Source organism: Strix aluco, chromosome 3, assembly GCF_031877795.1.
Source record: "Strix aluco isolate bStrAlu1 chromosome 3, bStrAlu1.hap1, whole genome shotgun sequence".
Taxonomy (NCBI): Eukaryota; Metazoa; Chordata; class Aves; order Strigiformes; family Strigidae; genus Strix; species Strix aluco.
The window spans coordinates 112,067,391-112,183,639 of record NC_133933.1 but is presented as its reverse complement, the minus strand read 5'-3'; the positions used below and the strand labels follow the sequence as shown (position 1 = coordinate 112,183,639).

The following is a 116,249-nucleotide window of genomic DNA, read 5'->3' as shown; positions in this document are numbered from 1 at the left end:
ACTCTTCCAAGATGAAAAAGGATGCACAATATGGTGGAGCTGGAGGATGCAGGCACACCCAGGGGAAGTTGCTCAGAAGCTGTTTTGGGTTTTCTGAGATTCATGGATTAGCACCTACACTTATTCCTTGTTTTTGCATTAGGCTCTGGGCCTGCCCTGTCTGGAAGTTTTGCTCCTTTTGCTACATGGTTTAGGCTGTCAATGAGAGAAGCTTTAATGTTAAATTAGCTTCAGATATGTCCCGCCTTTATGATCTGAAAATAAGAAATTCTTAACACTGAAAAGTCAAACAATGCTTCACTGAAAAAAACAACATTCTGTCTCCTACTGCACACCAAAAGTTAGGGCTGCACTTCCCACTGAGCATGTCTGAGGAGCAACCAACTGTATTGTTGGCATTAGTGATGAGGTTTCTTTCTCCGACTCTGAAACAGTGTGTGTTGCATGATCTGCATTTGTGGGCACCCATAATTTTACTCAAGCACCCAATTTTCATTTGACACTTAAAGGAAGAGTGAGTATCCCCCTGAATAACAGAGCCCTGGGCCAGAGTATCTTCTTTGTCAGATCTTGTAGCCCCACATGAGGATGTGCCTTGCTCCTGACTCCTCCGGTGATGCTTGTCCTGCTATGCCTCACTGATAGCCAGCAGCTGCAGCAGAGGGGTCACTGGGGTGACCACAGCACTAACTGCTTCAAATTACACTTTAGAGAACACTCTTAGTATATGGTTATTTGCCATGAAAATGTGACATTAATTTATATGCAGCAATTACTTACAATGGGAACACTGCAAGTAGCCGCATGCTTTTTCCATTTTTGAGGTGGACATGAGCTGGCTGTGGTTATTTTTAAATGGTTTTGTTACCTGAATTAATGTAAGTAAACGTGTTATATTCAATAGGATCTGAGTAGTGTGCTGTTAGTAAATAATACAGTTTACAAAGAACCAGCTATTCAGTGACCCTCTTAACATACAGAATTGCTTATACTCCATTCTTCACTGACCATGGCTTTTATAAAGAGAGAGCAGAAGTACACAAGTCATTACTGGATTTACACATTAAGGAGATGTAGCAAGATGAAAACAAGTTTTGAGATTTTCACATATTTAAATCTTTCTCTGTATGGACCATGTTGTCCTTGCCTGAGACATCATTCCTAAAGAGATTTATTATCCACATGCATGAAGCTTTAGATTTAATTTTTTCTTGTAACATTAGCATAAAAGACTAGTGTGTACATACAGGCACATAATCTTAACTTGTGAAGTGTGCTGCCTCACAAAATCCCTGGCCATGGCCCAGAGCCCTCAGGCTCTGCCTGGATGGATGCCCAAGATGTGTGAGCCACATTCAGATCAATATTAACACCTCCACCAAGAGACATGTGTAAGCCTAGGTCTCCACTCTGATATGAGTAATAGCTAACCTTTATTGCTAAAATAGACATCTCAGCTCTTTTGAATAGACATGACACCATACCTATTCACGTCTCATGTCTATGTACCCAGACACATTTTTAGAGTTAGTCTCCTCTGATTAAAAATGCTTGATACCCCAAAACTTCATGTTTCCAAAGAAAAGATGGATCAGGAGAGCCTTTCTGTGGTATGCCTCTTGGACCAAGGAAGAACTTTATCTTTTAGCTCACATTTCACTAAGACTTTCAGTAAACTGCAAACAGTTCACAGTAAAATCTAGTTTTGCTGCTCCACGCAGGAGCATGCCAACAGTAATAGCAGCAAATCTAACTAATTGAAGCCTGTTCAGGACAAACTTATTTCTGTCAGGTGTAAATTTTTCATATTCTCACCTCCTTAGTTATATGTTACTTTCTTAAGAAAAAAAAAATCTTTTGAAGTTCACTTTCAGTTATTCTACTTTCTCATTTGCATCATCTATGGTTATCAAAATACACGTGAGGACAATTTCTGAAAATTACATAAACTGAATTTCCATCCCAGGAGGCAGGTCTGGAATACACTGGAAGAGTAATTCATTCCAGGAGAAAGAAAGGAGTGATCTTTTTAAGCAATTGCATTTACTGTAGGACAACTGATGCAAATATTTAAAATTAGGAGCAAAATTGTAGTATGTCTAAAAACAGATATTGCATGATCAGCTGAACTGCTAGGTTTTTGTAGTCATAACTTGTATGACTGCCTATGATTATAAGCAGTTTGGAACTGACTGGGATAAAAAGAGAATCTTTTTCAGGGTAGGTGGGTAAATAAGCAAGAAGCGATAGCAATATTCATGGCAAAGGTTGTGCCTCTAATCAGACATGCTGATTCAGGTGAGGCTGCTAGCATTGCACATGATGTGACCTTATCTATAGATAGGAATCATGCAAACCATCCCATGGTGCATCTTGCCTACACATGCTCAGAGGCTGTCTGAACAGAGGTGCTCAGCACTCTGGAAAATTATTGTTCTTACATGCTTCAATTTGAAAATCCTGGCTAAACCTTGATCTTTCAAGCTGCAATTTGAATTGATCCACTATTTCCTAAGAAATCTGATCCACATAGTTAAATGCCGTTTGCAAACAAATCCATAGATAAAAAGTAAAATCTATATGCTACCTGTTATTATTAATACTCACCTATTAAATGATCTGTTTTAAATGTTGCAAGTTCACTCCCTTGAAATCTCACTGAAGTCAACAGCAACTATGACTTTGATAAGCAGGACTTCAAAATGTGTGTGTGACAAGGTCCTGAGCTGGCTTTGAAGAGGATCTGCCTAGGTGTTCTTCTCACTGTAAGCTCTCCAAAGAAGACCAAAAAGATTTTAAACACACAAAAAGACGGGTTTTGAACAAAAGTAGGAGTTTTATTTTTTAAACAGGGAAGGCTCAAAGCAGCTAGAAGAGAAATAAAAAAAGATTGTACAGATGGTCCCTTGTGCTTCTTGCAAACATGTCCTTACTTCCAAGCTAACCAATGACTTTCTGAGTCACTGACTCAGCCCTTGCTTAGGCCCCTTGATCCCAGAAGGCTCTCTGAGCCCTGCTGAGATGTGACACCCAGCTCCCTGCTACGACTCTCTTAACCACTAACTGCTCCAGACCCCAGCATTCACATAAAGGAACAACCCTTCTGCTTTTGTGCCACTGGGTTTCACCTTCCTCAATATTTTTTTTAATTACACAAATTTGTAACAATCACATAAAATGAACACAGTGACTCAAAAATAGAAAATGGAATTGGGAATCGCTCAAGAACCTTCTAACGTTCTGTTTTACAAATCTAACACCTAAATCTTTGTGCCTTGGAGAAAAAGGGCAGGGAAAACATTAAGAAGGATGAAAACAGAAGTCTGAAATGAAGAATTAATGACTGTGTCCTTTTAATTCTGGTGCCTCTGCAAAAGTTACAAACTAAAATACTAGAAGTATGTTGTTCAGATGATCTTACATATCATACTGAGATTTGGTTCTTTTTATTTTAAGGGCTAGTATTTTGTACTAAAATGCCAGTCAACTGTCAGTTTGTTAATAGATAACTGTTAAAGAGGACAAGTTATTTTCTTGTCTGCTTCTCCACAAAATTCTGGATTAGATTTAGCTAATTGAATTGCAATGCAATTATATTTCAACATAATTGAAAAAATACTGTGCTAATTATAATATGCCATTTCGCTACTGGTTCAATATATATTTGTCAGGTAAGAGACATTTGGTGCATATTTGCAATAAAAAGAGTTTCATTTTTCAGTGGGGACCAAAGACATAAGTTAAAGTTTCAGATTGAAATATGATATATCTTTACTACAAAACATTTCAAATGAATGGAACATTTTAATTGCACTGGATTTTTTAAATATTTTGTTTTTTGATAAAACAAAAAAGTAAGTTTAAAAAAACCCTTCCTCCCTCATCCTTATTATTGACAGCTTTTTCTAGCTGTTGTCATTCTGCTAGAGGAAAAAGGCAGTGAGTAGCATGAGAACTGACAATAAAATAAAAACAAAGAAAACCAGAAAAATCAACAGAAAAAAAGTGTAAAATTTGCTAATTTTCTAAAATTCTTCCAACTAACTAAAGTTTCGAATGATATGATAAGGACAAATAATAGAACCTTAACACATATAACCCAGCCATATTTTAAAGATACCATTCACTTCCAGTCAGAAATGGATGGGAGTAAGTTTGCTTTTCACAGGCTATGCAAAAAGTAACAAAGAAGACCAAACCAACCAAAAGTTCATTTTGTGGATGAGTGTAGGACAGAATGATTAGTGGAGGAGAGTGGAGGATGCATAACAAGGATCATTGAGAATATAATTACTGTCTGTGCAACTGAAGAGAATTGTACATTACATTGATTTTCATGCTAAAGGTACCAGCATTGCTACAGGGTTTTTCTCCATTTGTTTCTTAAGCAGGCTCTGTTATTCTTATCTAAACCTTGCATCTGGAGAGGCTGTTTTCCTCTCTGACAGGTCATTCTAAAATTCAAGGGCCAATAAGAAGAGAGCATATATGGCAGACATGAAATTTTGGTCATGACACAATAACCTGAGTTACAAATGAATACCCCTGATTTCATTGCTACTGTAACTTAGGGTTGGCCACCTGGAACAAAGAACACATGTTTTGTTCTCTTTTTAGCACTTATTTGTCTGTATTCCCCTTTGCAGGAATGTTTTACTGTCTAATATGACTTAATCCTAACCAGAGATCTGGTAACAAACAACAACAGAAAGAACATCAAAGGTGACTAAAGGAGGAAGATCAAACAGGAATTAGTCAATCCAGGGAGCAATCAGAGGACGTCAAAACTACCCTGAGGGAGAGAACAGTACTGAGCTAGCCCACCCTAGTTGAACAGTCCTATTGACTTTGATCAGCCCAGGAAAACATGGATGAGTTGAGGGATGTCTGTTTATAGCCCAAATCTCAGACAACTTTAGCTGAACACAGCCTCTTGCCTTAGTGTACTTTGGTATTTGACCTGAAAGTTTGAGGAACTGTATATTTCTAGTTTATTACTTTTAAACACAAAAATCTATGTGGAAAAAAAAGAAATTCTCTTCTGAACGTCCTGTTTAAGTATCACATTACATCTGTTTTTTTCAAAGACCTTTGTTTAATTATTACTCTAATCAAACTACGGTAAATTGACTGTGCTTCAGAAGAACTGTTGCATTTCACTGGAAGCTAAGGCCATGATGACTAGAGCAGACCATTCCTGTCCCAGATCATGTCAAAGTTGCTCATGACTCACCTTTTAGGCTGGTGAGGCACCTTGCCCAAGCTAGTCATGTAGGCTCACACTATCCTTAAGAGCATGATGGGCATTTCCAAAGGGCAAGTCAGCTGATGACAAAACCATAGAGACGTTGGCTGAGGGGGCATCTGAAGGCCTCGTGGCCAGACTCCTTCTCAGACAAAGACTATTGCCAGCACTATCTCATATCAGCCATGGCTTTGTCTAACTGAATCTTGAGAATCTCTCAGAAAGAGGATTCCCAGCATTCCTGTGTAACCCATGCCAGTGCCACACTACCATCCTGGTAAAATATACTTTTATGCAATATCCAACCTAAACTTTTCAAGTCACTATTTACAGCCATTGCACCTTGCTATATATATCATCTGCCACTGCAAAGAATTGCTTTGCTTTATCAATTTTTGTAGTTTCTCTTCAAGGTGTCATAGGTTGCTGTTGGACCATAACCTTTTCCCCACTTCACCAGATGAAACAAGCCCAGATCCCTCAGCCTATGCTCATAGGTCATGTACTCAAGGCCCTTGGGCATCTTAGTGGTCCTCCTTCCAGTTTCTCATCATCCTCTTTGATCTGGAGAGCCCAGAATGGGATGTGTCCTTCCAGGTGGGACCTCACATGCACCAGCTGAGAAGGAAAGCATCTTCACTTGATTTGCTGACTATGCTTTGCCTGATGATGCTCATTCTTATAAAATTAAGAACAGAAAACATATACATTGCTCTGGAGAGTTCAGCAGGGCTTGTTCAACACTGCCTCCAGGGCCCTTCCTAGGATTTGGGATTCCCATGGCCAGGAGTGGCAGGGGCTCCTGGGACAGCAGGGCAGGGCCTGGCAGCCAGGGCCTGTTCCACCCCACAGCCAGGAGGAGCAGGAGAGCTGGGGGGCACTGGGGCAGCCCCAGCCCTGGGCATTAGACACCTCCCTGGGGAATGGGATGAGCCAAGGCTGGGCCAGGATTCTGAACCATGGGTTCGGGTTGGGATCAGGCCCACTGGGGGAACTGGGGTCAGACACAGCCCTGGGATGGCTGGGCAGGGCCCTGGGGATGGGTCTGAGCTGAGGCCAGGCTGGAAATGGCAGCTTAAAAGTAGGGCTCTTGCCCTCACAGTGGGGCCTGGCTTTCCCCACAGCAGCTCCCTCTCTTCAGGGACCAGCTCTGCTCTTCCCAGGCTGGCCCTGTACCCCGGTGGCGAGGCCTAGGCTCAAGGTGCCCAGGATCCTCACAGTTCCCATCGGGGAAATGGGCACAGTCCTACTGCATTTGTCTGCCTTCAGAGAAGCCACTGTTTTTTATTTATGTCTGTAAAACATGTCTGGGTGGCTCTGATCCTGTCTGAGGCCTCCAGGCACAGCTGTAGTACAAATAATAGCCTGGAATCTCTTCTGGGTGAGGTATTTCCTCAGTGTAGGCAAGGGATTAAATTACTCACACCCAATTTCCCATTATGCTGATATTAAGGAAAAGTACTATATGGGAAACCAGGAGCTAATTGGTTCAAGTACATTTTCCTTTTTGTAAAGTCTCTTCAGGGAAGTTTTGTTATTTTCCTTTATCGTTACAGGCCAAGTCTTCCACTAGATATGTCAGCCAGCTTTTGAGTAAGGGCCTGTGTTTTCCTATGTTTTAAGCAGCTTGCCAAAGCAGAGCTTAATATTATTTTTCATTTTTATTTAATGTTTTTTCTTAGCATATTGTTTTCAAAGCTGGAAGGATAAAAAGCAGGTTATCCTATTGCACTATCTACTTTTCAAGCCTTACTTCACTAGCCAATGCAGGTTGACAAGTGTTTAACTCCCACTGTGTTACCTGTGATAGTTTTGTGGCATCAAAAAAAAAAAAAAAAAGCAATTAGATCTAATAGATCCATATTGCACAGTTAGTAAAAAACAAAGATTATGGGCATTTTCTTAAATATCAGATAATGGGTTAGCAAAGTCTGTTTCCTATAGATACACCTAACAAACTCTCTCCTTGAAAGGGAGGATGCATTAAAACACACTGTCCAAAAGAACAGAAATATCTGGCAAATGTAAGTTATACCATCTGATTCAAGACATGGTAAGCATCTTTCCTTGGACACATACACTAGCACCAGGTAGCTTGGTTGAAGTGAATACTCAAAGATAATTTGGAAGAGAACCTATTCTTTTTTTGCCAGTTTATATAGAACCTGTCCCAGTAATATTGTAAAGAAACTAACAACGCATGTTCAGGTGATCTGCAAGATACAAGGCAAATAAAGTTACCCTAGCACATTCCAGTGCTAGGTACACTCTTGTTTGAACTTGGAAGAAACCTTTTTCATAATGTAACCAGCGAAGGAGTAATTTTCCTCAGAAATTCATATTATATTCAGGAGAATATAATGTTTTTTATTTATGTCTGCTTTTAAAGATATCAACAATATCACTTTCCCAACTGAGTGGAAAAAGGATATGTGAGTCTGGCTTCTGTGGAGACAACATCCTCAGTCTTCTGTGCTAGGCCAGCAGATATCATAAATGCTTGAATGCCCATGGTCAGAGAATAAATTATATTGCCTCTGACTGATCTGACTATGAAGAAGCATGAGGTATTTCAAGAAGTATGTATCTGAGTACAGCATAAGCTTTCCTGGACAGTCGAGAAAAGCTTATGAACAAGCATTTACGAGGTTAAATAATTTATTTAGCTGGTATCCTCAGTTTAGCACATTAGCTGACATGCCATCTAGCTACCCCATGACATTCAATTTGCATATATAATAGAAATAAAAGGCAAGATTATATGCTTTCAAAACCAGTCTAAGTTTTGCTTCTGCCTTTAAAAAATTAAAGATGTGTTTAAGTTTTGGAGTCCTGCACTGGTATATTATAATAAAAACACTTCAAATATGAGTTTCTATGTTGCTTTTTCATCAGTTATTTTGATAATCTGTTCCTCTTAACTGTTACCGCTATTGTCAACCAAAATGGTCCTAAATAATAAACTAGGTCATCGTTCTGTATCTGCCAAAGTCAATGCAAAGCATTTCCATTGTCAGGTGTCTGAAGACATGAATGCCTCATTTTATATCCAGAGATAGAACGTTAACATGGAGATATAAACTAAACTGAAGAGGATTTGAGCTTATATTTCTTATATCTGAATTTTTAGCAAAACAAAAGATAAAGGTATTAACTATTTGATCTTTTAAAAAGTTTTTTTTATTGCTTCAACAAAGCAAATGCTATAAAACTAAATTACTGGTATGGAATAAAACCAGCAAGTGGCAGTATTTGACAAAAATCTGAGAGGTAAGTAGGAAACTTAAAAGCAAATGAAGATTTACGCTATAAGTAACTATAAGGTAAGCACTTCTCCTAGCATTCAGAAAGAAAGATATCTCATTTCCAGCATAAATATCTTAATTTTTTGTTAGGCCAACTCCTCAACTAGAGAAATTGGAGAAGACAGATTTCCCATGGATATTTATATGCAGGGTCAACAAAAATGACCCTACACATTTTATAAAAATTTTTCTATAAAAACTGGCTAAGAATAGAAAGATATATTGAAACCATTTGAAAATCTTACTTATCAGAAACCTTCCTTACCACCAATTTAGAATAGCAATGCAATAAATATTAAAATCATAGAATCATAGAGTCATAGAATCATTTAGATTGGAAAAGACCTTTACGATCATAGAGTCCAACCATAAACCTAGCACCTCATACTCTACTGGATTCCACGGGGCATGAAAAAAGTCTAACTTAAATGACTTACAAGGCATTAATAATATATTAACCAAGAGCCTGGAGGTTACATGTAATTTAAAGTAAAGGGCAAGAATGCTATACAGCATGTTAAAGCTAAATTGCCCAATTAGAGTGAAAATACCTATGCACTTTTAATCCCACTCAGAATTGCACATGTACAGCATAGATACTTCTAATACACAGTGCAGTAGTCTAGCAAGTCCCCAAATGCTAAATACTTTTCAGAACAATTTTAATTTCCTATAGAAAACATAATCAATTTTGACTATGTACATTATTTTTTTAAAGAATCATCATAAAGCACCAAAATGAAACAAAATAAACTGTCATCATATTTTCCTAAATGCTACAAATATCCCAATTTAGTGGTATCTCTATATTATTGTTTAATTATCTGACCTCAGATGTTCTGCTGCTTTTAGTATGGGTGCTGCAGGATGGTAGATTTACAACCACCAAGATGTTCTAACATGAGTGGCATTTTCAGGGCAAAAACTTATTTGTGCCACACTTGCATTTTGTAGGTCAAAAGTGCCCGAGCTTTTCCTGGACCAGGAAACAAATTTAATTTTCACATTAAGACATGCATATATTCCAACACTGACTACAAATGCAGGGAAGGTGATACACATAGCAGATGTTTACTGAATCAACATTGAGTTGATGAACATTTTAACCTGTTTCTTCTCTAAACAATCTTTTACTTCAGACTGGTGTCCTCCACTGTAAAACAGCTGATGGGTAGGTATATGAGTTTCTGAGCAACTTAAGTGTGTTGAAACAGCAGACTAAGACCAGATCTGCAACAGTATTTAGAAACGTACCCGATTGAGAAGTGTATCTAAATGGTAAGAGTCTTATAGGAGTCTCTGACTACAGTAGAAACTCAGTAATCATACTACTGATGGCATGTCAGCAAGCCTTCCCTATCTCCAGACACAGACTAAGCCTGCAGGCTCCCGGTTAGCCAGCCTCCAGCTCACTGGGAGGTTGAAGGATGTTTTGAAGGATTCAGGACTCCTTAGAACAAGAAAAACACTTCTATACTTCCATTATCTAACTCCTTTTTAAGATATAAGCAGTCATGTCTCACTTTAGAGAAGAGAGACATACTGACTCAGGAAAAACATAGTCAAATAGCACTTCTGCAGAAAGAAAGTTACAGAGAATGACTCATCTCAGCATATTTTGATTCTGGGCCCATCAGTGAATTCCAGCACTTGTAGCACACTCCCAGGCTCTGATTTCCTACATGAGGTGTTTGACTTGGTGTTTTTTAAAAGAAAAAAAAAAAAAAAAAAAAAAAAAAGACATTCCCTGACTCATGTGCTAAAACCAAGTCTACACAGGGAGATTCAGAGTAAGAATTACTATGGTTAAGTTTTAGGCAATTATGGCCTCTACATTGCTCCTTTAAGAAAAAGGCATGCAGGCAACCCTGCCAAAGTGCCATGGCTTATTTCTGGGGTGGAACTGGGGGTGCTGGCACCCATCATTTGTAAGAGAATATGTTGTTGCTACACTTAATAGGTTAGTTATGATCACTGTTACTGACATCATAGAAATAACATTCCAGTGTTTTCACCTGGGACAGTCAAAGTATGGAGAGGGTTGGAGAAAAAGTATATATTAGTTGATCACAGAATCATCTAGGTTGGAAAGGACCTTGAAGATCATCTAGTCCAACCGTTAACCTAGCACTGACTGTTCTCAACTACTCCATATCCCTAAGCACTATGTCGACCCTGAATAGCTACTTTGGATCTGACATAAGAAGGACAACATATTCAGGGCAATGTCAGAAATCTCAAAGGTAATTAAGTTTTGTGTTATCACACAAGATTTGTTTTCAGAAAGTGTTGAGATCATGGGAGCTAAGGCTGCAACCATTCTTCTTGTAAGTACAGTTAGATTCTGGTGGTCCTCTTAACTTGCCAGTGTACACACCTACACAAAACCAGCTGAATGTAACTCAGGGCAAATGCGACAGATTTTCCTGGTCCAGCTGTGAAAGTTGCAGCACTAAGAGGGGGTACTCCAAGAGTTGTGGATGTGAGTCTTTCAGACCAGGGCAGAAACGAGACTTAAGTTTGTTGAACTTGCTTCTTCCCAAAAGGGTTTACCCTTCCTTTTTTCCCCTCTTCTCTTTGCTTTCTGTTCTTTCCTTTTCCTTTGCCCTTCCTTTTCCCTTCTCCACTCCTCTCACTTCCCTGCCTTTCCCCTTCCTTCGCTCCTCTCCCGAGGTGCACGCTGCCGTCCGTCTCAGGGGGTACCTTCGCCCCCTCCCTTCCCGGGGACGGAGACGAGGGCCGGGGAGCCGCTGCGAGCGGGGGGCGGCGGCCGGGCCCCTCTCCCCGGGGCGCGGTGCGTGCGCAGGGCGGCGCGGAGCCCCCGCGGCGGGGCGGCCGCCCAGCCCGCCGCCGGCCGGGGCGGGCCCACCGCCGTCCCCTCCTCCAGCCTGCGCGGGGGGACGGGATCGCCCCGCCGCCGACCAGAGCGGCAGCCACGGCCGGGGAGCGGAGCGGGCGCGACGCGGACCTGCCGGAGCCCCTCTCCTCCTCCTCCTCCTCCTGCCCCGCAGCATGGCCCGGCGCGGAGCGGCGGCCGCCCCCGGCCTCTGCCTCCTGCTCCTGCTGCTGCTCCGCAGCGGGGGGCTCGCCCCCCCCGCCGCCGCGCAGCCCCCGCCGCCGCCACCGCCGCCGCAGCAGCAGCGCGGGAGCGTGTGGTGCCCCAGCCGCTGCCTCTGCTTCCGCACCACGGTGCGCTGCATGCATCTGATGCTGGAGAGCGTCCCCGCCGTGTCCCCCCAGACCACCATCCTGTGAGTAGCCAGGCGGGGGCTGGCGCGGCGGGGCGAGCGGCGGCCCGGCGGGCAGGGAGAGGGGCGGGGGGAGGGCCGAGGAGGAGGAGATACCTGGGGTGGGAGGCACTTCGGGGGGCGGTGGAGCCTCAGCCCTTTGTCTGCGGCCGGGGGAGGGGGGCTGGACCCGCGGCGGGGGCTCTGCGCGGCCGCCCCCCCGCAGCTGCTGGCGGGGATCCTCGGTGAGCGGCGACGGGGGGGCCCGGGGCTGCCCGCGGCTGCCCGCGGCTCGGCGGGGCTGAGCTAGGCTCGCCACCCCTCGGCCCCGCTGCCCGCTCGGCCCCGCGGCCGGTGCCGGGGGGTGGCGGTGCCTCGAGGGCCGTGCCCGGCTTTGGGGGGCGGGTGGGGCCTGGCCGGTGCCCCGGGGTCTGCGGGGCGGTCAGAGGTGGATGTGCTGGCTAACCTGCGGGCACTATGTCTCCAGCTTAATCGTCCCTAGAAGGATTTTGCTGCTTCCTTAGTATCCTTCTGGAAAGCATACTCGGTTGGCAGCAGGAGCAGCAGGGATAACAGATGTAGCACTCTGCTCAGCTCTGAGGCACGGTGGGGATGCATGAGCAAACCGGGACCCAAACCGGGACCCAAAACCTGCGCTCACCGAACCCGGTTCCAGTTCCTGCAAAGGACCGAGGACGTGCGAATTTACAGGTCTCTGTGCTATTTTTTAATTCAGGCACTCATGTCAGTTGAAGTGCCCGGCCATTCATCTCTAAGGTCCAGTCACTATTTGGAGTAGGATTGTGTTGGTAATAAAATTCAGTATTGACAAGGATTAAAATTTATTGCATTCACATTGATTTTACTGAAACAGTTACTGCTCTAGCCATAATTGCCTGTAATAAGTGCAAAGATCTAAACGAACATCACACGCTATTTTGTTTCAAGGCTTACTGTGAGCAGAGGATTTGTTCCACTGACCTGCTTATACGTTACTTGGGCTCAGAAGGCTCTTGGCACTAGCCCTGTCCTTACACACACGCAGCCATGGAAGCTGAGCAGAGCTTGGCCCTGGGAATTTTCTGCGGGGCCTCCTGTAATAAATTGACTTGTGACTTTGTCAGGTATTTTCAAAAGGGATCTATAAAGCCTTGGTGTGTTTCAGCTTCCAAGTATTATTTAATGTGAAGAGTACAGTCATTTAACATTAACTGAGTCCCTCTTTGGCAAGAAGCGCAGCCCTTTGGCAGAATGGGATTAGTCCTGCAGTACTTGTAAACCTTTTAGGGAACAATACAGGAAGTGGGTGGTTAATGTTTCTTACATTTTAAACAAAGTACATTTACAGAACACCTTTTGCCTTGACATTACAGGAAACTGTGTAAAGCTAGTTTTGTGAATCGTCTTAAATGTAAAAAAAAAAAAAGAAAATCTTTAGAGTATGGTCAAGTCTTAATGGTTTGGTTTCACGTTAAAGGTAGAAGGGCCTGCAACGGCAGAAAGAATCAGATTAAACCTAGCCTGGGTGGAGCTCCCCTTATGGTGGGTATTTATAATCTTGCAGTGAGTCAGAGGAGAATGTGTGAACAATGCAAGCATTATACTCGTCTAACCCCACTAATATATCAAATTGTCTAGTATCCCAAATCTGAATTATCATTCCGGTATAACAGAAGCTACAATGCAGCAGAAGTAATTCAAAAGAAGTTAAAAACATTTTTTCAGCTTGACCGAGAACAGTAATTCTCAAAATACGCCTGCAGATGACCAGCATTCTTCAAAACATAACAGTGGCCTTACTTGTCATCTGGTAATGTGTATCCTCGTTCTTCACCAACCAGCTAGGGGACTGTTATAAATAAAAAAAGTAATACTATGTGTGCATCTGTAAATGCACAGTTACTCCTGCTACAGTTCTGCTGAATGGCTGTGAATGGGGAGGAGATGGGCCAGAAGATAGTCAGGCAATATGAATCTCCGGGACAAAGAACAATGGTACAGTTTATTAGTAATCAGTAGCTTGAAGGTACCAATTATACGTAAATATCTTACCTGTTGTATATGAATTGCCTACCTTTAGCTGTAGGATGTACTTTCAGAATAATTATTACATGTCTGAGGTACTCCTTGAATTACCAGAGGGCTTACCACTGATTTTTTTACTTTACTGCTATGTAGAACTGCAGTTCTTTTTCAGCATGAAAATACAGAGTTATTTAATCTCTGGTTTGACTCTCACAGTTTGTCCTTCATGTGGAGCCTGTATATTACATGTATTTTCTTTAGTACTGGTGTTGATAACTAGATAATTGAAATAATGAATTAATTTCAATTGAACTTCTTCCCCTTTAAAACATGGATTTATGAAATCCTGCAGAGTATGTTGCTGATGGGTTAAGCCCATTTTTACTAGCATTGGTAAATTCCGCATTCTTGTCTGTTTTATTTCTTCCTTAGGACACAGATTGACCGTGCAAAGTAATTTTGTAAAAAAACATCACTATAAATTCTTTCTTATTTATAAGTATGTAGTTACATTAGTTTTCTGCTGAGCACTGGTTCTGAAAACTGTCCCATTTTGGAAGCTGAGTTGACTTTGCTCTACTTCACATATAATTTGTTACATGGATTAGAACAGCATGGGTCCCAGACCAACAGTGCAGCCAAATGTTTTTCCCCACATATCAAAAATGTCTACTCCTAATCTCAGGCTCTCTTTTGAAAACTGTTCATAACATTGCTAGTTGCTGACCTTGCCAGTGCTACTTCTGGCTGTACATTTTCTCACTCTCTCCTGCTTCCCCCACTTTTTGGCACTTCCCCCTTCCCTGCTGCAGGCTGGGATCCACAGCTTAGATTTCTTCTGCAGGGTGGATTCTGCCAGCTTTGAAAGTGCTCATGGAGCCTTGCGTGAGCACGTGGTTTTACCCAGTGAGATTATTGCCCAGGGTCTTTGTGGGACTAGGGCACGCATCCCGGTCAGCAGGTCCTGTGCTGACTTCCCTTAAGAATGGAGACCCACCTCCAAAGCAGTTTGCAAACCCCTTCATGCCTTAAGTACAGTCCTGGAAGTTTCCTTTCATCTCTGACTAAATATAGAGTGCTCATGTATTCACGGAAATTGCTGAAACATATTTATATTAGACCATTTATATGGCTGAGGAATGTAAAATTCTGCATACAGTACTATTGCTCTCCTCTCTTCCCTGAGTTGTATCCTCTCTTACATTTATTTAGGGGATTTCTGTGTTTTAAAACCATTTCAGTTCATGGTGTTTGTAATTCTGACACGGATCCATTGAGTATCGATGCAATATGTTGCTATTTGTATTTTGCCTAAACATGATCAAAATCCAAACTTGTCCACAGAACTAGTTACACATACTCAGACCAATACTAAAATTTGTTCAAAGTTTTTCTTGGCAGCACTTGGATGCTCTCTGATTTTTTGCTAGCTGTACAAGCATAATTGCACTCACTGCTGTTGGGTCTCACAGTCTGAATAAGAATAGAAACAAACTTTCTGTTGTAAGCAGAAAAGGTAAAAATTAAGAATGCACTAATTAAGAATGCACTAAGAATGACATACAAATTATTGAGGAAAATAATTATTTTTAAATAAGTCTCTTGTACTAATATTTGCTATGGGTAGTTATTACTTTGGCTTTCCTGCATATCTGTTATGAATAAAACACCTTTTCAATACATGAGTATAAGTTTAAGTGATCAGACCTTAATGGGACTTTTTAAATTGGCATCATTTCTGTTGAGTAACTTTTGAAGGTAGTCATTGAAATTAAATTGAAGGCAACAGTCTCAGTGTTGCTTGTTATGGCTTTTGTTTATATGATTCCAACATATTCTACAAATTGGGTAGTTTACAGTGCATACCTATTTATTATTTATTTTATTTTCTAATTTGTAGTGTAAATGTCAAGGATCCATCCAAAGGGAAAGGGGAAAGCGTTACTTATCTATGGTGACTTTCTAGACAGCTGTATAAGTACTTACAATTTTTTCATAGTTCCATACAAATTGTTGTGGAATCTGATGTACACTCCCAATGCCAGTAAAAAGCATGACATGCTTTTCAAGAGCATCTATCTTAATACAATTTTAAAAAAAAAAAAAAACCTGAATTACACAAATCACACATCTGTTTGGAGTATACATGAATTACCAAAGAGATAGGGGCAATGGAAACATAATGACATTTTGCATTTCAGTGTTGATTTGTGATAAAATTATGCCTCTTAACAGAGGCATTTAGGGAGAAGAAATGGGTGATATGTATGGTTCTGTCAGTGCAGGAGTCTCTGGGCTACCATAGCAGAAGGATGCATGCTATTTGCAGATCTGTTTGCAAACGATGCATTATCAGTCAGCAAACCACCAGCCGATTTTCATCCGAAAAAAACAGGATCCTTGCTTTCGATCAGATCTTTGAAACCCTTTTAGAAAACTTCCAGTAGATTAAGCAACTAAGACAGCAAATTAATACACCTCGACACAGTGAAGGACAAAGGATTGTAGTCTCAAATCTGGACTGTGAGTATGCTCGATCACTGCTGAGCATCAATTTACATATAGGAGATAGTTGAGAGATATGACACTGATACAAGATTTTAGTTAAGACAGAGATTTGTATATACTTAGTGTTCAAAAAAGAAGAACAGATACTGAAGGTTTACTTGAAATGTTTGAGAATAACTGAATACAGACACAGATCTTGACAGACTCATGGCTGGGCAGCAGACCGCATTAGATATTTCCCTGAATTACACAAAGCAGGGGGAAAGAATAAGATTATTTTAATAAAAATTATCTTAGGTCTTCCTTCATGGAAATTTTATGACCAAGTGCAGAATTCAATCTGAAATTAAACCACCTACATTTAGGCCTCTATGCACTGGAGTCTACCACCATGTTTGTGTCTGAGCTTCCCTTCTAGTGAGTAGCAACTTGCTCCCAACCTGCTTGCTCCCAACAGATGTCTCAAATAGCCTAGGACATCTAAACCAACAGCAGGCACCACTGTTCAGACAACTGAATTAAGCTGCTACTGTTTGGGAAGTTTATTCATTCTCCTGCCTTCTCCAGCAGAGTGTGTCGACTAGTCTTCTGTTGACAATGAAAGGACTTTAAACGTCTGTATGTAGATGGTGATATTTATTTGTCTAAACAAAAGCCTAAAATATTTTTCAGAAGATAATGTTTTCGTAGTATTTTCAAAGGAAAGAACCTACTTGGAAAAATCGGGCTAAGGAGTCACACACAATACAGAAAGTAACTTTAAAGCATGTTAATTGTTGCTAAAAGGAGAGTATTTCTCCTACATTAAGCCCTATTCTCTGAGTACCAACAAATCAAATGGATACTGAAATGATACCAAACCTCCCCAGCAAAGCAACGGTGGAGGGTGTGTAGGATGTGAACATTGCTAAAGCCATGATGGAGTGAGCCAGGACCAAGGCATGAATGTGTAAGGACACATTTGTAGAGCTTGCAGAATATGCTTGGTTGTTAGCAGGGGGCAGAAGGGTACAATATTGACAGAGTGTTTGGCATTTAGCGGGAGACATTAGGCTCCTGAGGAATGCAGCAGAAGGCCCAAATGAGTCTTCGTTTCAAAGAATGTATCTGCAAGTCACTAGATCCTCTAGTGGGAAAGTATTTTTGTCATCTCAGCAGCAAGTTAACCCTCATCAAATTCTTTGTTGAAGAATGGGAAAATATGTGGAGCGAAATCATACCCATCCTTTCCTGCAAGTATTGTATCTTACATTTATCAGAGGAATACATTATCTTATGTTACATTTAATAAATATAATTTCTGGTTTTCATCTTTTTTACTAAGATGTATTTTTGATCAGTAAATACTTAACATTTGAGTGTTAAAATGCTAAATATGTATTTATTTACAGAAAGATGTCTGTAATGCGTAAAACCAAAGATCCATTTGACCTAATATTTATTCTTTGAGGGTGACTGAAAGGGCAGTTTATAAACAAGTAGACAGCATTGAGCAGTAAATAGTGGTTGATCTCCATAATAATTTGATTCTGAGGGATTTTGTGGTCTAAGGATTATTTCTATATTATATGTAAATCTTGATGGATTTCTCCTCCAAATATTGTTTAACCTCCTTTTTTTCAACTAATTTAGCTGTAACTTACACTGATAACTTTTGGTGACAAGGAGTACCACACAAACTACATGGTGTAAATTGCTCTCTTCTTTTGTTTGAAGTCTGCAAGTTGCTAGCTTCACTCCGTGGCCCCCATTTCTTCTGTTGGAAGAGACAGTGAATACTTGATCCTTCTCTGTCATCTCAATGCCAGCCATGATTTTATGACCTTTGATCCTAAGCTTCTCCATTCATTTCTTTTTAAAGCTGAGGATTCTTCTCATTGAAAGGTTGATGTCCTTAACTTCTCATCATCTGAACTACTCCTTCTCCACTCTGCTGTGTTTTGACATGAGGGAATTATAACTTTCCCTAGTATTTACATGGACAGATGTGGTATGTGGGCTAACGGGGGATTTATACAGCAGCGTTAGGATCATTTGTGTTTTTATTTTCTGTTCCTATCCTAATAATTCCCAACATCATATTTTCTTCTCTAGAACTGTTGTTTTAATGGAATTATCAAGGGTAGCTTAAGATCTTGTCCATAAATAGTAATGATCAGTTCTAGGCCTACCATTTTATTTGTAAAATTTGCTTTTCTCCATATACATCACTTCGTATTACTATCATAGAATCATAGAATGGTTTGGGTTGGAAGGGACCTTAAATATCATCTAGTTCCAACTCCCGACATGGGCAGGGACACCTTCCACTAGACCAGGTTGCTCAATGTCCCATCCAGTCTGGCCTTGAACACTTCCAGGGATGGGCAATCCACAACTTCTCTGGGCAACCTGTTCCAGTGCCTCACCACCCTCACAGTAATGAATTTCTTCCTTATAGCTAATCTAAATCTATCCTCTTTCAGTTTAAAACCGTTACTCCTCATCCTATCACTACACCCCCTGATAAAGGGTCCCTCCCCATCTTTCCTGTAGCCCTCTTTAGATACTGGAAGGCCACTATAAGGTCTCCCCTGAGCCTTCTCTTCTCCAGGCTGAACATCCCCAACTCTCTCAGCCTGTCCTCATATGGGAGGTACTCTAGGCCTCTGATCAACCTTGTGGCCCTCCTCTGGACCTGCTCCAACAGGTCCATGTCCTTCTTATGTTGGGGGCCCCAGAACTGAACACAGTGGGGTTTCACAAGCACAGAGCAGATGGGGAGAATCACTTCCCTTGCATTAGGTCTGTATTTTAATAGCCATTCATGGACTGTTGACAGGTCTTTCTGCTGTTCTTCCTAGTCAGATTTTATTAAAATAGATGAATATCATAAGCAAAACTTTGTTCTCTCTGTTGTTCATCTCTCTTCAATTTATGAATAAATTGAACAACACAGAACCCATTACAGCTCTCTGTGAAACTACTGGTGACCTTCACCCACTATGAAAATTTGCCATTTACTACCAACATTTCTTTATATGGTCATCAGGGCTGTGTAGGATATTTGCTCTCTAGCTGTTTCAAAAGATTGTCTTCTAATTCTCAAAACTTTGGGAGTTTGGACTGTGGTCAGCACAAGATTTTTTCATTTGTTCTACTGAAAGGTTTTAGAAAGCCGTGAAGATTATATAAATCAGTGGATTGCTTGGTATTGTTGTCTAGGTCCTCAGTTGAAAATCACAGTTTTAAACATTTTTTTGTCTTCCTGGTTATACTAACAGATAACTTCAGTGCCTCTACTGTTAGTCAGTTTTCCCAAGCAACAGCAAAATTAGAAGTGACAAGTAATATCAATTTTCATCATTACTTTGGGGAATTTAGGGGCATAAGGGACATCAATTAAGGAATTTCTGAGTAGAAGAGAGAAACATGGGATTACTGTCTGGACAGAGTAAGAAATAGATGCTTGGACATGAGTAAATAAACTCTTTCTCTCCTAATTCCCATAGAAGGCTGGTGGAAAACTAACAGGGAGACGCCTATCCCTTGCATCATCAGGAGGTTCTGGATCTGAGACGCAAGGAGAAGGGTGACTGTCTCATCTAACATTGTGGTAAACACATGCCTAAGAGAAAAATAAGACTAATAAATATTTCAACCTCCTCCATTTTTCTGAGTAGCTCTTACTGACTTCTCTCCCAGGTGAGGTCAGTGCTGATTAAGAGATGAGATGGAGATGTCATTAACCAGCAGAAAACTTGGTCATTTAGATATTAAATAAATGTTAGGCTGCCCACGTGTAGTTATGGATTGGCTTGTAAGTAACCTAAATTAAAAGACTGAAAGTCCAGCAGAAAAGAAAAATAGAAAGTATAGCCAGTAAAGAACAGAGCTCAGGGTAAAGATAGAAGGAAGCTGTGGGAAGAAAACAAGATAATAAAATGGAAGAAATTTCTATTGCTATTATGACATGAAAAAATAGCAGACAACTATTCAGAAAATAACAAAAGAACAGAAATAGTGCATGATGTGTAAAAATTGCATAATGTTTTATTTTTTTAATTAAAAAAGTCCTTTTACAGGAACATTTTGCTATGTATAATGGGTAAAATGAAAATGCTAGATGAATGTTTTCAGGCCCAAATTCTATTTTGAACAATTGAAAAACAAAGTGTAAATTTTCACCCATTTTGATTTATCTCTCAAAATGGTGTTTTTTCAATTATTTCCTTTTGGATTCATATTTCTGAGACTTTCAAAGCTTATTGTATTTTTACAGTATTTTTCCCCACTTCATATATTATTTTGTGATCAAATATTTTGTACACTCTAGATCTCCATCTCGCAAATGTGAACTTATACTTAGCTTTGTATACATGAGTAATTCCCAGGCTTCTGATTCTTCCTGGGCTTGGACATTTGCTGAGTCCCTTTCCAGCAAGGCAGAGTGTTTATAGCCTTATAGGCTAAGACTTCACTTACAGAAAAGCTCCATTTATAAAGGTGACATTTAAACTCTATATCACACAAGCTAAATATTTATAGTTGCTTGTTCTTCTGGAAAAGTTTATGGATAAAAAAAAGTTAATATTTTAAATACTTGTGTGCATGTCTGTGTTTATATACACACACATGCTATACATATTGTGTGTATGTGTGTGTATGTATACAGTAAAATGGAAACAGAGCCAAATTCTCTATATCATTTGTTCCATTTGGATTTGATGAAAAAAAACAAAACCAAAACAAAAATAGCTTTACAGGCTTTATTATTGCAAACATGGGCAGAGTTTCAAGACAATCCAAAGAGATGGTGCAATGAGAGCTGGCTGAGCTGCAATGGAATGACTCAAATGTTTCCTTTTCCTTCCTTTGCTTATCAGGCTGCCAAATTTCACTTCTTTTTTGGTAGGGAATTATTATTGTTGCTATGAGAGTTGAGCAATTCTTTTAAAAAGAAAACTGAATGAATGTTTAATTTATTGCAAATAACAAAGATTCTCAAACTTCTTGAGAAAGACACATGAAGGAGAGACCAGTGTAGGCTCTCAGCTTCCTGTCTTTTTGTTTAATCTGTATTTACACAGGTTAGCGAAAATTAGGACATTGAAGAGTTTGTGCACCAACCGGCATGGTGTCTTGAACCTTGTGAAAGCTTGTAGAATCAAAACTGTGAAATTTGGTACAATGTAGTGTTCTCTCTTGTTTCTTTCTGTATCTTTTCTGTGTTTTACCAAGCAAAATGATGAGCATATGTATTTAACTCTAAAATTAGTTTTAATGACTGTGACATTGCTCCCTTTTCTGTTGTGCTCTGTTGTTGTCCGAACTTTCAGATCTTTTATTCTCTTTCCAATTGCCACTCCCCAGACTTTTCAGAAACATTGTCTTTCAGCATTCTTTCCCCTTAAATCACTTATTACAACAGTCTGCTCATTGCCTGGCTGGTCTGTAAAAGGAAAAGAATATTACTTCATACACAGCATTACCTTAACTAATGACTGTTTTTGGTAAGCAGGATGATGACTGCTAAGTGTCAAGTTACTTGCATTGTATTGGCTAGACTGATGGATTTAATAGTCTTTTGTTAGCCATATGTCTGCTGGTTTCCTTCGTAGGAGGAAGAATCTAGAAAAAGTGAGTCCATGCTTGCTTTGACTTATCTCCAGGCAGTGTGAAGCATAGTTGGGGCAGCATGAAATTCAATGCAGACTTCTCAAGAGGAGTTGAATTCTGAGGCATATAGCCTCTGTCCAAGGTCCACTGCACTCTACAGAAAGCGGAAGTTTTGTTTTTACATGGGTTTGATTGTCCACTTCGATATAAAATCTCACTGATATCTCATGGTTGCTTCTATTTAACGACTGATTATCATGGTAATCAGATAAATTTAATGCTAATCAGATGAAATCTGCCCTCAATATTCAAATCTTTAAAGTGTGTCTGCATCAAAATCTTACCAGGTTTTAATGGTCGATGAGGAAAGCTTTTTTTAATTTTTCAAAAATATTTTGGAAAATATGTGGGGCAGCGAGTGCTCTGGTGCACAGATAACTCTAGTGAGCCATTCAAATCTCAAAATAAATACAAATATATGCCACTTTACATGCTAAGATAATGTAAAAAGCCGGAACCGCGGTTTGATGGAGTGACATATATGTATAAAAAATACACAGTGATTGATTTGCTGCTGGGAAGCTGCCTATCAAAGCAGGATGCCTTTTAAGGGCTATTTTGTCTCTCTTTGGGATAATAACTAACTTGGATTCAAGAAAAAAAGTTTTGGCTTGATGGCATTTTGATGAACTGAGAAATTTGAGAGGTTGGGTGTATTTTAAGTTATTTTTTAAAGACATAAACTGAATCATAAAATTCAGATCTTTGACTTAGATAACCCTCTCAGTTTCCAGTAAAAAAGGCCCAGGTGTTTGGTTTAAAGTGCCAGAGAAAGGACAGACTTCCATCAGGCAGGAAGAGCAGCAGAGCTGCAACAGGGCTGCAAAAGCCAATGAGAGCAATTTGATTATGTGAGTAGGTGGTTTGCTCTGGCCAGATTCAAGTCATTAACTTTCTGATTTAATTTTATAGGTCTGGGCAAAGCTTTAGTAAGTGTAATAGTACCTATGTAGGGGGTAGAGTCAGCTAAAGTAAATCAATTAAAATGTTCGCTAGTTAGCCTTTTATGTATAAATAGAGCATGTTTTATGTGTAGATTGAAGACATAGCTGTCAGGAGTGTAAATAATTGCTACCAAGCAATTATTAAAGATCTGTAAAGACCTTTCTTAGTATAGAAACACCTCCTATACTTTATTTAAAGCAATTTTTAAAACCTAGGCTATTCTTTTTCCTGAGTGCTAAATAAAATATTAGAAGTAAAATGTCCATTCAGCTCAGCCTTATCTTTAGCCTTATAGTTTAGATATGGGAATGATTTGTCCCTCCTGAGACAAGAGCAAGTGTATAATCTCTGAGAAGAGATTTCAGCCATGACACTACTCTAGTAGCCCAACATCTGATGTCTTTGGACATCAGGAAGGAAACTTTGCCAGTAGAAATTTATGCGCTTAAGAGGTTTAAATGCTGGGTTTGTGGCTTGCACTCCTCCGCTTCTTACATTCTGCTTAAGGTGTCTTAAGTATTTGTGGAAATCCCAGCCATAAATTGGCCTCTGGATCAGAGGGTATATTTGTACTTCTGACCAGTCTTACAGCAATGATAGTTTAGTTGTGGGTCCAAGAGGATTCTTTTTCAGGTGAACTTAAAATTTGGTGAATAATATTTATGGGAAAGAATTTTTTCACTGGCTTTTAAGCCATATATATGACAGTGTTCTTAGTCAAGTGGAATACTCACAGTTTATACATTTCCAAGACATGTAAATATGTATTTTTGGGTAGTAGAAACATTCTAAGAATCTGTTATTCAAAGCTGAAAAGTACTTGGTAGATATATCTGCTGTTGAAATTAAGATTTTTTTTTTTTAAACTTCTGACTACAGATAGTACTCCAACTTCTTTTTTTGAAATGACTATTTATACTGAATATTACAAGAAAATAGTAAGTAATGTATATAGGTAGCTGGTTTATTTAGTATATTAATGCTAATATGTACCTACTTGTTTCAATTTTCTGTTTTAATTTAAGAAATAGAGATTGTACCCCTTTGCCGTTAAGAAAAACCCAACTCAGGAACACCCTGTGAGTGGTACTTGGGTTTCTTATGGCTCCTGGGTGCCAACAGTAGTGGCTTGTTCCTGCCCTGGATCTTCTCAGTCAGTTCTCAGAGTTAGCTGAGTTAAACAAGGGAAAAACATTTGGTTTCACTTGAATCATGTCCCTGATTTTGTGGCCTGTGATGTCTGTGGCCACTCGTGTTAGCAATGGTGAAAACGTGGTCTGGCAGAAGGGGAGGAACTGCTTCCTGAGGGAACCTGTTAACCAGCCCCTGGGGCCTCACTCAAATAGGTCTGCCCTCAGGGAAAACCTTAAAAATCAGCCGAGTTTGTGATACAACTTAAAGGGCCGGGTTCTGCGCACACAGAGGACTGTAAATGCCTTCGCTGAGACCTCCTTGCAGAAACCCTTTCCACTTTCCCTCCTTGCCAGGGAAGCACGAGCCACCTGCCCCCCTCTCTGTGCTTCCCCAGGCATGCTGCTCCTGCCTGGCAGCAAAAGCAAATGTCTGCCTTTGGAAACGTTTAGAATTTGAATTAATTTTTAATTAATCTCACATGTATTGAGTTGTCATGCTAAGTATTTATTTTAAAGCATCTGATTTTCCTAAAAGGCAGGTTTATATTTAATTTAAAGTTTTAGAGATATTTCTAATATTATTTTTCATTCTACTTTGGCAAGACTAATCAAGTATTTTAACTTTTCCCCATTTTTTGCATACACATGTGGTTGAAAGCATTTTCCTTTCTGTTTGAACACTAGGAAAGACCCCTTGAGAGTCCATGTTAGTGGTAATGTGCTACTGGGGAGCCTGTGAAATTGCTCTCCACATGGCCCAAAAGGTATTTATATGGCCTGAGTGACAGCTAGATGGTAACTGATAAGGGGTGATGGAAACAAGGACGTAAGTTGAAATGTGTTCAAAATGGAAAAATCAGGTTGAATAATTACTTTTAAAATGTCATTAAACTGTGAAGACTTAAGTAGTACAGAATTGTCTTTGCTTATACTCAGAAATTAACTTTTTGGCCTTAGGAGCAACACAAAAGTGTCTAAAAGTGTTTCAGTGCTTTTTTCTGGTATTTTTAGTACTTTGTTAATGTGATGAAGTAGTTACAGAGATGGTAAAAAGTGCTTTCTAATTAATTGTTGACTTAATACTGCCAATATTAGAACTGTTTGGAAGAGGGTGCATGACTTAAAGCAAAGTAGATGTGATGTCCTGAGGCCACTGGAATTTTAAACAACTAACAAACACACAAGACTAGTAACACTTATCTGGAAATTTCAGACACATCCATAATTCACAGCAATCCAGTTTTCCAAGTTGTTTTATCTCTCTTTATGCAGATTTACTTTAAATAGAGAAAGAAGAAAATAAATGTGCAGGGAAAGAAGTTGTCGGCATTTTATTCAGTTCGGTCCTAGTTTCAGCATGTGAGGTAAAATGTGATGGTTATTGATTGAGTCTACGTGTTGTTGGATTATTTTCCCTAATGAGTAGGAATCAGGAGTGGGAAATGAGTAGTAGCTCTAAATTGGCTTTAGTTGTTTATTGTTTATAGTTTTGATATTGATGTTAGGATGGACATAGCAAGAAGAAAAAGGAATAATCTCTGCTCCCAGAGATTCCCTTCACTGAAAGTCACTCAGTTGGGTACTTTAAGGTTGAAACGTCTTCTTCTAGTGGCAGCTTCCACTGCTCTTTGTAGGCAGAAAGCAGCTTCTCTTCTCCTAGGAGACAGGAACACATAGATGCCTGTCCTAAGGCTGTCTGCACTGCTACGGAATGAGGAGATAAAGATCGGAGGAGCCCTAATGCAGCCCTGTCACTCCAGTTCTGGTTCTGAGTTTGCTTTGCCAGAAGCAGGAGGAGCTGGAGGCAGAGCAAGAAAATAGCTAACTTACCTGCTCTGGCAGCCTGCTGTTAAACTCAGGAAGCAGAAAATACAAATCCATGAGCTACAGCCTCTAGAGTGAGATGACCTGGGATTTTCTGTAAAGTGGAAGGAAGAGTTGTCACTTTGAAACCAGGAAGCCGGTCTGCAGCCAAGTGATGGACTACCTGAATTTTTGTTTTCAGTCTTTATGCAAGTCAATAGCACTTTCCATATTAATAGTAAAATGTCCTTAGCATTCTATAAGAACAAGTATCTAGATAAATTCTACCACCACCTTTGAGTCTGTCTGAATCTAATATGGCAATCTCTGTATTGGAAATAGCTGGAAAGTACATAATGGTTGGAAGTACGTTCCGATAATATCCGCCTAGTAGAGAGGGAAAAGTGACGCATAGATTTACGATGAATAAATGCTTTTGAGTCAAATTTAGATGTTATTTTTAGATGCAGCAATTCCTTCAATTTTCCACATCCTTTGGCTTGTTGTTGATCTTGTACTGTGAGACTTCTTTTTGAACTGAAGGAGACAAAATGGGCATTCTTTAGTAAGGTCATTGGCATTGCTAGATGTTATTTACTGGTATAATAAATATAATGCAAGCTTACATGCACTGTATCAATGAGGCTTCCTGCCTCAAGGAAAAAAAAGCCCCCAGAACTGCACTGATGGAGAAATCACACTTCCGTACTAGTATACTGGTTTACTGGCCCAGTCTGTTATTTCTTTTCCAGCACTCACATCCCTGTTTTCAGCTGTAGGATCTTCTGCAGCTAAGAGTTCATTGCCCTCAGCTCTGTGCTGATACTCACCCAGTGCGGGCTGTACGCAGCTGGGTACTCCTGTGGGGGAGACGGGCTGAAGTGTCAGAGCTGGAAGGAGGCTTAGGAAGGGATGTGATCTCTGTCAGTCTGGTAAAATGCAGGTTAATCTTCTGTATCAGTGCGTATTTTCTTTTATGAATATACACACTCATTTGCTTGCACTGCACCTTCATCCATTTTCCTGACAGTAAAGAAAGGAAGAACTAATCTGCCATAGAACAAAATCAGAAAAATTACAAAGAATTATGAGTATATTTTCCTTCCCACCCATGTTTGAAGTTTTAGGATTTATGTATTTATTTATTTTTAAATCTTTAAGAGCTGCTGCAAAAGAAAATCATGTATGAGCTTCAGTGCATAGCTCCTCTGGATCTGTTTTAAGAAAAATGGTCAGTACTACTCACAGCCATTTACTTCTAGTGATAAGAAACTGAAGATAAACACGCTCAAGCTGGAAGCAGGGTGGGACTATTCCATTTTTAACAGTGAATATAGTTAACTACTAGAATGACTAGCAAGTCATTTAGTTTTGCTTGATTCGTGGTCTTTCTGAATCACAGTTTTATATATCTCTCAAAGGGATGGTTCAGCTCTGACAGCAATAATTAGCTTGACAGGAACTTCTCTACTGTTGTGTGACTTGTCCTGTGTGGGAGGTCAGGGGATGATAATGTTTCTTTCTGGCATTCAGTTCTTTCCTCTGAGAATATCAATATTTCCTGGATATAGAGTTTAGACTTAAGCATCCCTGTGAGACAGAGAAGTACAGAAACATTATTTATTTTGCAAAATGGTAGATGGGGGGGGAAAGACTAATTTATGGGTATAGCATAAAAGCAGTATTTCTCTGGAGTTTTCACATTAGTAATTCACATGACTATTAACTACAAAACCAAATAAAACTGTTACTGCATTTGTTTCAGTGGTTCATGGTATGCCATAAACCAGTCAGCTCCCCATTTTGGTGTCTTCTTTAGTCTACTGTAGAGGAGAAACTCTTTTTTTTTGATTGAAAAGTACAGTTGAAACCATATTATTGAGAAGAAAACCAAGAAGAGGTTGCACCTCCAACTGTTGCTAATCCTCTAAAAATATTTTGATGTATCAGTGGGTCTTTACAATACAGAATGTGCCAACCATTAGTTCACTCTTTGCTTTGTCCAAGACCTTAACCATCATGTATTTGTGTTAGCACAGCACTCATGCACAGCTATCATGACCTATTTTATTGGGCATGGCACAAATGCAGGACAAAAAAGCAGCCCTTTCCCAAGGATATTTCTGTCAAAAACAATCAGTAATAAATCATATGACTGTACTGTCAACAACCTTTTCATTGTTTGGGTTTAGAAATATATCCCCGAGAGGATTAAAGACAGATTTTACATTCTCTTGTTATTTCTTCAGACTGCACAAATAGCATTACATCTCTTATAAATCTACCCATACTCTTAAAAGGAGGGGTTTTTGGTTGTGTGTTTTGGGGGGGGGGTGGTTTGGTTTGGGGTTTTTTTGTTTTGTTTTTATTTGTGTTATGATAGCATGAGAATTAGAATAAATGATAAAATAAAATTTCTGATTTCAAAATACAGTATTTCTGTAGTGGATGGATTTTGGAAGACTCTGAAAGTGGATGAGACAAAGAGCCATGTTCATGCCAGAGTAAAATTTCCATGTATAATTCTTGACAATTAAGCCTCCACGCCTAAAACTTTGAACCAGCAAATCCCGCTTGAGTCCTATTAATGGCACTGCATAGCTGGTTGGAAAAATTGGCAACAAGGGCAGCAGAGGGATCTACAGACTTAGTAAGACAATACTGTATTGCTTTTCATTGAGTTCACATTTAAATGTTTTCCTTTCAACTCTAATGGCAAAATAATTGTTAGTTAAAACAAATCCTTAGCTCTTGGAGAAAGCTGTATCATAAGCTTTCCATTCACCAAAGCTGTACCTGATAAATATATTTTTTTAAGACTTATTAAATCAAAGTCCCTTTCAACAAATCTTACATATTTGTGCAAATCAGTTATTACTTTAATTGGTAGATCATCCAGGTTTAATTCTTTATATTTTCATAAGCATGGTTTTATGATCAAGGTGAGTACTGCCAAATGTTCTGCATCCTGTTCTACAGATGTCAATATTTCTGTGATCCTACCATTTACTTCTTTTACTAAAATTATGGTGTACTAAATATTATTGACTATGATACCCACTCACCATGCAAGAATTATGTTTTATTTTCCCATCTAAAAATGCAGTGGCTTTATTTTATATGCTGAGTGCTGGTGTACAGATAATAAAAATCTCTCAATGTGAATTTGAGAAAATCACATCTTGTATCTAGTAATTAGACTGGGCAAGAATTAATCCAGAAAATTAATTGCCAAGAAAAAGAACGATGTAATTTTGTTTGTAAAACAATCACTAGGACTAAATCTTAAAACCAGGCAAAAAAACCCCCCTCTTGGTTCCTCTGGTATTCTAGAAAATGTTAACGCTGCTAGCAGTGAGGATTACTATAAGTAGTTCTATAGCTGAAAGTGGGGTTTGGTTTTATTTTTTTAAAGTGGTGGCCTTCTCTTTGTTCAACAAAGTGACACATTTTTTTACAGAGCAGTAGTTAAAGCAGCATTAAAGTGCCATTGACATCATCCAGTTACTGCACTGACTTGATTATATAACCTCTTTTGTGCAATTTTCATGCTCTGCTCTGTTTGAATGTTTTTACTATGCTGATGGCTGTTTTTCATTTCCTGCTGGGATGACCTTGAATAAAAAAAGAATAAGAATAAAGTAGACATAAGCAATGTAGTCTTGCTGGCATTTGCAGATCTTTTGTTCTGTGTTGAGAAACATAGTAGTTTGGCATTTATGGTATAGGATATTTCTGCTGGGTAGTATTAATCTTCAAAGGTTAGAAATAATGTTTTTCTCTCATTTTCTGTTGAATTTGTCAATGGCAAAGTGATCCAGTTATGGCAATTCCTACCTTATTAAAACATTTGAAGAGAGCTAAACAAATGATAAATGCAATGGTCATTCTTGAATTTAGATCATTAATTTAACCTGTTAAATCTAATAGATCTACAAATCTAATATTTACCTATTAAATTGTTCCCTCCTTTTTTTAAAGGAAAAGGAGATTAAGTAGTTTACACTTTTTTCCAGATTCAGTATTTATCACACAGCTGAAAGCATAGTTATTCTTCTGTTTTTCAATTCTTGTTGCCAATCAACATTTCATAACTAGCCTTACAGATCAGTAATATGAATGAGCACATTGCCTTTCACATATACTGACTTTCACATATTCAGACTTTTTATGTCTCTCAATATCAGAAAGCTATAACAGTGAGAAATCCGTCCTTTGAAAGTAGTTTGCATTATTCCTGCTGATTCTTACCAAATCAAAGCCTCCGCCTCCTTTTAATTTGTCAAAGTAATAAAGATTATATTACCATACAGTTTACAATCACATATAGAGAAAGATTTTTAGCTTTAAATAGTTTTCACTGGACCATGTAAAAGTGTCTACCTTTGAGGCAGGGGGTTGGGCACAGGGCTTGTTTTTTTATGATCCACACTTAGCATTTGAGAACCTTTCAGTTTTTAAGATACTTAAGACAGTAGTTTCCTTTCAGATATTTCCATTTTGCTGCTGTGGTGATTTTGCTTATCTGAGGAAATATCTCTGAATTTAAGTTTGTTCGTGTCCTAAATCAAGATTTGATTTCATTGGTAAATGCTTCAGCATTTTTCTTTTTAATGAAGACTGATAATAGAAGTCATCAATGTGTCAACATCATGTTTCAAACATCAGTGTATTATACAACTATGTTGGTTTAATCCACATTGCCTTTTTCTTGTCCAAAGCTAAAAGATATACAAATATTTTCAATTTAAAGTATGAAATCAGATACCTTCAATATGATGGGCTAATGCAAATGCAGATCTTCTAAACTTGAGTTTAAATGCATTGTTCTAGTTTGCCAATGGTAACTCTGAGGCTTTGGTTTTATTCTGTCTTGATGGATTCTGTTTTTGGAGGAACTTGCAAGCTCTACTTTTTTTTGAGTTTTTTTTTTTGTTTGTTTCACTTAGTCTGATTTTCAGGTAGTGTTTCTTAGCATGAACATATGAATGTGATTTATAATCTATTATACCTGAAAGCGGTATGCTGGGAAACAGTCCTCCAGAGCAAACTTAGTAAGTATAAGTATAACATGGTGTTTAGTTTGTTCTGTTGATTGCATCTAATTTTATGAAGTGAAGTAAGTGAATATTTTCATTTTCGGACAAGAAAAATTTATGACACATGCTGGGAGATTACCAAATGATTAAAGGGATATTCTAAAGTTTGGAAATACAGGTGATGTGGAACAGTAGGTCTACCCAAAAAGTACTAAGTAAGACATAGTCTATGTCACAGAATTATTTGGAGTTAGTACAAGCAATGAATGCTTGGTTAGACTACCTACTTGTTCTCTTCAGCCTCAACAGTGAAAACAGTAAGAGATAAATGTATTATTTAAAATTTATTCTTTAAACTGAGAGGAAAATAGGATTGATAGACTGTTTTTGCATTGATCTTTATCAAAATCAGGAGGGCTATAACAGAAGATGAAATTACACATTGTGCCTAAAACTTTGCATTTGCATATGGAGTTCTCTCAAGCATTTTTTAATAATACAACAAAAAGTGTCCAAAGCACAGTAAGTTATCTCCCTTACTTTAGTCTAAGATTTTGCACATATCATTATTTGGGAGGTATGCTGGTGATTCTAACTGTAAAGGCTGGAAACTATTTCCTCATGTTACATTTTGTAAATCTTGTTGTTATACCCTAGCAAATGAGCCTTCAGGTTTTTTTTCCATCCTGCAGCCAGGAAGATGGCAGATGGATAACCAAAATTCTGAATGTTTTCAGCTGTCTTTGCTCTTATGAAGTGTTTTATTTAGTGTTCTGAAAGCTTCTGCATTTGGATTTAAGTGCATTAGAATTAATTCATAGAAGACTGTATAATAAAAAACTTGCATAACCATTAAAAATGGCAAGAATACTTGTAGTTGGGGTACAGAGATTTGAAATCTTTGTAATTGCAGCATTTGTGTTAGATTTGAGTGTGACATATAGAGTTCTTTGCTGATGACCTGACGGTATGCTTTGCATACATACATTATGTCACAAGATGAATGTTTTTAATTAAATCATCACATGATATAGTGTTTCTATATCCATGTTAGAACTGGCTAATTAGGTGTGTATAGAGAGAGAGACATGGCTAGGTATGAAGCAGTAGCTTTAACATGTTATTTTTTGGTTTTCCTTTTTTTTTAATTAAAGATCTTAATATAATGTTTTGAGTCATGGTGATTTTTTCTGACACAAATTAAAATTGAAAAAATGGAAAGCCATTTCCTATATACTCTCTCTATAGCAATGAATGGATGGATCTCAGGGAAATCCTCCAAGCCCTAATAAATGCCAGGCTACCAGTCTGGAGGCAGAGATGAGAAGGACATGGCTGAGGTGGAGCAAGCAGAGGAGAAACCCTGGTGTCCTCTGTCCTGCTGCTGCTCCAGCAATTCTTCATAAACAATTTGCCTGTTTGCCCTGCTTAGGAGAACACCTTTTGTTTTAGCTGCTGATTAGTGAGTGCTTATTAGTTCACATCACATAGGTTATTGTCAGTGAGGTGGTGACTGGGGGTGACATGTTTTGGTGTCATTATCCACAGCTTGATCTACAGTTCATAGTTTTATGAAGCAACAGAATCTTATGCAAAAAGGAATGTGAAATAAGATTATTGAAGCACAGCAAGTCTAATCTTTTATAAAGATAATGAAATGTAAAGGCTTAACTCTCCTCCCCGTATGTTGTTTTGCAATAATTAGAAAACAAAAGAACAAAGGTAAACTGCACTTAATGTATTTCTAATTAAAAAAATAGTTTTAATTTCAGGGCATGGTTTTTCTGAGTAAAAACAGTCCCTTCTCTAAAAGGGATTCCTGTATTTCAAACAGAAGGTGATATGAAACTTCTTTAATTGACTTTTCTGGTAGGTTTCTTGATGTTTAAGGTCAGTGTATTTGAAAGCTGTATTGTTGTGTATCCTGTGTGATTTTCATAATCTAAATATTCATTAATGCCTTTTAGTATTTATTACTTTATTCATTTTAGAAACTATTATTTTGTAAACTTGTAATAAATTTCTATGTCCAAATGATGCCTTGCCCCATCAGGATGTGTAAACAGAGAACCCACAGTTTGCATTACTGCTCACTGTCAGAGCAAACTTTAAATAGGGTATGCTGGAGTGCCAGCAGCTGCCACGGGAGCATTGGATTGTATGGGACAGTAACAGTTGCGTAATGTTTTTTAATAGTTACATATTTAGAAGTTTTCACTGTGTTTAATTAAAATAAAGGTATTGTTAAAGGTTAATATTCAATGCTAAATTAGAAATAGTTTACTGTTGTAAAGAATGGGCAGTCTAAGGGGGGAGACAAGTGGATGCAGTTAGTTCAAATAAATAATTTATTAGGTACAGTGTTTATTTTCATCCAGACAAAAAGTGTCTGCAGCACAGTTCTCATTTGCTTTGTCCCAGAAAAGAAAACATACGAATATTGTATTTATTTATAGGCCATACATCTAGATCTTACAGATTTTCATAAAACCTCGTTCACATAACGGTGCATAGAAAGCCTGCTAAGTGACTGTGTATGTGCACCCTGTTTGCTGCGTACTGCTGGGCACGCTTCCTGAGCCACGGCTGTTCGTGGGGCAGTGGCACCCTGACTGTTCCCAGGCGCTGGAATGCAGCTCTCAGGGGCGTCCAAGTGCTAAATTGTCAGCATGTTCCCTGGCATAGTCCTGGCCCACGCAGCCTTGTGTTCTGCCGAACATTTCCTGGTCACACTCCATGAATTAGCACAGAGCAGATGATGTGGGGCCAGGAAAATAATCCTGAGAGTATTTGGTTTACTAGGAATCGTCACCATGTTGTTTTGTTTGTGTTATTCAGGGGAGATGTAATGTTTCAAAGTGATGGGCTTAGCTTCTGTGGAAGTCTGTATGACTGAAGTGTATTTTTACAATTTAAAATCGTTAAGCTGTGGAGGGGTGCAAGAAGGAGGAAAACGGTAACCATTAGTATTTAGGCTGTCTTTGTGAATTGTCAGAAACAAAAGTTTTAGGGCTTTATGTAGACGGGAAAGTGAATTTTCATTGTAATGACTTTTTACATAGATGTGGCAGTGTTTGAGAACAAGAGCTAAGAGATAACACTATTAGCAAAGTATTTTGGGATGTCAGGCAGAACTTCTCTGAAGGAAAATGCGTAGGTACGGGACCACAAGCTAAGAGAATTCAATACAAGAAAGCAGCAGTAGCATACTCTTCCCAAAAAGTATTATTATGTTGTCTAGATATAATTTCAAGGAGTAAATATTTTCACTGCGAAACACATAATAAAGGAGACAATCTGAATTAGGAGCTAAATGAACTAGATTTTTGATTTGAAAAACTAAATGCACCAAATTTAGGTTTGGGTTATTATGCAAAAGTTATTATAGTGCCCTAAAATCCCATGCCATCATCACAGGTGTTTGCATAATTTTTATTGGTTGTTTCATTTATTATTTAGAGATTAGGAAGGGGGAAAAATGACAGTCAGCAACTGGGGTGGACTCCCTCAGTCTGCTGTTTGATTTAACCTTTTGGTGCACTCTGACCAGTCAGTGGAAGTCAGGCTTGCTGAGCCCCGAAGCACAGCATACAGTCAGGATGCAGTCAAAATGGGGAACAACAAAAAAGGTGAAAGAGAAATGAATGGGCAGGGAACAGGCTTTTGTGAGTAAAAAGTCATGTGGCAGCATGGTTGGGCAGGACCTAGTCTGAAAGAAAAGAGACAAGAAACCTCATCATACTGATTAACCATACCTTATTACAGCAACATAAAATGTCTTTGATGATCTGGATCATAATGGCCTGCTTGAGCGATCCTTACTCATTTTTCAGGTTAACACATTCCTGCTATTCACTCTCCAAGGGGATGTTTCCCTGTGCTCTGGTTGCTGTTAGCTTTTGCTCTGAGCTCTTCTCCTGTCCCCTGAAATATGGCCAGTTCTCATAAGCTGGACATGAGGTCTGTACCATGGGAGGATGACATTTCAAGCCTGAGAAATGGTGCTCCTATTGAGTGTGGAATATTTTTTTTTCCTACAATGGTATGGCAGTGGTGACTGAGGCCTTTTAGTTTTTTTTTTCGTCATCTGTTGAAACCTTAATTGGCTTTGAAAGAACTAGTGGCTGGTGATTCTTCCCTGTCTCACTGATGTTCAGTTAATTATTTCCACTTAGGGATTTATAACTTCAGGCTTGTTTCACATCTCAAACATCTTCCAGAATAGTTGCAGCCACTCCAAATTTACCACTATCTGCAAACTTCATAAGCTTATTTTTCCTTCTACCAACCTTGTCTTAAAATATTGAATACCTTAGGGCAGATTTCTGCCTGATTCTACCTCATACAACCTTTCAGTTCAATAACTAGTCTTTGCTTATCCTCTTTTTCCCTACCAGTTGCACACATGGTTTACAGAGATTTCTTCTAAACCATATTTCTCTGCTTTGTTTATGTGAATGCCCTGTATCAAAACCCTTAAACTAATGTATGCAATGTATACTCCATTTCCTTTACCCACTTGGTTTATTATACTGTTTTATGAGGAAATTAAGACAGTTTGACAGAATTTCTTCTTGAGAAATCACAGTGGTTATGGTTTAACAACTTTTATCTTCTGTGTACAAGAAAGACCTCATGAACTATAATTGAAACAAAAGAAGTTGTGTATTCTTTATTTTGAGCTGCATTTGTGATCTGCCTCACTCTTTATTTTGGGGGATTTTGTGCTGAAAAATTAATGACATTTCCTTTTGAAGGAATGTACCAAAATCGTAATCCTACATTTTAGCAAGATTGATGTTGTTTTTTCTTCAATTTTCAGGTAACTGTAGTACTAACTTTAAACAAAAACATATAATTAATCTTTATGAAATACATGAAAAAGTATTGTTGTCATCGTAGTTTTCCATGAAACATTTTATTTACAGATACCAAATGCACTGGGCTCTAGAGAAAATTTGGATGCTGTGTTTTATTACGGCTCTTTTTCAATACCTTTATGTAGAATGAAAACAAATGGCTAGGGTTTCATACATGATGTATTATTTAGCCTTAACTTATTATGAGAAGGGCAATAGTGTCAGGAGTTGTGATAAGGTATCACAATATGCAGCAATAATAAAATAATATAAATTATTTTGATTGGTGTTGCTAATCTGTAGTTATCCTAGTGAGTTACTGCAGAATGGATTTGACACATCAAAAGGGTGCTCATTTTGATGATGACTCAGAGGACTGGCTCCTTCATTGCATTTGTGAAAGTTACGTACTTATCAGCTTTGCTTCACTGTAGGGAATAGGCTTGCTTTTCTTATGGATTCTTTTATATTTATTTTTATACATATTCTTTTATATCTAAAAGATATTTTGCATTCTGTCTATGCCTACTTTGGATAAAGATTTATTTTTAATTGTGGAACTTTAAAAAAAAAAACCAAAATTTGAGAAGTCCTGTGTTGTTTAGGAGCTTAATATTGCTAGTTATAATGGTATTTTGAGGTTTTTGAAAAATACTCAGTTTTCAATATTCCATTCATGAATATTGGATTTTTGCAGTTTTCATTATTTTAATCAAAATTAAAATGCTTCCTTGAAACACAATAAACTTTCACATAATCTAGAAAAAGCTCTCAGTAAAGTAGAATGTCATGTCCAATGATGCTTATAGAGGGATCTGCTGTATCTTCTCTGTGTGCAGGCTATGACATTCAATGCTTGTTTAGGAAACCTCGGGACCTGAGATTCAGTGACTCATAGGCACCATCTTTCTCATTAGGGACATGTGTGTTTCATGTGTGATAAGAGAGTATTTGTTGTATGAGTGATAAATACCACATAATGCGGTTTAGCTATAACTAAAGGAGGTGCTTTTGTAAAGAACAAATTCAAGCTATGACAATTTGTGCTTCTAAATCTGGAAATCCTCTGTTCAGCTGGGAGTTGAGCGAGGGGGCTGTCCTTCATGTCTACAGGCAGTTTAACAACACATCTAAGTAAGGGATGGCAGTTTGCACCCCTCATTTATTCCAGTCACCGATCAAATATTTTGGTAGAGTGTAATGCAAACAAAACCACATGTCTAATCCTTTTCTTACAATGAACAGTAGGCCACATCCTAAACCACTTGTGTAGAAAAAGTCCTTCAGAGGCCGTTATTCCAGAGCGGAATAAGCCCTGATGGACTGATTCATGAGGAATGATGCTTAAGTATGCTCTTTGCAAAAGACTACAGGCAACTACACCCCCCATTAGAACGAGCTCAGCCAGTGGGGTTATATGGGATTAGTATTCAGCTGACTTTTTGTCTGCTTTTCTATATTTCCTTTGACTAAATACCGAATTCCAGAGAGATTTCTTGATAACATATTACCTGTTAAAATTCAGTGCATATTTATGTTTTAATTAGGACTGGTTTTGGTGCAAAGATTGAAATTATGACATGTTTATGTCCTGCTTTCTGAAAGCAATTGGTACGTGTGTGTTCTAGGAAGGACAGTGCAGTAAGTGTGATCACTGTCTTTCAGATTTTACTTACTTTCCGTTTGCTTCCCTTCTGTTTGATTGCCAGAGACTATAAGGTCCTGGTGTCCTTGGTCTGCTGCTAGGGAAGAGGACAGACCTACTGCCCTCCTTCTTTTCCCTTGGTTTCCTCGCAGTCCCTCTCTCACCCGTTTGGCCTCCCAGGAAGCCCATTCAGGCCCATTTGCTAATCAGGCAGAAAATTAGTTCCTGGGGTTTTTTTTTGTTTTGTTTTGTTTTGTTTTGTGTTTTCTGCATGGGTTTATTGCTGGTCCTGATGCGTTGGTTAAAACAGTTTCTGAGCTGCTGGGAACATGACAGCCAGCGCAAGCAAGCAGCAAGGCCATGTGACTCAGAGCCAGGGGAGGACAGGAGGTGGGCAGAGGTGGAAAACGCTGCCGCCTTCTTTCAGCTGGCAAGAGGTGTGAGGCTGGCACAGCTGTGGCATTTCCCCACACCCCTGCGCTGCTGCCAGCCTCGCTCCCTGTCCCTGCTCGCTCTGCAGCACCTCACTTGAGAGATTGGTTTCCTTCTTCTTGGAGAAGTTATTATTAAGCTATAGATCTAACAAGAAACTGAAGATGATAAAAACATAAAATATGAAGAGAAGGTAAAATTAAGTAAGAAAATAAGTATCTTTAGGCAGCTGGATTTGCAGGTTTTAAAAGCCAGACAACATAAGGCACTTAAGCCTCCTTACCCAAACCAAAGGAACGGAGTAGCTTAAAAGTCTTGAAAGCTGTCTCTGTTTTCTTGAGCTTTTTTCTGGTCCCAATTTTTCTATAACTGTTTATTTACAAGCATTTTTTGTATACTGTATTATTTACAAGCAGCTTTTAAAACACAGAGACAATTCAATTTCGTGAAACACAATTCAACATCCCATTACAAGTTGCTTCACTGTGGAAGAGAACATCCTTCATGACCACAGGTTCAGCTTAGATAACAGCCTTCAGCATTGACCGCTGAGGCTGGATTTGGTCAATCCTCTGATTAAATTTGTCAAATTTGGATTTATTTTGCCTTCTCCTTTGGTCAAAAGCTAGGGTTTATGGACAGCAGCTGGTCATGGTGGTCACAAAAGACTTGTGATTAGTTCAGTTTTTCATATGAAAAAATACATAGATTTTTTTATAACATGTTTCTTTCTTTATTCTACAGAGACCTAAGATTTAACAGGATTAAAGAAATCCAGCCTGGAGAGTTTAGACGGCTTAAAAATCTGAACACACTGTAAGTCCTTTTTCAACCTTAAAGCCCTTTTCCCTTTTGATTTAATGTGATTAATTTGATAATGTGCCAAATTTGCTCACTTATCATAGGTAAGTAGTCTCACAAATTTCAGCTTTAGTATTTACACAGGTGAGGGAATTGGGGTTTAGGCCCAAAGTATTTGAAAGCAAAGCCAGGTATACATCTATTAAAATAAAAAAGGAAATTATTTACATCCTAATGTTTTATTAACATACTTTAATTGGAGGTATGAACGATACAGACCTTTACTATATATTTTTTTCCAAATTGTGCTAAATGACTTTGGTGGAATATCACATAATAAATCTTGGAATTACAACAAAGCTGTTCAAAGGCTCTGATGTGCAAATGTGGTGTAGTTGCAAAATATTTGACAAACTCTAATGTTTTTAACTTTCCTATTCTAATGTGCTTGCCAGGACTGGCAGTAATTGGAAGTTTTTGTTCCTACTGGGCTGCCTTTTATAGAGGTCTTTGTTATCATAGATGTTTGCAAAGAAAGTTCGTGTTTTCTAAGACTTTTTACAAACCATAGTGCAAATAGTATGTGTATTATAGTTTTAACTTAGTATCTCTTTTGTCATTCCTTCAGACACCCCTTTTGAACAAATGCATGCATGTTTCTCTTCTATATAGATTAGCAGAAATGAGGAGGAATTAACATGGACAGTTATGTAATTTATGATTGCAAATTAGACTGTTTTCTAGAATACAAATAGTGTATGAACTGAAATACAGTAGTGGTATCAGTGAGCTTTGGATCACTATTATGTATTTATCCTGGAAGCACATAGCAATAAACGTATTGAGACATCTTGTACTGTATAGTCACACAAGAAGAAACAATTGGACTTTCCCCCAAAAGTATATTGTCCAAATCCATGCTACCAAGACGTTTTTACTAGTTTTTACTACTATTGCTGCTGCCAGTCACCTTTGATCACATCTCTGTTTGCAGATGACCCCCAGTTTTGAATTACAATTTCTGTCAGATATCCGGCCTCAGGTTTTACTGTCCAAATAACTGATCTGAGATCCAGAAGTCCCAAATAAAGACAGGATTCATTAAGTTTGGATTCCATTCTCTTCATAAAAGCACTGCATAAGGGATGAGCGCAAATCTTGAATCAGACAGTTGTGTTCCTGTGTGATGTAAAAGGCCCAGTGCACAGAGTATTGCTAAGAAACATGTAGGAGAAGTCACTTAAATGCACCTCCTGATGACAAATTTGTTAATCTTGATTTTATCAATCTCAAACTGATGTGTAGACTTGAGACCAAGATTTTTTCCCCTTCATCATCTTCTCAGACACCTACAAAAAGCCACATAATTTCAGGTTTTAGATTTTTTTTTCTTTTTTTTTTTTTTTATTTCTGTCTAATTTTTTCAGTTTTCTCCTGCAAGGTAGTGACTGAGCAGCTGCAAGCACATCACTTTTTTTTTCTTTTAACAGTTACTGTTAGGGGAAGAAGAGTTTTGTTTTGTTATTCTTTTAAGTTTTCCTTCATTGTTACATTACACCAGCTATTACACTTTTTTCCCCCCTACTGTTCCTGTATGTTAAAGTAAATGGCTATTTCTTTTAATAGGCTTCTAAACAACAATCAAATCAAAAGAATACCTAGTGGGGCATTTGAAGACCTTGAAAATCTGAAATATCTGTAAGTTAAATGAATGTTACTTTTTGTGTCAATGTGTAACTGAACTTCTTCAATGGGAAAGTGTTTTAATCTGAGGTTGTGTTTTAATCTGACTCACTATATCAGGAGATAAACTACTTTGGAAATCTGTGAAATTAATTTATGGAGTGCGGGCAATTGTGAATCTTTAAGCAGGTGCTTTGATACTTGCTAATATAAAATTGATATTTTGGGCAGTAGATTTTAAGGGATTTACTAGTTGCTGTTTACTATATGATTTTAAAAGATAATTTAAAAAGGGACATGTTGAAAGTTTTAGGAAGTCACGTCTTTAAAGGTTCACTGAAACCTTCATAGAGGTACTTTTTAAGTTTGTGTTTTGGAAAGTGGTTTAAAAGCAGCTAGTCCAAGATTTGTGTCTGCAGAAGCTTGTAACTTATGTAAGCTTTTTAACTACTCCTAAATTGTTCACTGAATGCAGTATAAATTTGTAAGAGACAAATTAAGTCAAGCACAAAATAGAAAAGTACCTATATGATTTGCCATAATTTCTATGTCTTGAGGCACCTTGTATATTTTAAGACTAACTCCTCCCATTGTTACCAAACATATCAAGTGTATTAATTATCAAAATAAAAAAAAGACATTAAAAATGCTATTTTATCTGTATAAAAAACTGAAGGTGAATAGTAAGTTGTCATCTTGTCTCTGGAATCCACCTTTTGTAATGTCATGCAGAAAAGTTTCTCTCCATTGTCTTGGAGTATTGATCGTTGTTTGAATGCTGTACAGAAAAAAATGGTCACTTTGAGATTTCAGTGTTTTGGAAGCAATTCAGAAACTTAATTTTCCATTTAGTTTTCAAGACTGTAGCCTGAATAGCTCTAAGGAGGTGACAGAAGGGAAGAAAATAAAAATCACATGAATTTGTGCAGATGCGTTTCCTGATTTTCCAAGCTGTGTTTGATTACATTTCTGGGTCTGATTTTTATGTCTATTGTCTTTCAGTAATAACACTACTTAATCTATATGCAGTAGGAGGAAAAAGAATATTGAAGAGACAATCCCCAATGAATTAATTAAGTCCATGATGATCGTATTTGTTACAAGATGTGTTTGTATGGCAGATCTGGTAGTGGAGTATGTAAGGTCTACTAATTCAAGATGTCTAAGCTTATTTCCATAGTCAGCAACTGTGCAAAAATACTACTTTGTTCTTATTAGTTATTTGTTTTCACATGCTTGCCTTTGTCTAGTTGTAGTAGACCTGAGATAAAACTCAAATATGCACTCTGTTCAGCTCAATAAAAGAATGAAAAGAGATAAGTGAACTATGATTTGTTTTCATATACATGTAGTAATGTTTATCTATGTCTATATTGTTATGAGGAAGATCTTTTCCTTTTCCTCTTGTTCTCTGGAAAATTTGAATATGAAGTTCAATGTGGTAGTTCATTTAACTGCAGAGAGCTCTTCTTTAAAGCCATCCCCTGTTTTGCTAAAATAGACTTTAAAAAGATCTTTTTGCCTGTTTCAGTGGCTGTGATATAAATGTTTAGCTTTAAACTGTACATCCTTACAGTTATAAAAATGCTGGTACTGGTCAGGTAATCATAATACAGAAGGCTTGAGTGTACCAAATAAATACAGTTCAGCTGTGAAAATTTCAGCTGAGTAAGTACATGATACCTGTATTCTGTGGAACAAAGGGGACAAAACAGACCATTTTTCTCCCAGTCGGATCAACTGAAGTAGAAATTAGCGGGGAGAGTTTGTACAAAAGTTCAAAATATTGTTCAGAATTTAATATTATAAAGCCAAATCATCTGGAATAATTGAGGTTTTCTATGGCCCGATCTTATGCATATTTGCAAACCTAATTGTCATGTTTCATAAATGAGATCATTGGACCATGATGGTACTTGTGTTCTTATGAGAACTCAAGTACTGGATCGTAGATGTTTCCAAAAATGTATAATTCACTGAGTAGTTTTAGAAAATCTGTCATTTCTCAGTGACTTTGATTTAGCAAAATATATGTAAATATAAAATGTATAACTATTATTAATATGAACATATACCTGTATAAAAATATTTGTAACTATATAGTTATATATAAAATATGTAAGTATAAAACAAAATACAGCACATTTATTTTAAAAAAAAGCCACTGTTTGAGAGAGAGATGTCAAGGCCCATTCCTGTATCTCTACTGACGATCAGTTTTTGTGCTTTCAGACAAAACTTTTCCAGCAAGTGTCAAAGAAGCCCTAGAATTTTCAAATGCTTCTTGTACTATTTATGAAACTGAGCTTAGAGTTTTATGAGGTATATATGTTTTCAGAATTGTCTGTCTGAAGAACAAATTTTGACAAAGAGCAATGATATTTTCTCAAATTTCTGTATATTAAAAGTATTTGTAATTTTAAAACTTGGTCTTTACATTATAAAAGTAGAATTATACACATGATTTTTGAATCTTATTTTTTAGGAATATTTGTTATCTTGTTCTTTATGTAATTGAAATTTTGACAGTGCTATAAACAGTTTTGCATGATCTTACTGTACTGTTTGTGGAAATAATTTGCCTTTGAATTCATATACTAAAAGTTGGAAAGAAAGAAATGTAATTATTATTGTTTTGCTATGAAACCAAGAGGATACTTTTTTTTCCTGCCTTTCTGCCTTTCTGTCTGTCTGTCTTTATTTCATATACCTTAGTGTTGGCAATATGGTTCTTTACTAAGGATCAAAGTAAGGATCATTAGTAGCTTGGACCCCATCCATAATACAGTTTCTTTCTGCACTTCAGTGATTCTGTATAATTTTTTGGGTCTTATGTTCCCCCTTCTGCAAAGGATACTGTAAACACTCCTGTCTAAAATAAACTGTAAAAGTTGTCTTAATATGAGCAAAATAATTGGTAACATGTTTGTAATTTGTTGCTCCTGATACAAGGTGTATATGTGTACATGATGTATGTGGTACACTGAATATATTTAATTGACTTCCTGTGAGTTATTCAGTTTACTGACTAGAGGTGATAGTACAGAAGGATGAGAAGGAAAAGCTTCCCAACCTTATATAGATGCAGGTAAATTTGTGGAAGCTTGGTAGGATAATACTTCCTGATCCTGGAAGTCAACAGTTTATTCTCCAAGAGAGAAAATTGGGAATTTAAAGTAGACACATGCTACCACTTCAACATGTAGGATACTAAATATTTGGAATCAGCAGCGGAAAACATGAAGTTAAGTTATAAGGAAAGAATTCAGGGAGGAGATATAGGAAGATATAAAATATAGATTAGTGATTAAAATCCACTTTCCAGATAAAGAGTAGGTACTTGGTATTTACAGAGCAGTAAACTAGAAGCTAGTGTGAAGAAAGTGAAGGAAATAAAAATGGAGAATGAAAATAATTTTGGCAACAACACTGATACATGTTCACTTAGTAAGAAATGGAGAGGTGAGGAATAAGACATTGTGGTAAGCATATGATAAATGGAAATTAAGACTGTATGACATGTATCAGTTCTGGAAGTACTAAAAGGGATCATACAAGGTTTGTTTTGCCTTTGGTGAATGACGTAATGGTGGTAGAAGAATTGCTAATCTCACCCTTCCAGAAATGGGATTAGTTCACATTTCCTTCTGTACCTTCTGCCACTGTTGCTGTCATAGTCATGTTACTTTGTCCTTTGAACACCTCCAGTGATTCTGGATCTCATTTCTTTTCAGTTCATGTTGCTAAGTCCACTGTCTCCTTTATGTTTCTATATCAATCTCTCTTTGCTGTATTTATTTACTTGTCAGGTTTAACTCTACAATGCCTGATATTGCTATTACTTTTAAACATTTTTTCCCCTCCAGTTCCAACCAAATATATCTGGATCTTACTTCCCTTAAATCACGTAACTTTTAACATGATCCATAGAAAAAAGAAACAAAAATTATCCTCATAAGGGATCTAGCAAACTTTTTAATTAAAACTACTTTTTTTTTTTCTAATTTTCTGATAACTGGTTACCTATTTGTTTGTTCATTTCTCAAGTACATGACAGGTACCTCTGGCCTCTATCAGCCTTGCTTGATTTCTGGAAAAATGCTATTTTTTGTAACTCTTCTGAAAACAGTTAGTAGTAATTGTCTTAATAGAACATAACCCTTTGTCATCTTAATGCACTATTTATTCTTCATAAAATTCTAATGGTTCAGTTCTGTAAGAGAGCTTTTAGGTAAATTAAATGATAAATTACTTTTTCCCTAATTATACTATAAATCTGTTTTCTGCTAATGTAACTGGGATAAATTTTGAGAATGTTTTTGTTAAAGATTAGTGCAGTGCTTATAAAGTTTTACTTGTTAGGCACAGTAGCATTTTAGAAAGACAAATATTTTTTGTGAGTGCTACTTATTTGTATTTTGTATTCTGTCATCTCTTCATTAGGCAAATATTTATATATTTTTCTTTCTGTTAATATTCTCAGGGAAACATCTACACAATTAAATGAAAGTCTGGTTAACACATCTGTCATAGAACATACGTTTTTGTAGCCTTGGGGTTGCTGGGGTTTCTCTGTGGAGGGGGGACGTGATAGGCTGATGTCAGCTGAGGCTCCTGCAGCTGAGGGTTTTCTGATCAGAATGGAAAAAGTTGTAGTTTAAAGCTGAATCCCAAATAAAGTCCCACTACAGTGGCTTGGTAAGAGCTCCAAAAGGGGATATGAAAGTCTGCTCCCTTCCCTGCAGTATGGTGGTAAAAGTCAGCAAAACTACAAAGTCATTATCCCAGTCTTCCTCTAATCCAGCTTTGGTTTTCTCTCTGCCTTTGTCTGCAGAAAGTAAATAAAAGTTACATGAGTGATTCTTGTAAAACTTTTTTTTTTTTAAATTGTATTAATTCAGATTTCTTGAATAAAATTATTTAAATACCCACAAGAGATACTTAACTGAGGTTAGTTATAAAAACCATCTTAGCCCACGCTGGTTCACTGGTCTGATCAGAAGTTTAGTACTCAGAGGAATAAGAGGAATTTCCATGCTGCCAAGTGGAGTGTATTAAGAAAGGTAGATAACACTTTAGGTGTTCAGTCCTTGAAATCTTCTAAGGAGAGAGAAATGGTGCATTTAAAATTTTTGCTGGAAAATAAGATAGCAATTTAATATACAGAGAGGAAAATTAAGGGGAGACAAAGTTGTAATGACTGTAATCCTAAAATGAATTGGTAAATCTGAGTCAAAACACTCATGAAATAATTTTTTTTCAAATAGAATAAAAAACAATTCACATTCAAAATATGTAATACATCTATTCTCTCTCTTTTCAAATTATTTTAAAAGTTTTTACAATAATTTCACATGACTATTTTTTTTCCAGTTTAATTTGTTCATAATTTTGAGCATTTTAAAAACCTCAGAAATTTTTGCTTACTTGTTATTCTCTTATTGAAGAAACTCTGCTTTTTGTTCAGATGCATATCTATGTTAATTAAGCACACCTGAGTCTCTGTATATTAATGTATTGGAATCTCAGCAAATGATTCACTGGAAAACTAAATTTAGACTCAAGAGAAGGATACTACTCCATATTGTCCCCCAAAGTTGTCATGAGTTGAACATCAGATATCTACAACTTTTTTCCTTGTTAGCGCCTATTGTGAAATGTTGCCCATTGTCAAGTCAGTGTAAAAACTGCCACCAACTCCAGCAGAGCCAGGATTTTATCTGTTGCATCAAAAGAAGTTTGCAATATTTCTGGTAACTTACTGAAAGCTGTAATAATAAAAAAGCCCAAACCACTACTAATAAAATGCCTGCTAATAAAGCCATTTGTGGTCCAAAGTCTCTTCATCCCTTTTTCATAGAAATCCATGCCTGATTAACTGAGTTTAAAATCATGTGTCAAATAATTGTGGGAAAGTTCTTAACTGCAAACCTGTTCCTAACCTAACACAAAAAGAGAGTGACTGACACTGAACCCCAAAAGTGTTTTGCTGCCTCCATGCAGAAACTGCAGTCATCAGCTAAACTGTGTGATTTTTCTCCAACGCCCTCTCACTAAACCATCCTTGCTGTTAAAAGCATGATGAACGTGAGCACATACACTGATCCATCCTGATTTATTTTAATTCTGTAGAAAAGGTAGAAACAACATGTGAACATACTGGTACTTTGGATACGTTTATTCTGTTTATACTATAGAGTATCAATGTGGACCTAATGTCCGTCTTCTACACAGTGATAAATATACAATGCTGTTTTATGGGTGCAATACCAATATTCTAACTTGTATTTTTTTGTAAATATTCAAAAGGTGGCACAGAGTTAAATAAATTCTCACTATTTGTTCTTCAAGTCCAGTAAAAAGACTTATTCCATTGTAATTTGAATATTTGTACCAGTATGCAGATGAGAGATTTTAGAGAAAGCAAGAGGCCAATGTCATCCCCGGTGTGTTCTGGCAAAGGCACTTCAGATGCAATTCTGTCCCACTGAGTTAAATTTATTTTGACTTTTGGCAAGCCCATCAAGAAACTGAGGGGCAAAGAAACAGTAAGCAGTAACAGTGAGCACTGGGAAGCCCAAGACCATCCGGGTGACAGCCTCAGGGCCTACAAGGCCCCAGACTTTTGTCCTTCCTGGCAAACATTTGGGATGAAATCTAGAGGACAAAGTATTTTTATGTGTATGTGTTTATTTTTGTTTTGTATTTTTTTCCTAGTATGTAGTTGAAAAACTGTCTTCATGTGTCAACTTAATTCTTCTTTTCCACCTTCATGTAGCTCTTGTTTGTGTACTAATATTACTGATTGTTTCTTGTTTCAGCTATTTGTACAAGAATGAAATCCAGTCAATTGACAGGCAAGCATTTAAAGGACTTGCCTCTCTAGAACAACTGTAAGTGCCTTTTCTCTTCTGTGCTGTCATCTCCATGGTTCCCCTGCAGAGGAAAAGTGCACGCCTTGATCCGTACATCCTGCCTGCATGCTCTGCATGTCTGCACTCCCTGGGTTGTTAGGCAGAGCCCCCATAATCATTTGCATGTGAAAAAACACAATTGGTCTCTGTGTCAAATTCCTCATTTCTGTGTTTGTCTTTTATTTGTGATTTGCATTCCCGGTGTCCCTATACATTGTTACATAGCTTTGATGAAGAAGCAGCATTATTGTGGAAAATGTTGAGAACTAATGTGTATTGCTTAGAGAGAGATTCTGATTTCATTTCTGTAGGTTTTATAACACTGCAATTCCTTTGACTGCAGCAGTTACTTTGTTTTATGCAGCATAACTAAAGATGAATTAGTCTCTTGAAGTTTAACCCAGTTTTGTTATATCTTAAAACAAGATTTTAACATTAAAACCTTACTATTATTGATGTGTTAATCATTGCCATATACAGATGTTTAAAAAGTAATTGCGTGTAATGTAGATCGTTCAGTAATGTCTTCTACAAAGACTGATTAAAATCATACTCCTTTTCCTGTGTAATGACTGAAGAATAATTTCTGTTGAAAAAGAATGAAAAATGCAGTCCTTAGCATGACAGAAACTGATTGTATTGATTCGATTAACTATATTTTGTTTTATGATCAGAAAGCATTGCTATACATTCATTGTGGTAATGTTTAGAAAAACAGAAAGAGTTACAAATGCATAGCTGTTTCACGGTTTGACTGCCAAATAACAGTCCTAGATCAATGAGTTTTTTGTAGACCATTTTGTAGCATATAAATTTTAGGGGCTGAACATCTTTCTTCTAGGACCAATGTAAATTTTGAAACTCTTGATAGTTATCAAAGTATTACAAATTTTCTATGATATGTACCAGTTTCCTTGTTACTACAAACCTCTAGTGGATGCTAGTGGACACAGTGTGTATCTGAAATAAAATGATACTTCGAATGGGTACAAAATCATACAGGCTCATTTTAGAGGGCAATAGATGCCTATTGAAGGAAGAGCTTCTATATAAAACAAGTGATAATTATAAAACATATATAAATGTCATTTGTTTCCTTAATGCCTTTGTCTTCCTCCTATTCTAGCAATGATTAATTACTGCAGTATATTGAGAGAAACTGGTAGGGCTTATTTGCAGGATAATAGCAATTCTTATTTTCTGTGTAGAATTTTAAATATTGAGGCCTGTTTATTGAATTACTGAAGCTTCCAAAAGAATATTCTTACTCATGTCACAAGTCTGATATGCTGCAAGTGGCACCATTTGTCCTTTTTTTCTTTTGCTCTATTTCCTGTTGATCTGTGTTATGACTGAAAAACATAAATTGCTTTGAAATACTAAAACCTTCTGAGTGTACTTTTCCACTAGGTTGTAGTTAAGCCACTCTGCCTGTAGTGATATCCCACTGTAAGCTCAGACTTGAGACATCAACATTATTCTGTATGAAATTGAGTTTTAAACAGGGTTTGAGTCTCACCTCTACCTGGGAAGTATGGAAACGGAGCCTGGCACAGTCACTGCTTAGCGACTGCCCTTGTGTCATGGCATCAGTTGCTGCGAGCATTGCCTGTGGCTGGTCTGCTGAGCTGCTGGAGGGCTTACTGCCTTGCTGGGTGCACACCAGAAAGCTCACTTCTTTCAGATCCCTTCTCCTGGGCAAATCTTAAAAAGAAGGCTTGCCAGGTGGGAAAATGGGAGCACAGAAAGCCGGTGACAGGCCTGGAAATAAATTTAATGAACGGTATTAACTGAGATTTGTAGTTTATGAGAGATTTGTCATTTATGTATCTTTAGCATAAAAATAGGCTTAGCATAAAAATAGGGTCTGACTCTACAAGGTCTGTTCTTTCACATTATTTTTGGAGAAAGACTGTGTTCACAAGACAAAAGTTAGTCTTTGTGAACAAGTTCCCAAGTCTTCTAACTTCAGTCGGGGACTGTATCGACTGCTCAGTTGATGTTTCTGTGTTTGAGGCTTCTATGGCCTCAAGTTATCAAAAACCTTTTGCTACTGGATGTGTTGACTCAGCCAAATGCTCTTCTCAATGCTCAGCAGAGTTCTTGGAAGCAGATGCTGTGGTCTGTGTCTCAGGGAAAGACTTGATTCATAGTAATTTCTTCTACTCCAATGAAGCAAAATGAAACTGATAGTTGCTTTTTTAAAGAAACTGAACAGCAAAGCAAACACTTTTCTGGGTTGTTTTTGTTGTTGTTGTTGTTGTTCTTTGAGAGAGTCTAGTTTGATTTAGGAGGCCTGTTGTTGCATGTATAAGGGAAGGAAAACCACGGTATTTACTGCTGCTGGCAGGATCCTTCCTAAACCTCTGCGGCACAATTCTTAGCTGCTGATGTAGTAGAAATCTCTTTTTCTTTGGAGATTTCTGCCAAGGGAGTAAGATCTTTGAATCAGATCTTGAAACTCACTTGTGCTAGAGTAAATTCTGAAAAAAATTGGCAGTTTTAGATGCTCGAACATACTGAGCCATACATATTTCGTCACCTAACTCTTCAGTCATGGCAGGGCATGAAGGGAGAAAGTCAGCTGATGAAAAGTAACCGCTTAGTACCAGTTTAGATCCTGTTAAATCTGCAAGACATATGTTTGGGTCTGGCAAATGTGACACAAAGCTGCAGGAAACTTGAGGTTTTTTTGAGCAGCAGATGGAAGGCAGCCGGAGCACCCAAAAGGCAATGAAAGCTGCCTCTATATGCTTGCACTTAGACAACCGCTATATGGCTCTCTATGCCTGTGCTTAGACAACTGAATCCCACCTGAAATATCACAAATACCTGTCTTGGGAGGTCATGAGTTTGCTGTATCTGGATCCCAAGATCAAGCTCTAAATGCAGTCTATTTCCAGATGTGTGTAGATGGATTTTCTTTCAAATACCTACTATATTTTTTGAGATCTTATCCTAAGAGCTGTTGGTATCAGGTCCAAAAAGTGTCTCTGCAGTCCTTAACTAGTGGGATCCCCAGATACTAATGGAATTATTTAAATCCATTTACCTAATCTTAGTGGAATACTAATTATGCATTTTCTTTTGACTTTCATATTAACATACTAAATTTGCTCTTTATAAGCTGTTATTAGAGTTATGCTCTAGTTTGTATACACATATATATATTTTTTTTGAAATTAATAGTTAAAAACGTTACCTTACATACAGTGATGCAGCTTGTTACATTAATTTAATTTTCCTTAATTCCATTTTCAGTGGCTTTGAAACTTTACTATGAATTTCTTAATGTTTTATATTACAAAGAGTTCCTGGTTTTTGCATAACTGTATGTGAGCAGTTATGCACATTTAATACAGCAAAGCCTGATTAAAGTCTCACTGCTGCTAAAAATACCTATGGTAAGGAATAATGAAAGAGAATTAATCAATAAACAAACAAACAAACCCGAAAGGTATGAAAGGGGCCTTAAGAAGTACATCCTTACTATTCTAAAACAAGATCAGCTAGGGACAACAAACCCAGATGACTGGAAACATATTTATCTAGCCTTATTTTAAAAGTCTTTAAAGAGAGGATTCCATAATCTCCTTAAGTATCCTCTTCCAATATTTTATACTGTTACTGTAACATCTTATTTAAATCTCTTTCCTTGTGGTTTAAGCCTGTTACTTCTTGTCATACCCCAGGGCAGGGAAAGCTCTTTGATAAATGTGGGAGAAATATGTTTGTTCATTCTCTTTCAAATCATCAAAATAGCAAACATGCTATTTAAATATTCAGAACGTAGATTATACTCAACTAATGGATTTTAAGTACTTCCCCAAAGATGTGGAGATACTAGTAGAAATGAACAATTGGCATACGTGATAAAAGTAATCCTCTACAAAAATATTATGCTACAGAAGATATAATCCTAAATTTAGTGCTGTGAAAAATGCAACTGGGACTGAATTTTACTGTAAATGCTCATCCTCCAAGATTAATAATAACAAAGATAAAATCTGTACCATGCTTATTTGATCAAATTTTTATTTTCCTCTAGTGTTTGGTTTGGACTTTATTTACCTTTAAGCATTTTCTTTCCTTCTGTTTCGTCCTTGATAGTGAATTCAGAATTAAAAAAGGAAGACACAGGGGTATTTAAAAATCACTCTTGTGTGTTTTTTCTTTAAATTTCCATTATGAAAGTATTTTTAATACCAAATTTATTACATCATACTACTATTTTTAAGAGTGTTTTATATTGTGAACCTAAAAGGTATCTATAAATACATGTCAGTGTGAGATTATTTCCTGAACATGATTACCTTTACAGTGAATGTCCAGTCCAAGAAATCCTCCTATTAATTAGAATATTAAAAATCCTTTTAAAAAGCATTAATGTGGTACATAGAAGAAACACATGTATGTGAAAAACCTAAGTGATAAAATGTGATTAAAGGTAGTAAAGCCAAGGATTTTTTATTCTTTTTATTGTAGACCTACAATGCAATCTGGTTTCTGCATCTATTTTTTTTAGAATTACACTTGTTGCTAATTACTTTGTCCAGATATTTAACACCTTGTTCTGTTCATAAATTTCCTGACAATTTGCTCAGGAGTTTTTTTGAGGTCATAATTTAAAGACCTGCAAAATCCAACTAGCTTGTCATATGAAGCAGTTAAGAGTATTTTCCAGCTGGACTACGTGATTTGGTTTTTTGATCTACTTTAGGCAGCATGATTTCTGATGAGGTGAAGTTAGCTGTTATAATGTGCTTCAGTGCCTGAATTATTGTAGTTGTATCTGTGATGATTTGAGGTTGTAAACAAGGCAGGGTTTATAACAGAAGTATTGTTATGATTAGACTGATTAATTTGGTTGGAAAAACAAGATGAGTTTTCAGGCACATAAAGTGTTCTTCACATCTGTAATTATAGTAATCTTGAATAGAAAACAGCAGTTATGAGCTGTTGCTTTGTGTTTAATGATGTATACATCAGTTAAACCATCTGAGAGAGGTGTCCTTTCTTTTTCTCTCTTTGCTAATCTCACCTGTGATCCATGGACCTGAAGAAGGGGTTGTGTGCCTCAGTGTGATTGCTTTTTCCAACATTATTTGTTGTTCTAGTAAGAAGTATTACTTGTACTTACAAATCTTGCCTTGTCAATGCTAAAGAAGTACAGTAGGTTAATTTATTGGGAAGATAAGGAGATACATTTGCAAAGTGCTCCTGAATCATAAAAATGCAGGCAGAATTAACAAAGTTAAAAAATCCCTGTTGGCTGCACAAGAAGTAGCGTATGTAATTTTTTCCAAAATCAAAGCTGCTTCAGAAGAAGTAGCAAACCCTATAGTTATGCCTGGTTTTTCCCTTCATCCTCTTTCACTGCGGTGATCCCCACCTTGCCTTGCCCCCTCCCAAATGCTGCTGATGCTGGGGAGGTGGGTGAGCTGAGCCCTGGCTCCTGACGAGCTGTGCCAGCCCGTCTCATGGCCGGGCCCTGCCCACAGGGCAGATACCTGCCTGTCCTGCTGGTCCTTCCTCAGGGCTGGATGCAACTGAACTCTCTCTTCTCTTCGCTGGTGATTTGAAAGAACCTTGCAGGAAGTATCTGCCTTTGAGATGTCTGTCTTCTTAATTTAGATGAAATTGGCCTGTATTTTCAAAAGGGAGATAAAGACTGGCAGGCATAGCATGATTACGCGCTTCTTGTTTCCTTATGCAAACAGGATCATACTCTATGTTCACTACAGTATGTGGCCACGCGTTGCGCTGGCAGTAAGCGGGCTTGACACTCTGATGTGCCTGATCACATCCGTGCTGATTTATTGGCTTTTTCTGTGGTCCCCATTCATTGCTCCCTGGCATCGCTCACTGGCTCACGCTCGGGCTGTGCTGCTGCTGGCGGGGGATCTGGGAGGCTGCCAGGCACGTGCCTGGCTTCCCTGCCGCACGCGCCTTCCAGCGCTCACTGCAACGACTCTGCCGTACTCACCGCTTGTTCCCGCTTTCCTCTCCCTGCGGTGACCATTCGGCACAGGTCAGGGAGTAGAGCACGTGTGGTGTTTCAGCACAAAGGAGTTCCTGTGTCCTTTTACTTTTCATGCTGAAGGATTGATTTTTCAGGAGATTTTTGGGGCCTGAGATTTTCTCTTTGGTTTAGATGAGGGTTTTTTTTTTTGTTCTTTAGCCCACAATGATTTCTGTATATGCACATTCTCCAGCTGTTCCTGAGTTTGTCAGAGGTCAAATAGGAAACTGTAGGAGGTTTAGATACATTTGGATATAATCAGGATCCAAAGTCTATAAATCATTTTCACAGTTCCTTGTGCAAGTCTTATCAATTACTTCTTGTTTTCTCATCTGCAAGGTTATCCACAGCATAGTCAAGACTGGAATGATGCTGCCTTTGAAGTCCATTTTCACAGCAGTTCCAGATTAATAATCTGGTTAATTATCTTGTTACATTAGACTTTTTCAGTTTTACAGGATTAACGGCTGTGTAATATTTGTTGCTGAGTAATATTAATAGTTTACACAAGCATCAATAGAGCATCAAACAGAGCACTGCTGTGGTCGTTAATTGTACACCAATTGCTGGGAAGCCCGTTGTGTAAAAACAATTAAATCAAACTTGTTTTTATATTAAGCATTTGTTTGACTTTTGAGCTTTTGAGGGCATTCACAGCTTTAAATGCCAGTATTCATGGACTAGAGCAGGTTACTTCTCAGCATCTTTTGAAATTTTCACTCAATGTGATAGCAATGAAAATAGTTGTCCACTAAAAGTGTTATTCTGTTGGAAACTGTAAATATTTCCTAAACAACCTGTAAAAAAAAAATTTCCTTTTTTCATATATATTTATTCAAGTATGTATACTAATGAAAATCAGACTTGTCAAAAGAGTGTTCAAAGTAGTATCTCCAAAATCTCCAAAGTAATGGTTCTCAAACGATTTTTTTTGCACCTATATGTACAGATACATTCACAGACTGTATAGTGGTCTGCAAACCCTTCTTGTTCGTCATATCTTGTATTTCTCAGATTCAAGTACAGGATTCAGATGATAACAGAAGAAAGTTAAGCCATTACATCACTGTCACCATTTAGATGGGTAAACACTGTGTAAACAATAACAATTGCTTTATAATATTTCAGCTTCATTAAGAAAACTGTTTCAGTATTTTTCTTTTTGTTTAACATATTTTCAGGTATCTGCACTTTAATCAAATAGAAACGTTGGAACCTGAATCCTTTACCCATCTGCCAAAACTTGAAAGGCTGTAAGTTTGTTTTTCTTGGGGTAAGATTCAGAAGTCAGCTTGCTTCTTTGTTTGAATTAAATTCAGTGTTTGAAACTGGAAAATAATATTTTTATCATTCCCATAGAATATTTTTAATCTAAATTTTTTATTGTAACTACTACATAGTCTTTGCCAAGAACACTTTGGTCAGGCTGACCTTAGAGGCATGCAGAAGTGAGTGTTGCCTGTGGTATATTTTTCTATTGCAAAACTATTTCCCATAGAGCTGTGATCAATATTTGGCCTAAAATAAATGTTATGAATGAAGAAGTAGAACATTTATATTATGACTTTGCTTTTTTTGTTTCTCATTTGAATGCTTATGAACTCCCTTCATTCTGGTTACTCTGTCTTTTTATGGCTTCTTTTTCCCCATATGGACACACCAAATACACCTTGGAGGCCACTTAAGAAATAGCAGCCAATGAATTGCTGAATAAAGTTCAGTTGTTTTTGTATTTTGTAAAATTACTTTCTCTTAAAGACCTTTCAGAAGAATGTAAATGAAATGAGTACATCTCAGTATCTGAATTATTACATGCATATTTCTGTGCTTTTTAACAGATTTTTGCATAACAACAGAATAGCTCATTTGATTCCTGGAACATTTAGTCACTTAGAATCTATGAAGAGACTGTAAGTAAATTGAATTATTATTGAACAAAAGAAAGTTTAAATAACCTAGTTATACTGCATCTCATCTTGCAATATTTATCTTTCTTGTAAATGCCATTCATTGTGTAATTATTTTAAACATTAAATAATTTTTCCTAAGCTGTGTTCCAGTTGTTTACATCCATAGATTGAGACCACTGCTTCATATCCTACTGTCTTTACTGACTGACTAAATCCTTTCGTTTGTTTCCTGTCTTAGAATTATTTGTAATCATACAGTCTTGTTCTGTAGACTAAATAATATCCATGGATCCTTCTTTGTTGTATTTTTTTTGTTTTGGGGTGCTTTTTCCCCCTCTTGTCTATGTCTTACTGGGTGATCCTTCTGTGATGTCTTTCAATATTTCATTATTTTGTTATTTTCTTTTAATTGTTCTACATGTCCTTATCTGATGATAAAAACATGGTTATAAAAAGGTGCTGGATGGTTTAAGAATATAAGTATTACTTTCAAAAGCACCTCCAGAAGCCATTTCTTCTGGAAATGCCATTAACTTGGAAAATTAGAGGCTTCTTAGCCCCTCAGTAGTGTTTGAAAGCTTAAACTCAGTAAGAGTACCATAGTACGGTAATTTTCAGAGGGTTTTCTATCCCTCGCTTTGGATCTCCACTGATCTAGGATAAATATCCTTTAAATTATCCAAGACTGCCATTTTGAGAAAGGCAGTCTTGCATTCATACCCCGCTTCCTGGGAGGAATGCTGAGGGTGTGCTGAGCGGCGAGTCACAGTGCTAGCTCTGCCGGGAAAAGAGATCACAAGGGACTTAACGGGAAGATGCTGGTTTAGGACAGTTGTGAAACCATACCTTTAACTGTGGGTGAAAGGCAGAATAAAGTACATTTTGATGATATATACACCTTCCAGTAGTAGCTGCTTCACTCATACCTCCCTTAAATTCTTGTGGAGTTCAAGTGAACAGAAAGGGATGTTTCTTCACATAATTCCTAGATAAAGGGCAATTTTAATAGTGGCTATTAGTGGAACAGGACACTGCGCTAGACTGACCTGGTATCCTCTGACCTGGGACAGCTTATCCCTAAAGTTCACATCATAACTTTTGTGTTCTGGATTTAAATTCTGCCAGTAACATCTGATATACTGGGAGACATTTGTATAGTAACTTCTAAAATAGTTTTGCTTGTTCTTACCTGTTTTTTGTAGGAGAACAGGGAAGAAATAATATATGAGCAGTTGTACAAGAGGTTAAAAAAATATTAAAAGAAAGTATGATCAAAAAGTTTACTACCCTCAAAGATACATCAAACTGAGGTTGCTTTGCCATGCAGTTTTATTTCCAATCTATATATAGATATTTTTAACGGTACAGATTTCTGTATTTAATGGGTTTTTTTTTCCTACAAGGCCCTCTACCAGAAAGTACAGTGCTCCATGTAGTAACAGGGCCTTTGCTACTGGGAAGAAAGTCAACAGAATTTATGGGTTCTCATTATCTGCAATAGGCAGGTGTTTTATGAAGTTACTGACCCACTGAACTCAATGAGAGCTTAATGCTTAAATAAAAGTGTGGGTCTTTGTCTCAGTTGCCCGATCAGCAAAATTGGAAGTTGTAAAAATGTCAGGTTAGCTGTGAAGGTTACTACAGTAATAAGTATTAAACAGAAAAAAATGTGAGGAGAATGGTATAAGTTCCTTACTTAAGCAATGTTTGTATAACATCTGAATAAAACCTGATTTATTCACTGAATGCTGGGGTTAAAAAGGAAACATTTAGATGCTTGCTATGTTGAACACAGTCCTGCCTGTGCAGTAAAAATAATATGTATTTTTGTAATAAAGACTACCAGAATGCATATAAGCAAGTGACCGTCACCTGTATTCCATATCGCCTGTTGTCTGTATTCACACATAAAGGTGCTGCTGGCATTGCAGAACCATTTTGATCTTAGCAAAATAGTCAAAGCTTGCTAACAGGTGTTGTGGCTGCTTCTTGTTTTGTGCAGGCGTTTGGATTCAAACGCTCTTCACTGTGACTGTGAAATCCTGTGGCTGGCAGAGCTGCTGAAGACATACGCGGAGTCGGGTAATGCTCAAGCAGCAGCTACCTGTGAGTATCCACGAAGGATCCAGGGAAGATCAGTGGCTACGATAACACCAGAAGAACTTAATTGTGGTGGGTTTGTCACTTCCTGATGGCTTCTTTACTGTGTTAAATGTACCTAAACTATTTTTTGTTTTGTTTTGTTAGAATCTGGTGTTCTGTTCTCTTTGACTGCCTCTGGTCAATATTGGAAATCTCCCTGTGTTCCTTCTCAGTTTTTGTCTGCTTCTGACATAACTGATTGCTTTTACCCCTCAGCCTGTCTTTAATTAAACAAATATAGCTGTGTTTGAAATTTCTCCTTGAGGAACTAAATGTGATATCTGGAAAGAGTTTATTTTTCCTTTTCGTATTTCAGATTTGATCATAAAAGGATGGTCAACTAGTGTCTTTGGTGTTATGTTAATATCATTTGGTGTCCTTTATTCCCTTCAGTACAAGGGAAAGGGGAGAAAGAAGCTGTACAGAATTGCTTCTGATTTCACAGATTTTACTGTTAAAACTCTTGTTGATATTATTGGAAGTGGGGTTGGGCCACTGGATTTCTTTTTTACTCAGCCATACTTACAAGGAGTACCCTGCACAGACACTGAAATCCTCTGTCACTGAAGGATTAATGGATAAGCACTTTCATTATAATCCTTTTGTTTGTCTGCATTCCTTCAGCCTAGGGGTGCAAAGGCTTGTCCCTGTGGGTACCCTGGGACTCGGCCCCGCACCTCTTCTGATCTGAAATCAAAATGCAGATTTCTCATCAAGCTATGGGCATTTGCCTGCCCAGCCATGTGATGAGGCCAAGATACAAAATAAGTACATTGTCCTTTTGATTATGTGTTGGGTATAGCTCTGATCATGAGAATTATAGCCCTAAGCATCTACAAGGTTCTTGAAAAAGATAGTAGAAAGGGGATTTGGTGCCAGAATAATTCACATGGCATCCTACCAGCTCTCTGCACATCTAAGGATCCTGAGTATGGAAACTGCAGGAAGCAAGCTGGACAAATTATTCTGTAGGAGGCAGGTTAGGCACTGATACTTATCTAGAGGAAGTTATTTAAAATGGCACTTGTGCTTGCTGCTTTAAAGTTTTTCCTTCATAAGCAAATTGAGCCTCTGTTCAAATAAATAAAACAGCTCCTTTAGAACCTGATACAAATTTGCACAATCCATTTCCAGTCTGTTAAAAGGTCCTAAGGAACAATGGAGGAGGTCAGAAAGCCTGCAGTCACTTTTGCATAGGGAAAAGTGTGTTTAATCTTGATTAAGGGTATAAATATTTTAAGTTAAAACATTTGTGAAAAATATTTTTCTACAGGGTGTATGGAAAATTTTTTATTTACCATTATTTAGTAGTTTTAAAACAAGTAGAAGTTCCTTATATGTTTTATTGTTGATGCAGAGAGGCCAAGAATTACGTCAGAGCCTCAGGATGCGGACGTTACCTCAGGGAATACAGTGTACTTCACTTGCAGAGCTGAAGGCAATCCTAAACCAGAAATTATCTGGCTTCGAAACAAGTAAGTTTAAAAGAGGAAGAGAGAAACTTGATGTATGTGTGTTTGTCTGGTTGTGTATACATTTCTGGGTGCATGTCCACACTCATTACATGCTAAGATATGGAATAGTTACAGCAGAAACACATTGTAATTAAAAGAAGTATATAAAGGAATAGTGGCTTAAATCTGTTTCATTTGTAATTCTAAACACTTAAGAGCTGATAACTTTAGAAAATATTAATTTATGACTATGCTACTATCGGTAAGATTTTCAAATGTAGTTATACCTGCAAAGTTGCTCACACCTGTAAAACTAAATCATTTATATGTAAGTACCAAGCAATCCAATATGGACTCAGTGCATGTGCAGTTTATGGGTTAGCTAGCGTTTGCACACATTTTGAGGCAGAGCAAAAGCTACCTTTTTAAAGGAGTCTAGCTGGATAAGAGTTAGGTTTCAGAGAAGGTCTTCCTTGAGCCGCAGCTCCTTGGAGACAGTTTTCTTCCGAGGTGTAGCTCCATTCCAGGAGAGGAGAGATATATCAATTTTCAGTCTCCTCCGACCACTACGGGGAGGGCAGGCAAGTGCTTATATCATAGGATTGTAGGGTAATTCAGGTTGGAGGGGATCTCAAGAGGTCTCCAGTGCAGTCTTCTGCTCAAAGCAGGATTATACCAGGTTGCTTTATCCAGTTGGGTCTTAAAAGCCTCCAAGGATGGAGGTAGCACAAGGTCTCTGGGCAACCTGCTTCATTGCTTCTCCTCACTGCTTAGGGCATGGAGGGAAGGGCCTATAAAGGACATGTGTCTTTCAGCAGCCCAAGGGCCAACCTGCTTGCAGAGTGGTGGCTCAAGCTTTGCCCAGAGGCTGGCTCCCTGGGCACAGCATGGCTGAACCAGCCACGTGACAGCACATCGCTCCCCTTAAAACTGATGTGAATTTACAATGGACACATGAATTGTGAGTTTACCACTAGCTTAATCAGACTTTGGCTTAATAATGCTCTTATACAAATGGAGAACCTGATCTGGAAAATAAATTCCCTCACATTTTATATTAGCAAATGAATCATTTTAGTTTGTAAGTTGCTGATAAAATGGAACAACATAGAGTCCTGGTTCCGTAGCTTTCTGCTGATGTCAGTGAGAACCCCACATGCAGCAAGGGTACAGCGTTTATGGAGTATGACAAGAACAGAGCCTTTAACTTGGATGGTATAATTATTTCGTTAAAATTTTCTTTGGCTCATGTACTTTTTGTAATAAACAAAGAAAACATGTATTCAGAATGCACATACGAAAGAGTTTTAAGAAGAAATTTGAGCTTGGGGTGTGGGATTATTGACTCTGGCTTGTTTCCTGACTGCATGAATGAGAGCAAAGCTCTTTGCAAGGTAGTTGAATATGGCAAGATTTCAGTCAAAAGCCATTGATCTGTTGAGCACTACGTTGAATAGATCAGCGTTCAGGCTGGATTTTGAACACAGGGGGTGAGATCTCATCCCTCCTCTGTGCTTTCTCCATCATATAGTGAGGGATGGAGTGAGAAACAGTTCCTTTAATTAAAACCCCTAACCATTCTTAGTTAATGTCACAGAAATGTAGCCATGACATAGCCTGAAGACCTGATCCTAACTTGTACTTCAAGCCAGTACAAATTATAATCAGGTTCACCAGTGCTCCTTGAGTAATCCAGACAGAGGTTGGCACAAAGATGGTTTTATAGCAACTAACCCCTCTCATAGTATCTTGAGTGTTGAACTTACATGATATACTTTCAATGGAAACATTTTAAATCAATTTGCCAGTTAGAACAGCCTTAAAGGAAAATGAGCCGAGGTATGTGTATTTTGTTTACTTTTTTCCCCTGAAAGCTTTTAGTCGTGAAAGTATTTTGGCTTTTAATTTTGAAGATGCAATAGTTGTATAAGCAAAATTGGTTGAATTTTTGTTTTTTCCTCCTCTTATTCTCTTTAGGAGAAAATTTAAAGTTCTATTATTTTATTTAACACGGTAAAACTTTCCCCCCCCCCCAAACTATTTTGTATAATATATTTTGGGGTTTATTATTTGGCAGTTTTCTGTGCTTGTGATTTAAAGGTTTAACTCCAGCAGATTATTTTCTTCACAGTAATGAGCTTAGTATGAAAGAAGATTCCCGTCTAAACTTGCTAGATGATGGCACATTAATGATTCAGAATACTCAAGAAACAGACCAAGGCATTTACCAGTGCATGGCAAAAAATGTGGCTGGAGAAGTGAAAACTCAGGAAGTTACTCTTAGATACTTTGAGTCACCAGGTAAAGAACATCAGATCTGAATTTTGCATTTAGATAGACAATTGTTTTGATAATAAGATTGCTAAAAATAAGAAGCTTTGGCTCTTGTGTGTTCTTGACATGTAGATTTCTTGTGCTTGGGCATCTTAAGAACTAGACCATGAAGTTATAATATCCCTAGAACAAAAATGCAAATCATATAGTTAATTAATAAGTTTATCATAATATGCAATTCTGATGATAGTCATGTAGGCTGTTTGTAGAAGGGTTAGGAAAAGTGGCTGTTGCATTGCGACATTGCTCAATGCAATAATGTTCTCTCTGGATACCTGAAAACCATGAGCTTCTGAACAGGCCACTCCTGAAAGCTTTGGGCAGCCATCCTTGCTCAGGAGCTTTTTAGCCTGAATCTCCGTCTAGCCAGGGGTTCGTGTTTGCAAGTACTAATTTCCTGTCCAGGACTGCGATATTTTTAAATTCCAAACTTTGCTGTAAGAAAATTTTGTTTTGACACTCAGTATCAGGTAAACTTAAAATGTCGTTGTGAAGCTGACATGTAGTTGGGAAAAGTTACTTAAATGTAGCTTTATCAGATTTGTCTTTTTGTGCACTTCTGACAATTTTTAACTAGTTTGTTTTCTGGGTCTCACTGTCTATGCATCTAAAGAGACCTTTATACAGATCAGTAAATGAGAAGATGTTTGAAAATTGTTTTAATGGAAGTTAAGAAAAAACATCAGTGCAACTGTATAAGCTTTTATTTTTTAATCTATTGATATTTATAAATATCTGCAGCTAGATTAGACAAAGTGAGGCAGAGTTTGCACCAAGATTAAAAGTATGTTGGAACAGAGCAATTAAAAAACCCCTAGATTCCCCAAATTATTGCAATATTCAGCTAAATTAGTGCTATGTGAGCTAAAAGTCATATTCAGGCATCACTCTTTTCTCATAGCACGACCAAGTTTTGTGATTCATCCACAAAATACCGAAGTGCTAGTTGGAGAGAGTGTTACCCTGGAGTGCAGTGCAACCGGGCACCCTCAGCCACGAATTACCTGGACCAAAGGCGACAGAACCCCTTTACCAAGTGACCCTCGTGTCACAATAACTCCGTCAGGAGGACTTTACATACAAAATGTGAAGCAAGAGGACAGTGGCGAGTATACCTGTTTTGCAACTAACAGCATAGATAATATCCATGCGACTGCGTACATCATAGTCCAAGGTGAGTAACGTTAAACTAGGAGTGACATGCCATAAAACATATTAGGAAGAGTATATTACTTTAAACTGTGCAGGTTTGGCTTCTTTTCTGAATTGTCAGGACTGAACTAAAACCAGAAGAGTTTTTCCTTTTAATCACACTATTCTAGTGTAGTCCATAGGAAAGTTGCTATGAGTAAGATACTAATTCTCTGAAAGTTAAGTTTCATTGATTATTCTTGGAAGCTAATGATGGGTATTTTGAAATATGTATTTCTTAGTATGTTTTGTTTGCTTGTAGGAGTGAACATGCAGTGTCAAATTTCTGGGGGATTACATTTTTTCTGTAACAGGCAAGAATCTTAGAGATTAGAATTTGTGCCTGGAGTAGTAGAAATGGAGTTTTGAGTACAGCTTTGTGCTGCCTTTCTTTTGTAGACACTTCAGTGAGTGCGGGAACATATTCTTCTGAGTTTCATGGAAACTGTCACTCTGCCAGCTTGAGGTGTTAGCAGAGCTTTTCTGCAAAACAAAGTCAAAATACTCTTAATTTATTATGGTTGCAATAATTTTGGTATTGTATGTCAATAGGATGAATATAAAGTATTTCAAGAACAATATATCAAAATCCTCCTATATATATGGAGAATATTTTTTTGCAAATGTTTTCATGTTGGAACTTTTATTTACAAAATGTTTTGAGTAACCTTTAAATTTAAGTTTGTTTCTGTTCTCATGTTAAGATCTTTAGTTGGCAAACAGTTTAGGTTGGAAATGCTTTGTTAATTAGTTCAGTTTTTAAAGCTAGACAAAACAACTTGTCCATGTGGTTTGCTCACCAATGGATGATTGTGTTTTGAGAGCTGGACAAACTACTTCTCATACTGATAATGCCATGATGTTACTGCAGAAATTGGCCCACACTCCACTCACTGCTTTCCTTTTGTGTAAAGAAGAAAACAGCTAGTTCAGGATGGTTTTGACTACATTGCATTTTCTTCACAATTTAGCTGAGGATTTTTTGAGAGAAAGAGAAGACATTTTTAACAGGGAACACTATGTGTTTGATTCTACAGGTCTTACCATACCTCTTATTTTGGATAAGGCCTTCAATGACACCAGGGCCAGGTTGTGAGGGAGATGTTCCTGTTGCACAAGTGGCTGCCCTAGTGGCTGCCCTATAGCGGTCACAATATAAAAGTGTCCCATTAACATCTCTTTTCCCACCAATATGAACTATTCAAGTCACACAGGAAATGGTACATAATTTCTAACAGTCATGCATTTTTCAGGTTTTTTATAAAACCAGTTTATTTTCTCTTCTGTAGCTCTACCTCAGTTTACTGTCACTCCTCAAGACAAAACAGTGATTGAGGGACAAACCGTTGACTTCCCTTGTGAAGCGCAAGGTTATCCCCAGCCTGTTATTGCCTGGACTAAAGGAGGTAAGTGTGTTTTGTTTTTACTTTTAAACTACCAGAATAGTTTAACTGTCATTTTGGAATCACTCACGCGTTGAAAGGATTTACATGTATTTGTTTAGACGCTTCGGTCTCTGAAAGAAACAGGGCTCATTTCTTTCTGCTTTAGTTAGAAAAGGCAGGGTGTCCCACAGAAGCTAGCTGCCCAACCATTTTTCATTATTCAGTAAAAAAGAGTCACTGAAATATGTGTCTCCATAATAGTTTCTTAATAATAAATGTTTAAGAAATATGAAACAAATCACATGTGGTAATGCCTATCACTGTCTGGTTACTGCAGAAGAAATGAAGATGACTGTTACTAACTGGAGATCTGAAATTAGGTGGGATGTGCTCTTCAAAAACCAGAACAGTCCAACCTGTAGCTGGCATCAGTATAACTGTAATTCTGTCACTTAATGCACATTGACAGGAATGCTGGGGTGCACTGTGCTGACTGTTTTATCAGGTTGTTGTTGTAAAGGCATTAAGCCAAATCCGGTGGGAAGAAATACTGTAGTGGATGTTCTACCAATAAGTAAATATTCCAGCTGAATCAAATGAAATAGCTTTAGCAGGCAAAACAACTCTTAGAAAATTCTAAATTGTGGTAGATAAAACAGATTTTTAACAAACTCTTGATTATTTTGATGCTAATAATGTACCTGTTTCTCCCTCTACCAAGATTGCTCCAGTCAGATGAAATGTCAGAAAGGAAGAACAGGGTACAGACACTGATGTGCTTTTTATTTCATTTTTATTATATTCAGTTTTTTCAGAGCTGTATGTATTCTTCTATGGATTCTCTAGATGGCCTAGGCAAATGAGATGAATTGTGTCTTACACACATAGAACCATAGGATCATAGAATATCTCAAATTGGAAGGGATCCATAACGGTCATTGAGTCCAACTCCGTGCTCCTCACAGGACTACCTAAAACTAAATCATATGACTAAGAGCATCATGTTCATCATGCTTTATGGCAGCGTCCTTCTGTACATGGTACATGGCAATAATATGAAATGAACAGTAGTACCTGTTGATGTTCTTCTTACGGTGCCTTCTCATTTGGATGCTTTATCATCCTCCTTAAATGAAAATATTCATTTTTATCACAAACAGAGAAGAGTTCGGGATTATAATTGTGTGCTTTATTATGTTTAATTGCTTTATTTACATGTTTATCTTTGAGAAGTAAAGGTTTCAAACTTTTTTGTTAAGAAACTAATTTTTTCCAATGTTTTATCAAATTTAAAATCTTCTGGATTTTCCCTTTTCTGACACAAGGGGACTTTGTTCTGCACTGCTATAAATAGCAAATGCTGTTGCTCTGTGTTTCAGGAGGCCAGTTGTCTGTTGACAGAAGACACTTAGTTCTATCCTCTGGAACCCTAAGGATTTCCAGGGTTGCTCTGCATGACCAGGGACAGTATGAATGCCAAGCTGTCAACATTATCGGATCTCAACGAATTGTTGTATACCTGACTGTACAGCCTAGAGGTATGTTCTCCATGTACAGCTGCTGAAAAATAAACCAAGATTTAAGCTTACACCAAAATGCACAATACTGTGTTTGATTTTTTTTTCCCCTAAAATGTAAGATTGAAAATTAATTATTTTTAATGGTACAAAATGCTCATATGAAGTAATTTTTCTCTGTTTAGAATTAAAAAAGCTTTTGAAACAGAGCTTGAATAGTGCTTGGGTTTTTCTTCAGGACTTTTGCTGCATTTTACAATGATTCTAAGTTGCTGGTTTTGAATTATAAGGTGTTTTATTAGTTTTTATAAATTGAGCATGTGGAACAGTGTGCCCTGATAGACTTTGTTCAAAGTCATTTGCAGACTACATAAGCTTACAACTAAACATGGCCCTTTTTGATTAAAAGCTTGTTAGAATGAGGCTATATCTTGTTGTTTAAAAAACTTGCTGTTCAGGGTATTGCTAACATTTGACATTTCTGATTATTATTTCTATCTATTTTTAGGTTCCAGGTGTTTTTTAATAAATAACATGTATGGATACTTACCAGCATTTGTACAGAGTATCATTCCTTTAGAACAGTCTGTCTTCTGTGAAAGAGTTTTATGTGATTTACTCTTTTTTTGTAAAGAATGGATGTCTGCTTTGAGGATGACAGTATTCCTATGCTTGGGAAAATATTTTGTTTGTGAAGAGGCTAGTTTCTTATAACACTCTATGCTGTTAACTAAATAATGTTATTAACATAATATTTTGATGTCCAGAAACAAAATGCTTTGTTTTACAACAGCAGAATGACCTTCAAAATAGAACACCATTCCTTATACTTAAAATAAGCTGACACAGAAAAAAAAAAAAACATTCCATTTTTCTTATGCTTTTCTTCAAATAAATTCTAAGTAAGCTACTTCTAGGATTAATTAGAATCATATTAATATTTGTAATTTAGTTAAGTATTTTGGTGTTTAACTAAATTCAAGGAGATTAAACTTTTAATTCAAAGCATTTCTTGCTAGTGACCTCATTTTAAACAGTATTTTAGTGAAAGGGGCTCAAATGTCTAATCCTGAGCTTAGATGTTTGTCAGAAAAAAATTCCACTGATTTTTGTTTTTTTAGTTAAGAGCAGTAGTGGGAGATTGATTTGTCAAAATTGAGATTTTTTTTTTTTCCACCTCTATAAAATTGTTGACTAAAATTCCATAAAATAAAACTCAATTTTAAAAAGTTTTATAACCTTCCAGCTGTGTTAAACTTCACTGAGCTTGAGTAAAGTTTAATAAAATTATGTAACTTGGGTTGCAAAATCCAGTCACCAAAAGATAGTAAATACAAGAATGAAGGCTGCATATGCAGCCTGAAATTGAGCTTTCCATACATTCATTGCAATGCTGTTTTCAGTTGTGCAAGAAGAAAAAACTTTTTCTTCTGGGCTTCTAACAAAAGGACTGTTCATCTGAAGAATGTCTAGTCAGTGTTCACTGTGGCTAAATTTGTATTAATGAATACAAATTAATGGTCCAGGTCTGTTTGCTGGCATGATATGGCTCACATCCACAGAGCCAGACTCTCTTGCCTCCCAGTGCTGGATGCCTGCCTCTGGATGCCTTATTTGAAATGGTTTCTGGTCCTTGACAGCCATTTACGTACAAACAATTTAACTCCAGGGCCAGATTTGGTTGGTAGTATAAATGTATGCTCTGTGGCCAAATATTTCTCTGTAAAAACACAGCGCCCTCCCATTCCCTCAAAAATATTGGTATGTTACAGCAGAAATACAGTTCTCAGTGTCTTTATAATGTTGTGTGTTCTTCTCATGATGATATCTGAGTGCTGGATGTCAATCTCGATTCAAAGGAAATTAGGATTAAAAAATGCATTATTTTCCTTCACACTGGTTTAGGTAACTGTGTGGCCTGTGTCCTTAAAACTAAAGGTGATCTTTTGATGTTTTAAGGCCTAAGGCTCATTGGTGTTAGGGAGGTAGGAGCTTTGTGAAGGCTTAGCAACTCAGCAAGCTGGGCTGAGGGAATCACAGTTGAATGAGTTGTGAAAAGTTTTGCTTTTATCATCTAAGAAATCTCTGTAGTTGCTATTAAAAAAAATAAAACTTAAAAAAAATTACAGAAGTTGATGGGATATTCATTCTGGTGACTTTGTTCAGATTTAGCTATTCAACAGAAATTTTTTTCAGAGTTTTTAATTTACAGAATTTAAAAGTTTTTGACAACTACTAGCCTGTTTTGTTAGAAGTTAGGAGTACTTAAAAATCAGCCTGAAGCAGACATCAGGAATAAGGAATTTTCTAAGATAAACGTATACGCAACTTGCAGGCAGAATAGGGTTACAGATTAAGAAATGTTGGGTAACCGAAAAAAATAAACAGTGCTTACCTCTTTTTAGATCGTCTTTTGCACAAATTGTATTTCATACTTCGTCAATGTATTGTTTGCTTTTTTAGTGACTCCTGTATTTGCCAGTGTTCCCAGTGACATGACAGTGGAGGTTGGCACAAATGTGCAGATCCCATGCAGTGCTCAAGGAGAGCCAGAGCCAGTAATTACATGGAATAAGGTACTAGTTATTTATTTGTTAGTTGCAGAAAGGCAGTGGCCTTTCCGTCTCTTCATAACGAACTATTTAATGTGCACATTGTCAAATTATTGCTTGCTCTGGTGTCTGAAAATGTTACCTGAAGTTGGATCAGCAAATCTTCTTTAATACAGAGCATGTATATAGGTACCAAACCTGAATTTCATATATATAAGTATATATATGGTTATGAAAGTCATTGTACAGACCAGCCTGTGTATTTTGGTGACAGTTCTGCATGAATATCCTACTAATATTCACACTTTCCATGATATTATAGATACAAAGCAATAAAAAATACTATATTGCTGAGCCTTTTGACACTGTTAGGTTGACACTTCAACCAGGACATATTTCAGTAACTCTTCAGTAACTCTGTGGCTTTGATTTCCATTGGTGCAGTAATTGTTATATCAAGCTATTAGAGTTATTAGCAGTATTACTGGTGAAGTAATGGGTTGCCAATATTGATCTTCAGTTTTCCTGATTGTCTCCTCTTCAATTAGTAAGCATTAGAAAATATACTTTAATGTACCTTAAAGAGCTTCTAAGTGCATAGCACATGGAGAATTGATACTTACAAAGCTCTTGAGATCTTTTTTAGTTTTGGTTAATTTTGATTAAAATCAAATATATATATGTTCTCAAGAGCTGCTATCTTATTTTTGGGTCTGAAATTTTATGTGGTGAGGACCTATAACTGTTAAAATACTTTGATTTATAATAATGAGTACTTTTAGAAGTAAATAAATACACTGTAGAATTTAGAAGTACATGCAAGTCCTCCTGTCAACGTAACAGTGTCTGAGTTTTTTATATAAGTATCTAAATCTATTTGACTATTATCTTGGCATACAAAACAGAAATATAAAATATAAAAGTAAAAGAGAAAAAGAATTCAGTTTTGAATACAAAGAGTGTTTAGAATAACTAAACATTGTGCTTTGCTGCAGGATGGAGTACAGGTAACTGAGAGTGGAAAATTTCATGTTAGTCCAGAGGGATTTCTCACCATTCGGGATGTTGGAACTGCTGATGAAGGTCGATATGAATGTGTTGCCCGGAATACCATAGGATACTCCTCTGTTAGTATGGTGCTCAGTGTTAACGGTAAGGTGCATGAATTAGAGGTATGAGTTAGACTATTAGTTTTATGCTAATTGCTTAATTTGTAAGATGCAAAAAAGTTAATCAAATGTTAAATTCTTTATTTTATTTGTATTTTTATTTTCTCCTATCATCCTCTATTTTTCCCCCCCCCCTTCATTTAATTGAGGCAACTATCTGCACAGATGTGAGTGAGATGGGAATATGTCAGCCAAAATGTCTCTAGAAGTTAAGCTTCAAAACAAACAATGCTTTGGGCTCCAGTTAGTCATACTACTTTCCTCTTGAGATATTATTTGGACCTATTAGAATTTGCTAGTTGAATACACAGCCTAATCTTTAGGGATAACTTGACAAAACGTCCTGTGGCATCTTTAAAGGGACACTGACAGCACTTGGTTGAAAATTAGGCTGCAACCGTTGTGAAAGAATTCAGGAAAGTCATAATGATCTTAAGAAGCTAGAGCAGGAAACAGAAAGACAAGAAGACTATTTGAGCTAATTCTAATTATTTAAAAGTAATAATGGCAAATAATAGTTATCAATTATTAATACATAATAATTGGTAATAAAGCAGCCAAAGAGGCTAAGGAAATAGCTTTGTTACACAGACTGACCCTAATGCTTTTCTGACTTACTGAGTAAAACTGCTGATTTTTCAGACTCATTTTGATGAAAAATATTAAGGAAACTGATTTTTTTTTTTCTTATTTCAGTAGAAAATATTATACAATATTTTTGTATCATTGAAAAATGAGTATTGGATATTGTTTCCCAGTACTGTGTCTAATGTTCTGTATTTTTTTTACTAAATTCATAAATATATATCAGTGATTTTTCTAATTTATTGATTATGATGATATCAATCACTTGGTATTAATAAAACTATGATGTTCCCTGGCTTAAGTTGTTTTTAGTAGACTATCAGTCTATCCCCTCCTCTATCAAAAATAGTATTTCTTCAATCTGTAAAGAAGATTTCTGAGAGAAAAATTGCAGGACTGGGAATCATTCAATGATAAGGTTTCATCTACATATATATGAAGTCTGCAAATGAAAGAAAGTTCGTAAAAATCAGTTAGTCTTGGTTAATGGAGCTTGGAGATGCACAGAAAAGAGGTTGCTTTTTTTAAAAATATTAGCCAGATCTCAAATCAATAAGAGCTCTGAAAAATGAAACCATGAATTGGACTACAACCCCAATGAAAACTAGTTTCATTCACTTAGTGCTGGTGTAACTGCTCATTCTTACCTGCTGAAATTAGCAAACTACAAAACTTGGTGCTGCAGTATTTAATTGTAATGTGGCTATTTTTCTGTAAATAACTGTAAACTGTAGCATCAATAAACCTAAAATTAGTGAAACTACCCTTGATTAATCTGCATTCAGTCTGAAACTGTAAATGGTGTTTCTCCTTAAAGCTAGTGGGATATCAGATACTGTTTCTCTATGGTTGCTATAAAAATGAAGCTGTCAGAGAAGCAAGGAGGATAAGTGAACAGATTATAAGTACTGGATACTTGCTATCTGCATAGTATTAATAATGGCATAGCCAGAAATACCTAAAAACTTGCATGTCAACATTTCCTTTAAACAAAGTAAATGTTTTATGAATGTTCCTAATGCATAAAAATCTTTTCTTAACAGTGAGACAGAATAAAGCGAAGTGTATAGAAGCTTGGGGGGACAGATTTTTCTGGCCATGTTTCAATAGTATTTTAAAGATGCTTGTCTTTTACCATTTTATTCTGTCCTTTTCTGTTTTGTAAAAGTCTCTGGCTTAAGTGTAAGACAGGATGTGCATGGATTATTTTTTTGTTGCTTAAAAAAATTGCCATTTTTCTTCCCCCGCCCCCTCCCCCCCCAAAAAGGTATGGTGTGAAAGGCTTGCAAGGAGCTTTAACTTTTAATGTTTATTAGCCTGAAAAGAGAACTACTGGCAGCAAATAGTCTAAACAAAAAGTACAGTATAGTTAACATTTGACCAAAGTTTATGCTTCATCCCACATGTACCATTAATCAGAAAGCCAGATCTGCAAAACACATATCTAAAGTGAGCACTGAGATTACATCTGCCATAGACAGCACTAGGGAAGGTAACCAGCAACTGAATTTTTACAATCCGCAATGTTGCAGTGTTAAGATGGTTCATGGCACGCAAGCACTCTCAGAAACAACTGAAATGAGGGTACCAAACCTGAAAATGATATTTCTTCTTAAAATAAGTATCTTATCTGATAATCTTTCTCTATGGTTGCTATGAAAATGAAGCTGTCAATCAAGGAGGACAGATGATAGTTAGGACAGATCAGGGACTATTGCCATTAGGCACTGTGGAAAGAATCAGCTCATGCTGTATGCTGGGAGTATGTTGTCAGCAGCCCAAGGCAGCTGGCCTCAGGGCAGAGAAAGGGGCTTCAACCACAGCTATAAAGTACCCGGGACTGTTTTATTTGACGGTAGAGATGGTTAAGTTTGATTACCCAGGTCTAGACTCTGAAACTCATATAGACACAGCCTAAGCTGTCAGTTATGAGGGAATAATCAAATACTGCCTAGGAAAAAAAAAAAGTAATGAAAAGCTTGCAAACAACAATTTTTATGTCAGCTGATTTTGTACATCTGCTGATTTTATTCCAGTGTATTTGCTTTGGACTTTCTCCCTACTTTACCCTTCTTCCTGTGTGACTTTTCCAATCTAAACACACTCTGGAAATTGTTAGCTGTTGCCCCTGGATCTGGTAGTTCTTGGTTTAGAATGAAAGGAAGGTTATTAGCCTTAGATACGCTGTACAAACATCCAGCTGCAACTGAGTACTGTATAAAAAGGCAGATGCATGGGCCTATGCATTAGTGAGTTTCCAGTATTATGCAGAGTCGTTAAATAGCTTTTAAGCATGTGATTTTTATCATAGTATTGAAAACCTAGATAATTTTAAAGTAAAAAACAAAGTACTGCTCAAACTAAATAAAATATTTATAAACCTTTAAAATTAATACATGTTGCTTACTAAACTAAGCTCAGGAGAGGAGCAGTGTTAATTTACTGTAGCTGTTTGGGAATATATACAATTCTGTGGGTTTTTAAATATTTTTTTTGTGTTTTATTCTTTTTTTTTTTTGTGAAATCTCTTTGAGTTTATGTGATGCATGTGTTCTAAAAGGCAAACTAAGTCTGTCAGTATTTTTCACTTGTAACACATTCCTGTAAAGCCTTTAAATTCTTATACTGAATTCAGTACTAATTCAGTACTAGTTCAAATCAAAGGGAATACTTGCATTGATTTCAGTGGATATAGGTCAGCCTCTTGATACCAACACCTGAAAACTGATAATACACCACACCAGGAAAAAACCCTTAATAATTCTTTTTTTCTTTGGTCATTTTTACTTGAAATTGTAGGACTAATTAATGGACAGTTAAACACTGCATGCATTTATCTTCACTTTATTTTGTTTAAGAATTATAAGCAAGCTGACTTTTAAACTTACATTAACTTCTCTTTTAAGTGAATTTTGCTTTATTGTAATATGCTTTGACAGAATTTAAAAATTATTAAGAATTTTGTGTTTGGATGAACTAATGCTTAAAGAACAGGCGTTTACTTTGTACAACTGAAATGATGTCGTGTCTAGACTCTGTTTTATGGAAGCATCTTTTCATGTGTGGCCATTTTTGCAATAACCTGAATTCCTCTTTCTGTAGTGCCTAATGTCAGCCGAAATGGAGATCCTTTTGTACAAACATCAATTGTGGAAGCAATCGCAACTGTTGACAGAGCAATAAATTCAACACGTACACATCTGTTTGACAGGTATCCCCGTTTTTTTAATATTGAGAATTCAAAATTAATTTTGTATATACTGGAAATAATGGAGTATTTATTAAGCAAGAGGCCATTTTGTTATTTAAATAACGTTGTTAACATCTGGTTACTTCTGGGACTACTAACAGATTAACATGTAAAGATTCCTGTTGTTTAAACACTCCTGTTGAGTTCTCTATTTGCTGCATCAGTTTTTCTGCTGAAATAATGTGTGTTAAAAGGCTACTAAATGTTTAATTGCTGCTAAATGTTTAATGTTTTATTATTTTATTAAATTTTTTTTTGTTTGCCTTCCATTTTGAGATGAGTAACCAAGGTATGTACTAATCATGTTGCTGAACGTTTACATGATTTATGTAGTATTGTTATGTTGTAACTCCTGTGTACACTTACTATTTTTTTCAAATTATCTATCAGTCGTCCTCGTTCTCCAAATGATTTGCTAGCCTTATTTCGATACCCAAGGGATCCATACACTGTTGAGCAAGCAAGAGCTGGGGAAATATTTGAAAGGACATTACAGCTTATTCAAGATCATGTACAAGATGGTCTAATGGTTGACCTGAATGGAACAAGTCAGTACTCTTTCCTTATTTTCTGTGTTGAAGTGTATTTGCCTTCCTAAGTCATCATACTTCAAGAGACATTTATTTTCCAAATCTGGGTCCCAACTGCAGAACCATTACACTGAAATCAGTGGAGTGTTTGACTTTGCAAAACTTTACCAAAGATATGTGTTTGCCCAATTCAGTTCTTGGTTTGCATATTGCTACATTATGGTGTAACTCTGTTTGAGCTCTCTTGAGTAGAGTGGTTTTATTTTTCCTCACATTAATGCATTAAGAAAAAATTCATGTTCAGATTCTTCTACTGATCAAATTTGTTGTAATAGAAGTGCATAATGCATCCTGTTTGTTAACTTGCCATGTGTTAATTCATTGTGACCATTGTTTCGTAGCAGAACAGACTTTTCTGTTATGTATTAAAAGTAATCACTATTTTATTCATGTTTCTTTAAGTAAAACCATTTAGTGTTGGCGTGCCTTGGCAAGGAGAAAAGATGATATAACAAGAAGGATTTGTATACTTTACAAACCAAGGTTTCTGCATGTACCACAATAGTATTCAAAGAATTATTTGCCACGCATTCTTTAAGTGCATGTCAAACTAAGCTAATTGTTTCCTTTAACACTGATCTGATGTAATGAGAAATACAATTTTTGCTGCTTTTTATAAAAAGCAGAAAAATGCAAGGTTTAACATTTCCACCTTTTAGTTACTGAAGTCCAAGTTCAAATTCATGAAATCCAGCTGGAGCATATACAACTAATGTGTGTGGATATGTGTGCGGATAGGCTTGAGACATAGGACTGAAGCATTTGGAAATAATGATAGAGTTTTAGGAGAGCTTTTGAGACTTGAGACATAGCCAAAAGCTACACTGAAAATCTAGGGGAAATATTTTTACTTATTATACTCTTTTTGATGTTTATAATTGAGTATTTATTGTAACTTCCGAAAACTTTAACTCTGACCGTGAACTAGGCAAGTATTTATAAGACCAAAGACTGCAAGCTTTGTGGAGTACTGTAACATTTGCTAGTAAAAGAAGCTTGTTACTCATTCGTAGAGCTGAGTAAATAATTTGTGATGAATAATTTACCACCAAAACTTATTCAAAATTCTTTGAAGGCTTGTGTTTTGTAAGAGCAACCCTATTTGATTTGGTTCTCTGATTAGATGCATATGCAAGCATATCAAATATAATACTAGGAATATATGAAATCTGATGTGTGAAAATTACTTGACTACTTTTCACTAGGATTTGTGATAGTGAAATTCAATCACCTAAAGTTTACCAAAAATTGGTATTAAAGCATACAAATAGAAACTAATGAACACAAAATAGGGCAACTTTCTGTGATACTGGAAATTCTGTTCACAACCAGAGCTTGCTTCTCAGCCCTACAAAATCCATAGAAACCTGCCTTTTAGGGAAACTTGAATAGTAAAAGAAATCTGGTTTCATTTAATAGTGTAATGCTCAGATTTTAATACTCATATTTGTCCTTATTTGGTTTTATTTCAAAACGCAGAGCCCAATGAAAGGTGTTATTTAGCACTTTTGCATTGGGAACAGTTGAGAAACTTGACAATTTCCCATTCAGAGACTTTTTTTAATGTAAAATCTTGGAATATCCCAAGGAAAGACTGTGGAGCCAAATTCTCCTCTGCAGTGCCAGACTGTATAACAAGGGGAATGGCCACAAATTGCTGCTTGGGAGGTTCAGATTGGATGTTAGGAAACACTTTCTCACCAGGAGGCCAGTGCAGCACTGGAACAACTTATCTAGCAAGGCTGAGGAGTCTCAGTCTTCGGAGGTTTTCAAGCCAGCTAGACAGGGATACAGTTTAGCTGATCCAGTGTTGGAGACAGCGTTGCTTCAAGCTGGAGCTTGGTCTGGGTAAGAGGTCCCTTCTAATCAAAATTTCTATGGTTCTGAATTATCTTCCTTGCAGTTTGAAAAAAATATAGCTGATATTATGTGAATTGAGCTAGTGAGCTTTTAAGCACTGGAAATGCTCAGCATCCAGCCTTACGGAAAGCAGAGCCAGAGTTAGTGCCTACAATGCGAGGGGTAATTGAGGGTCTGAGACTGGCATTTATGGCAACCTCCACTCTTCTCAGAAAGCCATTGAATCTAATCCATAGATGAGACATTGCCTCCCACTTGAACTTCTAAATGCAGAAGCTTGAACCTTTTAATTTAAATTGGTAATGAAGGTCATTCCACCCAAAACATTCATAGTCGAGTTTTGCTCACAACTTGGTTTCAGAAATGTGGGTGGCAACCAGGATAACAACAGCAGACAAATGTTTATGTAAAGACTGCATGAATAATGATCATAAGGAAAGAAATCCATCATGAATGAAGATCATTTAAAAAGGAGTGTTGTTATAAAGAAGATACATTTTCTGGGTGTAGTTTTACAATTAAACTGCCCTAGTAGCCAGTAAATTATAATATGTTTTCAATAATATCCTCAAAGAGTGTATTTTGCTGCATTACCCTGTGGCACTTACTGGTTTTGCTCTGTGGTTTCTTTTTCTTTTTCCTAGTAGGGAGTCCTCTGTAAAATAATTTCTGTATGTCTCCAAGAACAGGTTAGTTTTGCCTAATGCAAGTACTAGGTCTCTAATATCTTTGCATTGACTTGTAAACCACTTGGAGTACATGTAGCCTGAGGCTGAGAAAACATAGATCCCCTCACTGAGCACAGGTCCTGTCCCAGCTGAGCAGCTAGGAGCGATCCAGTCCCTTTCAAGGCAAAGACAAAGAGGGGCTTTAGGTGGTTTGTTTGAAATTGCCCTTCATTGTAGAAATTGGCAGAGGGCCAATGTGCCTAGCACACATTTTTGTGTTGAATATAGATGAAGGTCTTTGCAGGCACTGTGGGACTGAGCTCAGGACTAAAAGGAAAATTTCTGTGTGCAATTAGCCTGCACTGACCTCTTGCAAAACTGCATTCAGTTCATATTCTTGAGTGATTACCATCATGGTGGGAACTCCTTCAGCCTGTGGGAACACAGTACCACTGTACACTCACTCATTTCCTTTCTTCCATCTGCCTTTATTCTCCTTGTTTGGTTTTACTCCTGACTGCAAGCTTTCCAGATCAAGAACCCTGGTGGTGTATGATGATTCCTACTTGGCTAAAAGTACATCTACCCTGCCACATAGCCTACCTCCTGGTCTCTCTCCTGGATCCTGGAACCTTGCTCATCCACTCTGTATATCCATTAATCACTCAAGGTGTGCCTATGCTTTGCATCAGCAGGGCCCATTTGAAGTGAATCTCCCAGTTGTCCCCACTTACTGTGCTTTGGTGTGAGTTGTGGTATAATCTTGAACAGTGTGGATTCTTTTAAAATGAAGTGAAAAATGTGGTCCAGGGCCACTTTCAGCTGAAGGAAACCTGCTCCTATTGCATGATGGATACAGTAGGGATGTCTTTCTCTGCATCAAAAATTTCACTCTACAGACATTTCTGTTGGTCTACACAAGTTGATAATGTAGATATAGCCCCAAATTAATGACTTTTTTCCTGTAATGAAGCTTGAATATTTCTAAGACAAAAATCAATTGTAGAGTGACTCCTAATAGACAGCATAGACAAGGTGCAGCCTGACTGTTCTTTTATTTGCAATCACCCAACACTGTACTAGGAGGCCTTATGTCTTCAGTCCTTCCACATGCCATCATATCACAGCAGAGATCACGCAACACATAGCCTTAGTTTGAAGTTACAAAAGCATAATTCTAATGAATTACCATGTACATTTTGTATATATTATTTTTCTATGAAATGTGAAAAAATGCAGGAAAACAGTAAGTATGTTGTAGTCCCAGATGTGAATGGTGTGGATTGCAGAGGAAACCTGTGCCAGGTGTTATGCAAACACCAGTTTTCTTCAGAAATTAGTCCTGGGTAATATGAATGTGAGTTACTCCACACGACTTGTCCTAGAGATCACTCCTCTGTTTAGCTGTATTGCCTGTGGACATTTGTGGCTTTTGTTGATTTTTTTTTTTCTTAAAATTCTAGAACTTCTACTGTAATAAAGCAAAACAAAATAGTAATGTTCAGTGAATTATCAAGTCTCAAAAGATAAAGTCTTGAAATCCATGTAAATGTTACTGTCAGTTTTTAAAATGCTTTTACTAACATGGGGAAAATTTCCCATTTGTCTCAATGTGAGGCTTTTATTTCTGAAAATATCTCTGTTTTCGTAAGTGACCAAATAAGTAATGAGCTTCTTTTGTGAACATTTTGTAAAAGTTGTACTTGAATTGGTATTTTACAAAGTTCTCTCCTGACCTAATAATGGTTGTTGCTCAAATGACCCAATGCTCTAATATACATATGTGATTATTATTGTTCTTTTTAAACAATAGGGATATTTAATTTAGTGGGAAATGCAATATAATAATTAACATTTCAAATAAATGTGATCTGTGGGGACCATGAGTCTATTCAGTCTTTGATTTTCTCTCTGTCTCTCTTCTGGTTTCAGGTTATCACTATAATGACCTTGTATCCCCACAGTATTTGAATCTGATAGCTAATCTCTCAGGCTGTACAGCCCATCGACGAGTGAACAACTGCTCAGATATGTGCTTCCACCAGAAGTACAGGACACACGATGGAACCTGCAACAACCTTCAGCATCCCATGTGGGGTGCTTCTCTGACAGCCTTTGAACGTCTGTTAAAGTCAGTCTACGAAAATGGATTTAATTTGCCTCGGGGAATTGAACCCAAGAGGCTCTCTAATGGCTATGCCCTCCCAATGCCTCGCTTGGTTTCAACTACTCTGATCGGAACGGAAACAATAACTCCTGATGACCAGTACACTCACATGCTTATGCAGTGGGGTCAGTTTCTTGACCACGACCTTGACCTCACTGTGGCTGCCCTAAGTGAGGCCAGGTTTTCGGATGGTCAGCATTGCAGTTCAGTTTGTACAAATGATCCTCCATGCTTTTCGATCATGATACCACCAAATGATCCCAGAGTTCGAAACGGTGCACGCTGCATGTTTTTTGTGCGCTCCAGTCCGGTTTGTGGAAGTGGCATGACATCTCTCCTGATGAATTCTGTGTACCCACGAGAACAGATCAACCAGCTGACTTCATACATTGATGCGTCCAATGTGTATGGCAGTTCGGACCATGAAGCACTAGAAATCAGAGACTTGGCGAGTCAAAGGGGTCTTCTGAGACAGGGCATCGTACAGAGGTCTGGCAAGCCCCTTCTTCCATTCGCTACTGGCCCACCAACAGAATGTATGAGAGATGAAAATGAGAGCCCAATTCCCTGCTTTTTAGCTGGAGATCAGCGTTCTAATGAACAGCTGGGTCTTACCAGCATCCACACATTGTGGTTTAGAGAACACAACAGAATTGCCACAGAGCTACTGAAACTCAATCCGCACTGGGATGGTGACACAATATATCACGAAACACGCAAAATTGTTGGTGCAGAAATGCAACACATAACATTTAGCCACTGGCTACCTAAGATCTTTGGAGAGGTAGGCATGAAGATGCTTGGCGAATATAAGGGTTATGATCCCAGTGTTAATTCTGGCATAACTAATGAGTTTGCAACTGCCGCTTTTAGGTTTGGTCACACACTCATTAATCCTTTTCTGTATCGACTGGATGAAAACTTTGAACCTATTCCACAAGGCCATCTACCTCTTCATAAGGCATTCTTCTCTCCATTTCGGATTGTAAATGAAGGAGGCATTGATCCACTTCTAAGGGGATTGTTTGGTGTTGCTGGTAAGATGCGTGTCCCATCACAATTACTCAATACAGAATTAACAGAAAGACTCTTCTCCATGGCACGTACTGTGGCTTTAGATCTGGCAGCTATGAATATTCAGAGAGGCAGAGATCATGGAATTCCTCCCTACCATGATTTTAGAGTTTACTGTAATCTTTCTTCAGCTCAGACTTTTGAAGATCTGAAAAATGAAATTAAGAATCCTGAAATCAGGGAGAAACTTAGCAGGTGAGCCTGAGGTGAAGAAAAACAATCAATTATCTAAATGTGCATGCAAAATGAATAGCTAAATGTCTTATCTAGAAGAAAATATTTGTTAAGAAAGGGGTAAAGGGATTTTTAAAGAAACTTCCATGCATACCAGGAAATAGATGTGGAAAATGCCCACATGCAGATAATTTCTCCACTTCTACATCTCAGTGAATAATAAGAAGTTAATATGTGTCCATGAAATTATTAGTTTGAAATGTCTGATTTTTTAAATACTGTAAAATACGAATGTTATTTCAATGTAAGATCAAATTTAATGCCAGTCTCATGCAAGTATTTACATGTTCAGTTCTATCCATTCCGTACACTAAGTCAAATGGGAATATTGTTCATTGTATTTTCATGTGGAATCCTTCACTACAAGTAATCTGTTTTTCTTTAGAGCTTTAATGTTTGAAACTAAGTCTTCAGCTACCTGCCACCCCTACCTTACCTACACAAAATCAAACACAGAGAATTAGTCTCAGCTACAGTAAAAGAAAAAATGTACAGAGGGACAGGAAATAGAAGCTATTGAAAAAGACACAATTCCAAGAACTCAGAAAAAAGCTACTAGGAAAAGGAAATTGTGGGCTAGACTTGCAGACCCGTGATGTTACTCACATATAAAACCTACATTGCAGGATTTCTTGCATATGTACCCACAGGTTGTTCATAAAAGTTGTAGCACTGTCATTTTTACTGTGAGTTGTTCATATCTCTTGCCCTTAGCTTTACCACATACTCGTTATTTTGTAAATGTAAAATATTTGATATTAAATATTTGTGTTTTTCTATTTATAGGTTGTATGGTTCCCCACTGAACATAGACCTATTTCCTGCTCTAATGGTAGAAGACTTAGTTCCAGGGAGCCGACTGGGGCCAACTTTGATGTGTCTGTTAAGCACACAGTTTAGGCGTATTCGGGATGGAGACAGGTAAATTGAAATACCATGGAAACTAAACTTAATTTTAAACAGACGATGCTTAATAACAGTTGCAATGTCTTGTTTCCAAACCAAACTCCATTTTATTTTCATTTATGATTTTAATGCATAATTGAAAAGATGAAGAATACAGGTTTAAAACATTGTTAGAAGCTATGATTATTTTTTAAATCTGTTACTTTTTATGTCATACTGACCTCCAAAAAGCACAACAACCAATACATGATGAGTTTTTTTTTTACCACTTATTCAAGTCACTTACCTTTCTGAAAAGTGGATGTTACTCATCTCCTTTCATTGTTATTTAATTATTTTATTGGCAAAGAAATTGTGGTGGTTGAGACACTTTCACCATCTCCATTACTTAAGCATAGACTGGAAAAGTATCACTCTGTGTGTATAACCCCTATACATATTTCAACACAAGCAGTGTGTGCACCAGAAGAGTCTTAAAAGAAGATGGGTTATCCCAAAGAATTCAATTTGGTAATTGTTCTTAAATCACTTCACATGCATATTATGAGCAATTTCTCATTTTCAGTTTCTACAGTACCTGAAATAGGAAAACAGTGATTGCTATTGTTACAGCAGCCAGATCTCCTTTGCGTACTTTCAACACACTTGTTCAGAATCTGAAAATAAACATTTCCCTCATTTTAACATTATTTGTGACTTATTAGTTGCATGGCATGAGGGTAGAAAGACTTATGCTGATTAGTCCCATCCTAGTGAAAGGAAAACAGAGGAAGAATTAGGAAATTAGATTTGATTCACTTTATCTAATGTTATTTGCTTTATGTAAGTTATAAAATTGCCACTTAAGTTAGTATAAAGGCTTTTTTATTTCTGTAGTCAATAACACAAGCCTTTTTGTATGTTTTTTTTTAAAAACAACTTTCTTACATAAAATCTGTTTAAAAATTAAGCTGTGAAACATAAATGTCTCTTGCCTGGAGGCAGAGGGAATAGAACAAGAAATATATGCAGTATGAGCTCCAGATTGCTGGTGACAAGTACCTATTTGTGTCAAAACAGGATAATGATACTGCCTTTTTGTGTATGCCTGTGTGCATTTTTCCAGCAAAGGCTTTTTTTTTTTCCTGAAACAACATTTAGGAACTGTAGGAAAACAATGAATATTTAGGAAATGGAATTCTGCTGTCCAAAGAATACAAATGTTTTGAAACAACACGCCAGCAAATAGTAAAATATTATTAGACATAATGAAAGCAACTCTCACTTCTTTGAAAAGCCTTTACAATGGGCAGAGGATCAAAGCTGCCAACACCATGCAAAACAAATGTGCCTGTGCAGGGAAAAGGAGTGATGTTTGAAGGGAGCCTAACTTCACGTCAAGATGGAAATTTCAGAATCTGTTTTTCTGATCCCAGTACTTGGAAATTAATTGGCCACTGTCCAATGGCTTATGAAAATGATACAATAACTAGGTAAAATGAAATTTGTTGACCATTCTTCTAAGCTTAGTATAAATATGATGTTGATTTTCATAAAGTTTAAACAGCCTCCTACTTATTTTTGGTTGAAATAGGTGGAAAAAAGTATCAATATAGAATTATAACTTTACAGTTTTGTGAGATGTAAACGATATCACAGTGAGCATTTCTTACATGTTAGTGTAAAATGTTTTCAAATCCTGGACAGTAACTTAAAACATTTTCTTTTCCAAGGGCTGGCTTGCTTTTCATAGTAATGTATTATTTATATTTTCAATTGATAACAGGCTTTTAGCACTTTATGTATGAAAAATGAATTATTCAAAACCACAGTGTTTCCTCCTTGAATATAATGAATTAACAGCATATATTAATAAGTCCCTGAATTAGTATAGTCATCAAAATAGTTTTACAGAAGAAAAAGTCCTTAGTAAATTAAACAATTTCATTTATCTTCATAATAAACTAGATCTAGATTAACCATTCTTCTAATCTCAGCAATTCTATCAAAATTTTTTCATACCCATAGGAAAGTTGCCTGAAGAAAGAAGTCTGTGGTAATTTAAGTCTCTACCTTAAAAGAAACCTAAACTTGGTAGTCTAGTGCCATTTTAGATGTCCAGAGATACCCAAGACATCAAAATGGGACTAGAAGAGAGATCAAAGGATTTATTGAAGACTTCAGCCTTGTCATGGTTTAAGCCCAGCAGGCAGCAAAGCACCACGCAGCTGCTTGCTCACTCTTCTCACCTGGTGGGATGGGGAGGAGAAAATAACAAAAGGCTCAGGGGTTCAGACAAGGACAGGGAAGGCTCACTCACCAGTTATGGTCACAGGCAAAAGACAGATTCGATTTGGAGAAAAAACCATCAATTTAATTTGTACAGCACAACCACTACTAATCAAAATAAGAGTAGGACAGTGAGAAGTGCAACTACATCTTAAAAACACCTTCCTCCCACCCCTCCCTTCTTCCTGGGCTGAGCTTTACTCCTGATTTTTCTACCTCCTCCCATTGAGTGGCACAGGGGGATGGGGGATGGGGGTTGCAGTCAGTTCATCACTTGTTGTTTCTACTGCTCCTTCCTCCTCAGGGGGAGGACTCCTCACACTCTTCCCCTGCTCCAGCGTGGGGTCCTTCTCACAGGGCTGCAGCTCTTCACAAACTGCTCTTCTTTCTTCTCTTTCTCCACTGACCTCGGTGTCTGCATAGTTGTTTCCTTCACTCGAACTCTTACCTCTGCTGCAGGTTCCCCTTATTAAATACATTGTCACAGAGGTGCAGCCACCGTCACTAATTGTCTCAGCCTTGGCCAGAGATGGGTCTGACTTGGAGCTGGAGGAGCTTCTGGCAGCTTCTCACAGGAGCCTCCTCTGTATCCCCCTCCTCCACTACCAAAAACCGTGCCACACAAACCCAATACAGGCCCTTTCAGAGTGTCAGCATGACAGCAAGTAGGGCTGAAGTGACACCAAGAGCTTATGTTTTGGCGTATGGATCACTCCCTCAGATTCAATGTAAAGTTGAGAACAGGATTTATGGAATAATTAATTCTGAATACAGTATTGCAATATCTCTGGAAAACTGTGTGTTTTGTTTTTTCACTAGCAAACTTGTCTTTTCTGTGAGATTACAGGTTATGGTATGAGAACCCAGGTGTGTTCACGCCTGCTCAACTCACTCAGATCAAGCAGACTTCTCTTGCCAGAGTTTTGTGTGATAATGGTGACAACATAACCAGGGTACAACATGATGTCTTTAAGGTAGCTGAATTCCCACATGGATATAGTAGCTGTGAAGATATTCCTAAACTGGACCTCAGGATGTGGCAAGATTGCTGTGAAGGTCTGTATACAGCAGGATTTGGGTGTACTAATGTGTGCTTTATTTAGTGTCTGTTCATTTTATTTTAAGAAGATATTTCACTGTTCAGTTTTTGTTAAGATGTCATAAACTCAAATCTGGACCACAACCCTTGTTAAGTGACCAATCATTCCATTTTTTTTATATTAAACAGACACATTCTAAACATAGCATAGATTTGAGCATTGCATAGTGCTATTTCCCTGTTTTCTTCTTTTTGTGGATTCTTGTTCGTTGCCATCTCCTTCAAAAGTTAGGACAGTGGGGTGTTTTGTTTTTCTTCAGAAATAAACTTTTTTTCTCCAGAAACAGGGTTTACTTAGCTGCATGAAATACAGGACACTCGGAATCCCATGTTGCTTTGTGGCATGTATGTTGGCTTCTATCTCACATACAGATTTTCTGCATAACTTCTCTTTATCCATCATCACATCAGACTTCACTGCATCTTACATAGTTAGAATATCTCTTCCCAAGAGAATCTCTGCATCACACAGATTTGCAGAATGATTTGCAGTAGCATCAACAACAAAATACTTCAGAGGATAATGACCTCTCTTTATTGAGATCTCCTTGACAGTGTTTTCATTTTCTTTTGACAAAGGGTGAATTATGTGCCCTGGCTGAAAAAGTGTATTCAGGAATTATGGGAAATTTTCTGTGGAACTCTGATTATCTAGAAATTTCTGTGAAACAAATTACTAACTGGAAAAAACTTAATCTTATTAGAGAGGGTAATGGTACTATCAGTTGATGATCATTAGAATCTTGTAATTTATCTAGTAAGAACCTAGCTTTCAATACCAGTATCTTGTACATTTGCTGACGAAAGGTATCTGGATCTGAGGTCTTCATCTTTTCTGCTGCGGTTTCTCTTGAGTTTCCCACTGCTGTGTAGGCTGTTCTGTATTCTGGCAAAAGGTATGCAAATAAAGAACCATTGGATTGTATTTCTGAGAGAGGTCATGCTCTTCCACTAGTGTTCATTTAACTCTTTTGCTAAAATATAATTGTCCTTGATGACAGAGAGTCCTTTGGTGATGTAGTTCAGAATTTAAGGCAGTAGGTAAAGGGTAAACTGATGGAGGATGTCCCTTCAAGCTGGTACAAATACAGTAGATACTGAGGAAGGATTCCAACTAGGGTGACTTTGCCATGAGAACAAACTCAGGTACCATTAAAAATGAAAAAAGTAGGTAGAGATTTACTATTCAAAGATATTGTACCATTAGCTTTAAACTGAATACTGTATTGTCTTGTCCAGTAAACAACTCTTTAAATAATAAATCACTGTCTAAGAAAATTCTTCCATGGAAGACTTGGTTCAAAATGTCAGTTATCTGTGTTAGACTAGGAGAAATAAATACTGTAGATTTCAAAGAAATCTTGTACCATTTCCCCCAGATATCATTTAATTCAGGTCTTACTCTATTTTTTACCAGGGTTTTTTTTAGGTTATTCAGATTTTTTAAACAATATTTACCATGTTTGCCATTCCCAAATAGATAATAACTTATAAAAATCTAGATATGGTTGACACATTGTAATTTTAATGCAAAGGCTTCCAGAATCTCTTCAAAATAACTGACATATGCCAGAAGCATTGAGAGAAGATCAATTATCACTCTTCAAATGCTTTATCATAAGCAAATAAATCGTATTCTACCAGTTCAGGGTAAGTTCATTTTGCCATGGTTCATGAAGCTTGACAGACAGTTTCACAAATACATTAATTATATAAATTTTGAAAAATTGTAAAGCTGTTCTGAGAAATTATGTGTTGATTCTCTAAATGTTTTGTTATCACTGAGCCTTCTAGAGCAGATGTTATCTTTGGAAAGTCTTTAGAGTATTCAGCCATTCAACAGCCTAGCTTGTATTTTTATTCAAGAATGTTACTACCAGAGAATACTACTGGATGTAGTACAGTTAGACAACTGCCAAGTAAAAGAAAGGGTAAATAACTAATGTTCTTTAAAAAATTGTCTATCTATATCCCCTTCTTCTGAACTCTTTTGAAGTCTGTGCAGAAGTTAATGAATTGCAAACAGAGGATTCATGGCTTGAACTGCTTTCTTGCATGGATGAATAGGTGTAACGTTTTCTGTGGGAATCCAGGTTTAAGCAATTAATTTTAAAAATTTATTTCATTCTGTGTCGCTAGGGTCTTATCACTACTCTGAGGTGGGGGCCATACACAGCATACATTCAGGAACAGCATTTACTTTAAGTCATACACATTCTGGGTTTTTCTTTCTTTGAATTTATTATTGTTTATTATTTAAAAGAAAAAGTAAACCATTCTCCACATTTAAAATACTTCTGATTATTTTATAATTAAAATTATTGTAAGTTAAAATTTAAAATACAGAATACTGTTCATTGCACTTTATGTATGTTTAAAAAGTGACCCATATGTTCAGCTGTTTCAGCTTGGTTAAAAAACACATCTGTTTTTGTTATCCTTCCTGTTTTGTTCAAGTCAAAATACTTTTCCATGTGAAGAATAGAAAAACATAGTTACAAAAAGCTACTACTTAGATTTCTTGAGTAAAGCTAGTATTTATTTCTTACAAAGCAAAGCATTATTCCTTTTTATAATAACAATACCAGATTATCTCTAGATTTCAGTTAACAAATCATACAACAGAATTACTAGTTTATGGTGGGAAAAAGAAGGAGTTCCACTGAGGTACACAAGTTTTTCTGCTGGTTTCCTTCACTTTCTACCTTTTGTTGTCTTGTCAGAGACGGTGAGGAATTACTGCAGATTTACTGCAGCTCTTTATTTGAGCAAAAAGCATCCAAGCTTCAGATTTTCCAAACAAGAAACTTTTGGTGCTTTTTTTAGGCTCTCTATTGAAAATTGTGTTTAAACCCAAACTCGTGAGTGAGCCCCCAGATCTAAGATCCCACCCTGTTGAAGTCCCGCTGCAGGCAGTAGAGAAAGAGATGCCTCTAAAGGACACTTTAGGCTGCACTCTCTTCGTGCATCAGTGTGCATTGACTGTAAAGGAAACTTGGGTAGGAAAGAGTCCTAATGAATGTGTCTCAGTGATGTCTGCAAAACTAGGCAGTTGAAGGATTTCCTTCTTCCCTTTGGACTGTTACTGCCTTTCTAAGACACTGATACGTTTACAGTCTAATGGACAGGTCAGTTCTTAGCGTCCTTACTTTTCAAATTTCCAAATTTCTATGGATTTTCAGTCTGACTGAAATTATTTTTTCTCACTGATCTTTGATACTTACGTTCCAAAAGATGCATGGTTCTGATCTGCAGAACTTTCTAACTAGTCCTGTTTACTTTTTCTTCTGGGGAGGTTGTATTTGCTTTGGTTTGGTGTCAAGAACCTAATGGTTCTCCTTTATCTTCCTGCAGGCCATCCAAGACCTATTCAGATCACAAAGATGTGATGTGTTTTTAAATGTCTTAAGGCTATCATTAGCCATATATTAACAATTTATATAGTCATGTTCAGTGAATTATCTGGATATTTGCTTTCCCAATGATGTCTGAGTCTTCTAGTTTTGGTAGCATCAAGTCTGTGAGCTTTGAGGTCAACTACAGAGAGCATCCTTTATTATTAGAATTCCCCAGTGTATCAGCTGGGAGATGACAGTCTGGGTTGTCACTTTATCTTTTACCTTCTATACCATTATTTTTGTCCAGATGTTTAAATAATGCCTATGCAAAATACATTTGTTCTAATCTAAGCAGATTACTGTTGGATTTTAGACGAACAAATTACATTTTTTGCTGCTATTTAATTTATCATTTCTTAGAAAGTCTGATTCAAAAGAAGAAATGAAAAAGTGCAGGGTAATGTTGAAGGGTTGTGGCCTATTTAGCAATAACAAAACAAAGCTATTTTAGGTTAGGGCTTCATTTGGGGTGAAAAGTCTTTTTCCTGTGTTGTGTATTTTTTAAGCAGCTGCTTTGTGAAAACATCTACTCAAAAAAATCTTCCAACATTTCAGACATTTTCAGTGTTTCTCCTCCCTTTTACTGCTCCCACTGGCATGTCTATGAGTTCTCAGGTACATACAAATGCTTATAGTAACAGCAACTTAGTTCACTACAATAAATCTCAGAGAATTGAATTATTATCAAATAGAAGTAATAGTTACAGTATATGTGCTTTTCTGCACATTCTCTAAGTCTCTCAAGTTGTTTTGGGTTAATGTTAGATTAGTTCTTCTTGACCCAGATTTTGAGAGGCACTGGGAATTAAGAGTGCTCAGTGCTTCTAAATATCAGGGGTTTTTCTATCCAATTTGCATTATGGGTGCATTTTTAAAACCTTGTGAGATTTTCTGAAGATGTGAACATGGCTTCCATATACAAATGGATTATCTTGACGCTTTCAGTGTAACAATACCTAGTTTCTGGAAGAAAACATTGTCCATAGAAAAAAAGAATACTTAGGTTGCTTTTAAACATTCAGCTTTTGTGCAGAAAATTAATTGGACTGGGTATAGCTAATTTGGGGAAATTCTAGGTAGGCTGAAAAAAGCAGAATTTTAGGCTCACTTTTCACATTTACTACTACTGCTAAGGTATTTTTCATTTTAAAAGAAAAAAAAAAAGAGAGATAAACTTCTTGGTGTAGGCTTTCTGAAAGCTAGAGCATTCTGTACTGAACCACTCAGCAATGGCAATCCTCTTCCTCATACCTGAAACAGAAACCAAGAACAAGGGTTGTTCATTTGTCAGGTTGACATATTTGAGTCTTTAAAAACTACAGAAATGTCAGGTCTGTGTACTTGAAGCTGCCACTGAGCATATGGTTCTCATATTTACCAGTCTAAGGTGATAAAACCTTCCCAGGATTTCAGACCTTTGTTTCTAAAAATCAGCCTAGGAATAAAAAAAACAATGGGCCATTGTATTACTGTACCAGAAAAAAAGGTCTATATTATGCGAGATGACCTTAGCAGTTATTAAACAAAGGAGGATAGCAGAAACCTTTCACAAATTGCTTCCAAGAGAAACTAAAATTTCTGACGCTCCGGAAAACTAAGCGACAGATTGCTTTAAGAAAAAAATTCCTCTGACCAAAACTAGTTCTTTCTCCAGTGGCTCTTCAGAGTGTGACCCCTTTTCTCATCATACTAAATATAGAAGTGTCTAAGGGTGATCAAAAATGCCTTCATACCAAGCATCTTACAACAGACACAGCAGTCTGTTCCCATCTGAACGAGCTTAGTTTCTGAGTGGGCAGCAAGAAGATTGTGTGAGAAACAGCAGAACACACAAGAAGAATGAACAACATGTCGGCAGTAAATATTGTCTGGTTCTTTGGTGGTGCTGTTATTATAGGAGAAGGGTAATAAACTTACTCAAGAATGGGACAAGCTGCAAGGAAAGAAGGAGAATTGTGGATAAACTGTGTTCAAGAATGATCTGTAGGTATTGGTTTTGAACTGAAAATCAATCAGTACTTTTTTTTTTGTGAGGTTTTTTTCTATCTTAATTGATATTAAACCATGGACAAACTAAGTTTTTCCTAACAGGGAAATGGTAATAGTCTAATTTAAGTAAAAGTCCAATACAATTAAAAGTAGTCCAAGATACTTATTTTTGTGTAATCACAGAGCAACTTTACATTTTTTCTCAAGTTGCTCAGTTCAACAGTGCTTTGAGGCTCTTCTTACTGACTTGAAACCTGTGCAATTATTTGTGTTAATACTTTAGGTATTTGATCTACCTACTGCTTAATTCCAGAAAAATACTTTCTAAAATGTTATTGACTTTCTGAATAAATTTGTTCTGGTGCAAGTTAAGAGAAACATTAAGGGAAATTACTTCTTCCCCTGTTCAGTCGCGTTCATGGCTCATTCTGCTACTACCAGACTTAGCTGGGATATGTCCATGGGATTCTGTATCTCAGCTTTCACTTCTGTTTTCTTAGCAGGCTCTTTGCTTCTTACAGTTGGACATGCTGTTGGTTCCTGCTGCAGCTTGGCCCATTATAACTTTTGTTTTAAAGCTTCTGTGAACAGAAATGAGAAAACTTCTATTTTCTCATTGTCTCTTCTCCAAAGCACTGTTCCAGTTTTGTTTTGTTTTCTTTTTTAAATGGGACTCCTTCCAAATACTCACTGGGTTTGGAAGGCTAAGCCACATGAAATAAAATTTATCCTGTGAAGACATCCTCAGGATCTTAGATTTCTGTCATGATTCTCAGGCTTGAGATTTTCACTCTGTGGTGAAAAGTGTCTTAGGGTCTAAGTGACAGGTGATACCTTCAAGTCCCTCAAATTTGGAAATAGGGCTGGTCAACCAGTAAAGTGTGTCTGCAAATGTTCTCCAGGATTTAATTAAAGATTCTCTTTCAGATGCCAAAAAAAACAAATAATAATGCCTGGAATAGATGAGGAAGCAACAGGCTGTTTTTTCTGTCATTGTTTTCCTCCATATGAAACTACCCCATTCCAAAAGCAGAAAATAATTAATGGAAATTTCAGAAGTGAAAAGAATAGTTAAAGTAGCACTGATATATTTGTGAAAATAATCTGTATTCCTTTGTTTCATATGAAAAAGCTGGTCTGTGAATAACCAAATTCTCTCTATCCAGCTGGCTTAAATGCTGTATCTCTGAGATGTATTCAATTGCCATCAAACTGTTTCCAGAGGGATCAGTCTGAATGTATGAATTGCCTCGGCCAATTCAGAAGACACTGTAAAACTGTATTAATATTATAGCTGCTGAATTATACCATAGTTTATAATGTGTAATTTCTTGTTTAATTTCAGACTGCAGAACTAGAGGACAGTTTAATGCATTTTCATATCACTTTCGGGGAAGACGTTCTCTTGATTACAGCTTTCAGGAGGACAAGCCCTTGAACAAAATGAAAATGTCCAAAACAGTAAGGTGAGATTTTATTTTTTTTTAAAGTATGAAAAAACATGTGTTTTCAAAGTGGAAAGAAACGGAATGATTTCCTTGCAAGTGCACACCACTTTTTTCCAGTGTCTGCTTTCTCAAGTTAATGATCGATGTATTTCATTCTGACACTGCATATCTGCTAACAGTAAACCTTTTTTTTTCAAGCTCGAAGTTGTGTAAGACTCTTTGTGAGTGACACAGTATAGTGCTTCTTTTCTTCCTGTGCATTTCACAAAAAACCTCAGTAATGAAGCATAATGTGAGGGATTTGGAATCCCACATTCCTACTGTGCCTGCAGTAACCAAACAAAACTATTTCCTTTGCTCCTTGGAGCTGCGATGTCCTCTTGTAGAAATAGGAGGAAACCAATCGTTGACAACACTAGCACAAAAATTTGTGATAATGGTAGGTATTGCTTCTAGAGAAGGAATGACGAACAGTACTGCTACAATGTTGCTTATAACTCCCTAATCCTCAAAATACTCTAGCAAGGAAGGAAATCACAATTAGCAAGGAAGTCAGTCACAAATGATCACAGGGTCCCTGCAATTTCCAGGGAATCAAAACTTACCTATGAGTTAGTGGAATGAAATGAGTTCTGCTTGGACTAAACATTTCTTGTGAAGATCCTTCAGGACAGGTCTTCTAACATAGCATGTGTTCTTTTGGCAAATAAAATCATCTACTTGACTGAGACAACCAGGCAGAGTCTACCCACTCTGGCAAGGAAGGCAGCTAGACAGATATGTAGACAGGTAAATTTCTTTCAGCAGTTTCAAATACTCCTGTATATGTTACAGCACTGAAGAAACACCACCATTATATTTCACTTAATTGATAGGAAACTGTCCTGAAGTAACAGAGCCTTTAGATGTTTAGGATTTTAGACAAGAGAAGACAGCAACTAAGTATAACCTTACTTATAGACAATAGAAAAAGAAAGATTCCTTTAAAGTATTCCTTGAAGAAGGCTGTTTCATCTGTCTTTGTAAGTGAACTGTTAGAAGTTTTTAAATTTACAAAACAGCAATGCACTTTTTAAAGATGCTAGTCCCATAATTCTAAAACTTTAGAGGGGGTTAAATTAAATAAAAATGAAAGCACGAAAAAATACTTATATCTGAGAAGTAGCTTGTTCTCGTTAGCTTGCTGTTTGTTTCAGAAATGAAGCTCAAAAATCTGCAACAGTCCAATTACTAATTAGGACTGCAAAATAGTAAATTTACAATACTTTATTTACAGAATAAATAAATCTAAAGTAACCTCAGCAACCTCAGTCCTTTAACAGTCTCATCAGTTCTCATGCCCGTTGTATTTAAAGTGCATTCATGGTGAGAAGATTTTTTTTTTTCTCCTTTTTTTTCTTTCTCATTTTCAATAACTTGAGCAGGTGGGGAAGATTAAAGTTTTTATTATACAGTAGCAGCTGGTTTACTTGAATTTTGGCATGTTATGTTGTTTGGAGTTCTTTTTATTTAATTTAGATGAAAAACTATGGGAAACTAAGTAGCTTAAACACCTGCCAATAAGTGCTGTTTTAATTTATACAGGAAGATTATATATCATGACCCCTATTATATGAGAGAGGATTTCTTTACCAGTTCATTCTTTGGGTATCCCTTAGCTCTGGAGAAGATATGCTAACAAAATAGGAATGCTTGCATGGATTCAAGGATCTTAATGTAATAAGTGACTTAATAATTACTGTTATCCTTGGTTTTGAATACATGTTTTCTTAAGTGGTGCCAAGTAATATTATTATTAGATATGGACAGTTCCTTTGATAAATGTTTCCCATCAACAGATTGAATTGATTAACACAATTTAGTGTTGTACATCTCTTGTACATCAGGTGTCAGCTGAAAAGTGCTATAGACAAAAGACTCCAGATCTTATGTACAACAATCAGTATTGATTTCAAGTGTTAGTTAAAATGGGACACATGGATATGTTCATATCTAAAAGTACTTCTCATATATTTATGAAAACCAACTTTTTCCTTTTTAAAGTTGTATTTCTTTAAATAAGCATTTTGCTAATAAGCATATAGAGGCAGAAACTATGAATCTGAATGCAAAATGTGAATTTCATGTTTGGAAGTAAAAATTTTTAAGACTCTTTCACTGTTGTCTGCTTTCGTATTGGAGGCTCAAGAGATTTCCCGGAGAACTTAAGGTGAAGCCCTACAGTGTCACTGATGACAACTTTGTGTCCCCCTCCATGAAATACATACATTATTTTTCTAAGTAGAAGAAATACCCTGTTGCTAGTGATATGAACAGTAATCCACAGCTCACCTGCCCTGAGGCTGTCTTCAGCACCAGTGGGTCTTTGTGTGCTGTTGTGGTTCATACAGTTCCTACATTTGTTGGTTGCTCTTCTTTTACTTTTTTGCGAAGTGTTCTAAAATATCTAGCCAAACAAAAATCAGTTAGATGAATATCCTGACTTGGCATTCATTTGTTGCAGTTCCGTGAAACAGAGCAAATATTTTCATAATGCCACATCAGCATCTAATGAAAATACAAACATGCCCGCAGTGAATGACTTCAAAGAATTTGTTTTGGAAATGCAAAAAACTATTTCAAGCCTCAGAAACCAGGTAAGGTACTACAATGGATAGTTTCTAATTGTAGATTTAATTTATAATGTTTTCCTAACATCACTCCTCTTATGTTTTCAATATTTAGACATCCACTGCAGCCAAAACTCACCACATAGTATCTCAAAGAAAACACAACACATAACATGGTGTGTTGTTATTCTTTATTTCTATGTTCTTTTGAAATCAGACTCAAATATTCTCCAATTAGACCCTTTTGACTTCTGAATGTGAAGTTTTGTGTAACCATTGTACACTAAACATGGAATTAGTCTTTCTCTAAAAATTTGCCTGTAGAATTGATAAAATCTTTTTTTCCTATCTGAAATGTATAGAATCTGTGTAAAAGTATAATTAAAATGTAGGCTTCATAAGTAATATTCCAGAGTACAGCTGTAAACATAGTTAAGAACTAGATCAATTAGAGAAGGCTTTTACAATGTGGCATAAATAAGCTCTTTATCCAGAATAACTCGGCCATAGTGGAAGTCAGGTTTAAAAATGTATGCCATACAGGACAGACAAATCCAAAGTAGGCCAGAATGTTTGCCTGGAATAATTCAGTTCATCCAGAGCAGCTTTTCCATGTAGTTTATAGGTATGAATCATGTATTTATTTACATAGTAAGATGATTCCATCTTTGATGGTATTATTTAATCATTGCTGTACTCATCATCAGTGCTCCCATTTTGACAGCAGAAATGCTATGTTAAGACTTATTACATATCAGTCAGTTCTTCTGGGTTTTTTGGGATGTAAAAAAGACTGAAAGATTGTTAAAAATCGTGCGTTCCTAATTACTGTTTCCAAGAAACACATAATTAGTAAGATAAACTAATCATTATAACCCCTTTTTTACATCATTAAGGAAAAAATTGAGATCCAAGTAAACATTTTTAATTGTTTTTTGGGGTTTTTTTTCACCTCCTTTTCATTCACACATTTTTGAAAGTTTAGATTTGTCTTTCCATATATGTCACATGTAGTTTGTTTCTCTTTGTATGCTCTAGTTGTATATTCTAGTGGTAGGAAAGATGTATCTTCTGTTAGTTTTCTTTTGAAAGGCTGTTTCCATACATATTACCTGTTTCCAGTCTTTTAGCATTATGAAAACTAAGTAGTGAGAAGAAAAACCCAGTCAAGTATTTATCATGGATTATGTAGCACAAGAGAAAAAACAGATAAGTTGCACAAATAAAAACCTTTCTTTGATTCAGTTATTAACTTTTTTTAATGTTTTCAGATAAAAAAACTTGAATCACGCCTCAGTAAAACTGATTGCACTGATGAAAAGGGTAAATCATATTCCAGCAATGAAACCTGGAAAAGGGACCCTTGTACTGTGTGTGAATGCAAAGTAAGTATGTGGAAATCCACTTTGAGACAGAAATTACATTAGGTTCTGCTTCTAAAACAGTTTTGTGCCTGATAATGTCTGGGTAATAGTTGCTAATTGGTTTTTCATGGATCTTCAGTTATTTCGTGCAAAAAATTATATTGTTCAGATATCCCTGCCCTTGACACTGGTTTTCAATCCAGCCTTTATACACTTTTATTATATTTCCATTTTCATTGATGTATAGTTGTACTGGCAAAATTAACTGCAAAGTGAGAGACTTCTTGAAAAAGTCTACTAAAGTGCATAAAAATCAATAAAAGCTCATCTAACTTAGTGGTAGATTTTAATTTTCTTTTATCATGGTGAAATTTTTAAAAAGATAATAAAAGAAGTATGTCAGTACTTGGTATCCCAGAGTTTCATGCCTGAACATTGGATAAAATGGTATACTGCTCCATTAAAGATGGTTTAAGACAAAGAGCCTTCTCAATGTAATTTTATGCTGAAATAAACTATGTGGACTTAGTCATAGTAGCCAAGATCTTAGAGATGATGAGTGAGAACATGTTCTTCAATAATACAAAAAAGTATTTCTTATTTGGAACATGTAGCTAAGTAGGTTTTGTTACTGTTTTTCCTGACACAGGTTGGTCAGATTACCTGTTTTGTAGAATCATGCCCACCGGCTGACTGCGAAGCACCTGTGAAGGTTAAAGGAGATTGCTGTCCAGTCTGCTTAAAACAAAATATTAATAAAAAGAAGCCATAAGTCTGTTTTTTAAGAATTTAGGGTGCATACTCCTCAGATCATATCAATGCCTGCTGATGGCAAAAACAGGTAACTACAGTCTAAATAACAACAGCAAGAAATCAAGATTTACAATACTCTAATGGTGCTGTAGCAGTATAACATAATGTATCGTTTTATTTTCTGCCCATGAAGGTAATCACAATGCAAAAATTAATGAAAGGGAAATTAGCAAACAGGTCAAAGTTAATTGTGTGTTAAACTTCTCAGGTTAGACAAACTCAAACTGGTGCTACTTTAAAAGAACACTGTCAGGTAGTTCTAGGTACCCAAAATGACTGGGCTTAAGACTTACTCTAGAACAAACACTTTGTTTCTTATCTTTAATTAGCAACATTAAAAGTTTACTATCCCTTTTCAGTACCAGTCTGACTTGATATATAGGTCTTTGTTATTATTTAGTAAATGCAGGGAAAAGGAAAACTATCACTGTCCCCAAAGCAATGCCATAGAGGGCCAGTTTCTGCAAACACCTATGCATGGAAATTCTGTTGAATCACACTATCATTTCTGTGTCTAGACCAGCAAGGAAATAAAGAAAAGTACACAACACCTTTCCACATCCTTTCATTAATTCAAGGAGTAAAATTAATCAAAATTTTCAAACCAAAAAAGATAGAATTAGTAAGAAAATATAAATAGTTGTAATTGGAAGATATAAAAAGCAACTGAATGTATAATACAGATGTAATTGACAGTGTTCCTCATTCTAGGAAAACATACGTGACAAAGTAGCATTTGATCTTAAAATGAACATAATCCTTTTTGTCAAAACATATGTAATTGCTTGGCAACTTTTTTTTTGTTTGTTTCATTTATTTTAAACCATTGTAACAAGACCATCCAGTCCAGTTTTAAAGCATGCTTCTCTTGATCTCAGATCAGCTCATGTATTTGTATGGCCCTGTTTTGAAAATGTGAAAAGATGTCACATGCCATTTTGTATACAAAGATTCCTACTGATTCATTGTGCATATTGTCAATAGACATATGTTCCTGATTATATTGTGGCACTGTTTGTTGAAAAAAAGAACAATCAAAATCAAGCATCATGATTAATTGTGGATTGACTACTTTTTCTGACAAGGTATTTGAATTTTTTTTTTTTTCCAGTTTCATCTAAGGCATATGTATTTTTACCTCAATATTTTTATCATTCCTGTTAAAAATGGTCTGCCAATGGACTTTATTTCCCATTTAATAAATGTTTCACGTTATAGAGTATATGTCTACACTAGCATTTCAAAGTTGTGTAGTTTTTAGAAACAAAATGCATATTTCTGACCAGGAATTATATATTATATTCAGTGAAGGACAACTATCATACCTCATTTTACAGCCTTTTTGTGTTTATTCAGAATTGGTTCTCTCCCTGAATACTTAATATGTTAGAGTTTATGGCTCTGTCCTTAAATCCTAAATCAGGACTAACTAGAACCAGAGCTCTTCTTTAGTTACATAGTTCACTGACTTCTGAGTTTATTGTTCAAATTTAGGGAACAGAGATTTGGTTATCAAATAAATCTGCACAAAATTAACATTCTCATTTTAAACATTTCAGATTATGCAGACTGAATACTTAAATATTGCATGGTAGATCAAATACCTGTCTAATAACTAACCTAGCACAGCAATATGAGTTCCACTACAATATCTTGGCACATAATTTCTCTGATTACTAATGTTAATAATTTCTAATTTGGTAAACTGATACCGTGACATACATCCAAACTTTGGTGTATCTTTAAAGCTTACTACAGAAATTTGTTTCATATTATGGTAGGAGCAATATGTACATGTGAGTGGTGTGTTAAAGGTGTGTGGTAGAGGTACACATGGAACTACAATTTATATTTTTAAGAATATTTTAATTGATTTTATATACAATGTTTTGACTTATGTAATTTTCTATGTTAATACTTGTAGAAATTGTGTGTGGCGAGCATGTTTGAGTATCATATGGTTCCTAGAGGTTGTCATTCCTGTATTTCTTTGATACTCTGGTATTTTGTTGACTTTTGTTGAGAGTCCAAACCACATGTCTCGTCCTGTAATTCCAACTCAAATGGAACTCCCATTGACCTATAGCAGGAATTCCTCAAAGAGGGAGGATTGCAGAGCTAAACCAAATATAATTTAACTGTCTAAACAGTTAAATAAGGCAGTAATACATCCAGCTGGTTACTACTTGCATTCTTTTATTCCAATTTTATATTAAATAAACTTTCTCAAGATTTCCGCTTATAGGAGAAGAGAGTTTCCATTTATACATTATAAAATAGTACCTTATATCTGATTGTTCCTTTTCTCCAGCCTCCAGAGTAAAGTGGGAGGTTTTCTTCGTTGTTCACTGTTTATTCATATGGTATATAAAATGGGCTTAGGAGTCTGGATATGCTTAAACAAGTGTAATATTGAGTTATTTTCCTCCATCCATCTGATTATAAACTATTCAGGAAAAACAGGTCTTTATCCACAGTTTAAAATGTAATCAGTCATGGGTTGTACTAACTCAGTTTTATTGCAGTGTCTGCAGAATCAGCATTGATTTTAACATTTCTGAAACAGTGGCCAATGGCTAGATGACTATTTCCTCAGTATCCACTGTGAGAATATTGCTGTAATATGTTGCAAATTTTACATATTTATTTTCTTTTTTAATGTTACCTAAAACAAAGTCTTTGTTGTTTTTATTTTAATCAGTAAATTTACCAAAGAACTGTTTGCACTGTGTAATGAATGCTTTTCAGTTAAAATAAAATGGGCCACATTTCCAAGTAAATTCCAAGTGATTTCTTCTTGTTACATGTATCATTTAGATTATTTGCTGAAGATTCCAGTGTGTAGACTTTTATCAAAGATCTGTATTACTTATCTTATGCAGGATTGTCATGATCAAGACTCCATTTCTGAGAACCAAGCAATGAGCTAATGAATCATGTAGATTCAGTAGGTTCTTTAATATTATGACACATAGAGTTAAAGTATCTATTCACTATTCTCTTCTAGGTGATGGGAAAAAATACATGTAGACTCAGAAAGGATATTTAAAAATACGCTTATTTCTTAGCACAAATATGTATTTGAAAACTCTTAGTGCTGAACATTTTTTTTCCCATTTTTTATGGGAATGTTGTAATACTTCCTCATGACTTCAGATACATCCATCCAGTCATGCCTTGCCTTCCAGGGCCCTTGATTCTACATTCATTCTTTATTCACATAATTTCACAAATGGATATCCAGGTTCATTCAGTATCATCTCAAAATGAGTCTTCTGTGCAAAAGAGATCTTATTTACCTCATCTTGGTTTTCCATCACAGGATATGAATTGCTGCTGAACACATGATGAGTTTCATCCTTTGGTGAGGTGTTAGGGTATCTAGGCCACTGGGCCAGTTCCTTTGTTAGATCCACCTGAGATTCCTCTGTTTCTTCACTTCATACGGTAAAGCATTTTGTCATACAATATCATTGCAATTAATGTAATTCTAAGTTACCTTACAGTGAAATGAGAGAAGTTAAAAAAGATGGACTCCAAGACACAGAGTTAAAAAATCATTTTCAGGCTGCAGCTGACTGTGCTTAACTATAGTTTGACTTCGAGTATTGCATAAGGCAAATCTAGAAAAGCAGAACTGCAATAGGTTTATTTATGTGTTTTCCAGCAGGCTGCTGAAATATCCCCTTGCTTTTCCACAATGTTGATGAGTAGTATTTAGTCACTATCCTAGAAAAATTTTAGGGCAATCAGATTTTTTTCTCCAAATTCAGATAAAATTAGTTTGGCAAAGTACTGGTATACATTTTTCTAGTAACTGAGATGAGTAATGCATGCTTCTTTTAACAGACATAGTTCTTAAATTCATATGCCTAATCTAATAATAGTAAAATATTTATATTTCAGCAACTTTTTTTTTTTTTTTACCATGAGACTAAAACAGGCAGAGACTTGAGGAGAAGGTTTTGTTTCAGTAAATAACTTTGTGTTAGTCCAAACAAGACAACAGTCAGAGTTCAACACAGTTAATTGCCAAGAAATTTGCTAACACTTATTAAAAGAACCCCACAAAGTTTAGACATTTACAGTAAAACTCTTGGACTGATACTGATATATTTTGAGAAAGATTCAATTATGTTTGAAATAAACTGAGTAAATTGACTTTATTCCTTTTGGTTGATTACAGCTAAGAATCATTTGGCCACAGTATGATTAAAGATGTCTTTATAGAGAATGACCTCCCATACTCAGTAACTTTGTTTTGTAAAATAATATTTTGCTGCCATAGTGTATGTCATTATATGATCTAAAATATTTTTCCTTATGTTTTCTTTTTAATTCCCTACTGGTTTCATACTTTTTTCTAATAGTATTTACCAAATCAGTAATCTTTGCAGTGAGATTTTTAGACATGGTGGGACTGTTCCATGGCTTCAGTTTGGAAACTAGAATAAGGTATCAAAAGCTGGTATGACTTGACTAATTTTCTCGAAACTTCTGCATTAATCTGTTTGCTGTATTGCTAAAATAGATTAAATGTTTTGCATATACAGGATCATACAATTATAAAATTATCAGTAGAAAGACAGGTTACTGTCCTCTCATGGTCTCTCATCTACAGTGTGGGGTTCAGTGAAGTGTATTTCAGAATTCACTACACTAATTTTTATTATGTACAAGAAAAACTGAGATCCGACAGGTGACAAAAAGCTTGTTAGATAGCATATGTCAACAAAAAATACCAATATGAGCATATGCACATATCTCATTCATGCTGAAAGTTTGTCAGACTCCCAGTGGAATGAAACAACATTATCCTTATTTAAACTAAGGGGAACCAATTAATTACTAAATACGTAATAAATTTGCTAGATACTAATGCTGTCCTAACCAGCTTCACATTATGAAATCAGGAGACTGAGTCATGAAAAGGCAGCATTGTCTGCTAATAGTGTATTTTAAAGCAGTCATCCTAGGAATATCAGACTGTTATTTTGCAATTATCCTGGCTGCTTAGATTCATGTAATAGTTCCTTCTCTTTCTTTTTTTTCACACTTAGCCTACTGTGACATGGCAAGGAAACCTCTGCACCTCCAACATACTTTTCCTTTTCTGCCCAACATCTTTGCTGTCCACCCGGCAGTGTTATGAATGGTCCTTTCACTGCTCTTTAGCATTCCAACCTTGTAACAAACAGAGCAGAGTACAGATCAGATATGTCTAAGTCAGAAGAAGATCTGGCCAGCTGTGTTTAGCTGAAAAGCTATGAATTGAGTATCTCTGGTTAGATTCAGAAATGGAACAGAACAGCAATTCCTGCGATAAAGGCATAAACCTAATTGTTGCATTCAGTAAAGATGTTTGTGTATATCTGATGCCTCCCTCAGTGATACAGCTTTACATTCTCACAAGTCACGTGCTTTAAAAATGTTTCCTGTTAACCTGTCTCACAGCCATTCCAAGGATCAGCACAGCAGAGCACTTCATGTCTCTTTTCATAGAGGTTAGCATGACAAAAGTACCCAGAGGGAAAAAAGTAATCAGAAATTGTCCTGAAAAAGGAAAAGAAACTGTTGTTTTGTTTTGGTGGGGAATAAAAATAGAAAGCTTTCATCAAGTACTCTGAATTTTTTCAGGCAGAATGCAACAGTTCATCAGGAACTGATTAAATACACCAAAGCAACACATATACTAGACTGTAATAGAGAGTCCCCAGGCACTGGGAATCAATTTCACCATTTATTGGACCAGCTACTAGAGTGGTAGTAAGGCAGGCTTTTAGTCCTCTACCTCCACTCTGAGGCATTGCCTCTCTTTCAATGAAGATCACCTTTTCATTTTTCTCCTCTATGTTTTCACAGTTAAGGGACTTAAATATGAATTTAGGACTACAAGCTAAAAGGTTTACTAGGACAAATCATCGGCCTGACCCCTCAGAACGGCAGGTCCTGGCTGGTGGACAACGACTTAGTTAGAGGCCTGAATGGAATGCTTTGGAGAAGGGTTCAAAGTCAGCCAGTTAGAAGTGTTAACCAAAGGGACATACTGGGGTTCCTGTCCTTTTCCCGTACTTAGGTGCTGGATTTGGCACTGTCTGTTACGAATTTCCTTAATACGGGTTTTACACTTCCAAGGAACTCTGCTATGAGACAGCAAGCTGAGAGCTCGCTCTCTCCTAAGCCACTCTTACTGTAGAAAGCCATCTTCTTGCTACACGAGAGGCAAGTGTGACAGCTTTCGTATGTAGAGAACAATCCCAGTTGCTGAAGGAGTACTCAAGCTGTTTTAGTCAAGGGTTTTCTCTCTCTCTGGGTGAAATTGAGTTATTTTGCAACCTATGCTTTTATTTAAAACCTTAAATGCTGTCACAGAGAATGAAGACCTTTTTTTATTAATTAGGCTTTGTAGAAAGGGCCTTGTTGAATGCAGTGCAGCAGACTGGAGACATTGTAGGAGCAGAATAAATGTTTTCTTTCAACTGAACTGGCTTGGTATAGTTGCATACAGCCTTACTTGTTGCCAGGCTATTCTCTTATGTTGAGAGCATTTAAAGATTGCCATGGGATTATTTGGATTTCCTTTTATATCAACAATCAATCCAGGCAATAACAAACAATAGCTGCCTTGAGTCAGAAAATGACAGCTTGTTTCTGGTGAAAGCAAATGTTAATGTGGATTTTAAAATTTTTCATCTTATGTTCTTTCTTTATTTCTGTGATGGAATGCTGTTGTTACCCCAGATCTTACCTCACAAGCAGCTAATATTTTCCATTTGAACTGCAGATGTATTCAGCAAACATGTCACCTTACTTTTTTAAGATCAAGGATTTTGCACATTGGGAATGATAAAAAGGGCCACAGCTCCTACCTATTCATTTAGATTAATAGACTTCTAAAACCCAGAGAATTCACTGCAGTCTTGTCTAGCATCTGCACAGCATATTAAACTCAATTCATCCAATGTTTCTTACATTAAGACACTGTCTTGTGTTTGCATAAGGTCGTTAAAAGACATGCATTCTTGATGGAAAATTTTAAAATGTTACTTCTGCATCACCATAATGTAAACTGTAATAGTGGGTTACTTTCACAAAGAGTTTCAACCTACAATAGTTTATGTGTGTATGTGCAGGTATTCAGCTACTGTACTGCTCATCCTGACCCTTAGTTTCATTTTTATTTGCAAAACAGATCATGCTTCTTATTTTTTTAAAAAACTACAAGGTTTTATGGGTGCATATTCACAGTTTAAGATGACTCTTATTCACTAAATCACACCAAGAATTTATATTCAGCGAGATCCAAAAGCTGCTTTTAGCTATTTTATAGCCCCCAATTTTGTTTTTAGGAGTTACATTCTTTATTCCTCTGTGCATGATTTAGCATTTAGCTGTGTTACACTAATCAGATAAACTCAGTCTAGAAAGCAATCAGATTTATCTGTAATTATTTTAATTTTCATTAGAGAAAGTAATTTATTTAAGATTTCAAGTATTTAATCTGGTATAGACATTCTGATGCAGCTACAGGTGAATCCCTCTCTTACATTCCTTGTAGCAAAAATCAGCCAAGTATGACTGATCACACTTGAGAGAGCAAGAAAGTAAAGGAAAAATAAAGAAAGGCTGAGCTGCTCCTTCCTTTTTGTGGTGAGAAGTTGTTCACAAAAGGAAAAAGGCTGGTGACAGTCACTGTTGTTTTTTCCCCATCTGCTGCTGTTTGCTTCACTCTTGATGCACTGTTGAAAAGTATAAAAGCTTTGAGAGAGAGGCTTTGATGGGAAAGTAAGGATTTACACTTTAGTAACCTACTGTGTACATTGTGTGTTCCTAGTCATAATCTCATCTCTCCTTTCCCTTTCAGGCTGCAAGCTTGTCTGTATTGCAGCCTGTAGTTCTGTCTTTAATTTAAATTAAATTAAAATAAGAATAGCCCACAGTTATGAAAGAGCAGAAAAATATGGTTGGGGAAAATGTTTATATTAGAAGTTTAAAGAGTTTGGGCTACATTAAGCTATAGCTGTGGTCAGGAATTTTGCATATTTTAGTGTTGGATTTGCATCACTGGAAAATAAAATGCCTTGTTGGCCTACTGAACAGCCATGGTTTGCAGATGTGAGAACTTTCCTCTGCCAGCAAACTCCACCACAGCTCTGGAAAATTATTCAGACACAGATGAAGACCAGAGTTCATTCAGGCCTTGGTGTCTCTGTTGAGACTAACATTGCAAGTAAGTACCAGTCTTGGTGAGTTTTGTGATAATTACTTGTTTGCAAGGGTGTAGAAAGGATTATCTCTCTGTTCTGTGCAGAATTATTGATAATGGGTTTGCTTCTCCATTGGAAACACTGCAAGCCATTTTACCTGTCTTCTAGAAGCATTCAGATTAGCAGTAGTATGTGACTACAGGCACCTTAAAATCCATAATATTTATTATTTGAAATATTGGAATATTTATACACAGAAAAGTTGCTTGCATACTATTTTTTGTTTTTCATTACTACCTTAAATGGTCAAAATGAAAGGGATATTTTAGAATAGAAAAAGAAAATGCAAATACCACAACAATCACACATTTATTTTATAAACCAAACATTGAATGGTTGACTGCTTATTACTGCAATATAAACTAGAGTGTTCATCCCAGATTGTACAGAAAATGGTATAGTGTTACTTTCACAGATTCTTGCAAAGCAAACAAGACAGTAGTACTAAGTCTGGGCTAAAGAAAGCTGATAGGAATGACTGTGCCAGCTCATTTCAGCTGTTTTAAAATCATGTTCTTTAATTTTCCTATGGGTTTATGGAAAATTTAAGCAGTTATGATTTAAGATTTCATAAGGTATGATTTTGCAAAAGTGCTGTGCAAACTGTTTTCCTAAATGGACCATTGTTTTTCTATTTTGCCTTCCTATCTTCAGACAGGTGGCTTTTTTTCATTCTGAAATCCCATGAAAATCTATTAACAGAAGATAAAAGACAGGGCTGGAATCTTGTCACTGCTAAGCAGACATGTAATGTCATCAAGACTGCATGGTCAGTCCTGGTATGGACCCTCATTGTGCCAGGATTTCACCCCAAATAGTCTAATAATATTGCTGCAGTTCTGGATTTTGTTTGTTAAGCGGGAGAACGAATTTGGTGTCTAAGATACAAGATCAGGAGATCAGTTTCAATTATGTCAGTCTACTACAGGTCAGTAGGACAGCACTGAACAATATATTTTTATTAGGAAGAAATCCTATCATCTGTAACATCCCAGGTCCGTGTCCTGACTCTTGCTTGTTTACACATGTGCCCAATAACAACAGACTGAATAAACAGAAAATTTACAGTTGCATTTCCTGAAAAGAAGTATCCCAAGAAATATTTGTAACCAATTTACTTACAAATCTTTCCTAATTGGACTGCTAGGAATAGTATGTGACTACAGTTTAAGGGCAGGATTTCACCACAGGAATTAATTTTGCAGGAGACCATCAGGTTTGTCATTTTATAATAAAAGCCTTGGTGAAATTATCCTAGAAAATATTTTAAAATCTTTTTCTAGGTTGATTTTATTACACAAGGTCCATCCCTGTGAGTGCTACAAATGAAATTGAAATCCGTGTAAAAACTAACTTATGGCTTTCTGGCCAGATTTCAGGAAATCATTCACTCTTCAGAGAATATCTGTAACGCTCCCAGCATTACAGCGAATTCTCCTAGGCAGCTTGCCAGACTGTCAGGATGATGGCTGCTATCTCGGATCTCCGTTAACACATTTTGGTCTTCAGTGAAGATTCCCAAAGCTTGTTACATCAGTCTTGGCACAGCACACTAAGGAAGCATGCACTGGATCATGACTTACATGAAGACATTTTTCTCTCAGGCCCTGAATAAAATCTCTGGCAATCAGGCAGAAAAAACATACTTCCCTTTTGTCTTGTAAACTTGAGAGCCAATTAGTTAAAATATCTCTATGGAATACATGAATCTGCAGCTGTAGGCAAGAAGGAAACTTCCACTGAATATGATATTACTTTACTGCACGTATTTTATTTTAATTATGAAATATTTTATATTATTATGAGTTAAAGTCTTTTGTGACTCTAGTGGTTACATGTACTTACTTCTACAATACATAGGATATTTCTTGTGCCTATCTAGTGACATCTATAGTTCACATGCCTCTCTCTTGCATGACACTGGTGACCCTGCACCTGAAGAAAGGATCCATTTGCCAAAGGGGTGGATCTAAGGGAAAAATAACATTTATGGCACCACAGGGACTGATTTCATGAGGGAGATTAAAAGAGCTTTTGCCAAATGACCATCATGAATTGACCAAATAAGACAACAATTCACAGTTATTTTCAAGGAAATATTTGGAAAAATAGAAGGAAGGGGTTATTTGAGGTGGTTTAAATAGAATGCAGTTTTGAAGGAGGAAAAGGGTTACTGAGCATTGAGCAACTCTATTCAGATCCTCCAAGTGTGAAGTAATCCCTGTTGAGTTCATGGTAAAATTTCCACAAAACATATACGCAGAGTGCACAAAAATAAACAAACAAATAAATAGTAAATTGCTTATTTGCAAGAATTGCAACATGTCTAAACACATCATGCCTGCTTTTATTTATATGCTGATACATCGGTACCTACAGAGTTCCATTCTTTGTGAAAGGAATAGCATGCTATAAGAACTATGTGCGGTATTTGAAATGGGACTTTTTTGGGTCATACGTTGCTATTGCTGTGTTAATAAATTGTATACTCCTTTGCTAATGATAATAACATGACGGCATTATCCTAATTAGGAGTTTCATTCCTAGTATCTAATATTAACTTAAGCATTTTTTACATATAGATCCATATTTTAGTTGCTTTTCAGTAACTGGCTTTTCTATTCTCTCTTACAATTCTGTTTCCCTGACCTGAAGGCAGCACAGACCTGTGTACTGAGAAGTTGAAATGTGCTATTTAGGAGTACTCTACAGTCTGTATACAATATCCTGTATTTAATGTGTTTTATATAAATAATGTAACTAAAATAAAACTTTTTTTATTTTTGTCAGAGGTCGAATTAATTGTTCAAAATAGAATAAGAGAGAGAGGAAATGGTTTTCAACCCTTCCTGTCAAGCTGTGAGTTAGCCCAAGTTAAATGGAATCTGGAGAAGGACATTTTGCTGTTAAACATGTCAAAATGGGTTGTGTTTTGAATGGGTAATTTAAAACGGTTTGGCTGCAACATATTTGTAGAGGTTGTTTATCTGAAGTGCTCTAAAGAAGCCATCTGGATGGTTAGAAAGGATGCATAGCTAACGGAGCTGCTGGCCCTCCTGTCTCCAGGGTTGGTGGATTCTACATTGATACTATTTGTCATCTTGGTCCTAAAAAAATATTTTAGACCAAGTCAGAATAAGGGAAAAACATTTCTTAACCATTGTCTGGCTAAATCTTGGACAGAAGGCAGGATGGCCTTGAAGATAAGAAATAGGGTGGTTTTCTTGGTTTAGCTTTTAGTATGCTTGGGCAATTCATTTAATCTCTCAATGTTTAAGTCTCCCATCTGTAAAAGGGACATAATAATGCAGCCCTCTATAAAGACTTAAAATCTTCTGAAGCTCACTAGTGGTATTTTGTGTCTCAGTGAAAGTTTACTGTTGTTCCTTCTTCTGTACTTTTTCCCTTTCCTGTTTGTTTTTTCATTTTTACTGTCTTTGCCTTTATTTCAAATAGGAACTTAGTTGACCAAATTAAGACAAATCTACGATTTACAACACCTCTGTGAACTTTTAACCAGAATGGGAAGCTGTATCTTAGATGATCTGATTTTCACAGAAGTTTTCCAGGTCTGGCAGTGGCTGATATTGCCGTTGTGGTGCCATTTCCCACCAGCTGCTCTGCAGGGGACATTAAGGGTTAGAAGTGGTATTCTCTGTCCTTTCTTTCTTCCTTTCATGTACATGGAATTAGGCATGTGAAGAATTAGTAACAATGAGACCATACTTACGCATATCTAATTCCTGTCAGATAGTCTATAGCCTTAAAAATAAATCCTCAAATCACTTGAACCTCAGATTACCCACCCAAAATTAAACTGAAGTAAAAAATGTCCATTAATATAGTTTGAAAATAATCATAGGACATCCCAGAATTTCACTAAACCCCAGTGAACATAAAATCATCATTACCAGCCAAGACATACACAAGCATGTTGGCACTGCTAGCAGATAGAATTTTCATCAGTTTAACTTTCTGAGATGTTGAATGAGTCCTCAAGCCTATCCTTCATCAGAATTTCTGTTTTTTCAGACAACCTTAGCCCTGAATTTATCTGTAAAACATTGAATTCTCAGCCTGTTGTCATCCTTTCTTTCCTTAAATTTTCCCGAGCAGGCATGGAATCAGACAAGATATGCTTCCACTTTCTTAACATGCTAGAGCATCCACAGCCAATCTTCCTCAGTAGGGAGTTTATTTATTCCAAGTCCTGCATCACAGGTATCTTGATAAAGTTGTAGAGATGCTCCTGATGAAGAGCCGGATGAGAGACAGGCTAATTCATTCTGCTGCTGAATTAAAATTCTTCTGACTGAAGATACCTATATCTTTATACACATGAATTACATTTCCATTCCCTTCCTCCAAAAGGGATTAACAGCTTTAATTCCATTTAAGAGGTTAAATTAATACTGTGTAAAATACTGTGTAAAATAGTGGACACAGAATCAATTTCAAACATTCATTTTCAAATGAGTGGAAATCTGTCTGAAGATGGCTGCTTTATGAGAAATACCACTAACATTATGGCCAGAGAAAGATGTGAGATGAAACCCTCTTGGCATGAAAGGTGAAATATCATGTAGGTTTTCCTTTATTTACAACTCTGGACCTTAACAGTTTGCTTTTTCCATGTTTCCTAAAATAATCCAAGTTTTCTACTTTTCAGGGATGTTTACAGGGTCCACAAGAAAGAGCTGATTTAGTGCTGGGTGTTGTGGTTTGAACTCAGCTGGTGGCCAGTCACCACATGGCCAGTCGTTTACTTTCCCCCCCTACCCTCGCGGGTGAAATAGGGGAGGGACAAAAAAAAAGAAATTTGTAGGTTGAATAAAAAAAGAAATAGTAATAGTAACAAAACAAGAGTAACAATAGTAAGTCCTACTGGGTAATATACAGTGCAGTTGCTCACTGACCGGTGACCGGTACGCAGCCCGCCCCCAGGAGCGATCCTGACTGCACCACAAATCCCGCCTTGCCGACCGGATAATGGAAATGGAAATGAGAAAGCACTCATCCCCTTATATACTGAGCATGACGTCACATGATATGGAATACTCCAATGACCGATCTGGGCCTGGCCTTCTAGCTGTGCTCCCTCTCAGCCCAAGGAAAGTTAACTCTATCCTGGCCAAAACCAGGACACTGGGTAAGACCAATTCTGTGGGAAGGTCAACTATTCATGATTAATAACTCTTGTGTCTGTTTACTATTTATTTTTTAAATTGTCAGCATAGATGTTTTATTACAGTTCAGTAAAAAAATTAATATTATTTTTACTGTGATATAAGAAATACCAACACCAAAATCCTACAGTGACATCACTTTGGGCATCTCAGGAATTTACTGTTAGATAGGGATTAAGCACTGCCCACTTGTTCTTTTAGAATTTGCTTCAGATTTGGATTTTGATCACAGAGATCATGTTTCTAGTAGCCTCATGCCAGAACTGAACTGTCTTTCTCTTAACACCAGGCTCTGCTCAGAGACCAAGAAAGAAGAATCTACAGTTGCAGGAGACCAGGTTAAGGTGGGTTGTTTTGCGTTGGGGTTTTTTCTTCTGTTTAGATGAAGTTTGTCTTACACACATAACTAACAGTATACAAGAGTCTAGGAGTGATATTCCAGTCTTGCTCAGTGTGCATTTTACATTTAAGTACCCTATGGTGGAATAGACATGCTGTTGTTATAACAGAATTCATGAGGCAGAAGCAGTACAACTCTTTAATCTTTTTTAAAACTTCTTTAATTGTTTCTAATGGTGAAGCACATCACATGGCTGGGTTTCCACTGTTCTCATTTCCATGTTACAGAACAGTGTTTTATAAGACATCCTTAAGTGAAAACCAACATCAGTGTCCTAATTTGCATTAGCCATGTAGTAGTCCCCACTGGCTTTCCCAAAGTGCAACATAGGCCATTATTTTACAACACTACTGTTGTTCTGCAAAAATATAAACCCCTCATAGAAATAAGGGTTTACTTTATTATTCATACATGTTGCATTTAAGGTAGTGAATTAATTTGGTAAGAGATGAATCCCCTTGTGTTCTCAGAGATTAGAGGGGCTAGGGGTGGCTGGACTTATTTCTTAATAGTTATGTCAATTATGGCTGTAACTATAGGGCTGACACCAGATGCACGAACAGCCCGTATGCTGTAGGTCCAGTTGCATTCAAGAGAAGCAGTCAGGTTCATGAATAGTACAGTTTATTCTTATGCAACATCTACAGATTCTTTGAGATTGCCTACGATAAATGCACAAACTGCAGGTTGGCTATATAGCACTACACACAAAAAACTCGATTGCAATCACACACACTTAATTCCTGGGTAATCTCTCAATGTAGTCAAGGGCCCAAATCTTACCAAAAGATTGGGGAGGGAGGGGCAAGGACCACAAACCTGTCGATCTGTCCTTCCGATTTGGTATCGGATTATCGTCCCTCCGAGTTAGATACAAACTCAGGGTAGTATTTATCTAAGTATGTATGTGTGAGTGGGTGGGTCTGTGGTCAAGCCATTGTTTCTTGAGTAATGACACAGCACATTCCTTGGTGCAAGGTGCACACTGGTTTTGTGGGAAAAGAGGAAGAATGAGAGATAAAGTCCGCAGAGTACTGCAAAACAGTCCTTGAGATAAGTGGAAGAACAGGTCTGAGCGGCCTCCACCTCGTTTCGCATTCCTCCTTGGTGCCACAGCAACACAAATCACTGGATCTCTATCCTGTCCTGTGTTTTCTGGGCACCATGTGTTAAGGAAATCTGTGTTTTGCAGATTTTTTCGCTGTTTTGCTTTTCCCACGCTTCCAACAATACAGGATAATAATTTCTGTAGATAAGTACTGAAACCATCAGTGGGACCTTGCAAGAGAGATGTGTGTCCCTGACTCTCACTAAGGAACAGGATGTCTTTGAAAATGAATAGACCTTTGCACATAGATAGCTGGTCTAAATCTGCTGTTTAAGAAGGAAGAGGAGCATGCGGAAGAGGGTTATTAGATAAAGGGATGTAGTCTTTCAAGCAAATAATTTGGATATTTGAATACAAATTACACTAATATCACAAGATCTTCCAGCCTTTTCAAAGGTAGCAACTTTTCTGGTTTTGATCACTCCATTAGCTGCTAAATGTAAAAATCATGCTATTTGATTTTATATGATAGTATGAATAACCAGTACCCACTCTTTGAGAATCTCTCTAACATCACTTGACACTTGTCCTGGTTTAACCAGGATAGGGTTAAGTTTCCCCAGCAGTGGGGGGGGAGCTCTAGCTGGGTTATTCAGATACCATGTGGACATCACATCCTGGGCATCACATTTTCCTGGCGCGGGAGCGCGGTGCACTCGTGGTTTTGTACATCTGCTCCTCTCACTGCTGTATTTGGTAGCTATTTTGCTCTGTTCATTGCTATCACTATTACTGTTATTGTTATTGTTGTTGCTTGTGTTGCTATTGCACTGTTGTATTAAACCTTTCCTTATTTCAGTCTTGGGGCTTTGTATTTCACTCCCTTTGTGGGGGAGGAGCAGCGGCCGCGTGGTCTCAGACCCCGGCAGGGGCTAAACCACCACAACACTGAACTCTCTTAGTAGTGCTTGCAAACACTGGCTACTATAATATAAATAGTATCTTTACAGATTAAAGACAATAGTGAAAATTCGTTTCCTGAGAGTTGATCAGGCAAATCTGACTAAACAAATGTCAAACTGATTTACTCCTATCTGTAGAAATCTTGAACCTAGATTGGGTTTGCATTCTGCCAAAGTAAAGGAAAAGCTGAAAATAGGCTGCTGATGCTAGTATATAAACTGTACTCATTGTATCAAGTGTTTGGTCACAGAATCACAGAATGGTTGAGATTGGAAGGGACCTCTGCTCAAGCAGGGCTACCTAGAGCTGGTTGGTCAGGGCCATGTCCAGATGGCTTTTGAATATCTCCAAGGAAGGAGACTCCACAACCTCTCTGGGCAACCTCTTCCAGTGCTCAGTCACTGTCACAGTGAAAAAGTGGTTCCTTATGTTCAGAGGGAACCTCCTGTGTTTCAGTTTGTGCCCATTGCTGCTGATCCTGTCACTGAACACCACTGAAAAGAGTCTGGCTCTGTCCTCTTTTCATCCTCCCTTCAGGTGTTTATATACATTGATAAGATACCCCTGAGCCTTCTCTCCTCTAGGCTGAACAGTCCTGGTTCTCTCAGTCTTTCCTCATAGGAGAGATGCTCCGGTCCCTTAATTCTGGCTCATGGTCAACTTGGTGTCTACCAGGACCCTCGAGGTCCTCTTCTGCAAAGCTGATTTCCAGCTGGGTAGTCCCCAACATGTACTAGTGCCTGGGATTGTTCCCCCCCAGGTGCAAGGTTTAACACTTCTTGTTGAACTTCATGAGGTTCCTGTTGGCCCATTTCTCCAGCCTGTCGAGGTCTCTCTAGATGGCAGCATAACCCTCGGGTGTATCAGCCACTCCTCTCATTTTTGTGTCATCTGAAAACTTGCTGAGGGTACACACTGCCCCATCACCCAGATCATTAATGACATTAAACAGTATCCACCTATTGTCCACCTATGTTCATTTATGCCAAAAGTGGTTGGTCACAGAGTACTGTAACTTTTTGGTGTGGAGGTAAATAAGAGGTCCGAATTGCAAGTGTGAAGGTCCTAGGAATCTACAGGCGTCAGCACATCAGCTGGCTAATAATCTGAAAATATTCAAAAGTAACTGTCTTAAAATGGAAGAACTTCCTTAAATAAATATTTATCTTTAAGGTACTCAAGCAAAAATGTCTGAAATCTAAGTGTTGGGTATTAAGCTTAATATAAAACATAATGAGAGTTAAGAAACTGAAAATGGGATGTATGAAAAAGAATATGCTGAACAGTGAGCAACCTACACTAACCTGAAGGAACACCCTGAGCATGAGGTTATGTATTAAATATCACCCCTGTCTGGACTTTATATTCTGTTTGCCATGGAGTCCAAAGCACCATGCCTTGTTCCAAGGAACAGCACTGAGTGTACACTTTAGCCATCCTTTTAAAACAATCTCTGTGAATTCACATTTTCCTTCATATATAGCTGAGAAAAGCCATGCTACTGCTAATTTTCAGCTACTTGCTAACACTTAATTTAAAACTCTGCTGAGACTTTATTTTTTTAGTGCTTTTACAGTAATTGATGACTTGTAGTGGCAGAGGAGTACTTGAGAGGCTGAGAACTAGGTCTTGTCTACTATTAAATGTTCATGGAATGAACACAGAGAAAATTCACAGCAAAATCCTGAGTGACTTGAGAACAGCTTTACCGCAAGGCCAGGATGCTCTAAATGCAAGAACAGCTGATCGTAAACCAGGGTAGTGATGCTGACATGCAGCTGACTCCAAGAGATCAGTATGACAAAGCTCTGTATGACAGTAAATAAAACAGTGCCAGGCTCCATACCTGCAAACTTGAGTGTTTTGTTAGAAAGAACCTGCACACTTTCAGCTTATTCCAACTAGCACTTTCCAAAAACAGCACAATCTGGCCAGTCAGTTTTCAAGGGTGGAAATTTTTAGACATCTAAAACCCAATAGACTAGATGATGCCTGGGTTAAGTGGCAATTATGTGAGCTGCTTGAGGGCTACAATTCTGTGTAATTCCTATGTCAGCTGACAATCCTTATTTGGATCTAGCCCTGCTGTCACTTCTCTGAGACACCCTTCAGCTTGCCTTCTCTACAGCTCTGCCACCTTGGTTGATTGTTCTTTTCCCCCTCCTTGTATCCTTAACTTCTCATCTTAATCCTTCTACTCCCATTAGCTTTTTATCCAAGTCTGCTCATCTCACTCCCACTTTGGCTCCAAGTTGGGCTTAGTTGGAAGAATCAAGCATGTCAACAAGCCCCAGCAGAGCAATTTTGAGTCTAACATAAGCAGACATTTCCTGTAAACCTGATACCTGGATTATTTCCATGTTACAAGGATGACAAATGGATCACTAAATAATAGTCTTCATAAATACATTATTCTTTCAATGAAATGTTTCATAGCATTTCTGAAAAGGTAATAAGAAGTGAACTGTAGTGCAATTCCTTGCTGAGCTTCACAGCCACCCCTAGTTCTAGGTCCATGTAAGATGCTGGAAAACAAACTGGGACGTGATATCATCACCAGATGCTGGATATATAACTTGATGTATTTCTTGTGGTTAGTGGGCTGAGGAGCTGATCAAACCATTATTTCCCTTTCTGGAAGAGCAGCAACACATCTGTTACAAATTGCACTAGGACCTTTGGGATTTTCAAATGCAGTAATGCAGTTTTGCAGATGTAACTAATTATACATTGCTAGATAATAAAGATTTAGATTTTGGGGGGTAAAGGGAGAGGAATGTATTCCGTATTTTATTTTCTTAATACTATAACTAAAGATCTCTTTATATTCTAGCTCATTTTGCAGAGAGCAGGCTTGAAAAAGAAACATTTTATTTATCTTTTTTTTAAGAAACATCAGCTATTTCTCTCACATTGATCCCGTTACATGGCACTTGACATGTAAATCAAAGATGAGATGAACTGACTGTGGTAGAGTTCATCTTCTGCAATGACTAACACACAAGGACAATGCAAGAATTTTGTGAGTTTAATCAGTGCCATTCAATGTCTAAAATGCAGAGAAAAAACTTCAGCTAAACTTGATATCTCGATGATAGATGAAGATTGTTTTCTTTGAAATTTCATAGTTCCTTCATAAACAAATGCAAAAAATAATTTCAGTGGAAGATACAGGGCTAAAACCTAGTTCTTTGAAAATCCTGGTGTATATGCCGTGGAGCTGAGCTGTAGCATGTAAAGGAGAGGTAGATTCAGGGTTGTAAAGCCTGCAAACACAGCTGGTCAGAGTTGTCTCTTTTAGAACATTATCTACGCAAACATACCATTTTTAGGCCAGCAGCTTAGAATATTTGGTGAGGCAATTGTTTTTTCCATTTGCTGCTGAAATGTGTATATCTTGGACAAAATCTCTTGTCTCTGACAAGTGTTTTTGCTGTATATACTATCTCCCCTGTATTCCCAACAGTAGTTAAGAAACACTTTACCTCACTAACGTAACAGTGATAAAGTTTCAGGTCAATTTGTGAAATAAATTCAGACAATACCTTGTATATCTTAATATGAGACAGCTCTGGTCAGCCTGTGAAGACATTTTAAAGACTTTTTTAAAGTAATGTTTCCCCTTGACCTCGAGAAACCCCGAAGTCAGCTAGACAAAAATATTTTCAATTTTTGTCAACAAAAGAGAAGGCAAAGATCAGTCATGTGCTCAAACAGCTCTTCTCACTGATTGCTAATCTGATATTATGGGGATGTAATGCAGTAACTCAGCTGTTCATAGCTTATCAATGCAAAAGACAAAAGTAAGTCAGACATCAGGTTTGTCTCTTGCAGTCCCCAATTCCACAGAATGGGATAGTTTGCTTGGATGATAACATAATGGCTGTGCATGTCCAGCCTCAGTCCTCCAGGGTAGTGTCCTTGGGAGGCTTTGTGGCTGAAAGTTCTTTTTTTTTTTTTTAACCACAGTCTTGAAGATTTACTGCAAGACAGAGGAATAGAGCAATCTGAGATAAAGAAATGAAGCAGGTATTTGATATGTGCTACAGCATAGGCAAAACTGAGGGGCACTAAAGAACTGAGGTTCTTTAACGCAGGTTCTGTAGAATGGCCTGTAACAACCCATGGCCTCTGCATACAGGAAGATTCATTATTCACAGTCCTTAAGAAATGACAGCTACATAAGAGAAGCTCCATCTTGAGCCACCTTTGGCATTTCTTGTTATGGAGGCCACCACTGACTGTCTGAGGCTGTGCAACTATTTGTGAGCAGAACAGCGACTCAAGCCCTGTGAGTCCTCTGCAGCTTCGCAGGATCTCCTCAGGCGCTCCTGATCCCTGTCTGAGGCTCTGCTCCAACTACAAAGTTACCATCGGCAGGTGAAGTCCACTCAGTCTGCTCACAGGCTCAGGGTTGAGGGGGACAGGCTCCCTTTTTTCAGCCTAAAGATAAAGTCAGACACCTACCTTTCAAAAGAGGGAATAGGGATTGCTGCAAACTATTTTGCCACATTTGATTGTATTGAGGGGAAGCAAAGGAAAACTTCGGCAAATGATATGGCTAGTGATGTTTGTGTATGGGAAGTAGTTTGCCTGTTAATTTCAAGAACATTTGCACAAGCTGAACATCCTTCTGTCTGGATAAAACCCCATTCTCTGGGCTGTCATTTGAATTTTTTTTGCAGAGGTCTTTTGCTCTCAACCTCAAGTGTATACTTCAAGTGTGTCTTTTTCCCAGTACAAGAATTTAAGAACTTAAAACAACCTCCTGAATTTCCTTTAAGTCCTGCTAAAGCTTACACTGAATTGCACACTAGTTTGAGGTTTTTCTCTCTTCATTTTCAGGTTTTCAGGACAGGTCTGAAAAATACATTCCCCAGTCCTTAATGTCGCCCCAAAACAGGACACTAGGCAAGCTACTGTGATTTAATTTTAAGACTTGCAAGTCTCCTGACATTTTTATTTCCTTGAAAGAAAGCAGCAATTGTATGTTTAGCCATTTGTTTTGCAGTTGAAAAAAATCAGAAATATTTTCTCTCTTACTAACCAGACCAGTTTGTGGACACCAGGGAGTCCTTATAAACCAGCTTTTCTCAATAATTTACTTTCTTCCAGGTGGCTGAGGAAAATAATGCATCTGTTCCAAATCTCAGCAGACCCACACA

At 37.0% G+C, this 116,249-nt stretch overlaps 1 protein-coding gene across 1 annotated transcript; it reads left to right on the top strand.

Annotated features, from left to right (window-relative positions):
* The first annotated feature begins 11,562 nt into the window (after positions 1-11,562).
* On the top strand, positions 11,563-98,000 carry PXDN (peroxidasin). Its single transcript, XM_074819970.1, has 23 exons — positions 11,563-11,801; positions 38,569-38,640; positions 40,252-40,323; positions 47,130-47,201; positions 54,426-54,497; positions 55,083-55,154; positions 57,157-57,326; positions 58,654-58,771; positions 60,882-61,051; positions 61,986-62,258; positions 63,565-63,681; positions 65,040-65,198; positions 67,641-67,753; positions 68,725-68,881; positions 72,586-72,694; positions 73,124-73,281; positions 77,784-79,287; positions 80,113-80,247; positions 83,348-83,556; positions 90,332-90,452; positions 92,938-93,070; positions 94,315-94,428; positions 95,057-98,000. Exons 1-23 carry the CDS (start codon positions 11,563-11,565, stop codon positions 95,177-95,179), a joined length of 4,482 nt encoding a protein of 1,493 aa, XP_074676071.1. The 3' UTR covers positions 95,180-98,000.
* Positions 98,001-116,249: the final 18,249 nt, after the last annotated feature.

What these genes read in the sequence shown, in the direction of transcription:
- PXDN (XM_074819970.1), top strand. Translation starts at nt 11,563, where the DNA reads ATGGCCCGGCGCGGAGCGGCGGCCGCCCCCGGCCTCTGCCTCCTGCTC. An exon ending in TATGGTGCTCAGTGTTAACG is followed by an intron (nt 68,882 to 72,585) that starts GTAAGGTGCATG and finishes CTCTTTCTGTAG; the next exon opens with TGCCTAATGTCAGCCGAAAT. An exon ending in TTTCAAGCCTCAGAAACCAG is followed by an intron (nt 93,071 to 94,314) that starts GTAAGGTACTAC and finishes TAATGTTTTCAG; the next exon opens with ATAAAAAAACTTGAATCACG.